General features: G+C 55.0%; 5 protein-coding genes, 1 long non-coding RNA gene and 8 other non-coding genes across 20 annotated transcripts; 11 read left to right on the top strand and 3 right to left on the bottom strand.

Moving 5' to 3' along the window:
• Positions 1 to 11,690: 11,690 nt before the first annotated feature.
• Positions 11,691 to 14,335, bottom strand: LOC119933223 (basic proline-rich protein-like). The gene is made up of 2 exons (XM_038752630.1): positions 12,359 to 14,335; positions 11,691 to 12,295 (listed from the first exon to the last, which is right to left on the bottom strand). Exons 1-2 carry the CDS (start codon positions 13,113 to 13,115, stop codon positions 12,108 to 12,110), a joined length of 945 nt encoding a protein of 314 aa, XP_038608558.1. The 5' UTR covers positions 13,116 to 14,335; the 3' UTR covers positions 11,691 to 12,107.
• A 1,112-nt stretch (positions 14,336 to 15,447) lies between these two features.
• KCNC3 (potassium voltage-gated channel subfamily C member 3) lies at positions 15,448 to 37,414 on the bottom strand. Of its 5 annotated transcripts, XM_038753226.1 has the most exons (5): positions 36,716 to 37,361; positions 22,893 to 23,901; positions 20,628 to 20,822; positions 19,352 to 19,492; positions 15,532 to 15,611 (listed from the first exon to the last, which is right to left on the bottom strand). In XM_038753226.1, exons 1-4 carry the CDS (start codon positions 37,340 to 37,342, stop codon positions 19,392 to 19,394), a joined length of 1,932 nt encoding a protein of 643 aa, XP_038609154.1. In that variant the 5' UTR covers positions 37,343 to 37,361; the 3' UTR covers positions 15,532 to 15,611; positions 19,352 to 19,391. The 5 variants fall into 5 exon arrangements, with proteins under 5 accessions (XP_038609156.1, XP_038609154.1, XP_038609158.1 ...); XM_038753228.1 differs by lacking the exon at positions 19,352 to 19,492 and having other exon boundaries at positions 15,448 to 15,611; positions 36,716 to 37,414; XM_038753230.1 differs by lacking the exons at positions 15,532 to 15,611; positions 19,352 to 19,492 and adding an exon at positions 19,547 to 19,882 and having other exon boundaries at positions 36,716 to 37,414.
• Positions 37,415 to 43,892: 6,478 nt separating this feature from the next.
• NAPSA (napsin A aspartic peptidase) lies at positions 43,893 to 49,654 on the bottom strand. The gene is made up of 9 exons (XM_038752874.1): positions 49,548 to 49,654; positions 48,039 to 48,204; positions 47,400 to 47,523; positions 47,056 to 47,174; positions 46,143 to 46,342; positions 45,634 to 45,756; positions 45,154 to 45,298; positions 44,952 to 45,050; positions 43,893 to 44,199 (listed from the first exon to the last, which is right to left on the bottom strand). The coding sequence occupies exons 1-9, from the start codon at positions 49,610 to 49,612 to the stop codon at positions 44,014 to 44,016; spliced, it is 1,227 nt and encodes a 408-aa protein (XP_038608802.1). The 5' UTR covers positions 49,613 to 49,654; the 3' UTR covers positions 43,893 to 44,013.
• Positions 49,655 to 52,797: 3,143 nt separating this feature from the next.
• On the top strand, positions 52,798 to 52,867 carry LOC119933921. The gene has a single exon (XR_005452787.1). It is a non-coding gene; the product is annotated as a small nucleolar RNA SNORD88 (small nucleolar RNA).
• An 85-nt stretch (positions 52,868 to 52,952) lies between these two features.
• LOC119933573 lies at positions 52,953 to 56,529 on the top strand. 3 transcript variants are annotated; one of them, XR_005452569.1, is made up of 8 exons: positions 52,953 to 52,999; positions 53,292 to 53,332; positions 53,632 to 53,671; positions 53,951 to 53,990; positions 54,229 to 54,268; positions 54,566 to 54,605; positions 54,886 to 54,925; positions 56,358 to 56,529. It is a non-coding gene; the product is annotated as an uncharacterized LOC119933573 (long non-coding RNA). The 3 variants fall into 3 exon arrangements; XR_005452570.1 differs by lacking the exons at positions 52,953 to 52,999; positions 53,632 to 53,671 and having other exon boundaries at positions 53,302 to 53,332; XR_005452571.1 differs by lacking the exons at positions 52,953 to 52,999; positions 53,632 to 53,671 and having other exon boundaries at positions 53,322 to 53,332; positions 53,948 to 53,990.
• Positions 53,115 to 53,205, top strand: LOC119933912. Its single transcript, XR_005452779.1, has one exon. It is a non-coding gene; the product is annotated as a small nucleolar RNA SNORD88 (small nucleolar RNA).
• On the top strand, positions 53,461 to 53,551 carry LOC119933915. The gene has a single exon (XR_005452782.1). It is a non-coding gene; the product is annotated as a small nucleolar RNA SNORD88 (small nucleolar RNA).
• LOC119933916 lies at positions 53,784 to 53,874 on the top strand. Its single transcript, XR_005452783.1, has one exon. It is a non-coding gene; the product is annotated as a small nucleolar RNA SNORD88 (small nucleolar RNA).
• Positions 54,051 to 54,141, top strand: LOC119933914. The gene has a single exon (XR_005452781.1). It is a non-coding gene; the product is annotated as a small nucleolar RNA SNORD88 (small nucleolar RNA).
• Positions 54,395 to 54,485, top strand: LOC119933917. Its single transcript, XR_005452784.1, has one exon. It is a non-coding gene; the product is annotated as a small nucleolar RNA SNORD88 (small nucleolar RNA).
• Positions 54,719 to 54,809, top strand: LOC119933913. The gene has a single exon (XR_005452780.1). It is a non-coding gene; the product is annotated as a small nucleolar RNA SNORD88 (small nucleolar RNA).
• Positions 54,986 to 55,076, top strand: LOC119933919. Its single transcript, XR_005452785.1, has one exon. It is a non-coding gene; the product is annotated as a small nucleolar RNA SNORD88 (small nucleolar RNA).
• Positions 56,530 to 74,019: 17,490 nt separating the features above from the next.
• Positions 74,020 to 76,625, top strand: NAT14 (N-acetyltransferase 14 (putative)). Its single transcript, XM_038752975.1, has 2 exons — positions 74,020 to 74,170; positions 75,782 to 76,625. The coding sequence occupies exons 1-2, from the start codon at positions 74,099 to 74,101 to the stop codon at positions 76,304 to 76,306; spliced, it is 597 nt and encodes a 198-aa protein (XP_038608903.1). The 5' UTR covers positions 74,020 to 74,098; the 3' UTR covers positions 76,307 to 76,625.
• A 1,470-nt stretch (positions 76,626 to 78,095) lies between these two features.
• On the top strand, positions 78,096 to 99,826 carry SSC5D (scavenger receptor cysteine rich family member with 5 domains). Its single transcript, XM_038753015.1, is given in 14 exon segments — positions 78,096 to 78,177; positions 78,568 to 78,594; positions 78,943 to 79,100; positions 79,102 to 79,252; positions 79,746 to 79,859; positions 81,012 to 81,113; positions 81,386 to 81,694; positions 83,189 to 83,506; positions 84,979 to 85,239; positions 85,924 to 86,241; positions 87,112 to 87,597; positions 90,032 to 90,346; positions 91,464 to 91,637; positions 97,690 to 99,826. Coding segments are annotated over 14 exon segments (4,782 nt in total). The 5' UTR covers positions 78,096 to 78,152; the 3' UTR covers positions 99,714 to 99,826.
• Positions 99,827 to 105,750: the final 5,924 nt, after the last annotated feature.

The raw sequence follows: 105,750 nt of genomic DNA, 5'->3' as shown, positions 1-105,750 counted from the left end.
GAGGCATGTTTTGTTTCCAAGCTTGATTTGCTTTTAGTCATAGGAGTCAGGGGGATATTGAAATTTGGGGGAAGTCTGAAGAAAAAAGCAGCATAAGGTAGTGTAAAGAGCTCCGCTACGGGAGTCGGAGGATCTGAGTTCTATTCCTGCTCTGCCACTTGTCTCCTGTGTGACCTTGGGCAGCTCGCTTCACTTCTCTGGGTTTCAGTTTCCTGAATTGTAAACTTGGGATTCAATATCTATTTTTCCCTCCTACTTAGACTGTGAGCCCCATGTGGGACAGGGACTACGTCCAACCTGATTGACTTGTTATCTACCCCAGAGCTTAGAACAGTGCTTGACGCAGAGAAACCACTTAACAAATATCATTTTAAAAATAACAGAAAACTGTGATTTGCTTCTCAAACTTATGTTCCAAACCTTTAGGAGGGTGGAAACGTGATCGCTTAAAGGCTGATTGAGACAGCTGGCAGCCTGATTTGCTGTAAAAAACAATCCCTCGGTTTTTATAATCAAGGAATAAAACTATAAATGTTAATTACTTCCCTTTCACCTTCTTGGTAGGGTAAAATAATCCTCTTGGTTGGCAGCTTTTGGGTCTATAGATGAGAAGCGGTGTAGCCTAACAGAAAGCTTGGAAGTCAGAAGACCTGGGTTCTTGTCTCGGCTCTGCCACTTGTCTGCTGTGTGACCTTGGGGAAGTCATTTCACTTCTCTATGGTGCCATTCCCTCATCTGTAAAATGGGAGTTAAGACTCTGAGTTCCATGTGGAACATGGACTGTGTCCAACCTGATTAGCTTATATCTACCCCAGCACCTAGTACAGAGCCTGACATGTAGTAAGCACGTAACAAATAACATTAAAAAAAACAACAGTAGTGGCCTGGGGGTCAGAGGACCTGGGTTCTAATCACAGCTCTGCTGCTTGGCTGCTGTGTGACCTTAGACAAGTCACTTCACTTCTTTATATAGCAATCTATAAAAAATGGGGAAAAGAAACCTCTCTGTTCTCTCTCCCCCTTAATAACAATAATAATAATTGCCTTGTTTGTTAAGGTTTAGGCTATGATCCCCAAACAGCGTGGCTCAGTGGAAAAAGTCCGGGCTTGGGAGTCAAAGGTCATGGGTTCTAATCCTGGCTCCTCCATGTGTCTGCTGTGTGACCTTGGGCAAGTCACTTAACTTCTCTGAGCCTCAGTTACCTCATCTGTAAAATGGGGATTAAGACTGTGAGTCCCACGTGGGACAATCTGATCACCTTGTATCCCCCCACCACTTAGAACAGTGCTTCGCACATAGTAAGCGCTTAACAAATGTTGTTATTATTATTAATATTATTATTATTATTATTATTGTGGGACTATGTCTGATCTGTTTATGTTGTATCTATCCAGTGCTTGATCCCTAATAAGCACTTGACAAATACCACTAACTCTTATTACTTAGAACAGTACTTTGCACAAAGTAAGCACTTAATAAATGTCATTATTATTATTATTACTTCCTCTTTAGCATTCTGTTATTCCATGGGTGACGCAAACATTATTATCAAACAATCAGTAGTATTTATTGGGCACCTAATGGTTGCAGAAGGCCTTACTAAGAGCTTGGAAAGAGCCCAGTAGAGTTACAATAAATCAATTAATTAATGATATTGATTGAGTGCTTACTATGTGCAGAGCACTGTACTAAGCACTTGGGAGCGTACTATAGAATTAGTCGGCACGCCCTAAGAAGCATATAGTCTATATCTACTGGACCCTTTTATAATAATGCTGGCATTTGTTAAGCGCTTACTATGTGCGAAGCACTGCTCTAAGCACTGGGGGGGATACGAGGTGATCAGGTTGGCCTCCGTGGGGCTCACAATCTTCATCCCCATTTTACAGATGAGGAAACTGAGGCACAGAGAAGTGCAGTGACTTGCCCAAAGTCACATAGCTGACAAGGGGCAGAGTAGGGAATTAGAACCCATGACCTCTGGCCCCCAAGCCCGGGCTCTTTCCACTGAGCCATGCTGCTTTACCGAGTGAATATTGGGAGTGGAAGACAGAAGATCTGGGTTCTAATGCTGGTTCGGCCAGTTACCTCCTGTGTGACCCTTCCTCCCTTCAAGGCCCTGCTGAGAGTCCACCTCCTCCAGGAGGCCTTCCCAGACTGAGCCCCTTCCTTCCTCTCCCCCTCGTCCCCCTCTCCATCCCCCCATCTTACCTCCTTCCCTTCCCCACAGCACCTGTATATATGTATATATGGTTGTACATATTTATTACTCTATTTATTTATTTATTTATTTATTTTACTTGTACATTTCTATCCTATTTATTTTATTTTGTTGGTATGTTTGGTTCTGTTCTCTGTCTCCCCCTTTTAGACTGTGAGCCCACTGTTGGGTAGGGACTGTCTCTATGTGTTGCCAATTTGTACTTCCCAAGCGCTTAGTACAGTGCTCTGCACGTAGTAAGCGCTCAATAAATACGATTGATCGATTGATTGATTGATTGACCCTGGGCAAGTCACTTATCTTCTCCGTGCCTCAGTTCCCTCATCTGCAAAATGATCCAGAGCCTGTTCCCTCCTACTCAGACTGTGAGGCCCATGCGGGAACTGCTTGTCTTGTATCTACCCCAGTGCTTAGTACAATGCTTGACACATAGTAAGTGCTTAATACCCTAATTATTAATATGCTAGTACTGGATGGTTTCTCATCCTATTTCTCTGCTTTCTCCTTCTCAGCTTCCTTTGTTGCGTCTTTCTCTTTTCCTCTCTCACCCTTAGCTGGAAACTCAGTTTTTGGTTGCCTTCTCATTTTACATTCACTCTTTCAGAGAGCTCATCAGCTCACACGGTTTCAGCTTCCTCTTCTAATCAGATGATTCTTTAATCTACATCTCCAGCCCTAATCTTTCTCCTGCTCTTCCATCTTGTATTTCCTCCTGCCTACAGGAAATCTTCGTTTAGAAGCTATTTTAGGGAAGTAGCGTGGCGCGGTGGAAAAAGGATATGTCTGGGAGTCAGAGGTCCTGGGTTCTAATCCCCCAGCTCTGCCATTTGCCTGCTCTGTGACCTTGGGCAAATAATAATAATGGCATTTATGAAGCACTTACTATGTACAAAACACCGTTCTAAGTGCTGGAGAGGTTACAAAGTGATCAGGTTGTCCCACGGGGGGCTCACAGTCTTAATCCCCATTTTACAGATGAGGTGACTGAGGCCCAGAGAAGTGAAGTGACTTGCCCAAAGTCACGCAGCTGACAATTGGCGTAGCCGGGATTTGAACCCATGACCTCTGACTCCAAAGCCCGTGCTCTTTCCACTGAGCCACGCTGCTTCTCTGTGCTTCGCTTTCCTCGTCTGAAAAATAATAATAATAATAATAGCATTTATTAAGTGCTTACTACGTGCAAAGCACTGTTCTAAGCGCTGGGGAGGTTACAAGGTGATCAGGATGTCTCACGGGGGGCTCACAGTCTTCATCCCCATCTTACAGGTGAGGGAACTGAGGCACAGAGGAGCTAAGCAACTTGCCCAAAGTCGCACAGCGGACACTGATCAACCAGACTATCAGTTATGTGCAAAAAATGGGGATTGAATACCTGTTCTCCCTCCCCCTATAACAGATGAGGTAACTGAGGCATGGAGAAGGTAAATCATCATCAATCGTATTTATTGAGCGCTTACTATGTGCAGAGTAGTAAATGACTTGCCCAAGGTCACACAGCAGACAAGTGGCAAAGTGGGGATTAGAACCCAGGTCCCAACGGTTTAGAAAGCCGGAACTGCGCTTTGTAATATGGAATATTCCTTGAGCATCGTCACAATAGTTGTGGCATTTGTTAGGCATTTACTATGTGCCAAACACAATACTAAACACTCGGGTAGATACAGGATAATCTGGTTGAACACAGAAAACCACAAGGAACTCACCTTTTAAGTATTTGCTCAGCAGCTACTGTGTCTGACTGACGAACTGGCTGAAAATGCATTTCTGACCTTGGACACGCCGACTGCGCTGAAGCACATTTTTTGTATTTTCCCCACGGGCAAACCGCATTTTTTTCCTGCTTTCTTGAGTGGCAGAAGCCCAAGAATTTCTGATTTCCTCTTGCTTTAAATCTTCAGTAATTTCTTTTCATTAACACCAAACTCAAGAAGCAGCATGGCTCAGTGGAAAAGGGCACGGGTTTTGGAGTCAGAGGTTAGGGGTTCAAATCCCGGCGCCACCACTTGTCAGCTGGGTGATTTTGGGCAAGTCACTTCTCTGTGCCTCAGTTACCTCGTCTGTAAAATGGGGATTAAGACTGTGAGCCCCCCGTGGGACAACCTGATTACCTTGTAACCTCCCCAGCGCTTAGAACAGTGCTTTGCACATAGTAAGCGCTTAATAAATGCCATTATTATCAGGGGAGGTGTGGGGCTTTGCACATAGTAAGTGCTGAATAAATGCCATTATTATTAACTGATCCTTGCCCTGTTTTGTGTTGATTTTTCTTTATCCATACCAAACTCTGTTGGCTTGTTTATTGACATTAGCATCGGTTATCATTACCTCAGATTATTAGTGTAATAAATTCCTCTTGATTACTTGAGACCCCAAAGGCCACTGGTGAATGGCAAGGTTGGGGGGACTCTGGAAGGCAAGGGGGGGAATGGAGAAATGGGGTTCAATCGCTGCCTCAATGTTTCTTCGCCCCCAGTCTCCCCCCACCAGCTCCACTTTCCAGCTCGGCCTCCTCTAGACTGAAAGCTCGTTGTGGGCAGGAATTATCTCTGTTTATTGTTGGACACCCCTAAATGCTCTGTACAGTGCTCTGCACACTGGAAGTGCTCAGGAAATCCGATTGAATGAATGAATCTTCACCCTCCACCTTCCTACTTAGATTGTGAGCCCCACGTGGGATAGGAACTGTGTTCAACCATTCAGTCGTATTGATTAAGTGCTTATTGTGTGCAGAGCACTGTACTAAGCGCTTGGGAAAGTCCAGCACAACAACAAACAGTGACATTCCCTGCCCACAACGAGCTCACAGTCTTGGGGGTGCGGGGGACAGATATCAATACAGATAAATAAAATTACAAATCTATACATAAGTGAAGCAGCTTGGCTCAGTGAAAAGAGCCCGGGCTTGGGAGTCAGCGGTCATGGGTTCTAATCCCGGCTCCGCCGCCTGTCAGCTGTGTGACTTTGAGCAAGTGACTTCACTTCTCTGGGCCTCAGGGACCTCATCTGTAAAATGGGGATGAAGACTGTGAGCCCCACGTGGGACAACCTGATCACCTTGTATCCTCCCCAGAGCTTAGAACAGTGCTTGACATGTAGTAAGCGCTTACCAAATGCCAACTACCATCATTATTGTGATTGTTATTGCTAGTGCTAGTACGATCGCACGCCAAGCCCGCGACCAAGTGGCCAGCGAGTCGAGCAGGGCCCAGTCCCTGATGACATCCAGCACCTGTATATATGTATATATGTTTGTACATATTTATTACTCTATTTATTTATTTTACTTGTACCTATCTATTCTATTTATTTTATTTTGTTAGTATGTTTGGTTTTGTTCTCTGTCTCCCCCTTCTAGACTGTGAGCCCACTGTTGGGTAGGGACTGTCTCTATATGTTGCCAGCTTGTACTTCCCAAGCGCTTAGTACAGTGCTCTGCACACAGTAAGCACTCAATAAATACGATTGATTGATTGATTGATTGATTCTTCCCATGGAAGGAGCGGCCGCGGGAAAAGCCCACCACATAATAATAATAATAATGGCATTTATTAAGTGTTTACTATGTGCAAAGCACTGTTCTAAGCGCTGGGGAGGTTACAAGGTGATCAGGTTGTCCCACGTGGGGCTCACAGTCTTAATCCCCATTTTACAGATGAAGTAACTGAGGCCCAGAGAAGTTAAGTGACTTGCCCAAAGTCACACAGCTGACAACTGGCGGAGCCGGGATTTGAACCCATGACCTCTGACTCCAGAGCCCGGGCTATTTCCACTGAGCCACGCTGCTTCTCTAATAATGATAATGATGGCATTATTAAGCGCTTACTATATGCAAGGCACTGTTTTAAGCACTGGGGGGGGTTACAAGGTGATCAGGTTGTCCCACAAAGGGCTCACAGTCTTCATTCCCATTTTACAGATGTGGGAACTGAGACCCAGAGAAGTGAAGTGACTTGCTTGTTATAAGTGACTTGAAGTGACTTGAAGTGAAGTGACGTGAAGTCACCCAGCTGACAAGTGGCGGAGCCGGGATTAGAACCCAAGACCTCAGACTCCCAGCCGACCCCCTTCCCAGTGAGCCGGTGATCATGGAAGAGTTGGGGGAGGGAGAGTGGGGGTAGAGACGGGAGAAAGGAACAGGATTCCGAGGGTTGGAAGGGAACAGCTGGAGAGACAGAGTGAGAATGAGACGCAGAGTGGGTTAGTGGAAAAAGCAAAGGGCTGGGAGACCTGTATATATGTATATATGTTTGTACATATTTATTACTCTATTTATTTATTTATTTATTTATTTATTTGTACATATCCATTCTATTTATTTTATTTTGTTAGTATGTTTGGTTTTGTTCTCTGTCTCCCCCTTTTAGACTGTGAGCCCACTGTTGGGTAGGGACTGTCTCTATATGTTGCCAATTTGTACTTCCCAAGCGCTTAGTCCAGTGCTCTGCATGTAGTAAGCACTCAATAAATACGATTGATGATGATGATGATGAGACAGGAGAACTGGGTTCCAATCCCAGCCCCTTCCCGTACCTGCTGGGGAACACTGGGCACATCGCGTGGTTGTATTGTTCATTCCCAAGCGCTTAGTACAGTACAACTCTATTTATTTATTTATTTTACTTGTATATATCCATTCTATTTATTTTATTTTGTTAGTATGTTTGGTTTTGTTCTCTGTCTCCCCCTTTTAGGCTGTGAGCCCACTGTTGGGTAGGGACTGTCTCTAGATGTTGCCAATTTGTACTTCCCAAGCGCTTAGTCCAGTGCTCTGCACATAGTAAGCGCTCAATAAATACGATTGATGATGATGATGATGAGTAAGCGCTTGGTTCAACTCCCGGTTCTGCCAATTGTCAGCTGTGTGACTCTGGGCGAGTCACTTCACTTCTCTGACCCCACCTCACCTTCTAGTTATCGTCCCATATCCCTCCTACCATTCCTTTCCAAACTCCTTGAACGAGTTGTCTACACGCGCTGCCTAGAATTCCTCAACAACAACTCTCTCCTCGACCCCCTCCAGTCTGGCTTCCGTCCCCTTCATTCCACGGAAACTGCCCTCTCAAAGGTCACCAATGACCTCCTGCTTGCCAAATCCAACGGCTCCTACTCTGTCCTAATCCTCCTCGACCTCTCAGCTGCCTTTGACACTGTGGACCACCCCCTTCTCCTCAACACGCTATCCGACCTTGGCTTCACAGACTCCGTCCTCTCCTGGTTCTCCTCTTATCTCTCCGGTCGTTCTTTCTCAGTCTCTTTTGCAGGCTCCTCCTCCCCCTCCCATCCCCTTACTGTGGGGGTTCCCCAAGGTTCAGTGCTTGGTCCCCTTCTGTTCTCAATCTACACTCACTCCCTTGGTGACCTCATTCGCTCCCACGGCTTCAACTATCATCTTTACGCTGATGACACCCAGATCTACATCTCTGCCCCTGCCCTCTCCCCCTCCCTCCAGGCTCGCATCTCCTCCTGCCTTCAGGACATCTCCATCTGGATGTCCGCCCGCCACCTAAAGCTCAACATGTCGAAGACTGAGCTCCTTGTCTTCCCTCCCAAACCTTGTCCTCTCCCTGACTTTCCCATCTCTGTTGACGGCACTACCATCCTTCCCGTCTCACAAGCCCGCAACCTTGGTGTCATCCTCGACTCCGCTCTCTCATTCACCCCTCACATCCAAGCCGTCACCAAAACCTGCTGGTCTCAGCTCCGCAACATTGCCAAGATCCTCCCTTTCCTCTCCATCCAAACTGCTACCCTGCTCATTCAAGCTCTCATCCTATCCCGTCTGGACTACTGCACCAGCCTTCTCTCTGATCTCCCATCCTCGTGTCTCTCTCCACTTCAATCCATACTTCATGCTGCTGCCCGGATTATCTTTGTCCAGAAACGCTCTGGGCATATTACTCCCCTCCTCAAAAATCTCCAGTGGCTACCAATCAATCTGCGCATCAGGCAGAAACTCCTCACCCTGGGCTTCAAGGCTGGCCATCACGTCGCCCCCTCCTACCTCACCTCCCTTCTCTCCTTCTACTGCCCAGCCCGCACCCTCCGCTCCTCTGCCGCTCACCTCCTCACGGTGCCTCGTTCTCGCCTCTCCCGCCGTCGACCCCCGGTCCACGTCCTCCCCCGGGCCTGGAATGCCCTCCCTCTGCCCATCCGCCAAGCTAGCTCTCTTCCACCCTTCAAGGCCCTGCTGAGAGCTCACCTCCTCCAGGAGGCCTTCCCAGACTGAGCCCCTTCCTTCCTCTCCCCCTCGTCCCCCTCTCCATCCCCCCATCTTACCTCCTTCCCTTCCCCGCAGCACCTGTATATATGTATATATGGTTGTACATATTTATTACTCTATTTATTTATTTATTTATTTATTTATCTTACTTGTACGTTTCTATCCTATTTATTTTATTTTGTTGGTATGTTTGGTTCTGTTCTCTGTCTCCCCCTTTTAGACTGTGAGCCCACTGTTGGGTAGGGACTGTCTCTATGTGTTGCCAATTTGTACTTCCCAAGCGCTTAGTACAGTGCTCTGCACATAGTAAGCGCTCAATAAATACGATTGATTGATTGATTGATTCTCTGCGCCTCAGTTCCCTCATCTGGAAAATGGGGATGAAGACTGTGAGGCCCCGTGGGACAACCTGATCACCTTGTAACCTCCCCAGCACGCTTAGAACAGTGCTTTGTACATAGTAAGCGCTTAATAAATGCCATCATCATCATCATCATCATAAATACTGTTGGATGAATGAATTAATTAATTCAATTTTCTTCAATTGTACGAGGGGATTCATTCCCAATCCTCTCTCCTTCTTAGACTGTGAGCCCCAAGCAGCGTGGCTCAGTGGAAAGAGCCCGGGCTTTGGAGTCAGAGGTCACGGGTTCAAATTCCGGCTCCACCACTTGTCAGCTGTGTGACTTTGGGAAAGTCACTTTAATTCGCTGAGCCTCAGTTCCCTCATCTGGAAAATGGGGATGAAGCCTGTAAGCCCCAAGTAGGACAACCTGATCACCTTGTATCCCCCCCACCAGCGCTTAGAACAGTGTTTTATACACAGTAAGCACTTAACAAATACCACCATTATCAGTGGAAAGAGCCCGGGCTTTGGAGTCAGAGGTCACGGGTTCAAATTCCAGCTCCACCACTTGTCAGCTGTGTGACTTTGGGTAAGTCACTTTAATTCTCTGGACCTCAGTTCCCTCATCTGTCAAATGGGGATGAAGACTGTGAGCCCCCCCGTGGGACAACCTGATCACCTTGTAACCTCCTCCAGCGCTTAGAACCGTGCTTTGCACATAGTAAGCGCTTAACAAATACCACCATTATCAGTGGAAAGAGCCCGGGCTTGGGAGTCAGAGGTCATGGGTTCAAATCCCGGCTCCACCACTTGTCAGCTGTGTGACTTTGGGCAAGTCACTTTAATTCTCTGGGCCCCAGTTCCCTCATCTGTCAAATGGGAATGAAGACTGTGATTCATCCGTGGGACAACCTGATCACCTTGTTTCCTCCCCCCCCCCCAGCGCTTAGAACAGTGCTTTGCACATAGTAAGCACTTAATAAATGCTATCATTATCATTAAGGGCTGAGGGAGAGTCTTCCATCTTCTTCTAGAGTCTTCTAGACTGTGAGCCCACTGTTGGGTAGGGACCGTCTCTATAGGTTGCCAACTTGTACTTCCCAAGTGCTTAGTCCAGTGCTCTGCACACAGTAAGCGCTCAATAAAGACGATTGATTGATTGATTGATTGAGTGCTTACTGTGTGCAGAGCACTGGACTAAGCGCTTGGGAAGTCCAAGTTGGCACAGTAAGCGCTCAATAAATACGATTGATTGATTGATTGAGCGCTTACTGTGTGCAGAGCACTGGACTAAGCGCTTGGGAAGTCCAAGTTGGCACAGTAAGCGCTCAATAAATACGATTGATTGATTGAGCACTCACTGTGTGCAGAGCGCTGGACTAAGTGCTTGGGAAGTCCAAGTTGGCACAGTAAGTGCTCAATAAATACGATTGACTGATTGAGCGCTCAAGTTGGCACAGTAAGTGCTCAATAAATACGATTTGTACATATTTTTACTCTATTTATTTATTTATTTAATTTGTACATATCTATTTATTTTATTTTGTTAGTATGTTTGGTTTTGTTCTCTGTCTCCCCCTTTTAGACTGTGAGCCCACTGTTGGGTAGGGACTGTCTCTCTATGTTGCCAATTTGTACTTCCCAAGCGCTTAGTCCAGTGCTTTGCACATAGTAAGCGCTCAATAAATACGATTGATGATGATGATTGATCGATTGAGTGCTCACTGTGTGCAGAGCGCTGGACTAAGCGCTTGGGAAGTCCAAGTTGGCACAGTAAGCGCTCAATAAATACGCTTGATTGATTGAGCGCTCACTGTGTGCAGAGCACTGGACTAAGTGCTTGGGAAGTCCAAGTTGGCACAGTAAGCGCTCAATAAATACGATTGATTGATTGAGCGCTCACTGTGTGCAGAGCACTGGACTACGTGCTTGGGAAGTCCAAGTTGGCACAGTAAGTGCTCAATAAATACGATTGATTGATTGAGCGCTCACTGTGTGCAGAGCACTGGACTAAGCGCTTGGGAAGTCCAAGTTGGCAACATCTAGAGACGGCCCCTACCCAACAGCGGGCTCACGGTCTAGAAGGAATACGATTGATTGATCGATCTTCATCATCAATTGTATTTATTGAGCGCTGACTCTGTGCAGAGCACTGTACTGAGCGCTTGGGAAGTAGAAATTGGCAACATGTAGAGCCGGTCCCTACCCTTCTTACCTCCCCAGGAGTGAGGTTGGGGGGTGCTGAGCTGGGTTAACCCCTTCCTCGCGGGGTCCGATCGCCCCCCCAGCCCGGAAAGAAGGAGGAGAGCGGGGGGGGTCCATGAAAAGGAGAAGTTTATTGGGGGGGAGGGGGCAGACATGCGGCGGCGGCGGCGGCGGCGGCGGCGTTGGCGGCGGCGGCGGCTCTCTCTGCGCGTTCGCGGGTCATGCACCCGACGGGGCGGACGGGGGGGGGTCCCCCTTCCCTCCCCTCCCCTCCCCCCCCCGCGGAGGAGGGCAAGGGGGCGGCCCCGGGACCCTCCCTCCCATTAGCACCAGAATTGTTAGTTTGTGTCTCCTGGGGGTCGGGGGTCCCCCCGCCCCCCGGCCTGTCCCTGAGAGCCCCCTCCCCCGCCCGGGGCGGCCGGGGGGCGGGGGCCTGGAGGGGGGGTGGGATGGGGGCGACGGCTTTATTGCTGTGTGTCAGGGCGGCCCCCCTCCCCCCCCCCCCCGCCTCCGGGCCCGGAAAAGGGGGGCGGCCCCCTGTCCCGCCCCGTCCCGTCCCGTCCGCCCCGTCCAGCCCCCCGAAGCCCGTGCAGGGCGCTCATGCTGCCGGGAGGGGGCGCGCGCGGGCATGCAGGACGGGCGCGTGACGGCCACGGGGCGGGGCCTGCGTGCGGGGGGCCGGCCCCGCCGGGAGCGCGCGCGCGCATGCGCACGAGACGCGGGCCTGCCCCTCCGCGCCGGGAGCGAGCGCGCATGCGCGCGAGCCGCAAGCCCGCCCCGTTGCTGAGGAGACGGGGGGAGGTGGCTCCTGAGGCGGGCGGGCCTTCACACTCTCACACGCACGCTGTGCTCCCCTATGTTTTAGGACGGAAATTCCCACGCCTTGCTTCACTCCTCGCCCCCTCTGTCACGTCCAGTCCCCTCGGGGGTCATTTTGGGTTTTTTTCCCCTGACCCGCCTGGACTGTTCCCCGTTCCCCCAAGAGCCCAGGCTTCGAGTCGCCCTCCCCGCCTCTGACCTCGCCCTCGCCGGGAGACCCGGGTCAATATGAGCCCGAGCCCCGGGCCACCTGGTCACGGCTCTTCTAGCCGAGGGGAGGACCGGGGGAACCATGTCATCCCCCCCGCCCCCCGCCCAACCTCCTATTTCCTGGGCCCTGAAATGGGGGTAGGGTTATGGGAATTTGAGGGGGTGGAGAGGGGGGACCCAGCCGGCCCCTTGCATAGGAAATGTTGCATAAGGAAACTCCTCGCCCGCGCTTGGGGTGGGCCAGGGCGAAGGATTTGGAGGGGTGAGGGCCATCTCCCCAGGGCTGGGGGCTCCCAAAGCAAAAGAAGGCGAAGGATTTGGAGGGGTGAGGGTCACCTCCCCAGGGCTGGGGGCTCCCAAAGCAAAAGAAGGCGAAGGATCTGGAGGGGTGAGGGTCATCTCCCCAGGGCTGGGGGCTCCCAAAGCAAAAGAAGGTGAAGGATTTGGAGGAGTGAGGGTCATCTCCCCAGGGCTGGGGGCTCCCAAATATAAAAAAGGCGAATGATTTGGAGGGGTGAGGGTCATCTCCCCAGGGATGGAGTCTCCCAAAAATAAAAAAGGCGAATGATTTGGAGGGGTGAGGGTCATCTCCCCAGGACTGGGGGCTCCCAAAGATAAAAAAGGCGAAGGATTTGGAGGGGTGAGGGTCATCTCCCCAGGACTGGGGGCTCCCAAAGCAAAAGAAGGTGAAGGATTTGGAGGAGTGAGGGTCATCTCCCCAGGGATGGAGTCTCCCAAAGATAAAAAAAGGCGAATGATTTGGAGGGGTGAGGGTCATCTCCCCGGAATGGGGGCTCCCAAAGCAAAAAAAAGGCAAAGGATTTGGAGGGGTGAGGGTCACCTCCCTAGAGCTGGGGGCTCCCAAAGCAAAAAAAGGCAAAGGATTTGGAGAGGTGAGGGTCATCTCCCCAGGGCTGGGGGTTCCCAAAGCAAACAAAGGTGAAGGATTTGGAGAGGTGAGGGTCATCTCCCCAGGGCTGGGGGCTCCCAAAGCAAAACAAGGCGAAGGATTTGGAGGGGTGAGGGTCATCTCCCCAGGGCTGGGGGCTCCCAAAGCAAAACAAGGCGAAGGATTTGGAGGGGTGAGGGTCATTTCCCCAGGGCTAGGGGCTCCCAAAGCAAAAAAAAGGCAAAGGATTTGGAGGGGTGAGGGTCACCTCCCCAGGGCTGGGGGCTTCCAAAGATAAAAAAAGGTGAATGATTTGGAGGGGTGAGGGTCATTTCCCCAGGGCTGGGGGCTCCCAAAGCAAAAAAAGGCAAAGGATTTGGAGGGGTGAGGGTCACCTCCCCAGAACTGGGGGCTCCCAAAGATAAAAAAGGTGAATGATTTGGAGGGGTGAGGGTCATCTCCCCGGAATGGGGGCTCCCAAAGCAAAAAAAGGCAAAGGATTTGGAGGGGTGAGGGTCACCTCCCTAGAGCTGGGGGCTCCCAAAGCAAAAAAAGGCGAAGGATTTAGAGAGGTGAGGGTCATCTCCCCAGGGCTGGGGGTTCCCAAAGCAAACAAAGGTGAAGGATTTGGAGAGGTGAGGGTAATCTCCCCAGGGCTGGGGGCTTCCAAAGCAAAGGCGAAGGATTTGGAGGGGTGAGGGTCATCTCCCCAGGGCTGGGGGCTTCCAAAGCAAAGGCGAAGGATTTGGAGGGGTGAGGGTCATCTCCCCAGGGCTGGGGGCTCCCAAAGCAAAACAAGGCGAAGGATTTGGAGGGGTGAGGGTCATCTCCCCAGGGCTGGGGGCTCCCAAAGCAAAATAGGGTGTGGGTGGAAAGAGGAGAAAGCAATTCTGAGAGCTCAGATCCGTGCCAACTGGGGAAAAATCCCAGGCCGGGGAGCATGAACCTGTGGGCCCATCAATGCGTGTAGGCCCCGAGGTGACCCTGAATGAGTGTCCCATGTATGTTTCTGCCCCAGGGTGACCCCGAATGCGTGTCCCACGAAGGGGAAGCTTTAGTCGGGTCGATCAATGGGGTAAGAGAGAGTGGAGCTGGGAGAATCTCCTCATCTCTGGGAGATTGGGAGACAGCAGGAATGTGTGGGCCACGGGAACAAGAATGATACACTGAGTGTGTCCGTGGTGCCAGACGTGTGGGGGGAGGGAGGGGAGAACCCCCCCTGCAAGACCGATGAGAGCGAGTGGAAGAAGAGTGGTGTCTATGTGTGTGTATTGGGGGGGGGGGGGGGGTCCTCCTTCCCCCAGGAGGGTGGTTGCCCAGGTAGGGTGGGTGAGTTTTCTTCCTTGCGGCAGCTCCAGGACATCCTTTGGATTCACATGCACATGCGGTGCTTCTGGGATCTGGTCCATGCGATCCCCTGGAGGGAGGCGGGGAAGGAGCCAACCCCTCCCGATCCAGGCCCCTCGTCCCCTCCCTCCTTGTCCCATCCCCGCCCTCCTTCCCCGCGCCCCGCAGACGAGCAAAGAGCCCCGGTTCTTGGTGGGGGGGGGGGGGGGGGGAGGATGGATGTGCTTCCCATCATTTAGTCCCAGAAATGCGCCCACGTCGGAAGCGGGTCATTCCGAGGGTGGGGGGATCGACCTCTGTAGCAGATCCAGTGTGGGGCCATCCCAGCGAGGAAGGGGGAAGTGGGGATGGAGGAATCCAAGCCGGGGAGCCCTTGGTGGTGGTGGGGGGGTGGGACTGGGGGGTCGGGAATCCGCTCCACCGTCCTCTGGGCCGATGCATAATTGGATTTGTTTTGCTGGGGTCGCTGTCTCCACTGACCCGGCTCTGTTTGGCTTGGTTTTGTGAGATTGTTTTTTTTTTCTATTTCCTTTAAAAAATAAAATCTGCGATGCTCCTCCTCCCCTTCCTCCTCCTCCTCCTCCTCCTCCTCCCTTGGGGCTGGGGCGAAGGGAGCAGGTGAAGGACAAAAAGGGGTCTGGGGAAGAGCTCTTCCCTCCCCGGTGCTGAATTTGGGGAGGGGTGGGGAGGGGACCATGCAGCCGGGGGCGGCTTTATTGCTCTTGCAGGGCATTTCGGGGGCCGATGAGGTGAGGGGGAGAGGGGAGGGACATGCACAAACCCATGGGGCCCGGGACCAGGGGGAGAGGGGAGGGGGGCGACTATTTACAAGTACATGGGGAGGGGGCGGACGAGGAGCAGGGAGGGACGGACGGGATTTTCGGGGGCCGGTGATATGGCTAGTGAAGTCCTGAGAAGGCATTGGGAGAGGGAAGGGTGCCAAGGGGACCCCCACGGCCCCCCACCCCCGTTCCCGGGGGTCTGAGGGAATCAAGGCCCCGGGGCGGGGCGGGGCGGGGCGGGGGGAGTCTCCGCTGCTGGCGTCGTCATGGAGGAGTTTCTGTGTATCCTTTGCATATTGTTTGCATATTGTTCGTGCTCCTGACGCTTTTTTTAAAAAAAAACAAACCACCAAAGTCCCATCCCCTGCGGGTCCCCCCCCTTCCCCCAGCCCCCCATCTCCCCCGTCCCGTCTCCCCTTCTGCCCCCGGGCCGGCTAGAGGATGGAGGGCAGGGCGGGGGGCGCACGGCGGGCGGCCCGGGGGGATCCCGGAGGAGTGACCAGGGGGGCCAGGCGCAAAGCGGCCCCGCTCAGGCCCGCTATGCTGCTGAGGCTCCGGGACTTCTCATAGCCTTGGAAGGAGGGACGGGCCGAAGGAGGAAGGGACACGACAGACACAGAGAGACACACACACACACACAGACGGCCGGGGACAGGCCCAGAGGGAGACCGAAAGAGACACAGGAGAACAGAGACAGTCAGAGACAGGGGGAGAGGGGGAGAGACACGGCGTTAGGAGGTGGCCTGGGGAGCCGCCCTCCCCACCACCACCCCCGCATCTGCCCCAGCTGTGGCTGTTCAGCAGGGGGGAGGTCAAGGTGGGGGCCTCTGTCCTTCCCCCAGCCCGGTCCCTCCGGGCAGCATGCCTGGGTGGAGGTGATGTCTCGGGTGGGAAGCAGCTGGGGCCGTCGGAGGGGGATGGGGGCGGAGGGAGGGGGACATTCAGAGGGGTCGGGGGCCGGGGGACGGACGGAGCAGGCCTCATCCCTCTGTTCTCTTCCTCTTAGTGGAAAGAGCCCGTGCTTGGGAGTCAGAGGTCGTGGGTTCTGATTCCGACCCCGCCGCTTATCAGCTGGGTGCCTTTGGGCTCGTGCCTCGGTTCCCTCATCTCTAAAATGGGGATGAAGGCCGTGAGCCCCACGTGGGACAACCCCACGACCTAGTATCTACCCCAGCGCTTAGAACAGTGCTTGGCACGTAGTAAGCGTGCTTAACAAGTTCCATCATTGTTAGTATTATTTTTCCTAGACGGGGTAGGACTGGAGGAGGGAGGGAGTGGAAGGATGGGGGCAGGAAGGGGTTGGGGTGGAGGGGCGAGGAGGGGAGTCGGGGCATGGAGGGGAGGAGGGCCTGACATGGGTTGTGAGGGGATGAGCCACGTCTGTGGGGAATGAGGGATGGGGGCGAGAGGGGTGCGTGAAGGGGCGAGGCCCACTGGGGGAGCGAGTTGGGTGGGCCAGGGGGAAATCCCCCGGGACTGGGAAAACAGACCAGTCAGACCCCTGAGCACTGGGGAGGGCGAGGAAGAGGGGGCGGTGAAATGGGTGCCGGCCCAGAGGGCAAATACGAAGGGGTCATCCGGAGGGGACTGAAGGAGACCAGGGGTCCTAAGGGAGGTTGTCAAGTCAGACCTGACAAGGGAGCAGGGAGAGTCACTGGATCGAGGAAGGGGGGTGGGAGGGCAAGTTTGAAGGAAGGAGGGAATCCAAGAGAGGTTAAAGGGAAGGAAGGATGGGGCCAGGTCAGGGGTTCAGGTAAGGATGGGGCGGGGGTCTCATGTCGTGGGGTTAGGAAGCAAGGAGCAAAATGGAGGTTATGGAGTTGGGAGGTCAACCAACCTTTGGCTTTGGCCAGATTTGGACTGGTGGATAGAGTTGAGTGGGAGGTCGGGGAATTTCCCTCTAGCCCAGCGCCTTATGAGCTCATATGGCATCTTCCCTCTGGCTCCTCTACGACTCGCACGATCCCTACCCACAATCACTCTCCCAGAACGTGCGTGTGAGGGGGGACTTCTGATCCCGGAGGCCTCCAGATTGGCGTTCAGGGAGTGTGGGGCAAAAAGGCCTCTCCACAGACTCAGGATTCAGGCCTTGTAGCAGGGGCATATGTTGGAGGGGGAGGGTGAAAATGAAGGCAGCGGCCAGAGGGGCGGGGGCAGAGAATTGGGGAGGGAACTGGGAACACCAGGAAGTTTGGGAGATGGGGCAGCATTGCCCAGTGGGAAGAGCCCAGGCCTGGGAATCAGGAGACTGGGTTCTAATGCCGGCTCCGCCACACGCCTGCTGGGTGACTTGGGGTAAGTCTCTGATTTTCTCTGGGCCTCAGTTTCCTCATCCGTAAAGTGAGGATCCAAAACCCTTGTCCCTTCTACTTAATAATAATGGTATTTGTTAAGCGCTTACTATGTGCGAAGCACTGTTCTAAGCGCTGGGGAGGTTACAAGGTGATCAGGTTGTCCCACGGTGGGGTCACAGTTTTAATCCTCATTTTACAGATGAGGGAACTGAGGCACAGAGAAGTCAAGTGACTTGCCCAAAGTCACACAGGTGACAGTTGGAGGAGCCGGGATTTGAACCCATGACCTCTGACTCCCTCTCTTTTCCACTGAGCCACGCTGCTTCTCCCCGTGAGCCCCATTTGGGACAGGAACTGTATCCGGGGCCTGATTATCTTGTATCTACCCCAGCGCCTAGTACAGTGCTTGGCATATAGGAAGTGCTTAACAAATAATAATATTGTTATTGTTATTATTTAGGAAGGGAGAAAGGGCAGAGGCCCAGGACGAGACTGAGTCCCGTCTGGGACTGAGCCTCTGACCTGCAGTTACCAAAACTAAGAATGTCCCAGATGGAGCTTGGGGAAGGGCTCCCGTGCTCACTGACCTACCCCAGGGCTCAGTACAGTGCTCTGCACACAGGAGGCAATCAGTACATGCCCTTGATTGCTCTGTAGTCCGCTCTGAGGCCTAGCCAATGGCCCATTTTCTAGGGAGCCTGAGGCCTTAACTCTGTTCAGTTTCTTCGCTCAGCTGCAGGGCTGGATCGAAGAAAGCAACTGTATCTGCAGACTGCGGTCAGGGAATAGAAAGTGAGGCCTAGATCCACCCCTCTCCCCACCTTCAAAGCGTTATTAAGGTCACACCTCCTCCAAGAGGCCTTCCCAGACTGATCCTTCTTTTCCCCGGCTCCCTCTCCCTTCCACATTGTCTACACACTTGGCTCCCGTGACCCCTGGGCATGTGCTATTCACCCCACGCTCCACCCCACAGAACGTATGCCTCGTCTTGTCTTAGGTACATATCTTTAAATTATATGTTATAAGTTACGTACGTATGTTATTATCTGTCTCCCCCTCTAGACTGTAAACTCATTCTGGGCAGGGAACGTGTCTGCTAGTTCTGTTGTAGTGTACTCTTCCGGGTGCTTAGTACGGTGCTCTGTACACAGTAAGCGCTCAATAAGTACCATCGATTGACTGAATGATCGATCTTCGGAGAGTCGGATTTTCCCCCAGGAGGTTTGGAGATGAGGGAAGGGGGCGTGAAGAGCTCAGGGGAAAGGTGGATTTGGGGGTCTGAAGGAGGGCATGTGGGGACAGGGAGTATGTTTGCTCCCTCTAGACTGTGAGCCCACTGTTGGGTAGGGACCGTCTCTATATGTTGCCAACTTGTACTTCCCAAGCGCTTAGTACAGTGCTCTGTACACAGTAAGCGCTCAATAAATACGATTGATTGATTGATTGATTGATTGATTGATTGATTGGAGCGGGGAGAGAAGGAAGCGAGAGGGAGCATGGGAAGCCGAAGGGGTCGGAGGAAGTGTGGAGGAGGAGGGCGTGTGTGGGACAGGGTATTGGTTAAGCGCTTACTATGTGCCAAGCACCATACTAAGCGTTAGGGTAGACAGGAGATTGTCAGAGGGGACACGGTCCCCGTGGGAGCCAAGGGCATGTGAAGAGCTGAAGGGATAAGAGGACGATGGAGATCCGGGGAAGGGAGAAGTTGGTGTCGGCTGGTGGGACAGGAGCAGAGGGTGCTCAGGGAGGGAGGAGGGTGTGATAAGATTTTACCTTATCTGTAAAATGGGGATTAAGATTGTGAACCCCACGCGGGACAACCTGATCACCTTGTATCCTCCCCAGCGCTTAGAACAGTGCTTTGCACATAGTTAAGCGCTCAACAGATGTCATCGTTATTATTATTATTATTGGGGAGGGGGATCAGGTGGAGACGAGGGTGTGGGGGGTTGGAGCCCCAGGGCCGGGGGCCCCCAAGGGTCTCGGGGTGGGAAGGTGGGGCCCAGCCAGTACTCACCCAAGTCCCCTGGCAGAGGGGCGCGGGGAGGGGGGCTCCGCTACGGGCCGATCCAGGAGGCGGCGTTGGCGTTGAGGTCGGGCAGGAAGGCCACGCCGGGTTTGCGCCAGTTCTCAGGGGGTGGCGGGCAGGCACCGGCGGCTGGGGGTCGGGCGGTGGGGGGGGCGAGGGGGCCCACGATGGGGAAGGGGTGTGGAAGCGGGGGGCAGAGGCAGGGGGCGGGGGCAGAAGTGGAATAAACAGAACAGAGGGGACTTGAGTGCCGACGACCCGGTGGCATGGATGGGGAAGGCCGAGGCGGGAAAGGAGGAGGAAGAGGAGGCTGGCGAGACGAAGAGCGAGGGCGGGAGGCTTCATGGTGGGTGGGCGAAGGATTCTGGGGAGCAGGAAGCGAGGAAGAGAGCCAATGGGAGGAGAAAGAAGGGGCTGCGGAAGGTGGAAAGGAAGTGGGAGAGCTGGGGAGGGGATGAAGGGTGTCTGGAATACGCTAGGGGAATCGGGGACGGGAAGGGTGGGAGGAGGTGGGTGGGCCTGGGGCCCGGGGGGAAGGGGGGAAGGGGGAGAATTGGGACTAGATCAGTTTGGAGAAGGAAGGGGAGTTGGAAGAGGCTGGGAGAAGGAAAGGAGAAGTCAAAGGGTCACAGAAGGATGGAGTCTGGGAGAAAGTCGAGGGGGAGGAAAGAAGGGTGGGAGCGGAGGGAAGTTGAGGGTCGTGGGAGGCTTCGTGGGAACCGGGGTGGAGGGGGTCACGGGAGATCTGGGGAGGGGGAGAGGTCAGGGGAGAGGTGCGGGGATCGGGGGACGGAGGGAAGTGGGGGAGACGAGCTGGAGGGATTTGGAAGAGAGACGTCGGGGAAGGTGGGGCCAGAACAGAATCGGAAGGAGGGGTGGGGGAGCTAGGGGAGGTGCAAGAATCGAGGTTGAGCGAGTTCCTGGGGGAGCTGTGGGGGGGCACGAAGAGGTCGAGTGGGGGGAAAGGAAGGGGAGCAGTAGGGGAGCAAAACGAGCACCCCTCAAACCCCCCCAGCCCCGCCCCAGAGGAGAGGGGAGGGGGTGAAGGGCTGGACTGTAAATCACTGCAAGGGGCGGGCTGTGCCCTCTGCCCCCAGCCCCCCTCAGTCTCCGCTTTCTACCCCCTTCCCTGGCCACCTCCCTCTAGCAACTGGCGCTCTCCCTCCCTCCTTCCGTCTGCCTCTGGGTCCCCGTGTCCCCCCGCCCTGGGGGTCCCCAGCATCCTGCGGGGTCCCCGGCCGGGGTGGGGAGGGGGCCCCGCTACCTTTGCGGATGGTGCCGTCCGGGGAGGGCGCGTAGTCGCTGGCTGCCAGCAGGAAGCAGGCCCGGTCCCGGCTGTAACGCTCCCGGGAGCCCGGGGTGATGGGGGATTTCTCCTCCGGTGACAGGGCCTGGTCGATGGTGGGACAGTCCTCATGGGCCAGGGCCGCGCTGGCGGCGTCCCCGTTCTGCTTCGAGTCTACGGGAGTCGAGGGAGGAAGTGGGGACGGGGACGGGAGAGACACAGCAAGAGAAAAAGAGGCAGAGATGGAGAGACACCGAGAGTTAGACAACAAAGACAAGAGGTGTAAGGGTGGAGAGAGGCGGAGGCAGGGAGAGAGCGAGACGGAGAGACAGGCAGGGAGACGGACGGGCAGAGACGGGGGGAGAGATCACACAGAGGTGGGACAGCAGCACAGGGAGGAGGAGAGAGGACAAAGAACCAGAAATCTCTGGGCCTCAGGCGCCCCGCCAAGAGTTGCGAGGCAGGTGGGCCAAGAGGCGGAGGAGTCTTCCTCGCCCCGCACCCCGCGCCTGAAAACCAAGGCCTCAAAACCATCAGTGGCTTCTCTCTCCCCTCTCCCCTCCACACCCCTCCGGCCAGGCTGGCTCCGAATGGGGGAGATGCCCCGGGGAGGACGTCTGGGCACGGTTCGGGGGGCAAGGGCGGGCAGGGGACGGGGGAGGAGAAGGGGCAGGGGAGAGAAGAAAGAGAGGGAGAGGAAGGGAAGAGGAGGCGGAAAAGGGGGGGGGGGGGCATGGGACCAGAGCGAGGAAGAGAGGAAGAGGAGAGAAGGGAAGAGGGGGATGAGGAGGGGGAAGGGAGAAAGAGAGGAGGGGGAAGGGAAGAAGGGGACCCCACGGGCTCAGACTCCAGTTCACCGGTTATTTTTAATTTGCGAGAAACTGGGTCAGGAGCTGAGGGACGAGGCCGGGAGGGGGTGGGGGCGCACCGGCTCGGGGCCCCCCCACCCTCTGCCGACCTACTTTTAAGACTGGGGGGTGGGAGGCAGAACCCAGCCCCCCCTCCCCAGAATGAGGTCTCTGGGCTCCTCTCCGCCCCTGGCCCGGTAGGCACCGGAGGAGGAAGACTGTGGAAGGGCAGACCTCCGCCACTCAAGGCGACAGGCGCGGACACTCACCCAGGGATGCACACCCGAGCCCACCCCCACGGAGACGCGCCGTATTTTCCGCACACCTCTGCCAGGCAACACACACACACCCGCCCACAGAGATGTGCCATATTTTCCATACACCTAGCAGCAGCAGCAACAGCAGCAGCAGGAGCAGCCTGGCCTACTGGCTACAGCCCGGGCCTGGGGGACAGAAGGGCCTGGGTTCTAGCCCCCGGCTCGGCCACCTGTCTGCCTGGGGACTTGGGGCAAGTCGCTTCCCTTCTCTTGGCCTCGGTTCCCTCATCTGGAAGATGGGGATCGAGACCGCGAGCCCCGTGTGGGACAGGGACTGTGTCCAATCCGATTAGCTCGTGTCTAATAATAATGATAATGATGGCACTTATTAAGCGCTTACTAAGGGCAAAGCACTGTTCTGAGCGCTGGGGAGGTTACAAGGCGATCGGGTTGTCCCACGGGGGGCTCCCAGTCTTCATCCCCGTTTTACAGATGAGGTCACTGAGGCCCAGAGAAGTGACGTGACTTGCCCACAGTCACCCAGCTGACAATTGGCAGAGCCAAGATTTGAACCCATGACCTCTGACTCCAAAGCCCGGGCTCTTTCCCTTGAGCCACGCTGCTCCGTCTACCCCAACGCTTAGTTACAATGCCTGGCGCATCCTAGTAAGTTCTTACCAAACGCCATCAAAAGGTACCCGCAAAAACACACACTAATAATAATAACATCGCACTGCGCCCACACATGCCCAGATTCACCGGAAATGGGCCTCGTTTCACACACACACACGCCCACACCCACCCGAGATGCACCGTGGCTCGTTGTGGGCAGGGAATGCGTCTGTTTATCGTTGTAGCGTACTCTCCCGAGCGCTCAGTGCAGTGCTTTGCACACGGTAAGTGCTCAATGATTCCGATTGAATGAATGAATGAATGAATTTGACCTAGGCCCCCGCAACTGTCGGCGCACACCCAAACCCACACACATCCCCCTATATTTTCTACCCTTTCCTCTCCCGTCCCGGCCCGACCGGCTCTCAAGAGAAGGGCCAAACCCGGGTCCAGCCCGGGGTGACCCCAGTCCAACCAGTCCCGCCCGCCCGCCCGCCCCGGGCCGTCCACGCCCAGTGGCACCTCACCTGCCCTGTTGATCTCGATGACTTCCTCCTGCGCCAGGGGACAGGGCTCCCCCGGGGCGGGCACGGGCGGCATCCCGACCAGCCCGATGCCCCCCACGCCGCCCCCTCCTCCACGGAGCAGGGTGGCAGCGGCCGGGGGCGGGGGCGGGGGCAGGTCGGGCTTGCAGTAGTTGGGCGAGCCGGGCTGCGGGGGCCGGGGGATGTGTTTGTTCTTCTTCTTGGGCAGCTTCTGCTTGGCCATGGCTAGGGAGTAGTACATGCCAAAGTTGTTGACGATGACGGGCACGGGCATGGCGATGGTGAGGACGCCCGCCAGCGCGCACAACGCCCCCACCAGCATGCCCGACCAGGTCTTGGGGTACATGTCCCCGTAGCCCAGGGTGGTCATGGTGACCACGGCCCACCAGAAGCCGATGGGGATGTTCTTGAAGTACGTGTGGTTGGAGCCCAGGATGTCGTTCGGGTCGGCCCCGATGCGCTCGGCGTAGTAGATCATGGTGGCGAAGATGAGGACGCCCAGGGCCAGGAAGATGATGAGCAGCAGGAACTCGTTGGTGCTGGCCCGGAGCGTGTGGCCCAGCACGCGCAGCCCCACGAAGTGGCGCGTCAGCTTGAAGATGCGCAGGATGCGGACGAAGCGGACCACCCGCAGGAAGCCCAGCACGTCCTTGGCGGCCTTGGAGCTGAGCCCCGACAGGCCGACCTCCAGGTAGAAGGGCAGGATGGCCACGCAGTCGATGATGTTCAGGCTGCTCTTGAGGAACTCGGCCTTGTCCGGGCAGAAGGTGACGCGCATGAGGAACTCGAAGGTGAACCAGACCACGCAGACCCCCTCCACGTAGGTGAGGAACGGCTCCGTCTCCACCTCCAGGTTGGTCACGTTCTCCGGCCCGCTCGGCGTCGACGACACCGACGTCTTGTTGCTGATGTGGATGAAGCTCTCGTGCGTCTCCAGGCAGAAGGTCGTGATGGAGATGAGGATGAAGAAGAGGGAGGCGAAGGCCACGTACTGCGGTGAGGCGGGGGGAGGGGGCGGAGAGGAAAGATTTAGTGAGGAAGAGCGGGAAGCCTCGCCAACCACAGCCCACCTGGCCCTCAATCGTATTCATTGAGCGCTTACTGTGTGCAGAGCACTGTACTAAGCGCTTGGGAAGTACAAGCTGGCAACATCTAGAGACGGTCCCTACCCAACAGCGGGCTCACAGTCTAGAAGGGGGAGACCCAAGAAGGGGAAGCCCTAAGTCTGGTCCCATAGGGGGTTCAGTTCTTCACTCGTAACCCCGGAGGGTGGGTGACGGTAGTAATGACGATGATGATAATGATTAAGCGCTTACTGTGTGTCATGCACTGTACTAGGTGCAGGGGTAGATTCAAGTTAATCGGGTTGCACACGGTCCCTGCCCGACATAGGGCTCGCAGTCTAAGTAAGAGAGAGAACATGTATACAGTTACCTGTATATATGTATATATGTTTGTACATATTTATTACTCTATTTATTTATTTATTTTACTTGTACATATCAATCAATCGTATTTATTGAGCGCTTACTATGTGCAGAGCACTGTACTAAGCGCTTGGGAAGTACAAATTGGCAACACATAGAGACAGTCCCTACCCAACAGTGGGCTCACGGTCTAAAAGGGGGAGACAGAGAACAGAACCAAACATACCAACAAAATAAAATAAATAGGATAGAAATGTACAAGTAAGATAAATAAATAAATAAATAAATAGAGTAATAAATATGTACAACCATATATACATATATACAGGTGCTGTGGGGAAGGGAAGGAGGTAAGATGGGGGGATGGAGAGGGGGACGAGGGGGAGAGGAAGGAAGGGGCTCAGTCTGGGAAGGCCTCCTGGAGGAGGTGAGCTCTCTATTCTATTTATTTTATTTTGTTAGTATGTTTGGTTTTGTTCTCTGTCTCCCCCTTTTAGACTGTGAGCCCACTATTGGGTAGGGACTGTCTCTATATGTTGCCAACTTGTACTTCCCAAGTGCTTAGTACAGTGCTCTGCACACAGTAAGCGCTCAGTAAGCACTCAATAAATACGATTGACGATGAGGAGGAGGAGGTATTGAATCCCCATTTTACCCGAGTTCAAGTTTCAGCTCCACCACTGGCCTACCGTGTGACTTCGGACCAGTCGTTTACCCCCTCTGGACCTCAGTTTCCTCATCTATCAATTGGGGATAAGATAGGTTGGAAGCCCTACGTGGGGCAGGAGCTGTGTGTCTGATCTTAATCAATCGATGGTCTTTATTGAGCACCCACTGTGTTGCCAAACTGTGTTATACTGTACTCTTTAAAGCACTTAGTCCCGTCTCAGGGTCGTACCTGGGGAGTTTCCAGTAGTCTACCAGTCTCGACTAAGGGAGAGAGAGTCAAGCAGAGGCGTACTCATTCCCGTCCTAGCTTGGGCAGCGGCTAGCGGGTGGAAGGCAATCTGCTACAAGTCCCACTGAGACTCAGGGCCCCAGTCTCCAGCCTTTCACTCATTCATTCATTCATTCAATCGTATTTATTGAGCGCTTACTATGTGCAGAGCACCGTACTAGGCGCTTGGAAAGTCTAAGTTGGCAACATACAGAGACGGTCCCTACCCAACAGCGGGCTCACAGCCTAGAAGGGGGAGACAGACAACAAAACAAAACATACTACCAAATAAAAAAAATAGAATTCATTCATTCATTCAATCATATTTAGTGAGCGCTTACCGTGCAGAGCACTATTCTAAGCGCTTGGGAAAGTACAACAACAAAAACTGACATTCCCTGCCCACAAGGAGCTTGTAGTCTAGCAGGGGGGAGCCCGACATCGATACAGATCAGTAAAATTACGGATTTGTACTTGTCTTGCGGAGTGACCTTGGGCAAGTCGGTTAACTGCTCCGTGCCTCGGTCTTTTCATCTGTAAAATAGGGATTTAAAACCTGTTCTTCCTATTTAGTCTTTGAGCCCCGTGTGGGGCAGGGCTCCAACCGCCCTCCAGGCCCTGCGGTTGATGCGACTCCCTTCTCGGGAGCTTCGACTCCCCTCCTTGAGCCTCTGCCCGGTTCTGGCAGTGCATTATCCAGGCCACCATCTGCTCCTCCGAACCAAGGGGCTAACCCTGTTGGCATTGCGAGATCTGCGCTGAGGAGTGGACGGAGTGGGAAGAGGGGCACGTCTGCCCGGCTCGGGCTCTTCTCCGGTCCTCCAACGCTCCCCCCGACCCTCACTCGGAGATTAGAACAGAAGGCGCTCGGAGGGGGCGAGGGGAAGAGCAGAGGAAACTTTGTGCTTGACAAACTAATGGCGCTGGGAAGCACAGTGGGATTTTCCCGCCATTCATTCATTCATTCATTCGTATTTATTGAGCGCTTACTGTGCGCAAGAGCACTGTACTAAGCGCCTGGGAAGTCCAAGTCGGCAACATATAGAGACGGTCCCTACCCAACAGTGGGCTCACAGTCTAGAAGGGGGAGACAGAGAACGAAACATAACAGAATAAAATAAATGGAATAAATATGTGCAAGTAAAATAAATAGAGTAATAAATACGTACAAACATATAGACGTATATACAGGTGCTGCGGGGAGGGGAAGGAGGTAAGGCGGGAGGGGTGGAGAGGGGGAGGAAGGAGGGGGCTCAGTGTGGGAAGGCCTCCCGGAGGAGGTGAGCTCTCAGTAGGGCCTTGAAGGGAGGAAGAGAGCTACACACACACACACACATGAACACACAAATGCACACACCATCCCCCCATCTGTTTCCTGCCCGCTGGTGACTTCTTTCAATCAATCATATTTATTGAGCGCTTACTATGTGCAGAGCACTGTACTAAGCGCTTGGGAAGTACAAATTGGCAACATATAGAGACAGTCCCTACCCAACACTGGGCTCACAGTCTAAAAGACTCCCCTCTCTTGTCACTTTCAGAGGACCCAAGCGGACTAGGCCGCAGCCTGGACTTCAGCCCCGGGATTTTCAAGGTTTTCCAGCTCTGTTCGGAGACCCCGGGGCCTCGGGGCCAACCCCAGCTCTGGGGCCTCTGAAGGCCCACGGTGGAGTTCATTCATTCATTCATTGTCAGTCAGTCGTATTTATTGAGAGCTTACTGTGTGCAGAGCACTGGACTAAGCGCTTGGGAAGTACAGGTTGGCAACACCTAGAGCCGGGCCCTACCCAACAGTGGGCTCACAGTCTAGAAGGGGGAGACGGAGAACAAAACCAAACATACTAACAAAATAAAATAAATAGAATAGATATGTACAAGTAAAATAGAGTAATAAATCCGTACAAACATATATACAGGTGCTGTGGGGAAGGGAAGGAGGTAAGGCGGGGGGGTGGAGAGGGGGAGGAGAGGGAGAGGAAGGAGGGGGCTCAGTCTGGGAAGGCCTCCTGGAGGAGGTGAGCTCTCACAGATATCGATGCCCTATTGTGGGCCGGCCCCACGCAGGCCTTTACCTCGTCATAGTAGTTACCCTAAAGCGTCGGGCGGGAGGACACCAAGGCCTATCTTTGGGTCTCGCTACCTGTTTCGTGCTCTCGACGTCTCTGCCTGTCGGACTCGCCCCCCGCCCCTGTCTTGTCATCTCTTTGGCTCAATAGAGAAGCAGCGTGGCTCAGGGGAAAGAGCCCGGGCTTTGGAGTCAGAGGTCATGGGTTCGAATCCCGGCTCCGCCACACGTCTGCTGTGTGACCTTGGGTAAGTCACTTCACTTCTCTGAGCCTCGGTTACCTCATCTGTAAAATGAGGATTAAGACAGTGAGCCCCACGTGGGACAACTTGATCACCTTGTATCCACCCCCAGCGCTTAGAACAGTGCTCTGCACATAGTAAGCGCTTAACAAATGCCATTATTATTATTATTATTATTAACTCCATGTCCCCTCCCGACTTTCCATCCGTTTCTCCGTCTCTTCAGCGCTCAGAACAGTGCGTGGCGCGTAGTAAGCGCTTAACAAATACCATCATTATTAGTATTATTATTTCTCCAGCTCTCTGTCCCCATGTGTCTGTGGTCTCTCCCCTTCCCTGCCTCTTTCCCCCGTTTCTATGTGACTTTGGGCAAGTCACTTAACTTCTTTGTGCCTCAGTTCCCTCATCTGTAAAATGGGGGTTAAGATGTGAGCCCCATGTGGGACAACCCGATCACCTTGTAACCCCCAGTGCTTAGAACAGTGCTTTGCACACAGTAAGCGCTTAAAAATACCATCATTATCATTATTATTATTTTCTTCTAGACTGTGATCATTATCATAATGGCATTTATTAAACGCTTACTAGGTGCAAAGTACCGTTGTAAGCGCTGGAGAGGTTCCAAGGTGATCAGGTTGTCCCATGGGGGGTTCACAGTCTTCATCCCCATTTTACAGCTGAGGTAACTGAGGCCCAGAGAAGTGAAGCGACTTGCCCAAAGTCACACAGCTGACAATTGGCAGGGCCGGGATTTGAACCCATGACCTCTAAATCCAGTAATAATAATAATGGCATTTATTGAGCACTTACTACGTGCCATGCACCGTTATAAGTGCTGGGGAGGTTCCAAGGTGATCAGCTTGTCCCACGGGGGGCTCATAGTCTTCATCCCCATTTTACAGCTGAGGGAACTGAGGCCCAGAGAAATGAAGCGACTTGCCCAAAGTCACACAGCTGACAATTGGCAGGGCCGGGATTCGAACCCGTGACCTCTGACTCCAAAGCCCGGGCTCTTTCCACTGAGCCACGCTGTTGGGTTGGGACCGTCTCTATATGTTGCTGACTTATACTTCTCAAGCGCTTAGTCCAGTGCTCTGCACATAGGGAAGCAGCGTGGCTCAGTGGAAAGAGCCCGGACTTTGGAGTCAGAGGTCAAGGATTCAAATCCTGACTCTGCCAGTTGTCAGCTGGGTGACTTTGGGCAAGTCACTTCGCTTCTCCGGGCCTCAGTTCCCTCATCTGTAAAACGGGGATGAAGACTGTGAGTCCCCCGTGGGACAACTTGATCACCTTGGAACCTCCCCAGCGCTTAGAACAGTGCTTTGCACATAGTAAGCGCTTAATAAATGCCATTATTATTATTATTATTATTGGAGTTAGAGGTCATGGGTTCGAATCCTGACCCTGCCAATTGTGAGCTGTGGGACTTTGGGCAAGTCACTTCACTTCTCCGGGCCTCAGTTCCCTCAGCTGTAAAATGGGGATGAAGACTGTGAGCCCCACCGTGGGACAACCTGATCACCTTGTAACCTCCCCAGCGCTTAGCACAGTACTTGGCACATAGTAAGCACTTAATAAATGCCATCATTATTATTATTATTATTGGAGTTAGAGGTCATGGGTTCGAATCCCGACCCTGCCAATTGTGAGCTGTGGGACTTTGGGCAAGTCACTTCACTTCTCCGGGCCTCAGTTCCTTCATCTGTAAAATGGGGATGAAGACTGTGAGCCCCCCGTGGGACAAGCTGATCACCTTGTAACCTCCCCAGCGCTTAGCACAGTGCTTGACACATAGTAAGCGCTTAATAAATGCCATTATCATTATTATTATTATTATTGGAGTTGGAGGTCATGGGTTCGAACCCCTACCCTGCCAACTGTGAGCTGTGGGACTCTGGGCAAGTCACTTCACTTCTCTGGGCCTCAGTTCCCTCAGCTGTAAAATGGGGATGAAGACTGTGAGCCCCCCGTGGGACAACCTGATCACCTGGAACCTCCCCAGGCTTAGAACGGTGCTTTGCACATAGTAAGCGCTTAATAAATGCCATTATTATTATTATTATTATTATTGAAGTTAGAGGTCATGGGTTCGAATCCCGACCCTGCCAATTGTGAGCAGTGGGACTTCGGGCAAGTCACCTCACTTCTCTGGGCCTCAGTTCCCTCAGCTGTAAAATGGGGATGAAGACTGTGAGCCCCCCGTGGGACAACCTGATCACCTTGGAACCTCCCCAGCGCTTAGAACGGTGCTTGGCACATAGTAAGTACTCAATAAATGCCATCGTTATTATTATTATTACTGGAGTTAGAGGTCATGGGTTCGAATCCCGGCCCTGCCAATTGTGAGCTGTGGGACTTTGGGCAAGTCACTTCACTTCTCCTGGCCTCAGTTCCCTCATCTGTCAAATGGGGATGAAGACTGCGAGCCCCCCGTGGGACAACCTGATCACCTTGGAACCTCCCCAGCGCTTAGAACGGCGCTTGGCACATAGTAAGCGCTTAACAAATACCATTATTATTATTAGTAGTAGTAGTAAGCGCTCAATTCATTCATTCATTCATTCAATCGTATTTATTGAGCGTTGGACAGTCACTCACTCACTCACTCATTCATTCATTCATCATCATCATCAGTCGTATTTATTGAGCGCTTACTGTGTGCAGAGCACTGGACTAAGCGCTTGGGAAGGGCAAGTTGGCAACATAGAGGGACGGTCCCTACCCGACAGTGGGCTCACTGAGCGCTTACTGGGTGCAGAGCACTGTACTAAGCGCTTGGGAAGGGCAAGTTGGCAACATAGAGGGACGGTCCCTACCCGACAGTGGGCTCACTGAGCGCTTACTGGGTGCAGAGCACTGTACTAAGCGCTTGGGAAGGGCAAGTTGGCAACATAGAGGGACGGTCCCTACCCGACAGTGGGCTCACTGAGCGCTTACTGGGTGCAGAGCACTGTACTAAGCGCTTGGGAGGGACAAGTTGGCAACATAGAGGGACGGTCCCTACCCGACAGTGGGCTCACTGAGCGCTTACTGTGTGCAGAGCACTGTACTAAGCGCTTGGGAAGGACAAGTTGGCAACATAGAGAGACGGGCACGACCCAACAGGGGGCTCACGGTCCAACTTGTCCTTCCCAAGCGCTTAGTCCAGTGCTCTGCACACAGGAAGCGCTCCATAAATACGACTGAATGGATGAATAGAAGATACGGTTGGATGAATGAATGAATGAATGTTTCTCCGCAGTGATTTGAGGAGGGGGGCGGGGGGTGGGGGGGGGGAGGAACACACCGCAGTGCGCATGCTCTTCGAGACTGAGCCCTGTGGTGGGTAGGGACCGTCTCTAAATGTTGCCAACTTGGACCCCCCAAGCGCTCAGTCCAGTGCTCTGCACACAGTAAGCGCTCAATAAATACGATTGAATGAATGAATGAATGAATGAATGAATGAATGCCCAGGGCTGTTCTGTTCTGCCCTCCCCCTCCCCCGTCGACGGGTGTAACGGCCTCGCCTTCGCCCTGTTAGACTGTGAGCCCCCTGTTGGGGAGGGACTGTCTCTAGATGTCGCCAACTTGGACTTCCCAAGCGCTTAGTACAGTGCTCTGCACACAGTAGGCGCTCAATAAATACGACTGATTGATTTCTCCTCAGCGTGGCCCGCCCCTCCCCCCGCCAGCGCGCGCGCGCTCGCGCGTCCCCGGCGGAGGCTGCGGCACCGCAGTGGGGGCGTGGCCCGACGAAAGGGGGGCGTGGTTTAGGTGGGAAAGGGGGCGTGGTCAGGACGAGGGGGCGTGGCCAGGACCGCGGACAGCGGCCTCCGCCGCAGTGCGCAGCCGCAGGGCCGGCGAGCGCGAGGAAGGGGGCGGGGCCGGCTCCCCCTTTCCCGCCCGAGCCGGGGCGCCGCCGCAGTGCGCAGCCGCAGACTGGGGCGCGCGCGCGCACGGTTAACCCCTTGCCTCCCCGGGCCCGGCTCCCGCCGCAGTGCGCAGCCGTAGGATTGGACAGCTCCACCGAAGCGGGGGGTTAACCCCTCCGCCGCCGCGGGGCGCTGCTTCGGGCTTCGTTGGTGGCGGGGGGGGGGGGGGGGGGGTCATTCATTCATTCATTCATTCATTCAATCGTATTTATTGAGCACCTACTGGGTGCAGAGCACTGGACTACTAAGCGCTTGGGAAGTCCAAGTTGGCAACATAGTCATTCAAGCGCTTGGGAATTACAAGTTGGCAACATATAGAGACAGTCCCTACCCAACATGGGGTTCACAGTCTAAAAGTTAAGCGACTTGCCCAAAGTCACCCAGCTGACAATTGGCAGAGTGAGATTTGAACCCATGACCTCTGACTCCAAAGCCCAGGCTCTTTCCACTGAGCCACGCTGCTTAGTCCAGTGCTCTGCACACAGTAAGCGCTCAATAAATACGATTGAATTTATTTTATTTTGTTAGTATGTTTGGTTTTGTTCTCTGTCTCCCCCTTTTAGACTGTGAGCCCACTGTTGGATAGGGACTGTCTCTATATGTTGCCAATTTGTACTTCCCATGCGCTTAGTACAGTGCTCTGCACATAGTAAGCGCTCAATAAATATGATTGATGATGATGATGATGATGATGATGAATAAATGAATGAATGAATGAATGAATATGTCTTTCTTTCCCTCTCTCCTCTTGTCTCTGACCATTTCTCTGGGCCCCTGACTTGTTTTGATGTCTGTCTCCCCCCTTCTAGACTGTGAGCCCGTTGAGGGCAGGGATTGTCTCTGTTTCTGAATTGTACTTTCCAAGCGCTTAGTACAGTGCTCTGCACACAGTAAGTGCTCAATAAATGCGACTGACTGACTGACTGAATGAATGAATGAATGAATTCAGTCATATTTATTGAGCGCTTACTGGATGCAGAGCACTGGACTACTAAGCGCTTGGGAAGTCCAAGTTGGCAACATATTCATTCATTCATTCAATCATATTTATTGAGCGCTTACTGGGTGCAGAGCACTGGACTACTAAGCGCTTCGGAAGTCCAAGTTGGCAACATATTCATTCATTCATTCAATCATATTTATTGAGCGCTTACTGGGTGCAGAGCACTGGACTACTAAGCGCTTGGGAAGTCCAAGTTGGCAACATATTCATTCATTCAGTCAGTCAGTCGTAGTTATTGAGCGCTTACTGGGTGCAGAGCACTGGACTAACCGCTTGGGAAGTCCAAGTTCATTCATTCATTCATTCAATCGTATTTATTGAGCGCTTATTGGGTGCAGAGCACTGTACTAAGCGCTTGGGAAGTCCAAGTTGGGAACATATGCATTCATTCATTCAGTCGTATTTATTGAGCGCTTACTAGGTGCAGAGCCCTGGACTACTAAGCTCTTGGGAAGTCCAAGTTGGCAACATATTCATTCATTCAGTCAGTCAGTCAGTCAATCGTAGTTACTGAGCACTTACTGGGTGCAGAGCACTGGACTGAGCACTTGGGAAGTCCAAGTTGGCAACATATTCATTCAGTCAGTCAGTCAGTCAATCGTAGTTACTGAGAACTTACTGGGTGCAGAGCACTGGACTAAGCACTTGGGAAGTCCAAGTTGGCAACATATTCATTCATTCATTCAATCGTAGTTATTGAGCGCTTACTGGGTGCAGAGCACTGGACTAAGCGCTTGGGAAGTCCAAGTTGGCAACATATGCATTCATTCATTCAGTCAATCGTAGTTATTGAGTGCTTACTGGGTGCAGAGCACTGGACTAAGGGCTTGGGAAGTCCAAGTTCATTCATTCATTCATTCATTCATTCAATCGTATTTATTGAGTGCTTACTGTGTGCAGAGCACTGGACTAAGCACTTGGGAAGTCCAAGTTGGCAACATATTCATTCATTCAATCAGTCAGTCAATCGTAGTTATTGAGCGCTTACTGTGTGCAGAGCACTGGACTAAGCGCTTGGGAAGTCCAACTTCATTCATTCATTCATTCAGTCAGTCGTATTTATTGAGCTCTTACTGTGTGCAGAGCATTGGACTAAGCGCTTGGGAGGTCCAAGTTGGCAACATACAGAGACGGTCCCTACCCAACAGTGGGTCTGGCGAATAATTAATAATAATAATAATAATAATAATAATGACAATAATAATAAGGTTAAGAACCTACTATGAGCCTAGACTGTGAGCCCGTTGTTGGGTAGGGACCGTCTCTATATGTTGCCGACTTGGACTTCCCAAGCGCTTAGTCCAGTGTTCTGCACACAGGAAGCGCTCAATAAATACGATGGAATGAATGAATGAATGAACGCTTACCAGTCTTCTAGACTGGTATGCTGGGTAGGGAGCAGCGTGGCTCAGTGAAAAGAGCCCGGGCTTTGGAGTCAGAAGTCATGGGTTCAAATCCCGGCTCCGCCGACTGTCAGCTGGGTGACTTTGGGCAGGTCACTTCACTTCTCTGGGCCTCGGTTACCTCATCTGTAAAATGGGGATTGAGATTGTGAGCCCCGCATGGGACAACCTGATCACCTTGTATCTTCCCCAGCGCTTAGAACAGTGCTTTTCACATAGTAAGTGCTGAACAAATACCAAAATCATTATTATGATTATTATTCTCTGGGCCTCAGTTACCTCATTTGTAAAATGGGGATTAAGACTGTGAGCCCCCCGTGGGACAACCTGATCACCTTGTAACCTCCCCAGCGCTTAGAACAGTGCTTTGCACATAGTAAGCGCTTAATAAAATGCTATCATTATTATTATTATTATTAGGGACCGTTTCTATCTGTTGCCGACTTGTACTTCCCAAGCGCTTGGTACAGTGGTCTGCACACAGTAAGCGCTCAATAAATAAGATTGAATGAATGAATGAATGAGCACTTCCCAGTCTTCTAGACTGGTATGCTGGGTAGGGACCGTCTCTGTTGCCGACTTGTACTTCCCAAGCGCTTAGTCCAGTGCTCTGCACACAGTAAGCGCTCAATAAATACGACTGAATGAATGAATGAATGAGCGCTTACCAGTCTTCTAGACTGGTATGCTGGGTAGGGACTGTCTCTATATGTTGCCGATCTGTACTCTCCCAAGCGCTTAGTCCAGTGCTCTGCACACAGTAAGCGCTCAATAAATATGATGGAATGAATATGTGCCAGGCACTGTTCTAAGCGCTGGAAAGAGGCCCAGATCCCCTGTCTCCGAGCAATCTAGTGGGGGGCAATCTAGGGGCACAGTCCAAGACGGGGGTTGAGTGGGGAGTCCTAGATCCTGCCCTTCTCACTTTACATTGGCACCTCTGGGATGGGGAGGGGGGGGCGGGGAGAGTTAAAAATCTTCCTTCCAATCCTGTTTCCCCCAAGTTACTCAGACGACTTCATCTTAACCCCAAACTTCAGGCTCCCGCGTTCCCAAATCTTCACCCCGATCAGCAAGATTGCCGGCTGGATTTTCGGGCCTCAGCTCTTTCTCTTCCGGACCTAATTCCCCTCTCGGAAATCTTCCCCGACCCCCCCACCCCCACCCCCCAATCCCTTCCCCTGCGGGGTTAATCAAGGTCACCGGGCCGGTGAACCAGGGCGATGGGCTGGGGGTCCGGAGGGAAAGGGGCCTACACAGAGCTGGGACGGGAGGTGCACATTTTTGGGGGGTCGGGTCCGTCTCCTTTGCCCCCCATCAGGGGCCATCTTGCTCCCTCCCACTGTCCTGGGTCCGGGACGGGGAGGGGGGCTTCTCCGCCCCCCTCCTCCTAATCCCTCCCCCTCATCGCTTCTCGCCCCCGGGACTCTGGGACCAAACTTTAGGCCGAGTTTGGCTCCCCTTCCCGGATCCCAGATACGGTCCCGCCCCCCTCCCCCTGTCTCCTCCCCTCTCTCGGGGTCCCTCTCCTTTCCCCCAATTGACCCCCTTCCCCATCCCGTCCTCCGGGGGCGAGGGAGGGTGGGGGAGGAGGGATGCGGCATTGCGGTCTCCTGTCCTGCCCCCAAACCTCTCAGCCCCGAAACGCAGAAAAAGGGAGGAGGGACAGTGTCGGGGGGACGCGTTCCTTCTACCGCACCTTGATGGGCGGGAGGAGGGGGCACATAATAGACGCCGGGCCACCCTCGTCCTTTCCCACTCTCTCCGGCCAAGGGTCTTTGCCGTCCCGGAGCCTTCCTCCGGCCCTCTCCCCGTTACCTCTCCCTCGGCCTTCCGGGCACCCCATTTTCTCTTCCTCTACTCCCCTCTCTCCCCGGCGCCCAAGTTTGCAGTCACCTCCCACTCTGGGAGTGTCCATCAGCGTCTGGAGAGGTGGTGATGGGGGGTCTCCCTCTCCCGCTTCTTCCCTGGGCCTTCCAGTCCTGCCTTCCCCCCACCTCCAAACTACACCCCCCCTTCCCGTTCTCCCTCAGGTCTCGGGGGGCCGAGGAGGACGATGATGAGCCCGTTGTCGGGTAGGGACCGTCTCTATACGTTGCCAACTTGTGCCTCCCAAGCGCTTAGTGCAGTGCTCCGCACACAGTAAGCGCTCAGTAAATACGGTGGAATGAATGAATGAATGATGGTATTTGGGTTACTGTGTGCCAAGCACCGTTCTCAGCGCCCTAGGCCCGTTGTTGAGTAGGGCCCGTCTCTGATCTGTTGCCGACTTGTCCTTCCCAAGCGCTCAGTCCGGTGCTCCGCACACAGGAAGCGCTCAGTAAATACGATGGAGTGGATGAATGGGAGAAGAGTTTGGCGTCGGGGGGCGGGACGTGGAGTATTTGGGATTTAAGAGGGCGGGGGGAGAGAAAAGAGACTCGAGGCGATGCGTGTGTGTACTGGGGGGGGGGCGAGGAAGGGACGCCTAGTCCAGTGCTCCGCACACAGAGAAGCCGCGTGGCTCGGTGGAAAGAGCCCGGGCTTCGGAGTCAGAGGTCGTGGGTTCAAATCCCGACTTGGAGTCGGAGGTCGCGGGTTCAAATCCCGCTCCGCCCCTTGCCAGCAGCTGTGTGACTTGGGGCCCGTCACTTCACTTCTCCGGGCCTCGGTGACCTCATCCGGGAGACGGGGATGAAGGCCGGGGGCCCGATCGCCTCGGAACCTCCCCGGCGCTCAGAAGGGTGCCGTGCACATGGCAAGGGCTTGCTGGCCGCCACCGAAAACCCCGAACCAAGCGGCCGAATAGCGAAGGGCCGGACGGGCCGGGGGTCTTACCCGTGCGGCCCGCGACGAGTAGGGGTCTTCGAAGAGGGCCCAGACCCGGGGTTGCCAGCGGCGCCACCAAGTCCCGCTGGCCCCGGCGGCCACTCCGCCGGCCTCCTGGAGGCACAGGCGTTTGAGCTCCCCTCCTCCTGCTCCTGCTCCTCCTGCTCCTGCTCCGCCGTCGGGCCCCCCGAGCCCCCCGCCCCCGGTCCCCAGCCCCGGGGGCTCGTCCTCGGGGGGCGGCGGCGGCGGCGGCGGCGGCTCGGGGGCCTCGAAGCTGTCGAGGGCCTCCTCGGCGTCGCGGTGCTGGCGGTAGGTCATCCAGCAGCAGGCCTCCACGTCGGTCTCGTCGATGCCCCAGAAGGCCAGCTCCTCCTCGAACAGCGGGCCGCACACGTCGGCCGGGCAGTGCAGCTTGCCCGTGCGGTAGTAGTTGAGCACGTAGGCGAAGACCCCCGGGTGCCGGTCGAAGAAGAACTCATCGACCCGCGGGTCGTAGTCGAAGTTGCCGGGGGCGTCGGGCTCGGTGAGGCCGGCCAGCCGGGTGCCCGGCAGGGTCCGCAGCGTGGAGCGGTAAGTCTCGTGCCGGACCCCGCCGACGTTGATGACGATCTTCTCGCTGTCCCCGTGGCGCCCCATGGCCGGCCCCCCCCGGGCATGGCGGGGGACCCGGCGGCTGGGGAGACCGGGGGGCTCCGGGGGGCAGCGGGGAGGCCGGCGGAGGGCTCGCCCCCGGGCCCTGGCACTGCTGCCCCGGCTGCTGCCCCTGCTGCTGCCCCTGCTGCTGCTGCTGCTGCTGCTGCTTGGCCGCCTTGCGCCCGCGGAAGGAGGACACGCAGACTGAGCTCAGCATTGGAGGAGGACGGGGGGCGGGGGGGAGGAGGGGCCTAAGGGGGAAGGGGCGGGGAAACTGAGGCCGGGGGCGGAGGGGGCGGGAAGAGAGAGAAGGTGGAGGAGGGGCGGGGCCCACCTCTCCCCCCCGCCCCGCCCCCTCAACCCCCTCCCTTCTCGCCCCCCACCCTCAGGGGGAGGGGGAGCGCGGGCCGGACGACGTCATGCGCGCCCCCGGCCCCGGAGGGGGGGCTTTTAGGAGGGGCTACTAGTGGGGGGCCACCTGCCCACCGAGGGGATCCGAGGAGATGCGCAGTGAGTCCGCCTTGGGCGTCCTGGGGGGGGGAGGGGGGCGGGGTCGGTGGGGAAAGGGGGCGGGACTCGGGGGGAGGGAGGGAGGGGGCGGGGGTCTGCGGCGGCTCAGTCCCGGCAGCGGCGGAGCCTGGAAGAGATGGAAGGGGAGACAGGTCAGGGACCTGTCCCCCTTCCCCTCTTCCCTCCCTTGTCCTCTCCCACCGCCGCCTCGCTCTACTCCCATCTCTCGGGCTCGCGTTCCTCTTCCCATCCCTTCCTCATCCTCCCCTCTCTACTCCTATCTCTCAGGATCCTCATCCTCCCCTCTCCACTCCTATCTCTCGGGCTCGCGTTTCTCTTCCCATCCTTTCCTCATCCTCCCCTCTCCACTCCTACCTCTCGGGCTCGCGTTTCTCTTCCCATCCCTTCCTCATCCTCCCCTCTCTACTCCTATCTCTCAGGCTCGCGTTTCTCTTCCCATCCCTTCCTCATCCTCCCCTCTCTACTCCTATCTCTCAGGCTCACGTTTCTGTTCCCATCCTTTCCTCATCCTCCCTTCTCCACTCCTATCTCTCGGGCTCGCGTTCCTCTTCCCATCCTTTCCTCACCCTCCCCTCTCTACTCCTATCTCTCGGGCTCGCGTTTCTCTTCTCATCCCTTCCTCATCCTCCCCTCTCCACTCCTCTCAGGCTCGTGTTTCTGTTCCCATCCTTTCCTCATCCTCCCCTTTCCACTCCTATCTCTCGGGCTCGCGTTTCTGTTCCCATCCTTTCCTCATCCTCCCCTCTCTACGCCTATCTCCCGGGCTCGCGTTCCTCTTCCCATCCTTTCCTCATCCTCCCCTCTTTACGCCTACCTCTCGGGCTCGCGTTCCTCCTCCCATCCCTTCCTCATCCTCCCCTCTCTACTCCTATCTCTCGAGCTCGCGTTCCTCTTCCCATCCCTTCCTCATCCTCCTCTTTCTATCTACGCCGGTCTCTCGGCCTCTCCGTGTCTCTCCCTTGCCAGGGTCTTTCATTCATCCCCCTGCGTCTTTTGAAACTCTGCAGGCTTCCTCGATTTCCTCTCTCTGCCCATCTCCTCCTCTGCCCCTTCCCCAACTTTCCCTCCTCCTTCTCCCCTCCTTTCCACTCTCCTCCCCTTCCCATCCGCTCCTCCGGGCTCCCTCCCCTCCCTCACTGGTCTCCGCACTGTGCGGGACGTGGGGGTGGCGGGGGTGGGGGGGGGGTCTCAGCTCAAACACCGCAGTCAGCACGGTTCCAGGGGAGGAGAGGAAAGGGGAATCCCCCTCCCTCACCCCGGGGTCCTGCCCACCCCTTCCCCCCTCAGCCAACCCCCCCCCCAAGACCCATCTCCTACCAATCCCCGTCTCGTCACCCCAAATTTGACTTTGACTTTACAGGAGACTAGACTCCCTCCGGGATTCTCCCACCACCGGTGGGAACAGGGGAGAGGGGCAGAGGTGCTCGACGCCCCCCCCCCCCCATCCTTAGGACCCCGACGTCCTCGTTTCCCCGCAACCAGTGACAAGAAAGTGGCGAGTCAGCGGTTCTAGAGGTGAGGCGGGGCATTGGAGCTTCAGAAGCGCAGGGAATGGGGGGATTGGAAGTGGTGGGGGAAAGATTGGGAGGGTTTAGATTCCAGCGCTTAGAACAGTGCTTGGCACATAGTAAGCGCTTAACAGATGCCATTGTAATTATCATTATTATTCGGGGAGAGATCGGAGGGCCGGGAAGAGACGGAGGAACTGGGGCTAGACGTGAGACGAGGAGCGGAGGTGGGGGAAAGCCGGAATCCTGGGGAATAGGCTGGGAGTTGGGAGAGAGAGGGCCGGAAAAAAGAGACGGGGTGGGGAGGGGGAGAGAGGAGATGGAGCAGAAAGGGTTCGGGGTTCTGAGGGGAGAGAACGGACCAGGTGGAAGCAGAGTGAGGGTGAGGGGAGGGAGAGCGATTGGCTTGGGAGATGGAAAATGGGGAGGAAGGGGCTTCAGCGCAAGTAGAAGAGGAGTCGGGACAGGGATGGATCCAAGGGAATCAATCGGAGGATCGATCAATCAACCAACGGTATTTACTGAGCGCTTACTCCGTGCAAAGCACTGTACTGAGCGCTTGAGAGAGTACAATACAACGGAGTTGATTGTGAAACGCCGTTACTTTGCGAGGAAGAGGCCATTCCGGTCAATTCAAGGAGAGGGAGGACAGGCCATGGCGTGAGAAGCTCCGCTAGCCCGCTAGGGCGACTTCAACCTTTTTGTCATTAGCCTTTCTTTTCGCTCTGAACTTGGGCGCGAGGGACAGTGGAGAGGGTCCGGGGGTGGGGCGACCAGGGGGAGGCTGAGCCATCATCATTTGGGGGATTTACCGCGGATCTAATTTGGGGGAGATAGGAATTCTGGGTCCAGTTTTTGGGAAGTGTCTCCGTCGGGGAGTGTGTCTGTTAGAATGTTGCATTGTACTCTCCCAAGCGCTTAGTACAGTGCCCCGGACACAGTAAGCGCTCAGTAAATAGGACTGACATTTCTTCCTCCGGAGGAAATCTCAGAGGCCAGAGAGGAAGCTGGTTCTGGTCTCCCATTCCTGCCGGCTCTGTGAGCTCCTTGGAGGGGATCGGGGTGTGTGTGTGTGATTGGGAAGGGGTTTCTGCAGGAATGGTATTAGGTCCCCCTCGTCCAGGTGAGGGGGGCCGAAGTGGGAGGGAGAAGTTGGAAGGGATGGAGGAGAGGAATGCAGAACGCAGGAGCCAAGAGGGAAGGGGAAGCAGATGGGCAGGGGGGAAGGGGACGGAAGAGAAGCCGGGGAGGGAAATGGGAGACTCAGGGAGCAGATGGGGAACCGAGCCGACTGCTGTGAGAGAAGATGGGGAGGCTGAGGGGGCTCGTGAAGGGAGACGAGAGGCTCGGGGTGACGTGGGACGGCAGAATTTTCTGGGCAGAGAAGGACTGGGGCCTAATTCGAGAAAACGAGCTGGGGACACAGGCCGCGGAGCGGGGCGGGGGAGAAAGCTGGGGGGCTCAGAAGGGCGCTTAGAGAGACGGAGGGGCCGGAAGGGGTCGGGGGAGGAGGAAGGACGGAGGTTTTAGGAATGGATTTAGGGCTGAAAAGGAGGCGAGGGGACCACTCGGCCTTCCCCCTTCCTCGCTCACGATCACGAGTGGAGCAAGCTGGTTGTGGGGGAGGGGAAGGGCCGGGAGGGCGTGTGTCCAGTTTTCTGCAGCCCGGAAAGGGAGGGAGGGGAACAGGCCCAGCACGGCCCGCCCCCTCGACCACCCCCACCCCCAGGAGCCCCTGACTCCGGTCCTTCCCTCCCCAGGCCCTCCTAGACCTGCCGCCCCTCCAGACCCGCTGTGCCCTTTCTCCCAGCTCCATCCTCACACAGCACTCCGCCCTTCCCACACCCCCGGCCCACACCCAGCTTTTTCCCGAATCCCCCCTTCGCCTCCCCCCAGCAGCATCTCCCCCGACCCTCCCTCTCACCTCGGACCCCCCCCCCGCCACCGTTTTCCGGCCTGCTCCCCCAGAAACTCCATCCTCCCGCCTCCCCTTTCCCCCAGCCCCCTGGGTTTTCGGGGCTCCCCCTTGCTCCCCGCCGATCGCCCCCGTCCTCAGTGAACGTCTACCCGCCCCCCACGGTGTCCCCCAACCCCCTCCCCAGGCCTCCCTCGTGTCGCCCCCCCCCCCCCCCCCCCCGCTCCACGCATACTCACTCTCTTCCCGGCGGGAGGGGGGTGAGGGGAAGGGAAGGGGCCGCGGGGTTGACCCCTCGGGAAGGGGGTGCAAGCGGACCCCGGGGGTGGTCCCGGGCTGGGGGCGGGAGTGGGGGGCCGGTCCTGGGCCCGGCTGCTGCTCCGGGCGTCGATGGCTGCGGCGGGAGCTGCGGCTGCGAGGTGTGGTTTGGGGTGGGGGGAGGTGGGTGACATCACCGCCGGGGGGGAGGGACCGGGCAGGGGAGACCCCCCTCCGGCTGCAGAAGGCGGGGAGAGGAGGAGCAAGACCACCCCCCTTTCTCCCTCCCACCCCCTCAAACACGTGCCTCCCCTTCCCCAATTTCCCCCCACCGCCCCCCTCGGGGCCTACAGGCCCCGCCCCTGCGGAAAGGGGCCCTGTCGGAGCCCTTTGTGGGGTGGGGGGCGTCCCACCCCTCTCCGTCCAAACCCAGAGGGGTGGGAGAGGGCGTTTAGGGGGAGGGGATGGGGACATCTCGGTGAGTGACTGCGTGTGTGTGTGTGTGTGTGTGTGTGTGTGTGTGTGTGTGTGTCCCCTCCTTCCTCTCCCCCGCCTTACCTCCTTCCCCTCCCCACACCACCTGGATATATGTACATAGGTTTGTACGGATTTATTACTCTATTTATTTATTTATTTTAGCTGTACATATTTATTCTATTTCTTTTATGTGGTTAATGTGTTTTGTCTTGTTGTCTGTCTCCCCCTTCTAGACCGTGAGCCCGCTGTTGGGTAGGGACCCGTCCCTAGATGTTGCCAACTTGGACTTCCCAAGCGCTTAGGACGGTGCTCTGCACACAGTAAGCGCCCAGTAAATACGATTGAATGAATGAATGAATGAATTTATTTTATTTGTACGTATTTTTTCCGTTTATTTTATTTGGTTAATATGTTGTTTTGTTGTCTATCTCCCCCTTCTAGACCGTGAGCGCGCTGTTGGGTAGGGACCGTCTCTAGATGTTGCCAACTTGGACTTCCCAAGCGCTTAGGACGGTGCTCTGCACACAGTAAGCGCTCAATAAATACGATTGAATGAATGAATTGAATGAATTAAAGCTAGATGCACATCTCCCCCTTCTTGACTGTGAGCGCGCTGTTGGGTAGGGACCGTCTCTAGATGTTGCCAACTTGGACTTCCCAAGCGCTTAGTACGGTGCTCTGCACACAGTAAGCGCTCAATAAATACGATTGAATGAACATTTATTCTATTTATTTCATTTGGCTAATATGTTTTGTTTTGTTCTCCGTCTCCCCCTTCTAGACCGTGAGCCCGCTGTTGGGTAGGGACCGTCTCTAGATGTTGCCAACTTGGACTTCCCAAGCGCTTAGTCCGGTGCTCTGCACACACAGTAAGCGCTCGGTAAATACGATTGAATGAATGAATGAGGGTCTTGAGAGTGTGTGCGTGTTTCTTGAGAGAGTGTGTGTGTGTGTGTGTGTGTGGAGGGGAGGCCCCCGCATCAGCACCGTCGCGACATATCGCCGCCCGCGGAGTGTTGTGTCTACGGCGCCGCCGGGGTTGGGGAGATAAAGAGAGGGGAAGAAAAAAAAAAAAGAAGCGGGGCGGACTACAGTTCCCATGATGCTCAGCGCCCCGGCTCCTCCACAGGGGAGCGTTGCTGCCCCTGAGCATCATGGGAATTGTAGTCCGCTAGGCCTCGCCTCAGGGAGGAACCCCGGCCTGCAGTCGACGACTGCCCCGTCTCCTCAAAACCCCGTAGAAGACAAAGGCGCTCAGGCCGGGGAGAGGAATCGGGAAAACAATAGCTCTTTATTTCACATAGCGGCCCCGCCCACCCCCCTGCCATTCCCGGCTTTCCCCCCCTTCCCAGCTAGGCCCCTCCATCCCTTGTCTCCCTCCCAGACTCCAATTCCTTCTAATCAATCAATCAATCGATCGTATTTATTGAGCGCTTACTGTGTGCAGAGCACTGTACTAAGCGCTTGGGAAGTCCAAGTTGGCAACATATAGAGACAGTCATCATCAGTCGTATTTATTGAGCGCTTACTATGTGCAGAGCACTGTACTAAGCGCTTGGGAAGTACAAATTGGCAACATATAGAGACAGTCCCTACCCAACAGTGGCAGTCCCTACCCAACAGTGGGCTCACAATCTAAAAGGGGACTAGTCTAGACTGTGATCCCATTGTTGGGTAGGGGCCGTCTCTATTTGTTGCCGACTTGTACTTCCCAAGCGCTTAGTACAGTGCTCTGCACACAGTAAGCGCTCAATAAATACAATTGAATGAATGAATGAATGAATGGGGGGAAGAGCCTAGGGCTCGACTGTGAGCCCACTGTTGGGTAGGGACCGTCTCTATGTTGCCGACTTGTACTTCCCAAGTTCTTAGTACAGTGCTTTGCACACAGTAAGCGCTCAATAAATACGATTGATTGATTGATTGATTGGCTACCGGCAGACCAGCCCAAGGCCGGGTCTTCCCTGCCCACTCCTAAGCAAGCCTCAGCGTCCTCCTTGTGGGCCCCGGGCCTGGGCTCGGGCCAGCCCAACATGGTCCAGCTGGCGGTCGAAGACGGTGTAATGGGGCCCCAGGAAGACGTCCCCGAGGATCCAGAGGGGCCCGGCTGGGGGTGGGATGTCTAGGCCCAGGAACCCCGAGAGACAGACACTGGTGCCCAGGCTAGTGATCTGTGGGGATGGAGAGCGACAGTGTCATCATCATCATCATCATCATCAATCGTATTTATTGAGCGCTTACTATGTGCAGAGCACTGTACTAAGCGCTTGGGAAGTACAAATTGGCAACATAGAGAGACAGTCCCTACCCAACAGTGGGCTCACAGTCTAAAAGGGGGAGACAGAGAACAAAACCAAACATACTAACAAAATAAAATAAATAGAATAGATATGTACAAATAAAATAGATAAATAAATAGAGTAAAAAATATGTACAAACATATATACGTATATACAGGTGCTGTGGGGAAGGGAAGGAGGTAAGATGGGGGGATGGAGAGGGGGACGAGGGGGAGAGGAAGGAAGGGGCTCAGTCTGGGAAGGCCTCCTGGAGGAGGTGAGCTCTCAGCAGGGCCTTGAAGGGAGGAAGAGAGCTAGCTTGGCGGATGGGCAGAGAGAGGGAGGGCAGGTCAGAGAATGCAAACAGGGCACCGGGGAGGAAGGACAGGGACGTGAGGAGATTGAGGCCCGAAATACGGAAAGAATCGGTTCAGAGATTAAGCCAGGGTTACAAATTACATGATTACGACGTCCTGCCCCTCGTCCACCCTTTTTCCCCCTCTGTCTCTCATCTTCCTTCCCTGCTACCCCACCTCAAACTGCCTGCCCCCAGCCCCTCTGACCTTCTTAAACGCCTGGCATCCTCCATCTTTCATTCCCCTCCCCAGTTCAACCCCACCCCCGACACAAACCTTCCCCCTTACCTTCAGCACATACTGCTCAGCAGTCAGGTTGAACCAAACACCACCAAGATGGAAAGACACCACAGGGAGAGATGGGAGGCTCTCACAGGGAACCACGTACTGGGGAGATGGGAGGTGGTCAGGGTGGTCGTGTCCTACCCCTCATCCCCCGAGCCTCCGCTCCCTTCGGTGATCCAGGGGCACCCCTCCCCAGCCCCCTCACCTCGCCCCCGAACACGGGTAGGGCTCCAATCGCTCTCTGCAGGGCCCGGATCTCAGGCTTGGGGCCAGTTATGAGGGATGTCCCGGTGTCCACGATGGCCTGGCAGCCACCCTTACAGAGGGTCAGTTGTGGCCCCACGGCCACCCTGTAGATACCAATGGTCACCCCTCCTGTAGCTCGGTGACCCCCACACTCCCCCACGTCCTGCCTCTCCAGACACGGCTCCTGTCGAGGACTCTGCTCCGTGAGGGCGAGGATCGCGACTATCAACTCTAGCGTCCTCTCCCAAGCGCTTAGCACAGTTCTCGGCCCCCTGCAGCTGCTCAATAAATACCACCGGTTGATTGATTGATCGACCTGAGCTACTCCCGCCCCCGTAAGACCCCAACTGCCCATTGGGACCCAGGCATTCGGTCCCACGGCTTCCCCCTCTCCCCATCCCGTTCCCCTCCGGCCCGGCCCTGTGCCCCCGCTGCTCACTCATCCATCTGGATCTGCCAATAAGCCTTTCGCGTCACATTGAGGAAGTGCAGCTCTCCCATGTAGTGGTCAGGGTCCTTGCCTCCCAGCACCAGTTCCCCGCCCTCCTCTCCTGATGGGTCCCTGGTGAGGGAACGAGGAGCGGCTGAGAGGGTGAGGCAGGGGGATGGTCAGGCCCAGGAGAGGTGATAAGAGGAAGGGGAATCGTGAAGGGGTCCGGGGAAGGAGGGAGAGTCACTTCCTCTTCTTTTAGTCCTCTCAGTCTGAGCCACAGACTCTAGTGGAGGAAAGGGAAGGGGTGGGAAAGGAGAGGAGTGTGGTTCAATGAAGGGGGGTGTCACTCAGAGAGAAAGGCTCTCCAGGTGGAGTGATCCCTTCTGGGAGGGAGGATGGAGGCTGTCCTGAGGAGAGGCCAAGAGAAGGGGAAAAAAAAAGGGAGGAGACGAGACGGGGCTCCGTGGAGTGGGTGCGATTTCTCAGAGTGGGAGTTCGGGGAGGTCGGTTCTCACCTGTTAAAGTAGAAAGAGAAGATGGGGGCATCAAGCAGCCCCTGCTCCAGGAGGGCATCGAAGACGGGCTGGGCCCCGCCGGCGGCCAGCGCGGGGTAGCCCAGGCCCAGGATCCCGTCAAAGTGCGCCAAGATGAACACCAGGCCGGGCTGGTGAACCGCTTCTCCGAACGGCACAGCCTTGCCCTTCAGCTTCCCTATCTGGGTGGGGGACGGGGAGGGAAGAATCGTTGGTCAGGACCCCAAACCTCAGACCACGAGAGGAGGGCGGGTGTGTCAGGGCCTGGGGGAGGGACCTTTATCGGTTCCCCTGAGGCAGGGCGGCCTAGTGGCAGGAGCACCGGTCTGGGAGCCCTTCTTGAGCACTTACTGTGTGCAGAGCAGAAGTGATCCGGCTTCTAGTCCTGGGTTCTAATCCTGACCCCGCCAAGTAATAATAATAATGATGGCATTTGTGAAGCGCTTACTATGTGCAAAGCACTGTTCTAAGCGCTGGGGGTGGATACAAGGTGATCAGGTTGTCCCACATGGGGCTCACAGTCTTCATCCCCATTTAATCAGGTTGGATACAGCCCCTGCCCCACATGGGGCTCACACTCTTAACCCCCATTGTACAGATGAGGGAACTGATGCCCGGAGAAGTAAAATGACTTGCTCAAGGTCCCACAGCAGACGTGTGGCAGAGCCGGTAGTAGAACCCCACTCCTTCTGACGCCTAGGCCCGTGCTCTATCCACTAAGCCATGCTGCTTCTCATCTCTTCCCACCCCCCGCTCTCCTCTTGAATTCCCCCTCATACCTTCCCTCCTGCTCTCTCCTGGTTCCCCGTCCTATCTTCCCCCCTCCTCTCCCCTGGATTCCCCCTCAGACCTTCCCCGCAGCTCTCTCCTGGGGTTCCCCCTCCTATCTTGTCACCGTGAGCGTGTCCTGGCTGAGGAATCCATCCAGCCGGCCTGTCCCATAGCGGATAGCAAAGTGGCTGCCGTTGGGACGGAAGGAGCTAGAGGCTGAGGAGTCGTAGCGATGGTGCAGCCCTGGAGGGAGGGGAGAAGGTTGGGGCCAGTCAGTATGGGGAAAGCCAAGCCTCCCAGCTCTTCCTCACCAGAATGTGCTTCTCCCTCAGAGAAAGCCACTTTCCCTGGCTCCCCGATTGCATCCCCGGGCAGTCCACCCTCTCCTCCCCTCTATTCCCAGTTCCCTCCCACAGCCCCTTCGGATGGCCCCGGCGGGCTCCTCATCTCCCTTCGCTGGAGACTCACAGCAGGCCAGGTTGAAAAAGGAGCAGTGACGAGACGGGACCCACAGATTGGAGGATCCTGTGTCAAACACGACGGAGAAACGTTGCGGGGGAGTCCCCAGGCCAATCTCCCCGAAATATTGAGCCTGCAGGGGAGGAAGGAAAGGCTGGCCTAGATCTCTCCCTCCCAAAGGACATCCCCCTCCCCCAATCAATCAATCAGTCAATCAATCGTATTTATTGAGCGCTTACTGTGTGCAGAACACTGTACTAAGTGCTTGGCAACATATAGAGACAGTCCCTACCCAACAGTGGGCTCCATACACACACACATTTCTCCCTGAACCCCCTCAGCACCCCCCACCCCAGGACCGTGTGTTGGGGAGAGGCCACCGGAGAGAGGTCTCCCTGGTCTAATAATAATAATAATAATAATAATGGCATTTATTAAGTGCTTACTATGTGCAAAGCACTGTTCTAAGCGCTGGGGAGGTTACAAGGTGATCAGGTTGTCCCACTGGGGGCTCACATTTTACGGATGTCTAGGAAAGCAAAGGAGCGTCTGTAGATTGTTGCCAATCTGTACTTCCCAAGCGCTTAGTACAGTGCTCTGCACATAGTAAGCGCTCAATAAATACGATTGATTGATTGTAGAACTCACATCCAGGTAGTTGGTGAGAGGCTCCAAGACGGGCTCGTTGTGGGGCTGGGGGCTACCAGAAGTGGGCCCAGCGTGGGCCGGAGTCTCCAGGGCTGTCCACTCCCGGCTCGCAACACCGAGGCCATCCAGGGTGCGGTATACTGAGCGTCCTCGGCGGAGCGGGATCCTGGGGGAAAGGGAGGGGAAGAGGAAGGAACCGGAGAGCCGTTCATTCATTCATTCAATCGCATTTATTGAGCGCTTACTGTGTGCAGAGCACTGTACTAACCGCTTGGGAAGTACAAGTTGGCAACATCTAGAGACGGTCCCTACCCAACAACGGGCTCACAGTCTAGAAGGGGGAGACAGACAACAGAACCAAACCCCCGCCTTAACTCCTTCCCCTCCCCAGTGCACCTGTATATATGTATATATGTTTGCACATATTTATTACATATTTATTCTATTTATTTTATTTTGTTAATATGTTCCGTTTTGTTGTCTGTCTCCCCCTTCTAGACTGTGAGCCCGCTGTTGGGTAGGGACCGTCTCTAGATGTTGCCAACTTGGACTTCCCAAGAGTTTAGTACAGTGCTCTGCACACAGTAAGCGCTCAATACATACGATTGAATGAATGAATGAATGAATGTCGACAGGTGTCAAGTCGACCGAGCAAATAGAATTAAAGCTGGAAGCACATCACTAACAAAATAGAATAGTAAAAATGTACACGTTAAGTAAATAGAGTAATAAATCTGTCCAAACATATATACAGGTGCTGTGGGGAGGGGAAGGAGGTAGGGCGGGGGGGTTGGGGAGGAGGAGAGGAAAAGGGATTCAGTCTGGGAAGGCCTCTTGGAGGAGGTGAGCCAGAAAGGGGACCGCCCCCATAACTCCAGAAGACATTCTACAATGGTGCTATTCAAGGCCACTTAGCTCAGTGCTCTGCACAGAGTAGGCCCTCAATAAGTAGTGCAGATTGGCTGACGGATGGACTAGAGGCCCTAGGGTAACCTCCGGCCTACCCCCGACCACGGGACACCCCAACTTCCCCCTTCCGCAGTCTCCGATTAGGGGTGGGGAAGTTGGAGGATGGAGTCCAGGCGGGGGCGAGGGGTCATTCTCCACCCCGAATAGATCACTTGACGTGCTCTTAGCTCGGCCTGAAGTGGGTGAGAAACCGCGAGGAATGTGACCGGACCCGGAGTGGGGGACGGGGAGGGGGACCGGAGGCGGGATGTGGTGGGGGCAGGGACACGGTTCCTGGAAACTTCTCTGTGAGGGCAGGGGAGGCGGGTGGGTTGATGGAGGAGGGGGGCACGCTTTCCAGGGGGTTTCGGGGTGGGCCGGGGTTGCTGGTAAAAGGGAGACGGAAGGAAACGGAAGGCAGCGAAGGTGAGGGCAGGCGATAAGGAAAGGAAGGGCCTAGTTGGAGGGGAAGGGGTGGAGGGTCAGGGGTCCCACTTGGGAGGGGATGGGAGGGCTAAGGGGGCAGCAGAGCCTGGGGAGAGGTAGCGGGGTTCCTCATACCGGAGAAGCGCGGGCCCCGCAAACGGGACGGAAAGCAGAAGCAGCAGGAGCTGGAGTCGCAGCATCTCAAACCAGAGGACCGGGCTGGGCTGGACTTAGGGCACCTGCTATGGTCCGGAACACTAACCCAGAGAGCCCGCCCCCCAGGAGACACGCCCCTCCACCCTTCACCCCCAAACCCTACAGACCCCGCCTCCCACCCCCAGCTGCCTGGTCCTCCCCTCGGTTTTAATAATAATAATATGATGGCATTTATTAAGCTCTTACTATATGCAAAGCACTGTTCTAAGCGCTGGGGAGATTACAAGGTAGTCAGGTTGTCCCATGGGGGGCTCACAGTCTTCATCTCCATTTTCCAGATGAGGGAACTGAAGCCCGGAGAAGTGAAGTGACTTGCCCAAAGTCACCCAGCTGACAATTGGAGGAGCTGGGATTTGAACCCGTGACCTCTGACTCCAAAGCCCGGGCTCTTTCCACTGAGCCACGCTGCTTCTCGCGGCTTTGCAGAGGTAAAAGTTTTTGTAGGGTCTCCGGGGTCACTGGAGTGTGGGGGGTTTCCTGTTGGGAGGAAGGTTTTTGTAGGGTTGTTATTGCAGAGCCACTGGCTGGAGGGTGTCAATCAATCAATCGGTCGCATTTATTGAGCACTTAGTGTGTGCAGAGTGCCGTGCAAAGCCCTTGGGAGACTACAATCAGTCAATCGTATTTATTGAGAGCAGAGCACTGTACTAAGCGCTGGGGAGAGTTGACTATACCGGAGTTGGTGGACACGTTCCCCGCCCACGGAGAGCTTGCACAGCCTAGAGGGGGAGAAGGAGACTGAGCCCCCTTTTTCATTCATTCATTCATTCATTCAATCAATCGTATTTATTGAGCGCTTACTGTGCGCAGAGCACTGTACTAAGCGCTTGGGAAGTACAAGTTGGCAACATATAGAGACAGTCCCTACCCAACAGTGGGCTCACAGTCTAAAAGGGGGAGACAGAGAACAAAACCAAACATGCTAACAAAATAAAATAAATAGAATAGATATGTACAAGTAAGATAAATAAATAAATAAATAGAGTAATAAATATGCACAAACATATATACATATATACAGGTGCTGTGGGGAAGGGAAGGAGGTAAGATGGGGGATGGAGAGGGGGACGAGGGGGAGAGGAAGGAAGGGGCTCAGTCTGGGAAGGCCTCCTGGAGGAGGTGAGCTCTCAGTAGGGCCTTGAACGAATGAACGAACGAATGAATGAATGAACGAACGAATGAATGAACGAGTGAATGAATGAACGAATGAATGAATGAAAAAATGAATGAATGAACGAACGAATGAATGAATAAACGAATGAATGAACGAACGAACGAATGAATGAACGAACGAATGAACGAATGAATGAATGAACGAACGAATGAATGAATGAATGAATGAAGGCCGGTGGCTCGGGGCTGGGAGCGCGTGCGCACTGGAGCGGGCGAGCGCCGGGCTGGGAGCGCATGCGCACAGGGGCAGGCGCTGGGCTGGGAGCGCGTGTGCCCTGCAGAGGGCGAGCGCCGGGCTGGGAGCCGCGTACACACACGGGTGGGCACGAGGACTAGAGGCGCGTGCGCACTGGAGTGGGCGGGAGCCGGGCTGCGGGCGCATGCGCACAGGGGTGGACGCGGGGCTGAGAGCGCATGCGTAATTGAGAAGGCGTGCGCCGAGCTGGGGGCGCATGCGCACTGGGGCTTGTGGTGGGGGGTTAAAACTGCGAGGGCAGCGTGGTGCGCTTAGTGGTTAGTGTCCTGGGCTGCCGTGGGAAGGTCTGTATTCATTCAGTCGCATTTATTGAGCGCTTACCACGTGCAGAGCACTGTACTAAGCGCTCCGGGTTCCACCTCCGCCTGCTGGGTTGCATTTATTGAGCGCTTACCACGTGCAGAGCACTGTACTAAGCGCTCCGGGTTCCACCTCCGCCTGCTGGGTTGCATTTATTGAGCGCTTACCACGTGCAGAGCACTGTACTAACCGCTCTGGGTTCCACCTCCCGGCTGCTGGATTGCATTTATTGAGCGCTTACCACGTGCAGAGCACTGTACTAACCGCTGTGGGTTCCACCTCCCGCCTCCCGGGTTGCATTTATTGAGCGCTTACCACGTGCAGAGCACTGTACTAACCGCTCCGGGTTCCACCTCCCGCCTGTTGGGTTGCATTTATTGAGCGCTTACCACGTGCAGAGCACTGTACTAAGCGCTCTGGGTTCCACCTCCTCCTCCCGCCTGCTGGGTTGCATTTATTGAGCGCTTACCACGTGCAGAGCACTGTACTAAGCGCTCCGGGTTCCACCTCCCGCCTGTTGGGTTGCATTTATTGAGCGCTTACCACGTGCAGAGCACTGTACTAACCGCTCTGGGTTCCACTGCCGCCTGCTGGGTGACCTTGGCCGAGTCACGTCGCTTCGCCCCGCGTGTGTGAGCCGGTGGGTTGTTGTTTAGCACAGGGTTTAGGGCTTAAAGATGCAGCGTGGCCCGGTGCAAAGAGCCCGGGCTTTGGAGTCCGAGGTCACGGGTTCAAATCCCGGCTCCGCCACTTGTCAGCTGGGTGGCTTTGGGCAAGTCACTTCTCTTCTCCGGGCCTCAGTTACCTCATCTGGAAAATGGGGATGAAGACTGTGAGCCTCCCGTGGGACAACCTGATGACTCTATCCCCCCCAGCAGTTAGAACAGTGCTTTGCACATAGTAAGCGCTTAATAAATGCCATCATTATTATTATTAGTAGTAGTAGTAGTACTACTAGACTGTGAGCCCACTGTTGGGTAGGGACTGTCTCTATATGTTGCCAACTTGGACTTTCCAAGCGCTTAGTACACAGCAAGCACTCAATAAATACGATTGAATGAATGATGATATTAAGCTGAGACTATGGGGGAGGAGGTCGAGGTGGAGGAACAGGTTTAGTTGCGTGTTCAGCTTGGGAGGGGAGCCCGAATTGGAGGGCGGGGAAGGTTTCCATGATGCACATGGATGCAGCGTGGCTCGGTGGAAAGAGCCCGGGCTTTGGAGTCAGAGGTCATGGGTTCAAATCCCGGCCCTGCTGTGTGACTTTGGGCAAGTCACTTCACTTCTCCGGGCCTCAGTTATCTCATCCATAAAATGGGGATGAAGACTGAGCCCCACGTGGGACAACCTGATCATCTTATAACCTCCCCAGTGCTTAGAGCTGTGCTTGGCACATAGTAAGCACTTAATAAATGCCATTATTATTATTATTATTATTATTATTGCACTGGGCTCTGATCTCCTTTGAAGACACAGTGCACCCCGGGACTTTGACTCTCAGGGAGTCTGAGGGTCCCGGACTGGCAAGCGGGGAGGGGGAGAAAAGTAACTGCTCATCGTATGGAATCATGTCTCAATGTCCACTTTCTTCTCCACAGGCCTTCCTTGCCCAGGTGGTGATGTTTGCCCTTTGACTTAACAGGTTAGTGGCGGAGAATTGGGGTCACAGATTTGTGGGGGTGAAAATCTGGAGCTGAGAAGGGGGGCTTGGGGTGGGAGATTGGGTAAAAGGGGGAGGGTCTCAGGTCTCATAGCCGGGGCCCCAGTGATGTCCAGCACTGGGCTCTGATTCCTTCTGAGGACAATGTGCCCCCTGGGACTTTGACACCCAGGGCGTCTGAGGGGCCCAAACCAGGGGAGGGAGAAATAGGGGTTGCCTAGGGTTGGATTATCCTGCCTCAAAGTGGCCCTTTTCTCTTCTCTCTGCTCGGCAGGTTCTCCCACTACTACCTAGGGCTTGCTTCCTGGGAAACAGGTTTGTATATGGGGGTAGAGGAGATTTGGAGCTATGGGTGGGATTGGGCTACAAGAGGGAGGTGAAGGCAAGGTTGGGGCTGGGGGGGATTGGGAAGTGAGGGAAAGAGTGGGTGGGTCTCTAAGTTGGGGCCCTTGTGATGTCCAGCACTGGGCTCTGATTCCTTCTGAGGACGTTGTGCCCCCTGGGACTTTGACACCCAGGGAGCCTGAGGGGCCTAAACCAAGGGAAGGAGAAATGGGGGTTGCCCAGGGTTAGGGTATCCGGCCTCAAAGTGGACTCTTCTCTCTCCTTGGCAGGTTCTCCCCTACTCCCTAGGGCTTGCCTCCTGGGAAGCAGGTTTGTAGATGGGGGTAGAAGGAGATTTGGGGCCGTGGGTGGGATTGGGCTGCAAGAGGAAGGTGAAGGGAAGATTAGGGTGGAGGGGGATGGTGTGGGGGAGTCTGAGTCAGGACCTCTGTGATGGCCAGCACTGGGCTCTGACCTCCTATGAGGACACCGTGCGCCCTGGGCCTTTGACACCCAGGGAATCTGAGGGGCCCAAATTTGGGGTAAGCGGGGAGGTTCCTGCCCAGGGTTGGTTACCATGCCTCAGGGAGGGCTCTCTTCTCTCAGCAGGTTTGCCCAGGCCCTGGAGTCTGGACCCTGAAAAATACAGGTTTGTGGGATAACTGATGGGATGGGAAGTGAGGGAAAGAGTGGGTGGATCTCTATGCCGGGACCCCTGTGATGTCCAGCACTGGGCTCTGATTCCTTCTGAGGATGCTGTGCCCCCTGGGACTTTGACACCCAGGGAGACTGAGGGGCCCAAACCAGGGGGGTGAGAAATGGGGGTTGCCCAGGGTTAGGGTATCCTGCCTCAAAGTGGACTTTTCTGTCTTCTGTCTCCTTGGCAGGTTCTCCCCTGCTCCCTAGGGCTTGCCTCCTGGGAAACAGGTTTGTATGTGGGGGTAGAAGGAGATTTGGGGTTGAAAGAGGGAGGCAAGGTTAAGGATGGAGGGGGACGGGGAGGTGGGGGGGTTATTGGGAAGTGAGTGAAAGGGTGGGTGGATCTCTAAGATGGGGCCTCTGTGATGTCCAGCACTGGGCTCTGATTCCTTCTGAGGATGCTGTGCCCCCTGGGACTTTGACACCCAGGGAGGCTGAGGGGCCTAAACCAAGGGAGGGAGCAATGGGGGTTGCCCAGGGTTAGGGTATCCGGCCTCAAAGTGGACTCTTCTCTCTCCTTGACAGGTTCTCCCCTACTCCCTAGGGCTTGCTTCCTGGGAAACAGGTTTGTAGGTGGGGGTAGAAGGAGATTTGGGGCCGTGGGTGGGATTGGGCTGCAAGAGGGAGGTGAAGGCAAGATTAGGGTGGAGGGGGGACGGTATGGGGGAGTCTGAGTCAGGACCTCTGTGATGGCCAGCACTGGGCTCTGACCTCCTTTGAGGACACCGTGCACCCTGGGCCTTTGACACCCAGGGAATCTGAGGGGCCCAAATTGGGGGTAAGCGGGGAGGTTCCTGCCCAGGGTTGGTTACCATGCCTCAGGGAGGGCTCTCTTCTCTCTGCAGGTTTGCCCGGGTCCTGGAGTCTGGCCTCTGAGAAATACAGGTTTGTGGGATGACTGAAGGGATGAGAAGTGAGGGAAAGAGTGGGTGGATCTCTACGCTGGGACCCCTGTGATGTCCAGCACTGGGCTCCGATTCCTCCTGAGGACGCTGTGCCCCCTGGGACTTTGACACCCAGGGAGTCTGAGGTGGTCCCAGTAGTGGACTCTGGGAAGCAAATAAGGGAAATCTCTTAGGGTCTGGTTCTTAAAGTTCTTTTTATTCTGTTTTTTCACTGCCCAGCTTTCAGATCCATGCCTTGTCACTGGAAACACCATAGAATTGACCATTTGTATTTTTGTGGCAGTTACCTCCGCACTCTTCATGATTTTTTTTCCAGGCTCTTCATAGTAAATCTTCCTAACATTAATCTTTGGTTTATTTCGTGACTGCTAGTTCCTTTATTATTGATTATCGATCTCAGGGGAGGGAAATTGCCAACAATTTCACATCTTCTCTCCATCCGCTATAAAGGTGTTTAAAACTTCCAGTTGGCATGATCTTTGTTTTCTTGACATTCTAATGCAGGCCCATCTTTTTGCTCTGCTCCTTAACTTTTAATAGTAAGCCCTTCGAATCTTCACTTTCTGCTAGTAGGGTAGTATCATCAGCAACATATAGAGACAATTCCTACCCAACAATGGGCTCACGGTCTAGAAGGGGGAGGCAGACAACAAAAAAAGTAGACAGGCATCAATAGCACCAAAATAGAATTATAGATATATAGACATTATTGTCACTCCATCCTTTGTTTTTAACAAAGCCAGTCGGAGGGTGAAACGTTCCCTTGATTTCCTTAATCTTCTGAAATAGTGATCTTGTCCGTCCACATTTGTTATCGACTTCCATTTCCTTACATATGCTGTTGCAGTATTCCCCTTTGTGCTTCCCGGCAGAATGCTGGAATTTTCGGTTCAGGTCTTTAACCAGGTTCTTTCGTCCTCTGATTATTTCTTCTTTCCTTTTCCTGGCTACTTCCAGAGTTATGTTCGAGGTCCATTTTGGCTGCTTCTTCCTGACCTTGTACATTACTATGTCGCTTTCTTCCTAGATGATGTTTTAATCTCCACATTTTCTCTGGTTCCTCCTCCCCATCACCCCTACCCCTTCCATCTGCTGTACCCCCCCACACCCCTCAGCACTTGTGTATATTTGTACATATTTATTTTACTAACGTGTATATGTCTATAATTCTGTTTTGGTGCTATTGATGCCTGTCTACTTTTTTTGTTGTCTGCCTCCCCCTTCTAGACTGTGAGCCCATTGTTGGGTAGGAATTGTCTCTATATGTTGCAGAATTGTACTTTGCAAGCGCTTAGTACAGTGCTATGCGCACAGTTAGCGCCCAATAAATACGACTGAGTGAATGAATGGGAGATTGAGCGCCTCAACTCAAATTCTTTTTTTTTCTTTTTTTACATGTTCCTTAAACGCAGGGGAAGTCTCTGTGGATACACATATCAGAACCACTGCAGATCTAGTGCTGGAAGATGAGCCGTTCAGGTCGGAAGGCACTCAAGGAGCTACTGGAGGCGCTAAGATGATGTCTCAGAGTATCGTGGGGGTTTATTACAGCCTTCGGGCCCTCCGGTTGCTTATGTTGCCACGCCAGAGATGAGCATTCATTCATTCGTAGTTATTGAGCACTTACTGTGTGCAGAGCACTGTACTAAGCGCTTGGGAAGTACAAGTTGGCAACATATAGAGACGGGCCCTACCCAACAATGGGCTCATGGTCTAGCAGTATCTGAAGCTATAAAGATGCCCTCATTATTGGAATGTGGAATGTGCGGGGAAGGAACCAGGGAAAAAAGCTGGAAATAGTCAAAAATGAAATAGACCGATTGAAGATAGACATCCTAGGAATAAGCGAATTGAAATGGACTGGTATTGGACATTGCCAGTCGAGCGAGCACATCGTCTACTATGCTGCACATGCTGAAGAGAGAAGAAATGGCGTGGCGGTAAGAAAATTGCCAAGGCAGTTACCGGATATAATGCTGCCGGTGACCAGTTGATATCCATTAGATTCAGAGGAAAACCATTCAATATGACAGTACTTCAGGTGTATGCCCCAACACCAGATGCAGAAGAAGAAGAAATAGGTTTTATGATGAAGTACAGAGAGAAATTCATAAAAGCTGCAAGCAGGATGTGTTGATTATCAGTGGGGACTGGAATGCAACCTCCCCATCCACCCCGTCCTACCTCCTTCCCCTCCCCACAGCACTTGTATATATATTTGTACAGATTTATTACTCTATTTATTTTACATGTACATATTTACTATTCTATTTATTTTGTTAATGATGTACATATAGCTTTAATTCTATTCTAACGAGTATGACACCTGTCTCCCTGCTTTGTTTGTCTCCCCCTTCTAGACTGTGAACCCGCAGTTGGGTAGGAACCGTCTCTATCTGTTGACGACTTGTACTTCCCAAACGCTTAGTACAGTGCTCTGCACACAGTAAGCGCTCAGTAAATACGATTGAATGAATGAATGGAAACGAAGGTGGTGGGAAAATATGACCTCAGAAACCGGAGATCAACTTCTCGATTTCTGTGAGTCGAATGGCTTTTTTATTGCCAATACCTTTTTTAAACAGCCCAAATGATGACCGTACACCTGTACTTCCTCAGATGGACTGTATAGAAATGAGACTATTTTATTAGTAGAAAGGGATGAGGAGTTCTATTTTGGCCTCTAAAAGGTGGCCTGGAGTAGATTGTGGAACAGATTGTAAGCTGTTACTGTGTAAAGTCAGGCTCAAATTTAGCTCATTCCTTCCTTACAGCCGGCCCTGTTGGATTTTATTTTTGCAATAAAGCCAGTAACATTACTCTTTTGTCTGTCGCTTTGGGGGAGCAGCCTGTGGAGGCTGGGGAGGACACCTGTCTACATGTTTTGTTGTCTATCTCCCCTCATAATAATAATAATGATGGCATTTATTAAGTGCTTACTATGTGCAAAGCACTGTTCTAAGCGTTGGGGTAGATATAAGGTCATCAGGTTGTCCCTTGTGGGGCTCCTGGTCTTAATCCCCATTTTACAGATGAAGGAACTGAGGCTCAGAGATGTGAAGTGACTTGCCCAAGGTCACAGAGCAGACATGTACTTCCCAAGCGCTTAGTACAGAGCTCTGCACACAGTAGGTGCTCAATAAATGATGGAATGAATGAAAGTGAAAAAACTGAGGAGGGAGAAGGGGCGGCCCCAGAGTGGCCCAGTGGAAAGAGCCCGGGCTTGGGAGTCAGAGGTCATGGGTTCTAATTCTGACTCTGCCACTTATTGGCTGTATGACTTTGGGCAAGGCACTTAACTTCTCTATGCCTCAGTTCCCTCATCTGTAAAATGGGAGTAAAGACTGTGAGCCCCGCGTGGGACAACCTGATGACCTTGTATCCTCCCCAGCGCTTAGAACAGTGCTTGGCACATAGTAAGCGCTTAACAAAGGCCATCATTATTATTACCCACCCCTTTGCCCACACTCAACATGGTTCCTTCAGGGCCCCGCCCCCCCGAGCTGCGCCCTCCCATTGGCCCGTCCTCCAGGCCTCGCCCTCCCGTTGGCCAGACCCTGCTCCGTGCCCTCCCATTGGTCCGGCAGCCAGGCCCCGCCCTCCCACTGACCACGCCCCGCTCCGCGCCCTCCCATTGGTCCGGCCGCCAGGCCCCAACCCCATCCTCCCATTGGTCCGGCCGCCAGGCCCCGCCCCCGTCCTCCCTGCCCCGCCCCCCGAGCAGAGCCCTTCCATTGGCCTACTGAGAGCGCACCTCCTCCAGGAGGCCTGCGGTGGACTCTATTTATTTCTTTCTATTTATTTTCTTTTGTTAATATGTTTTGTTTTGTTCTCTGTCTCCCCCTTCTAGACTGTGAGCCCACTGTTGAGTAGGGACCGTCCCTCAATGTTGCCAACATGTACTTCCCAAGCGCTTAGTACAGTGCTCTGCACACAGTAAGCGCTCAATAAATACGATTGAATGAATGAATGACTGTCTCTATATGTTGCCAACTTGTTCTTCCCAAGCGCTTAGCATGGTGCTCTACACACAGTAAGCGCTCAATAAATGTGATTGAATGAATGAATGAATGAATGAAAGGAGGGGGCTCAGTCTGGGAAGGCCTCCTGGAGGAGGTGGGCTCAGTAGGCAAATGGAAGGGCGCGGCTCGGGGGGCGGGGCCTGGCGGCCAGACAAATAGGGGGAGGGGCCTGGCGGCCGCACCAATGGGAGGGCGCTGCTCGGGGGGGCGGGGCCTAGGCGACCGGACCAATGGGAGGACGGGGGCGGGGCCTGGAGGCCGGGCCAAAGGGAGGGCGCGGAGCAGGGCGAGGCCAATGGGAAGGCGCGGCTCGAGGGGGGCGGGGCCTGGCGGCCGGACCAATGGGAGGACGGGGGCGGGGTCTGGAGGCCGGACCAATGGGAGGGCGCGGAGCGCGGCGGAGGCCAATGGGAGGGCGCGGCTCGGGGGGGGCGGGGCCTGGCGGCCGGACCAATGGGAGGACGGGGGCGGGGCCTGGAGGCCGGACCAATGGGAGGGCGCGGCTCAGAGGGGCGGGGCCTGGCGGTCGGTCCAATGGGAGGGCGCGGAGCTGGGCCTGGAGGCCGGGCCAATAGGAGGGCGCGGCTAGGGGGCGGGGCCTATCGGCCGGACCACTGGGGGGACGGGGGCGGGGCCTATCTGCCGGACCAATGGGAGGGCGCGGCACGGGGGGCGGGGCCTATCGGCCGAACCAATAGGAGGGCGCGGGGCGGGGCGGGGCCTGGAGGCCGGGCCAATGGGAGGTCGCGGCTGGGTAGCGCGGCGTAGGGCGCGGCGGCGGCGGGGTTTGTGTGCGCGGACAGTCGGCCGTCAAGGTTGGGTGTCGCGCGACGGGGCCGTTGGGGGGCGGGGGGGCGGCGCCCCTCCCCCACGGCGACCGGCTGCAGGTGACAAGGGGGGGGGGGGGGTCCGGGAGGGGGAGGGGCGCGTGAGGGGACGGGGGGGAGGGGCCGGGACCCCTGGGCTTCCCCCCCTCCCCCCCTCGACGCCCCGGGGAAGTCGAGGCTGACGCCTTCCGGTCCTGCGCAGTGGTCATTAATAAGAATAATGATGATGATGTCATTTATTAAGCGCTTACTCTGTGCCAAGCACTGTCCTAAGCGCTGGGGAGGTTACAAGGTGATGAGGTCCCACGTGGGGCTCACAGTCTTCATCCTCATTTGACAGATGAGGGAACTGAGGCCCAGAGAAGAAGAAGAATAATCGTATTTGTTAAGCGTTTACTACTACTGATAATAATGATGGTATTTATTAAGCGCTTACTATGTGCCAAGCACTGTCCTAAGCGCTGGGGAGGTTACAAGGTGATGAGGTCCCACGTGGGGCTCACAGTCTTCATCCCCATTTGACAGATGAGGGAACTGAGGCCCAGAGAAGAAGAAGAATAATCGTATTTGTTAAGCGTTTACTACTACTACTACTAATGATGGTATTTATTAAGCGCTTACTATGTGCGAAGCACTGTTCTAAGCGCTGGGGAGGTTACAGCGTGATCGGTTTGTCTCCCGGGGGGCTCACAGTCTTCATCCCCATTTGACAGATGAGGGAACTGAGGCCCAGAGAATAATAATAATAATCGTATTTGTTAAGCTTTACTACTAATGATAATGATGGTATTTATTAATTAAGCGCTTACTATGTGCGAAGCACTGTTCTAAGCGCTGGGGAGGTTACAGCGTGATCGGGTGGCCCCACGGGGGGCTCACAGTCTTCATCCCCATTTGACAGATGAGGGAACTGAGGCCCAGAGAATAATAATAATAATAATCGTATTTGTTAAGCGTTTACTACTACTAATAGTAATGATGGTATTTATTAAGTGCTTACTATGTGCGAGGCACTGTTCTAAGCGCTGGGAAGGTTACAGCGTGATTGGGTGGTCCCACGGGGGGCTCACAGTCTTCATCCCCATTTGACAGATGAGGGAACTGAGACCCAGAGAATAATAATAATAATGGTATTTGTTAACCGTTTACTACTACTAATAATAATGATGACATTTATTAAGCACTTACTATGTGCAAAGCACTGTTCTAAGTTCTGGGAAGGTTACAAGGTGATCAGGTTGTCCCATGGGGGGCTCCCAGTCTGCACCCCCATTTTACAGATGAGGGAACTGAGGCCCAGAGAATAATAATAATAATGATGATGATGGTGTTTGCTAAGTGCTTACTATGTGCAAAGCACTGTTCTAAGCACTGGGGAGGTTACAAAGTGATCAGCTTGTCCCACGGGGGGGCTCACAGTCTTCATCCCCATTTTACAGATGAGGGAACTGAGGCCCAGAGAATAATAATAATAATGATGGTATTTGTTAAGCGCTTACTATGTGCAAAGCACTGGTCTAAGCGCTGGGGCGGTTACAAGTTGATCACGTCCCTCGGGGGGCTCACAGTCTTCATCCCCATTTTCCAGATGAGGGAACCAAAGCCCAGAGAAGTGAAGTGACTTGCTTAAAGTCACACAGCTGACAAATGGTGAGCCCACTGTCGGGTAGGGACTGTCTCTAGATGTTGCCGACTTGTACTTCCGAAGCGCTTAGTCCAGTGCTCTGCACACAGGAAGCGCTCAATAAATACCATTGAATGAATGAACAGAGTTGGAGACGCAATTCCCTTCCACAAGGAGCTTACAATCTCCGGTGGGAGACAGACATTAAAGCGATAACCGGTAGGGAGACTAGGAGAGTGTGAGGGCAAATATTGAGGTGCCGTGAAGCATTTAAGGGATAATAATAATAATAATAATAGCATTAATTAAGCGCTCACTATGTGCAAAGCACTGTTCTAAGCGCTGGGGAGGTTACAAGGTGATGAGGTTGACCCACAAGGGGCTCACAGTCTTCATCCCCATTTTACAGATGAGGGAACTGAGGCCCAGAGAAGTGAAGTGACTTGTCATTCATTCATTCAATCGTATTTATTGAGCGCTTACTGTGCGCAGAGCACTGGACTGTGCGCTTGGGAAGTCCAAGTTGGCAACATCTAGAGACCCTACCCAACCACGGGCTCACAGTCGAGAAGGGGGAGACAGACAACAAAACAATACATATCAACCAAACAAAATAAATAGAATAAATATGTACAAATAAAATAGAGTAATAAATACGTACAAACATATATACATCCAACTTGTACTTCCCAAGCGCTTAGTCCAGTGCTCTGCACACAGTAAGCGCTCAATAAATACGATTGAAGGAATGAGTGAATATATACGCCCGGGACTCCGTTCCCGAGAGGCCCGCCCGCCCGCCATCACACGACGTGGCCCCCGCTGCTCCTGGAATAGTAATAATCATCATCATCATCATCAATCGTATTTATTGAGCGCTTACTGTGTGCAGAGCACTGTACTAAGCGCTTGGGAAGTACAAGTTGGCAACAATAATGTTGGCATTTGTTAAGCGCTTACTATGTGCAAAGCACTGTTCTAAGCGCTGGGGGGGATACAAAGTGATCAGTTGTCCCATGTGGGGTTCACAGTCTTCATCCCCATTTTCCAGATGAGGTCACTGAGGCTCAGAGAAGTGAAGTGACTTGCCCAAGGTCACACAGCAGACACGTGGCGGAGTGGGGATTCGAACCCATGACCTCTGACTCCAAAGCCCGGGCTCTTTCCACTGAGCCACGCGGCTTCTCCGGAAGGCTCCTCTCCTCCCCGGGAAAAAGGCCCTCGTTAGCACCAAGTTACATTAACGACAACCTCATTCGCACCTCCTCAGCCCTCCCATGCTAGTTGGCTGTTCATCATCATCATCATCAATCATATTTATTGAGCGCTTACTGTGTGCAGAGCACTGTACTAAGCGCTCGGGAAGTCCAAGTTGGCAACATAGAGAGACAGTCCCTCCCCAACAGTGGGCTCACAGTCTAAAAGAGGCTGTTCACTCCTCTCCCCAGGTATCTCTGCTCCCTGTGACCCCCTTAACAGGTCCACCCTACTGCAGCACATAATAGTTTGTATCTGCTCTTTGTGAAATCATTATAATAATAATGATAATGTTGGTATTTGTTAAGCGCTTACTATGTGCAAAACACTGTTCTAAGCGCTGGGGTAGATACAAGGTAATCTGGTTGTCCCATGAGGGGCTCCCAGTCTTCATCCCCATTTGACAGATGAGGGAACTGAGGCCCAGAGAAGTGAAGTGAGTTGCCCAAAGTCACACAGCTGACAATTGGTGGAGCCGGGATTCGAACCCACGACCTCTGACTCCAAAGCCCGGGCTCTTTCCACTGAGCCACGGATTATTGTCATAGCATGTTAATTGTTGAACTACCCCCTGTGATGCCATCGCCTACTTCTCGCCTGTCCCTCCATTGACCCCCGGCCCACGTCCTCCCCCGGGCCTGGAATGCCCTCCCTCTGCCCCTCCGCCAAGCTAGCTCTCTTCCTCCCTTCAAGGCCCTACTGAGAGCTCACCTCCTCCAGGAGGCCTTCCCGCACTCAGCCCCTTCCTTCCTCTCCCCCTCGCCCCCCTCTCCATCCCCCCCGTCTTACCTCCTTCCCTTCCCCACAGCACCTGTATATATGTATATATGTTTGTACAGATTTATTACTCCATTTATTTTACTTGTACATATCTATTCTACTTATTTTATTTTGTTAGTATGTTTGGTTTTGTTCTCTGTCTCCCCCTTTTAGACTGTGAGCCCGCTGTTGGGTAGGGACTGTCTCTAGATGTTGCCAACTTGGACTTCCCAAGCACTTAGTACAGTTCTCTGCACACAGTAAGCGCTCAATAAATATGATTGATTGATTGATATATACAGGTGCTGTGGGGACTTGCCCAAAGTCACCCAGCTGACAATTGGCGGAGCCGGGATTTGAACCCATGACCTCTGACTCCAAAGCCCGGGCTCTTTCCCCTGAGCCACGCTGCTTCCCCACTTGACACATAGTAAGGGGCTTAAATACAATACGATAAAATAAATGGGGATCTGAGTAGTATCCCGCCTCTGCCAATTGTCAGCTGCGTGACTCTGGGCCTTTGATTTTTCCCTCTTTCCCAGCACTATTTAATAATAATAATAATAATGATATTTGTTAAGCGCTTACCATGTGCAAAGCACTGTTCTAAGCACTGGGGAGGTTACAAGGTGATCAGGTTGTCCCACGGTGGGGCTTACAGTTTTAATCCCCATTTTACAGATGCGGTAACAGGCCCAGAGAAGTGAAGTGACTTGCCCAAAGCCACAGAGCTGACAATTGGCAGAGCAGGGATTTGAACCCACGACCTCTGACTCCCAAGCCTGTGCTCTTTCCACTGAGCCACGCTGCTTCCCCACTTGACACATAGTAAGGGCCCACTGTTGGGTAGGGACTGTCTCTATATGTTGCCAACTTGTACTTCCCAAGTGCTTAGTACAGTGCTCTGCACACAGTAAGTGCTCAATAAATACGATTGATTGATTAGTTGATTAAATGCAGTACGATAAAATAAATGGGGATCTGAGTAGTATCCCGCCTCTGCCAGTTGTCAGCTGCGTGACTGTGGGCCTTTGATTTTTCCTTCTTGCCCAGCACTATTTAATAGTAATAATAATAATAATGATGGTATTTGTTAAGCGCTTACTATGTGCAAAGCACTGTTCTAAGCGCTGGGGAGGTGACAAGGTGATCAGGCTGTCCCACGGCGGGGGGCTTACAGTTTTAATCCCCATTTTACAGATGAGGTCACTGAGAAGTGAAGTGACTTGCCCAGAGTCACCCAGCTGACAACTGGCGGAGCCGCGATCGGAACCCATGACCTCTGACTCCAAGCCTGTGCTCTTTCCACTGAGCCACGCTGCTTCCCCAATTGACACATAGTAAGGGCTTAAATGCAATATGATAAAATAAATGGGGATCTTAGTAGTATCCCGCCTCTGCCAATTGTCAGCTGCATGACTTTGGGCCTATGATTTTTCCCTCTTTCCCAGCACTATTTAATAATAATAATAATAATAATAATAATAATGATGGTATTTGTTAAGCGCTTACTATGTGCAAAGCAATGTTCTAAGCGCTGGAGAGGTTACAAGGTGATCAGGTTGTCCCACAGAGGGGACTTACAGTTTTAATCCCCATTTTACAGATGAGGGAACTGAGAAGTGAAGTGACTTGCCCAGAGTCACACAGCTGACAATTGGTGGAGCTGGGATTTGAACCCACGACCTCTGACTCCAAAGCCTGGGCTCTTTCCACTGAGCCACGCTGCTTCCCCACTTGACACATAAGTGAGGGCTTAAGTACAATACGATAAAATAAATGGGGATCTGAGTAGTATCCCGCCTCTGCCAATTGTCAGCTGCGTGACTTGGGGCCTTTGATTTTTCCCTCTTTCCCAGCACTATTTAATAATAATAATAATAATAATGATGATGGTATTTGTTAAGCGCTTACTATGTGCAAAGCACTGTTCTAAGCGCTGGAGAGGTTACAAGGTGATCAGGTTGTCCCACAGAGGGGACTTACAGTTTTAATCCCCATTCTACAGATGAGGTCACTGAGAAGTGAAGTGACTTGCCCAGAGTCACCCAGCTGACAACTGGCGGAGCCGCGATCGGAACCCGCGACCTCCGACTCCAAAGCCCGGGCTCCTTCCGCTGAGCCCCGCTGCTTGCAGCCACGGGGGAAGGCTTCCTGGAGGAGGTGCGATCTGGGGTGGTGGCAGAGAGCCTAGCAGGCGAGACGGCCGGCAAAGTAAATTACAACCGACTCTGCCATACTGTATCATCATCATCAGTCGTATTTATTGAGCGCTTACTGTGTGCAGAGCACTGGACTAAGCGCTTGGGAAGGACAAGTTGGCAACATAGAGAGACGGTCCCGACCCAGCAGCGGGCTCACGCGCGGCGCCCCGCACCCGGGAGACGCTCCGTAAACACCGACGGCGGATCGGCCGGTTGCCGTTAGAGATGAGAGGGAGGAGGGAGAGGGACGTAGCGCTTGGGCCGCTCCCGCCGAGTCCGTGGTGTGGGTCATCCCCCACCCGGAGAGGGACCGGGCCCGAATCCTTCGGGGCCGGGGGGACGCGTCGGAGACGGGCGGGGGGAGAGTAGCCGAGCCCGACGTCCGCCTCTCCTCCCGCCAGGAGAGATGGTCGGGGCCCACGTGACCATGGCGACCGGCGGCGGCGGCGGCGGCGGCGGGGACGGAGCGGGCCCGGCGGCCACGGCGGGCGGCCCGCCCCAGTTCGAGTGCGGCGAGTGCGGCAAGGCCTTCAAGTGGTCGTCGCGGCTGATCCACCACCAGCGCACCCACACGGGCGAGCGGCCCTACAAGTGCCCCGACTGCCCCAAGGCCTTCAAGGGGTCGTCGGCCCTGCTGTACCACCAGCGGGGCCACACGGGCGAGCGGCCCTACCAGTGCCCGGACTGCCCCAAGGCCTTCAAGCGGTCCTCCCTGCTCCAGATCCACCGCAGCGTGCACACGGGGCTGCGGGCCTTCACCTGCGCCCAGTGCGGCCTGGCCTTCAAGTGGTCCTCCCACTACCAGTACCACCTGCGGCAGCACACGGGGGAGCGGCCCTACGCCTGCGGCGACTGCGGCAAGGCCTTCAAGAACTCGTCCAGCCTGCGGCGCCACCGCCACGTGCACACGGGCGAGCGGCCCTACGCCTGCGCCGTCTGCGGCAAGGCCTTCACGCAGTCCACCAACCTGCGCCAGCACCAGCGGGTCCACACGGGCGAGCGGCCCTACCGCTGCCCGCTCTGCCCCAAGACCTTCACCCACTCCTCCAACCTGCTCCTCCACCAGCGCACCCACGGCGGCGGCGGGGGCGGCGGGGCGGCCCCGGCCCCTCCGCCCGCCCCCGCGGCCCAGCACCGCTGCGAGCCCTGCGGGAAGGTGTTCGTGTCGGACGCCTACCTGCGGAAGCACCTGGCGAGCCACGGCCCGGCGGCCCCTCCCGCGCCCGCGCCGCCCGAGCTCTTCTTGACGGCGGCGGAGACGACGGTGGAGCCGGCCTACCGCTGCCCGCGCTGCGAGCTGGCCTTCGGCAGCGAGGACCAGCTGGCGGGGCACCGCGGGCGCTGCCAGGCCGCGGGGCGGGAGAGGCCCGAGCCCCCGGCCCGCGGCCCCCGCGGCAAGCCCTCCGAGGCGGCGGGGGCCGGGGGGCCGGCCTTCCGCTGCGGCGGCTGCGAGCGGTCCTTCCCGCAGCTGTCCAGCCTCCTGGCCCACCAGCAGTCCCACGTGGAGGAGGCGGCGGCCGGGCAGCCCCCGCCGCAGGCGGAGGCCGAGGTGACCTGCCCCCAGGAGCCCCCGGCCCCCGGCCCCGCGGCGGAGGTGGCGGCGGCGGCGGCCGCCCCGCCCGAGCCCCCCCGACCGGCCCTACAAGTGCGGCGAGTGCGGCAAGGCCTTCAAGGGGTCGTCGGGGCTGCGCTACCACATGCGGGACCACACGGGCGAGCGGCCCTACCAGTGCGGCGAGTGCGGCAAGGCCTTCAAGCGGTCCTCCCTGCTGTCCATCCACCAGCGCGTGCACACGGGGCTGCGGGCCTTCGCCTGCGGCCAGTGCGGCCTGACCTTCAAGTGGTCCTCCCACTACCAGTACCACCTGCGGCTGCACACGGGGGAGCGGCCCTACGCCTGCGGCGACTGCGGCAAGGCCTTCCGCAACACGTCGTGCCTGCGGCGCCACCGCCAGCTGCACACGGGCGAGCGGCCCTACGCCTGCGCCGTCTGCGGCAAGGCCTTCGCCCAGACCTCCAACCTGCGCCAGCACCAGCGGGTCCACACGGGCGAGCGGCCCTACCGCTGCCCGCTCTGCCCCAAGACCTTCACCCACTCCTCCAACCTGCTCCTCCACCAGCGCACGCACTCGGCCGAGCGCCCCTTCACCTGCGCCGCCTGCGGCAAGGGCTTCGTCATGGCCGCCTACCTGCAGCGCCACCTCCGCACCCACGCCGCCGCCCCGGCCCCTCCGCCCCCGGCCCCGCCGGCCACCCAGGAGGTCCACATCGTGCCCAACCTCCAGGCCACGCTCCGCCTGGAGCTGGCCGCGGGCGGGCCGGCCCCGGCCCCGGCCCCCAACTCGCAGACCTTCCTGCTGGTGCAGACGGCGCAGGGCCTGCAGCTGATCCCCAGCAGCGTCCAGCCCGGCGCCCCGCCCGCGCCCCCGCCCCGGGTGGCCCCCCGGGGACGCCGAGGCCTGGGGAAGGGGCGCAGGCCCCCGCCGCCCCCGCCGCCCGCCCCCGGCGTCCTGCTGCTGCCCGGCCCCCGCCGGCCCCGGGCTCCAGCAGCTGCAGGGCCTGGGCGGGGCGGGGGCCGGGGCCGGCCAGAGCGTCCTCGTCCTGCACAGCGTGGGGCCCGAGCCCGCGGCCCAGGACGCGACCAACGTCCAGTTCCAGGCCCTCCCGCCCGCCCCGGACGGGACCGGCGTCCAGCTCCAGGCCCTGCGGCCCGTCCCGGAGGCGGCCGGCGTCCAGCTGGGGCCCGTCCCGGAGGCGGCCGGCGTCCAGCTGCGGCCCGTCCCGGCCTCCCAGGACACGGCGACGCTGGACCTGCAGCCGGGGCAGGATGCGCAGCTGCAGCCGCTGCAGCCCGTGACGGACCTGGCCGCCCCCGCCGGGAGCGAGGGCACCGCCGAGCCCCAGAGCCTGCTGCTGGTGCGGAGCGGGCCGGGCCCCGGGCCCCCGGAGGAGCTGCTGGCAAACCGGGGGCCCGGGGCGGAGGAGGAGGAGGAGGAGGAGGTGGTCCAGGACGTGCACTTCGAGACGCTGCAGACGGAGGAGGGTCTGCAGAGCGTGCTCGTGCTGCGGGGGGCCGACGGGGAGCAGACGAGGCTGTGCGTGCAGGAGGTGGAGAGCCTGCCGGGGCTGGCCGAGGCCCCGGCCCCCGGCCCCGGCCAGAAGCTGCTCATCATCCGCAGCGCCCCGGCGGAACCCGCCTTCCAGCTGCTGGACGCCCCCGCCGCCGCCGCCCCCGCCTCGGGCCTGCAGCTCTTGCCTTCGCCCCCCAGCACGCTCGGGCCCCTGCAGCTGTTGCCCGCCGCCCCCCTGCAGATCCGGCCCCCGGGGCCGGCCGGGCCCCCTCCTCCCGTCGCCGCCACCCCCTGCCCCTTCCAGCCCCCGGCTCCCGGCGGCCTGCAGATGGTCCAGCTGGTGCCGGGGGGCTCGGGCGGCGGCGGCGGCGCGGGGCCGCAGGCCCTTCCCTCCATTCAGATCGTCCAGACGGTCCCCACCGTCCAGCTCGTACACACTTTCTAAAGGGCGGAGGGAACGCGCACGTCCTCGCCCCCCGCCACCGGTCCGTCTCCCCCCCCACCCCGCCTCCGGGCCCGGCCCTCCTTAACTGGGTTTCCAGGGAGAGTCCGGCGGGTGGTTTTCCCATCCGTTCCCGGTGGGACAGAAATGGGATGGGGAGCCAGAGCGGGGGGTCGGTGGAGGGGTTTGGTGGGGGGAGGCCTTCCCCGCTCCCTGCCAGGCTCTTTGCCAATAAAGACAGGAGGGCTTCCCTCCCGCCCCGCTTCTGGCCTCTCGGTCTCCCTGTTGTGGGTGCGGAGGGGAAGGGGTGATGGGGAAAGGGGGTGGACCCCCGGTCGACGTTCACATAGGGTAAGCGTCACCTGCGCCCCGGCTCCCGCCCCAACCTAACCGGCACATAGTAGGCACCTCACGACCACGCTCATCATGATTATTTCACCGCCCCCCCGTCCGGCTTCTCCCCCGGGCCCTGTCCACTCCAAGCGCCTCCGGACGCTGCCCCTCTTAATCAATCAATCAATCAATTGTATTTATTGAGCGCTTACTGTGTGCAGAGTACTGTACTGAGCTCTTGGGAAGTACAAGTTGGCAACATATAGAGACAGTCCCTACCCAACAGCGGGCTCACAGTCTAAAAGGGGGAGACAGGGAACAAAACCAAACATACTAACAAAATAAATAGAATAGATATGTACAAGTAAAATAAATAGAGTCTTACACCCCTGCCCTGTTCGGGGCCCCTCTGGCTTAATGGGAGCGACTGGCGAGCGGGGCGGGAAGCGCTTAGTCCAGCGTCCCACTTGATACAGCAAGCGCTCGGTAAGTACAATTGAATGAATGAGGGGGAAGGAGCGGCGGCGGCCACTTCAGAGGCCGCTTGAGGCCTGACTGTGGCTCAGTGGAAAGAGCCTGGGCTTGAGAGTCAGAGGTTGTGGGTTCCAGTCCCGGCTCCACCAATTGTCAGCTGGGTGGCTTTGGGCGAGTCACTGCACTTCTCTGGCCTTGTCTGGAAAATGGGGATGAAGACTGTGAGCCCCCCGTGGGACAACCTGATCACCTTGTAACCTCCCCAGGGTTTAGAACGGTGCTTTGCACGTAATAATAATAATGATGGCGTTTATTAAGCTCTTACTGTGTGCAAAGCACCTTTCTAAGCTCTGGGGAAGTTACGAGGTGATAAGGTTGTCCCACGGGGGGCTCACAATCTTAATCTCCATTTTACTGATGAGGTAACTGAGGCACAGAGAGGTGAAGTGACTTCCCCAAAGTCACACAGCTGACAATTGGCGGAGCAGGCGCTTAATAAACGCCAGCATTATTATTATTATTACACAGTCTTAGCAGCAGTTGACCAGAGAAGCAGCGTGGCTCAGTGGAAAGAGTCCGGGCTTTGGAGTCAGAGGTCGTGGGTTCAAGTCCCAGCTCCACCACTTGTCAGCTGTGTGACTTTGGGCAAGTCACTTCACTTCTCTGGGCCTCAATTCCCTCATCTGTAAAATGGGGATGAAGACTGTGAGCCCCCCATGGGACAACCTGATCACCTTGTAACCTCCCCAGCGCTTAGAACAGTGCTTTGCACGTAATAATAATAATGATGGCGTTTATTAAGCGCTTACTGTGTGCAAAGCACCTTTCTAAGCGCTGGGGAAGTTACGAGGTGATAAGGTTGTCCCACGGGGGGCTCACAGTCTTAATCCCCATTTTACTGATGAGGTAACTGAGGCACAGAGAGGTGAAGTGACTTCCCCAAAGTCACACAGCTGACAATTGGCGGAGCAGGCGCTTAATAAATGCCAGCATTATTATTATTATTACACAGTCTTAGCAGCAGTTGACCAGAGAAGCAGCGTGGCTCAGTGGAAAGAGCCCGGGCTTTGGAGCCAGAGGTCGTGGGTTCAAATCCCAGCTCCACCACTTGTCAGCTGTGTGACTTTGGGCAAGTCACTTCACTGGGCCTCAGTCACCTCGTCTGGAAAATGGGGATGAAGAGTGTGAGACCCCTGTGGGACAACCTGATCACGTTGTAACCTCCAGCGCTTAGAGCAGTGCTTTGAATGTAGTAAGTGATTAATTAAGCCAGCATTATTATTATTATTAGAACAGTGCTTTGCATGTAGTAAGTGCTTAATACGTGCCAGCATTATTATTATTATTAGAACAGTGCTTTGCACGTAGTAAGCGCTTAATACATGCCAGCATTATTATTATTAGAACAGTGCTTTGCACATAGTAAGTGCTTAATAAATGCCAGCATTATTAGAGCAGTGCTTTGCACGGAATAAGCGCTTAATGTCAGCATTATTAGAACAGTGCTTTGCACGTAGTAAGCGCTTAATAAATGCCAGCATTATTATTAGAACAGTGCTTTGCACGCAGTAATAGCTTAATAAATGCCAGCATTATTAGAACAGTGCTTTGCATGTAGTAAGTGCTTAATAAATGCCAGCATTATTATTATTAGAACAGTGCTTTGCACGTAGTAAGCGCTTAATGCCAGCATTATTATAACAGTGCTTTTCACGTAGTAAGAGGTTAATAAATGCCAGCATCATTATTATTAGACAGTGCTTTGCACGTAGCAATAGCTTAATAAATGCCAGCATATTACTATTAGAACAGTGCTTTGCACGTAGTAAACGCTTAATAAATGCCAGCATTATTATTAGAACAGTGCTTTGCACGCAGTAATAGCTTAATAAATGCCAGCATTATTATTAGAACAGTGCTTTGCACGTAGTAAGTGCCTAATAAATGCCATTATTATTATTAGAACAGTGCTTTGCACGTAGTAATGGCTTAAAAAATGCCGGCATTATTATTATTATTATTATTATTATTATTATTACTACTACACAGTCTAAGCAGCAGTTGACCAGGCGCGCAGGCGCAGTGGAGACGCGCAGCCTCGATCCGTTCCCGCCCACGCCACCACGTGACTTCCGGCGTGTGGGGGGGCCCGCTGCGATGCAGCAATGCGCCTGCGCGGCGAGAGAGGTGCCGGACGCTACCATTGGCGTCGCCCCCGGGGTTAAGCGGGTCGGTTCCATTGTCCCTCCCCGCGGGGGGGGGGGCGGGGCGAGCGGCCACGGACGGTCCCATCGGGCCGGGGGTGCGGGGGGGGCCCGCTAGGACCGGACCATTGCGCCCGTCGAGGTTCCGCCGGCCGGGGCAGGACGTCGTTACTTGGCCCCACCGCACGGGGGAGTCGTGTCCCGGAAGGGCCCATTATTTCGGCATGGTGGGGGGGAGCGGGGTTGGAAGGTACCACGCCGCGCCGGGGGGAATCCATAACCTGCCTCCATTCTTTCCCTCTCCCCAGGGGTGCGGGGATTGATGATGGCATTTTTATTAAGCGCTTACTATGTGCCAAGCACTGTTCTAAGCGCTGGGGCGGTTCCAAGGTGATCAGCTTGCCCCACGGGGGGCTCCCAGCCTTCATCCCCATTTGACAGATGAGGGAACTGAGGCACAGAGAATGTTTGTACGTATTGATTACTCCATTTATTTTATTTGTGCATAGTTGCTCCCAGTCTTCATCCCCATTTTACAGATGAGGGAACTGCCTTCCCAGACTGAGCCCCTTCCTTCCTCTCCCCCTCGTCCCCCTCTCCATCCCCCCCATCTTACCTCCTTCCCTACAGCACCTGGATATATGTATATATGTTTGTGCAGATTTATTACTCTATTTATTTTACTTGTACATATCTATTCTACTTTATTTTGTTAGTATGTTTGGTTTGGTTGTCTGTCTCCCCTTTTTAGACTGTGAGCCCACTGTTGGGTAGGGACCGTCTCTATATGTTGCCAATTTGTACTTCCCAAGCGCTTAGTACAGTGCTCTGCACATAGTAAGCGCTCAATAAATACGATTGATGATGATGTGAGCCCACTGTTGGGTAGGGACTGTCTCTATCTGTTGCCGACTTGTACTTCCCAAGCGCTTAGTCCAGTGCTCTGCACACAGTAAGCGCTCAATAAATACGATTGATTGATTGATTGAGGCACAGAGAATGTTTGTACGTATTTATTACTCCATTTATTTTATTTGTACATATTTATTCCGTTTATTTTATTTTGTTAATATGTTTTGTTTTGTTCTCTGTCTCCCCCCTTCTAGACTGTGAGCCCGCTGTTGGGTAGGGACCGTCTCTAGATGTTGCCAGCTTGGACTTCCCAAGCGCTTAGTCCAGTGCTCTGCACACAGTAAGAGCTCAATAAATACGATTGAATGAATGAATGAATAATAATGCTGGCATTTCTTAAGCGCTTACTATTTCTAAACGCTGGGGAGGTTACAAGGTGATCAGTTGGTCCCACGGGAGGGCTCCCAGTCTTCATCCCCATTTTACAGATGAGGGAACTGAGGCCCAGAGAATAATAATAATGCTGCTGGCATTTCCTACGTGCTTACTATGTGCAAAGCACTGTTCTAAGTGCTGGGGGGGATACAAGGTGATCAGGTTGTCCCATGGGGGGCTCCCAGTCTTCATCCCCATTTTACAGATGAGGGAACTGAGGCACAGAGAATAATAATAATAATAATGCTGGCATTTCTTAAGTGCTTACTATGTGCAAAGCACTGTTCTAAGCGCTGGGGAGGTTCCAAGGTGATTAGGTTGTCCCACGGGGGGGCTCCCAGTCTTCATCCCCATTTTACAGATGAGGGAACTGAGGCCCAGAGAATAATAATAATAATGCTGCTGGCATTTCTTAAGCGCTTACTATGTGCAAAGCACTGTTCTAACCACTGGGGAGGATGCAAGGTGATCAGGTTGTCCCACGGGGTGCTTACAGTCTTCATCCCCATTTTCCAGATGAGGTCACTGAGGCCCAGAGAAGTCAAGTGACTTGCCCAAAGTCACCCAGCTGACAGTTGGCGGAGCCGGGATTTGAACCCATGACCCCTGACTCCAAAGCCCGGGCTCTTTCCACTGAGCCGCACCGCCGATGGAGCCCAACCACCTGTCCGTGCGGGAGATGCGGGAGGAGGAGAAGCCCATCGTGCTGGAACTCCTGAAGGTCTGAGACTTTGGGGCGGGGAGAAGAACCACAGGGAACGCTGATGTTGGGAATCTGGAACCGGACAGGGATTGGTCCCCGGAATCCATCAGTCGCTGGTTTTTGTTACTTACTGAACGCAGGGTGCTGTACTAAGTACCCACAAGCCAGACCTCCCTTCCCTACCGGGTCCCTGCTGATAATAAGAATAATGTTGGTATTTGTTAAGCGCTTACTATGTGCCAAGCACTGTTCTAAGCACTGGGGTAGGTAGAAGGCAATTAGGTTGCCCCTCATTCATTCATTCAATTCAATCGTATTTATTGAGCGCTTACTGTGTGCAGAGCACTGTAAGAGCCCTCGTGGGGCTCCCAGTCTTCATCCCCATTTTACAGATGAGGGAACTGAGGCACAGAGAAGTGAAGTGACTTGCCCAAAATCACACAGCTGACCAGTGGCGGAGGCGGGATTAGAATCCACAACCTCTGACTCCCAAGCCCGGGCTCTGTAGTCCACGTTCACGGAAATGTTCTTTCCGCTTCTAGACTGTGAGCCCACCGTTGGGTAGGGACCGTCTCTATATGTTGCCAACTTGTACTTCCCAAGTGCTTAGTACAGTGCTCTGCACACAGTAAGCGCTCAATAAATACGATTGATTGATTGATTGATTCTGCAGAATGAAAGAATGAATGAACCCGAAATGCAGGCCCGTGCTCTTTAGTCAACGTTCACGGAAATGTTCTTTCTGCAGAATGAATGAACCTAAGAGCAGGCCTCGTAATTCATTCACTCATTCAGTCATTCAGTCGTATCTATTGAGCGCTTACTGTGTGCAGAGCACTGTAACTAAGCGCTTGGGAAGTCCAAGTCGGCAACATCTAGAGACGGTCCCTACCCGACAATGGGCTCACAGTCTAGAAGGGGGAGACGGACAACAAAACCAAACAAAAAACAAAGCAAAAAAATGATTAATTCATTACTAAAAAAAAAGAGCCGCTTAGGCAATTTCACTCACAATGCCGGCCTTCATCCCTTTCTACGATAAAGAAGAAGAGGCAGAGGTCATCGTCATCATCATCATCATCAATCGTATTTATTGAGCACTTACTATGTGCAGAGCACTGTACTAAGCGCTTGGGAAGAAAGGTCAAGACGAGAAATGTTGAAGGACCAAAATGGCCCTAATTGTGATAGTAATAATGGTATTTGATAATCCCCTCAAGGTCCCAATCAATCAATCAATCGTATTTATTGAGCGCTTACTGTGTGCAGAGCACTGTACTAAGCGCTTGGGAAGTCCAAGTTGGCAACATAGAGGGACAGTCCCTACCCAACAGTGGGCTCACGGTCTAGAAGGGGGAGACAGAGAACCAAACCAAACGTATTAACAAAATAAAATAAATAGAATAGGTATGTGCAAGTAAAATAAATAAATAAATAGAGTAATATGTTTGTACATATTAATAAATAAATGGAGTAATAATAATAATGGCATTTATTAAGCGCTTACTATGTGCAAAGCACTGTTATGTACAAACATATATGCAGGTGCTGTTTGCCTCGCCCTACCCCCAACCCGCTCGTGCCGGTGGCCCCAGTGAAAGCGTGCCTCAGTTTCTCCCTCTCCCTTAGGACGGCGTGAAGGACGCAGAGAACCGTCTGGCCCTGCATGCGCTGACCAGGCCCCCGGCCCTGCTGGTCCTCGCCGCCCTGAGTAGCGGCCTTCGCTTCCTCCTGGCCTCCTTCCCCCTGGCCCTCCTCCTGCCCGTGCTGCTGGCCGTGGGGGGCCTCAAGATGCTGCTGCGGAGATGCTGGGGGACCCTGCCCGCCCCCGGGGGCTTGGGGGGTCCCTGGGTGGCGGTGCGGGGTGGGGAGGACGTGTGCGGAGTGGTGGCCCTGGCACCCCGGGGCCCCGCGGCGGTGGAGCTGACCCGCCTGGCGGTCTCCCGCTGGCACCGGCGCCGCGGCATCGGCCTGCGCCTGCTGGGCTTCGCGGAGGGCCGGGCCCGGGCCCGGGGCGGGCAGCGGCTCGTCGTGCCCGTGGCCGCGGGGGCCAAGGGAGCGGCCGCACTGCTGGAGGCGAGCGGCTACCGGGCCCAGGAGGGCTGGGGCTGGCTGGGCTACACGTTTGTGCGGGAGTTCAGCAAGGACTTGTAGGATCGGGGGCAGAGGACCGGCTCCGGCAAGGGCGAGGTGATGGCGAGGGGCAGTGGCAATTGCGGCGTTTCGTTTTTAAGCGCTCAAGCCCCGGGATGGATTCAGCGCAATCAGATAATAACGATAACAAATGTGGTCTTTGTTAGGGGCTTCCGAGGTGCCAGGCACTGTACTAAGCGCTGGGGTGGATACCAGCAAATCGGTGCCTGTCCCTCCAGGGGCTCACAGTCTGAATCCCCATTTCGCGGATGAGGTGACTGAAGCACAGGGAAGTGAAGTGACTCGCCCAAGGCCATACAGCGGATAAGCGGTGGAGCTGGGGTTAGAACCCGTGACCTACTCAGTCCCAGGCCCGTGCTCTAGATCGGACCCAATCCCTGTCCCCCGCGGGGCTCCCGGTCTAGGGAGAACAGATATTCCAGCCCCACTTTAAGGATGAGGAAACAGAGGCCCAGAGGGGTGAAGTGACTTGCCCAAGATCACGCAGCAGGCACGTGACGGAATCAAGATTAGAACCCAGGTCTCCCGACTCCCGGGCCTCTCTCTACTAGGCCGTGCTGCTCTTTGTCTTCCCTCCCCGGGCCCCGGCTCAGCTTCTGCCCCCCTCCCGATTCCTTACCCGTGTGTGCTTGCTTTCTGTATTAATAAAGGGTGAAACACCTGTGGTGACTTGGCTGGTGGAAGAGGAGCCACCCCTTGGGCTGGGGCTGGGGCCGTGACGGGCCGGAGGAACGGCAGGGCCCGACCCTTTGCGCTCCAGAGCCGACTTCGAGGACTTGGCTCAACCGAGCGGGACCCGGTGTCGGGGGCCCCTCACCCCTCCAGCCGGCCCCGTAGCAAAGGGTTGGCCCACGAACTGGCGGCGGGGTCGGAGGGAGCGGCCTGAGGTTTCGTCGTCGTCCTCCTCCTCCTCCTCCTCTCCTTCCCGGGGCTGAGCCCGTCTGTGGGGAGGGGTTAATAGGGTAAGCAGGCCGGATGAGCTCATGGGGACCAGAAGTCTTGCTCTCTGCCAGCCCTGCTGACTCACGTTCCCGTTACCCGGTTTTTCCACCAGCCACATGTGCTGCCGGCGCGGAGCCTGGGGCTGCCGGGTCCCCTCCCTCTTCTCTACCCCCCTACGACCCCCAACTCTGAGGGAGGGAGAGAGATCCCGAAAGATCCCCTTCGGCCTTTCCCCCCACCACACGTCGGCCCGAGGACGGCGGAAGCCCAGTCTGTGTCCGGAGCTCCTCGCGGGGAGGCATCCTTTGGCATCCGCCGCCCCCCCCAAGCTCCAGCATCACTGAGCCGGCCTGGTTGTCTCGGCGTCTAAGTCGCATCCATCCATCCGTCCGTCCGTCCGTCCTTCTTCCTCCCCTCCAGACAGTCAGAACCCAAAATAGAGGGCCCGTCACTCCAGGGTCATTGCCCTTCACGGGGGAGGATGTTTATCCCGTTCCCTCGTCCCGTCCCCACTCTTCGGCCTTCTCTCCTCGAGTCCGCTCGGCGACTCTGCCGCTCGGCGGGGGGTGGGGGCCGAGAGGCTGGAATGCGGGGACGGCGTCTGGGCGTACGTGTGGGTGTTTGCTGGAGCTGAGTTTTGGACCCCCTCTCCTGCCAGGGCCTTCGCAGCCCGCCCTCCAGTCCTCCCCCCACCCCCGCCGCCTCCTTCCTTCTCCGTTCCCTGCTGCCGTCGCCGCCACTGCTGCCGCCCCCGCTTGTCTTCTTCTGCTTGGCGGAGTGTCTCCCCGCCCCCGCCCTCCCCGGGAAGGGTGACCGCGGCGGCGCTGCTCCTCGGCCTCGGTGGCCTCCCTCTCCTGCTCCCCACTTGTCCCAGGAATCAGCTGTCCCCCATCCCCCTGGTATCATGCGCATCCTTGCCTGCCTCCTTGGTGAGTGGTCAGAACCCAGGCATTAGCACTTTCACCCCCTGTTCTCTTTTCCAGGGCTCATTCGCCTCCCCCCGCTCCCCCCTGGCCTTATCTCCCCCGCAGAACCCAAGTTTCCCCACCCTGGTCTCACTCCCCTCTTGTCCCCCACCCCTCACCATCTCCCTGTCTCTCACCCCCCACCCCATAGCCACTTCCCTCCCTTGGGATCTAACCGCCCACCCCTTCTGACCTGCCGTGCTCCCTCTGCCCAGGGGCGGAAGGGCATCGGGGTGGAGGGCCGGGGACGGGCTGCAGGGATGAGAGGTCAACCGCTGTTGTGGCTCCGGTCGACTAACTGACTCCCCCTGCACCCTGCCACCCTCGCCCTCCGCCCCCCGGCATCTTTCGCAGCTGCCCTCCTGGGGATTCACTGTGCGGGTAAGTCCTGCCCCGCTGCCCTCCCAACGTCCTGCCCCGCCGAGAGGAGGGTCGCCGAGGTCCCCGGCCGGGCCCTGTGGGCGCCTGGGTGGTAGGGCCCCACGCTGTTCCCCCCTCTCTCCCTCCCCCAGGGTTACCCCCATCCCGAAACCTCCAGTTCCTCTCTCATAGGCCCTACTCACTTCCCAGCCCTCGGCTCCGTCCCGCCCTCCTGCCCCCATTCCCACTTCCCTCGGGGACCCAGGAGCCCTGCCCTCGTGGCTTCCCCTCCGGGCTCCCCCGGCCGTGGTCTCCCAGCCGAGGGTGGTGGTCTCTCACCGCTTCCCCCACCCCGGGGCCCCCCCCCAGAGCGCCTGCGCCTGTCGTCGGGCCCCCACGGGTGCGCGGGGCGGCTGGAGGTGTGGCACGGGGGCCGCTGGGGCACGGTGTGCGACGACGGCTGGGACCTGCGCGACGCGGCGGTGGCCTGCCGGGAGCTGGGCTGCGGCGGGGCCCTGGCCGCCCCGGGGGGGCGCCTTCTTCGGAGAGGGGGCCGGCCCCGTCTGGCTGAGCGAGCTGGCCTGCCGCGGGGCCGAGGACCGGCTGGCCCTGTGCCCCCACCGCGGCTGGAAAACCCACGTCTGCTCCCACGAGGAAGATGCGGGCGTCGTCTGCGTGGGTGAGACCCCTCGCCTCCCGCTCTCCCGCTGCCCCTTAACCCCGGTCCCCACCTCTGGCCCCGTCCGCTCCCCAATCCCTACGGCCTGTGCCATTCGGGGACTGGGCATCCTACCCCCCTCATCCCCGGCCTGCCCGGTCGATCGACCCGTCCGTCGTAACTGGGTGCAGAGCACTGTACGAAGGGCTCGGGAGAGGTTGGTAGATGCGTTCCCTGCCCACGGGGCATTGACAGTCAAGGGGGGAGACAGAATCAAACACGGATATGGACAGAAGGGTTGGGGGCCTGAGGGTGGGGTCGATATCAAGGGCTTAAAGGGGACGGGGCCAAATGCAGAGATGACGCAGGAGGGCTTAGTCGGGGAAGGCCTCTCGGAGGAGCCGTGATTTCAGTAAGATCCCTGGCTCGTTCCCAGAGGCTGGGCGTCTCCACGGTCCCTGGGCTGCCCACCCGAGCCAGCCCAGCCGGCCTCCGCTCTCCCCGTCCCCCCCAGGCCATCCAACTGCAAGTTCCCGAGTTGACCCCGACCCCCCTCGAGCTGGGGGCCTGTGGCCGGGGCTCCTGGGAAGACTCAACCCGGGACCCGAGGTGACGCCCACACCTCACGGTGAGCCCCCACGCCTCTCCCAGCACCCCCCCCCCCCCGCTCCTTTGGCCGTCTCCAGATGTTGCCGACTTGTACTTTCCAAGCGCTTAGTACAGTGCTGTGCACACAGTAAGCGCTCAATAAATACGATTGAATGAATGAATGAATGAAAGTGGTGGAGCCGGGATTTGAACCCATGACCTCTGACTCCAAAGCCCGGGCTCTTTCCACTGAGCCACACTGCTTCTTACTGAGCCGGAGGGAGGCTCAGAGAAGCCCCGGGGCTCAGTGGCAGGAGCCCGGTCTAAGGAGTCATCCCGGCGGCCTCCCACTTCATCTCCCAGAGAAGAGCACGGGACCCGGAGTCGGGCGACTGGGCTTCTGATCCTGGCCCTGCCACTTGCCTGCTGAGTGACCTTGGGCCAGTCACTTAATATAAAATAATAATAACGGTAACTTGTTAAGCACTTAGTATGTGCCAAGCACTGTTCTCATCTCTGGGGTAGAGAAACAGCGGGGCTCAGTGGAAAGAGCCCGGGCTTTGGACTCAGAGGTCCTGGGTTCAAATCCCGGCTCCGCCAATTGTCAGCTGGGTGACTTTGGGCAAGTCACTTCCCTTCTCTGGACCTCAGTGACCTCATCTGTAAAATGGGGATGAAGACTGGGAGCCCCCCCGTGGGACCACCTGATCACCTTGGAACCTCCCCAGCGCTTAGAACAGTGCTTTGCACATAGTAAGCGCTTAATAAATGCCATCGTTACTATTATTACAAGTTAATCGGGTTGGACACAGTCCCTGTCCCACATGGGGCTCGTGCCCTAAATCCCCATTTGACGGATGAGGTAACTGAGGCGCAGAGAAGCAAAGTGACTTGTCCAAGGTCACAGAGCAGACATGGGGCGGAGCAGCGATTAAAACGCTGGTCCTTCCGATTCCCAGGCCCGTGCTCTCTCCGCTGAGCCCCGCTGCTTCTTGACATCTCTGGGCCTCGGTTTCCTCATCCGTCAAAGGGGGATATAATCCCCATTCTCCCTCTCCCTTAGTCTGTGAGCTCTGTGTGGGGCCGGGACTGTGCCCGATCTGCAGATGGTACGGCGTTCGGCACGGTCCAGTAAGTACCGAGCGAGTGTCACGATGAACGAATCGATTAACGACCCCAGCTCCCCTTCCAGCGGGCGCCCCCAACAACGGCCTCCGCAGGAAGGGCCTCCGGCCGGGGAAGCCCCCGAAGCCCAACCGAAAGGCGTTGGCCGCCACCAACGCCCCCCAAGAGGGTAAGTGGCCCGGCCTATTTGGTTTAAAAAGCCCGTTCCTGCCTCCTCATCCCGCAGGCCCCTCAGCCTTCCCTTGGATCCCACTCCTCTCCCTGGGCCCAGATCCTCCTCCCCGTCTGGCCTTCCTCCCGAAGGCAATCGAGGCAGCCGCCCCCAGCCCCCCGGCTCCCACCCTCTTCAGGGCTGCCCCCCGACGTGCGCCCCCTTAAAGGCCTCAGTTGCCGTCGGCGGTCATCCCCATGCCCGTCCCGGCCCCTGTCCGTCCCCCTCAGGGCGCCTGCGCCTGTCGTCGGGCCCCCACGGGTGCGCGGGGCGGCTGGAGGTCTGGCACGGGGGCCGCTGGGGCACGGTGTGCGACGACGGCTGGGACCTGCGCGACGCGGCCGTGGCCTGCCGGGAGCTGGGCTGCGGGCGGGCGCTGACGGCCCCCGGGGCGGCCCGGTTCGGGGAGGGGGCCGGCCCCGTCTGGATGGACGACGTGGGCTGTGGCGGAGAGGAAGCGGCGCTTCGCGACTGCCCTCGCAGCCCCTGGGGACGCAGCAACTGCGACCACAGCGAGGACGCTGGCGTGGTCTGTGCCGGTGAGTCCTGCAGGGAGGAAGCCCGCTCCCTGGGCCCACCCACCCGCCTTCCCTCCTTCTGGCAACCCCTCCAGCTCATCCTCCTCCCGGATGCTCTCCCCTTTCCAGACATCCCAAATATCTCCCCCAAACTTCCCCATGTCAGAGCGTATCGCCCCCATCCATCATTTCCTTTCCTGAGGCCCTCATGAGGCTTCTCCCCTCCGGTGTTTCCAAGCGGCTCTGCTCCCTGCCCCGAAAAGCCCCCCAGCTTTCCCTGGTATCTACAACCCCCCCGTAACCCCTGCCTCAACCCCCAAATCCGCTCCCTAAATCCCTCTCTAGACCCCCCGCTCTCCTGCATCCCGCTTGTCCGCCGGGAAAGAAAGCTGAGCCGAAGGGGGTGAAAGGAAGGGAAGGGGAGACGGAGGCCCTGGCTGGAGGACGGAGGGGGTGAAAGGCGGCAGAGGAGGGGGCGGTGGGCTAAGAGGTGGGTGTCACTCAGCCAATTGTATTTATTGAGCTCTTACTGTGTGCAGAGCACTGTACTAAGCCTCGGGAGAGTCCAGTAGAACAGGCCTATTTCCAGCCCACAACGAGCTTTACAGTCTAGAGGGGGAGACGGACGTTGATATAAATACAGAAATGGCAGATTTGACCTTAAGTGCTGTGGGGCTGGGAGGGGGGATGAATAAAGGAAAGAAGCAGCGTGGCTCAGTGGAGAGAGCCCGGGCTTGGGAGTCAGAGGTCATGGGTTCTAATCCCGGCTCTGCCACTTGTCAGCTGGGTGACTTTGGGCAAGTCACTTCACTTCTCTGGGCCTCAGTGACCTCATCTGTAAAATGGGGATTAAGACTGTGAGCCCCATGTGGGACAACTTGATCACCTTGTATCCCCCCCCCCCAGTGCTTAGAACAGTGCCCTGCACATAGTAAGCGCTTAACAAATGCCATCATTATTATCATTATGGGTTCTAATCCCGGCCCTGCTGCTTGTCAGCTGGGTGACTTCGGGCAAGTCACTTCACTTCTCTGGGCCTCAGTGACCTCATCTGTAAAATGGGGATTAAGACCGTGAGTCCCCCGTGGGACAACCTGATCACTTTGTATCCCCCGCCCCAGATTTGACTCAAGGTCAAATCTGCCATTTCTGTATTTATATCGACGTCCGTCTCCCCCTCTAGACTGTAAAGCTTGTTGTGGGCTGGAAATAGGCCTGTTCTACTGGACTCTCCCGAGGCTTAGTACAGTGCTCTGCACACAGCTTAGAACGGTGCTTTGCACATAGCAAGCGCTTAATAAATGCCATCATTATTTATTTAAAGGGAGCAAGTCAGGGCCACGTCGAAGGGAGTGAGAGAAGAGGGAAGGAGGGCCTTGAGTCAGGGAAGGCCTCTTGGAGGAGGTGGGCCTTCAGTAAGAGTTCGGAGGGCGTTAGCTCGCTCCACGGCTGGCCAGACGGGGTGGCCGAGCTGGGCCAGGCTCCCCACAACCTGTCGACTCCGTCCCCCCCGAGGTCCCGCTCCCCGCCTGCGCCTGTCGTCGGGCCCCCACGGGTGCGCGGGGCGGCTGGAGGTGTGGCACGGGGGCCGCTGGGGCACGGTGTGCGACGACGGCTGGGACCTGCGCGACGCGGCCGTGGCCTGCCGGGAGCTGGGCTGCGGCGGGGCCCTGGCCGCCCCGGAGGGCGCCTTCTTCGGGGAGGGGGCCGGGCCCATCCTCTTGGATGACCTGCGCTGCCGCGGCAACGAGACGGGCCTGCGGCTCTGCCCGTCCCGGCCCTGGGGCCAGCACGACTGCCACCACCGGGAGGACGCCGGCCTGGTCTGCGACGGTGAGACGGCTGGGCCCGGGGACGGGACCGGTTACCGGGACGGACGGGATGGACCGGGGATTCCCAGAAGGATGGCCAGCTGGGCCGCGGGAGGTGGCGAAGGCTGCCGGGGGCGGCTGGGTAACGGAAGCAGAAGTTGAAGAGGAGGGCGTAGAAGCAGCGTGGCGTAGTGGACAGAGCCCGGGCCCTGGCTTCTAATCCCGGCTCCGCCACTATTTTGGCCCCGTGACCTTAGGCGAGTCACTTCATCATCATCATCATCATCAATCGTATTTATTGAGCGCTTACTATGTGCAGAGCACTGGACTAAGCGCTTGGGAAGTACAAATTGGCAACATCTAGAGACAGTCCCTACCCAACAGTGGGCTCACAGTCTAAAAGGGGGAGACAGAGAACAGAACCAAACATACTAACAAAATAAAATAAATAGAATAGATATGTACAAATAAAATAAATAAATAGAGTAAAAAAATATGTACACTTCCCTTCTCTGTGCCTCCGTTACCTCCTCTTTAAAATGGGGATTGAGACTAGGAGCCCCATGTGGGACAGGGACTGTGCCCAACCTGACTAACTCGTATCTACCGCGGCGCTTGACACAGTGCCTGGCAAATAGTAAGGGCTTAACACATTCCATAAAAATAAAAAAAAAAGAGGGGAGGGCCAGGGAGAAGAGGGAAGTCCGGTGGCTCAGTGGAAAGAGCTCGGGCTTTGGAGTCAGAGGTCATGGGTTCGAATCCCGGCTCCGCCACATGTCTGCTGTGTGACCTTGGGCAAGTCATTTAACTTCTCTGAGCCTCAGTTACCTCATCTGTAAAATGGGGATGAAGACTGTGAGCCCACCGTGGGACAACCTGATCACCTTGTAATCTTCCCCAGCGCTTAGAACAGTGCTTTGCGCATAGTAAGCGCTTAATAAATGCCACTATTATTATTATTATTAAGTCGAGGGGAGGAGTGGAGGGAGGAGTCAAGGGGAGAAGCAGCGTGGCTCAGTGGACAGAGCCCGGGCTTTGGAGTCAGAGTTCATGGGTTCAAGTCCCGGCCCCGCCAACTGTCAGCTGTGTGACTTTGGGCAAGTCACTTCACTTCTCTGTGCCTCAGTTACCTCATCTGTCAAATGGGGATGAAGACTGTGAGCCCCTTGTGGGACAACCTGATCACCTTGTAACCTCCCCAGCGCTTAGAACAGTGCTGTGCACATAGTAAGCGCTTAATAAATGCCATTATTATCAGGGGAGGTGTGGGGCGGACGGCTAAAGATGATTTGGCTCCGTGGGTGGGGAGTTACAGAAGAATGGAAACGTTGCCAGGGAGAGAAAAGTCTAGGGACCCTTGACCGGATGAAGGACTTGGGAGGGAATTTGGAGTTGGGAGAGGGACGGAAGGAGTCAGATAGACGGGGAGGAAGGGAGGGAAGAAGAGGGAGAGGGACCAGCTGAATGCCTATGGGATCCTCCTCCCCACGACAGGGCTCCCGCTCAGCTTCACTGCCCCGGCACCTCCCCAGAGCAGCAGTCCCCATCTGCCTGGGACGGCGACGACCACGACCCCGCCTCTAACGGGGACCCCTCGCACACCTGTGGATGCCGGCGAGAAACGGGGAGATTCCCTCCCATCTGCTTCCCCGACCCTGCCCCGCGCGGAGGCCCCCATGGTCTCCGAGGGGAGACGGGGAGATGTCCTCCCCACGGCTTCACCCGTGGACCCCCAAGAACCGGGACGTGGTGAGGGTAAGCCCCGTCTCTTCAGAAAACGGTATCCGCCCCCGCCTCCTGAGAACCTCCGAGACCCCAGATCAGATCCAGAGGTCCTGTCCTCTTCGCTCTTCGGAATGGATCTCAGAGGCCCCTTCGCTCCTGTCCTCGTGGTTCCCGGTCCCCTCGAGATCCCCCTAGCAGCTCTCCCCATGCCCCCCAACCCTCTCTGAGCTCTCCCCCAACACTCCTTTTTCATTCATTCAATCGTATTTATCAGGCGCTTACCGTGTGCAGAGCACTGCGCTTGAGGGAGTACAGTACAACAATAAACAAATTCCCAACAAGCTCACAGTCTAGAGGGGGAGACCGACACCAGCATAAATAAAGGACAGATGTGTACATAAGTGCTGCGGGGCTGGGATGGGGGAGGAATAAAGGGACCAAGACAGGGTGATGAAGAAGGGAGTGGGAGAAGAGGGACGGAGGGCCCGGTCAAGGCCGACCATTTGGAGGAGATGGGCCTTCAATAAGGCTTTGAAGAAGGGGAGTCATGGTCGGATTTGAGGAGGGAAGGCCTTCCCAGCAAGACCTCCCTGCTTTCCTCCTCCAAGCCCACTCCGTGGTCCCCCCGAATCCTTCCCGAGCAAAACGAACAGTTTGGTTCTCTTTCCGTCCGGGAACCCCCGGGTTTCTCCCCCACCCCAACCCCCAACTCAGAACCGTTCCGGCTGCGTCTGGTATCCGGGCCTGGCCCGTGCGCGGGACGGCTGGAGATCTGGCACGGGGGCCGCTGGGGGACGGTGTGTGACGACGGCTGGGACCCCCGAGACGCAGCGGTGGCCTGCCGGGAGCTGGGCTGTGGGGGGCCCCTCATCCCCGGCCCCGACGCCGGCCGCTACGGCTGGGGCTCGGGCCCGATCTGGCTGGACGAGGTTGGCTGCCAGGGGACTGAAGCCTCTCTGGCCTCCTGCCCGGCGGCCCCCTGGGGAAGGCACAACTGCGCCCACAATGAAGACGTGGGGGTCATCTGCGCAGGTAATCCCCCTCGGACCCCGAGTCCAGGGCTGGGGGGCAGTTGATGCAGACTGCAGAGGAAGGAGGGGAAAGACATCCCCCCCTTCCTCCGGCTCCACACCCTTCCCAGATCCAGGGTTCCCTGGTGGGTACCAGGGGTCACCTCACAGGCAGGGGAAGGAAGGGGGTTCATTGGTCGGTGGGGCTCTGGGTTGCAGGGACAGTGGCCTGGGGAGGACTCAGAAAGTAGAAGAAGGTGATCAAATGGAGGGTCGCGGGGCTGGATCCCGCAGAACCGACAAGGATCCGGTGTGGCTGGAGAAAGAGCAGTGTGGCTCAGTGGAAAGAGCCCGGCCTTTGGAGTCGGAGGTCACGGGTTCAAATCCCGGCTCCGCCAAGTGTCAGCTGTGTGACTTGGGGGCAAGTCACTTCACTTCCCTGGGCCTCAGTGACCTCATCTGTCAAATGGGGATTAAGACTGCCAGCCCCTCGTCCCCCTCTCCATCCCCCCCATCTTACCTCCTTCCCTTCCCCACAGCACCTGTATATATGTTTGTACATATTTATTACTCTATTTATTTTACTTGTACGTATCTATTCTATTTATTTTATTTTGTTAATCTGTTTGGTTTTGTTCTCTGCCTCCTCCTTCTAGACTGTGAGCCCGCTGTTGGGTAGGGACCGTCTCTATATGTTGCCAACTTGGACTTCCCAAGCGCTTAGTACAGTGCTCTGCACACAGTAAGCGCTCAATAAATATGATTGATTGATTGACAACCTGATCACCTTGTAACCTCCCCAGCGCTTAGAACGGTGCTTTGCACATAGTAAGCGCTTAATAAATGCCATCATTATTATTAAGGATCCCCCTTTTCTCATCCCCGGTTACAGGGGCGCCGGAATCCAACTCCCTCCCGGACGTTTTGAGCTGGAGCTGGACGGCCACGCTGAGAGAAGGGGATGTTTGGTCCACCAGGAAATGGGTGACGGAGGCCCCCGGGGGGTTGCCCGCTAAGACCACTGGCCTACTAACCACCAAGCCGCCCAGAACACTGGGCTCTGGGACTCCTAAGGAGACCACCACAAGGATGCCAGGAAAACTCACCTCAAAGATCCCCCGAAAGTGGGGCCCCAAAACCACTCGGAAACTGACCACGAAGAGCCCCGGGAAACTGACCACTGTGACCCTTCGGGAACGGGCCACTCAGGCGCCTAAGGAACGACCCCCTGGGACCTCCGAAACCTCTCGGGAGCCGGCCCGTTCCCCAACCATAGCCGTGAACGCTTTAGGGGAGACGGGAACCCCGACATCCCTCACAACTAGTGACCACCCAGTTTGGTCCCACCCCGGGAGCAGCACGGAAGCAGAAGGAGCAGGTGAGAATGGGAGATCAATCAATCAATCGTATTGATTGAGCACTTACTGTGTGCAGAGCACTGTACTAAGAGCTTGGAAAGTACAAGTTGGAAGTGGAGATGGAGTTGGGCAGAGAGCGAGGGGCAGAGTCACGGGGTCGATGCCCATCGATCAATCAATCAGTCGGCGGTATTTATTGTGGTTTTTGTTAAGCGCTATGTGCCGGGCACTGCCCTAAGCACCGGGGTGGATGCAAGCAAATCGGGTAGGTGGTGTGCAGAACGCTGTAATAAGCACTTCAGAGAGTACACTACAGTTCATTCATTCATTCAATCGTATTTATTGAGCGCTTACTGTGTGCAGAGCACTGTACTAAAAGCTTGGAAAGTACAAGTTGGAAGTGGAGATGGAGTCGGGCAGAGAGCGAGGGGCAGAGTCACGGGGTCCATGCCCATTGATCAGTCAATCGGCGGTATTTATTTTGCTTCTTGTTAAGTGCTATGTGCCGGTCACTGTCCTAAGCACCGGGGTGGATGCAAGCAAATCGGGTGGGTGGTGTGCAGAGCGCTGTAATAAGCGCTTCAGAGAGTCCACTGCAGTTCATTCATTCATTCAATCGTATTTATTGAGCGCTTACTGTGTGCAGAGCACTGTACTGAGCGCTTGGGAAGTACAAGTTGGAAGTGGAGATGGAGTCGGGCAGAGTCACGGGGTCGATGCCCATCGATCAGTCAATCAGTCGGTGGTACTTATTGTGGTTCTTGTTAAGCGCTATGTGCCGGGCACTGTCCTAAGCACCGGGGTGGATGCAAGCAAATCGGGTGGGTGGTGTGCGGAGCGCTGTAATAAGCGCTTCAGAGAGTCCACTGCAGTTCATTCATTCATTCAATCGTATTTATTGAGCGCTTACTGTGTGCAGAGCACTGTACTGAGCGCTTGGGAAGTACAAGTTGGAAGTGGAGATGGAGTCGGGCAGAGAGTGAGGGGCAGAGTCACGGGGTCGATGCCCATCGATCAATCAATCGGCGGTATTTATTGTGGTTCTTGTTAAGCGCTATGTGCCGGGCACTGTCCTAAACACCAGGGTGGATGCAAGTAAATCGGGTGGGTGGTGTGCAGAGCGCTGTAATAAGCGCTTCAAAGAGTCCACTACAGTTCATTCACTCATTCGATCGTATTTATTGAGCGCTTACTGTGTGCAGAGCACTGTACTGAGCGCTTGGGAAGTACAAGTTGGCAACATCTAGAGACGGTCCCTACCCAACAGTGGGCTCACAGTTGAGTTGGCAGACAGGATCTCTACCCTCCAGGAGCTTGCAATCTAGTGGGGGAGACGGGCGGCAAAATCGACTCCAGCTAGGAGAAGCGGCCGAGTATAGAGAAGCAGCGTGGCTCAGTGGAAAAGAGCCCGGGCTTTGGAGTCAGAGGTCATGGGTTCTAATCCCGGCTCCGCCACTTATCGGCTGTGTGACTTTGGGCAAGTCACTTCACGTCTCTGTGCCTCAGTTCCCTCATCTGTAAAATGGGGATGAAGACCGTGAGCCCCCCAGGGGACAACCTGATCACCTTGTAACCTCCCCAGCGCTTAGAACAGTGCTTTGCACATAGTAAGCGCTTAATAAATAATAATAATGGCATTTGTTAAGCGCTTACTATGTGCAAAGCACTGTACTAAGCACTTGATAATGATATTTGTTAAGCGCTTACTATGTGCCAAGCACTGTTCTAAGCGCTGGGGTAGATACAAGGTAATCAGGTTGCCCCACGTGGGGCTCACAGTCTTAATCCCCATTTTACATTTAATGCCATCATCATTATTATTATTATTACTACTACTAATAATAATGGCATTTATTAAGCGCTTACTATGTGCAAAGCACTGTTCTAAGCGCTGGGGAGGTTACAAGGTGATCAGGTTGTCCCATGTGGGGCTCACAGTCTTCATCCCCATTTTACAGATGAGGTAACTGAGGCCCAGAGAAGTTAAGTGACTTGCCCAAAGTCACACAGCTGACAAGTGGCGGAGGCGGGATTTGAACCCATGACCTCTGACTCCAAAGCCCGTTCTCTTTCCACTGAGCCACTCTGCTTCTCACTTCTTCACTTCTCTGTGCTTCAGTTCCCTCGTCTGTCAAATGGGGGTGAAGACTGTGAGCCCCACGTGGGACAACCTGATCACCTTGTATCCTCCCCAGTGCTTAGAACAGTGTTTGGCACATAGTAAGCGCTTAATAAATACTATTATTATTATTATTATTATTAAATGGACCCATGTGCCCTGGGGATTGGAAAGGGGTGAATGTCAAAGTACTTAGTTGGGTACGGACCCAAGCGCACAGTGCAATGCAGAAGGGATGGCGAATAGGGTGGGGAAACGGGAGATTAGTCAGGGAAGGCTTCCTGGGGGAGGTGGGTCTTTAGTTGGACACCCCCCGGCTTCCCATCCGCCTCCAGGTCAGTTCCGCTTGCGTCTGGCTGATGGACCGGAGCCCTGCGCGGGGAGACTAGAGGTCTGGTACGGGGGGAGCTGGGGCACGGTGTGCGACGACGGCTGGGACCCCCGGGACGCGGCGGTGGCCTGCCGGGAGCTGGGCTGCGGGGGGCTCCGGCCCCGGGTGGGGAAGACCTACTACGGCTCCGGGGCCGGGCCCATCTGGCTGGACGACGTCAGTTGCTCCGGCCACGAAGCCTCCCTGGCCGAATGTCCGGCGCCTCCCTGGGGAGAGCACAACTGTGACCACGAGGAAGACGTTGGGCTCACGTGCACAGGTACCGGGCTGCAGGAGGTGGTGGGGGGCGGGAAGTGTAAGCCCGCTGCGGGCAGGGATCGGCTCTCTTTATTGCTGAATAATGATGGCATTTATCAAGCACTTACTATGTGCAAAGCACTGTTCTAAGTGCTGGGGAGCTTACAGGGTGATCAGGTTGTCCCACAGGGGCTCACATTTTACAGATGAGGTAACTGAGGCACAGAGAAGTGAAGTGACTTGCCCCAAATCACACAGCTGACAAGTGGCGGAGCCAGGATTTGAACCTATGACCTCTGACTCCAAAGCCCTGGCTCTTTCCACTGAGCCACGCTGCTTCTCTATGGTACTTTCCAATGAATGGTACTTTCCAAGCGCTTAGTACAGTGCCGTGCACCCAGTCAGCCCGCGGTAAATACGATCGAACGAACGAGTGAATGAAACAGGGGGATCCGGCCTCTGGTCTCGACTCGGAGGGGGAGCAAGAGGAGTTGGGAAGATGGGGCTCCCTGGGGCCTGCGGGAAAAAAGGATTTTGGACGCCGGGTGGGGAAAGAGAAGCAGCGTGGGACAGTAAATCGATCCCGGGCCTGGGAGTTGGAAGATTGTGGTTTCTAATTCCGATCCCGCCGCTTGTTTGCTGAGTAACCATGGGCAAGCCACTTCGCTTCTCTGGGCCCCAGTTGCCTCATCTGTAAAATGGGATAGGGACTATGTCCAACCCGATTTGCCTGTGACCACCCCGGCGCTTACTATGGGTCCTGGCGCGTAGTAAGCACTTAACAAATTCCATAATTATTATTATTAAAGGGCAAGGGCTTAGGGGTCCCACCTGAAGGGGGTTAGAGCTTCCGGGGAGGAGCGGGGGCTGGGGGATCCGGGCTTCACTCCAGGGGGTCGGAGGGTGGGGAGGCCGTCCTGGGGAGGAAAGGGGGGCCGAGGAATCCTCAAGCTTGGCGGTGGCTGGCGGTCGGGGGCCTCTGGATTCTGCTCTGGGGGAATTTGGTGGTGGGAAGTGGGATGGGGGGCGAACCTCTTGGATCTTCTTAAAGCACAGGGCGACAGGCCTGCGGAATCCACTCCGACAGGGACCAGAAGGCTTGCGAACCCCCGCCCCCTTCACTCTCTCTCCCCCCCCAGGGAATACAGATTACGATTCCATTTCTTGGGAGTGGAACCCCGCTCCTGAAAAGGAACTGCCCAGGAAGACCCCCGAAGCGGGGACCCCAGACTCCCTGCCTGAAGGGACGAGCAAAACCACTCCAGCCCCACGGACCCAGCTGTGGACGGGCCGGGAGCCAGGCCGAGATCCAGGTAGGAGCTCGGGGGGAGGAGGCGGCTGAGAGTTGAGAGGTGGAATCAGGGAGCTATCTTTGGTTGAAAATCGGAATGGAGAACAACAAATAATTAATTAAAACCTTAGCAACAGCAACCCTCTTGCAATATATTTAGCCAGGGCTCACAGGACTTCCAGGAACAGGTCACAGTGGGCCCGGACTCATTTTGATAATCAACCAAAGAGCTTCATCATCAATCGTATTTATTGAGCGCTTACTATGTGCAGAGCACTGTACTAAGCGCTTGGGAAGTACAAATTGGCAACATATAGAGACAGTCCCTACCCAACAGTGGGCTCACAGTCTCAGAGACCTTAATTTCACAGCCGGGCGACCGAGAGATCGTAGCATAACAACGAGGGAGAGTTCTGGAGTCCCACCGACAACGGCTCAGTGGAAAGAGCTTGGGAGTAGGAGGTCGTGGGTTCTGATCCCGGCTCTGCCACTTGTCAGCTGTGTGACTTTGGGCAAGTCACGTCACTTCTCTGGGCCTCAGTTACCTCATCTGTAAAATGGGGATTAAGCCTGTGAGCCCCACATGGGACAATCTGATTACCTTGTATCTCCCCCATCGCTTAGAACAGTGCTTGGCACATAGTAAGCGCTTAACAAATACCATTATTATTATGCAACAGGCCGAAAGCAAACCGTAAAATGGCAGATTTGTGTGGGTACAGTCAGGGGACGTTAATGGCTTCAAAACCCAATTTATGCCCACTTGTATTCAAAAATCGGGGGTCTGAAAGTCACCTCATCCTGACTCTGCCTCTTACCTGCTGCAAGACCTAGGGCAAGCCACTTATCCTCTCTGTGCCTCAGTTTCTTCACCTGTAAAATGGGGAGTCAATGCCCGTCTCTCCATCCAGCCACTTAAACTGTGAGCCTCACGTGGGAAGGGGACTGTGTCTGACCTGATTAACTTATATCCCGGCTCTGACAATTGTCAGCTGCGTGACTTTGGGCAAGTCACTTAACTTCTCTGTGCCTCAGTTACCTCATCTGTAAAATGGGGATTAAGATTGTGAGCCCCACGTGGGACAACCTGATCACCTTGTATCCCCCCAGCGCTTAGAACAGTGCTATGCACGTAGTAAGCGCTTAACAAATACCATCATTATTATTATTATTATATCTACCTTAGCACTTAGAGACCAGGTGGAGCTCGTTGTGAGCAGGGAATGTATCTGTCATATTGTTAAATTGTACTCTCCCATGTGCTTAGTACAGTGCTCTGCACGTAGTAAGCACTCAGTAAATACGATCGATTGTTTGATTGAAACTATTATGGGTCCCAGAGCCGCTCCAACACACCAGAATAATCTCAGAAAACCCTATCTATGCATACTGTTGATAATCGTGGTATTTGTTAGTAATGATGATGGCATTTATTAAGCGCTTACTATGTGCAAAGCACTGTTCTAAGCGCTGGGGAGGTTACAAGGTGATCAGGTTGTCCCACGGGGGGCTCACAGTCTTAATCCCCATTTTACAGATGAGGGAACTGAGGCCCAGAGAAGTGAAGTGACTTGCCCAAAGTCACGTTGCTGACAATTGGTGGAGCCGGGATTTGAACCCATGACCTCGGACTCCAAAGCCCGTGCTCTTTCCACTGAGCTACGCTTCTTGTACTCTCCCATGTGCTTAGTACAGTGCTCTGCACGTTGTAAGCATTCAGTAAATATGATTGATTGTTTGATTGAAACTAGTATGGGTCCCAGAGGTGCTCTAACACACCAGAATAATCTCAGAAAACCCTATCTATGCATACTGTTGATAATCGTGGTATTTGTTAGTACTGTGCTAAGCGTTGGGGTAGATGCAGTTGGATTGGATACAGTCCTTGTGCATATGGGTTCCACAGTCTAAGAAGGAGGGAAAACAGGTGTTTAATCCCTAGATTTCATTCATTCTTTCAATCGTATTTATTGAGCGCTTACTGTGTACAGAGCACTGGACTAAGTGCTTGGGCAGTAATAATAATAATAATAATGATGGCATTTATTAAGCGCTTACTATGTGCAAAGCACTGTTCAAGTACAAGTTGGCAACATATAGAGCCGGTCCCTACCCAACAACGGGCTCACAGTCTAGAAGATTTCAGAGGAAGAATCTGAGCCACGGAAAAGTTAAGTGACTTGCTCAAGGTCACACTGCAGGCCAGTGGCAGAGCCGGGATTAGAACCCAGGTCTCCTGACACACTAAGCTTGTGCTACTACTGCTAGGCCACATTACTTCTTCTTCAGGGAGCTCATTGCTTAGATGACTGTCTCGCTTGTTTCCTTTCCGGGGGGGCGATGGTCCATCCATCCTCCCTTCTCTGTCAGTCAGTCAGTGGTATTTATTGAACGCTTACTGTGTACAGAGCACCCACTAAGCACTTGGGAGAGGACATTACAGTAGAATTGGTAGGCATGATCCCTGCCCTCAAGAAGCTTACAGTCTAGCTGGAGAGACAGATATCAAAATAAATTACAGATAAGGGAAAAGGCAGGGTAGAAGGATACCTGGACGGGAGCCCTCCCTCCTCCCTCCTGCCAAGCAGTCAATAAACACTTCCTGAGCTCCTTCAGGGCATGTAGTCTGGTATATTCCAATCCCTGGGGGTGGCAGGGGGGTGGCAGGGGCTCAATGGTTTGTTTTCTGCCTATCACCCAACTTGTACCTTTGTGCCTCATGTCTTCCCTCTCTGCCTTTTTATCTCTGGGTCTCTGGGTCTCTCTCCTTGTCTCTTTCTGTCTCCGGGTCCCTCTCCTTGTCTCTTTCTGTCTCTGGGTCCCTCTCCTTGTCTCTTTCTGTCTCTGGGTCCCTCTCCTTGTCTCTTTCTGTCTCTGGGTCCCTCTCCTTGTCTCTTTCTGTCTCCGGGTCCCTGTCCTTGTCCCTTTCTGTCTCTGGGTCCCTCTCCTTGTCTCTTTCTGTCTCTGGGTCCCTCTCATCTCTCTCTGTCTCTGGGTCCCTCTCCTCATCTCTTTCTGTCTCTGTGTCTCTTGCCTCATCTCTTTCTGTCTCTGGGTCCCTCTCTTTATCCCTTTCTGTCTCTGGGTCTCTCTCATCATCTCTTTCTGTCTCTGGGTCCCTCTCCTTGTCTCTTTCTGTCTCTGGGTCTCTCTTTGTCCCTTTCTGTCTCCGGGTCCCTCTCCTTGTCTCTTTCTGTCTCCGGGTCCCTCTCCTTGTCTCTTTCTGTCTCCGGGTCCCTCTCCTTGTCCCTTTCTGTCTCTGGGTCCCTCTCCTTGTCTCTTTCTGTCTCCGGGTCCCTGTCCTTGTCTCCCTTTGTCTCTGGGTCCCTCTCCTTGTCTCTTTCTGTCTCTGGGTCCCTCTCCTTGTCTCTTTCTGTCTCCGGGTCCCTGTCCTTGTCCCTTTCTGTCTCTGGGTCCCTCTCCTTGTCTCTTTCTGTCTCTGGGTCCCTCTCCTTGTCTCTTTCTGTCTCTGGGTCCCTCTCCTTGTCTCTTTCTGTCTCCGGGTCCCCGTCCTTGTCCCTTTTTGTCTCTGGGTCCCTCTCCTTGTCTCTTTCTGTCTCTGGGTCCCTCTCATCTCTCTCTCTGTCTCTGGGTCCCTCTCCTCATCTCTTTCTGTCTCTGGGTCTCTTGCCTCATCTCTTTCTGTCTCTGGGTCCCTCTCTTTATCCCTTTCTGTCTCTGGGTCTCTCTCATCATCTCTTTCTGTCTCTGGGTCCCTCTCCTTGTCTCTTTCTGTCTCTGGGTCTCTCTCTTTGTCCCTTTCTGTCTCCGGGTCCCTCTCCTTGTCTCTTTCTGTCTCCGGGTCCCTCTCCTTGTCTCTTTCTGTCTCCGGGTCCCTCTCCTTGTCCCTTTCTGTCTCTGGGTCCCTCTCCTTGTCTCTTTCTGTCTCCGGGTCCCTGTCCTTGTCTCCCTTTGTCTCTGGGTCCCTCTCCTTGTCTCTTTCTGTCTCTGGGTCCCTCTCCTTGTCTCTTTCTGTCTCTGGGTCCCTCTCCTTGTCTCTTTCTGTCTCCGGGTCCCTGTCCTTGTCCCTTTCTGTCTCTGGGTCCCTCTCCTTGTCTCTTTCTGTCTCTGGGTCCCTCTCCTTGTCTCTTTCTGTCTCTGGGTCCCTCTCCTTGTCTCTTTCTGTCTCCGGGTCCCCGTCCTTGTCCCTTTCTGTCTCTGGGTCCCTCTCCTTGTCTCTTTCTGTCTCTGGGTCCCTCTCATCTCTCTCTGTCTCTGGGTCCCTCTCCTCATCTCTTTCTGTCTCTGGGTCTCTTGCCTCATCTCTTTCTGTCTCTGGGTCCCTCTCTTTATCCCTTTCTGTCTCTGGGTCTCTCTCATCATCTCTTTCTGTCTCTGGGTCCCTCTCCTTGTCTCTTTCTGTCTCTGGGTCTCTCTCTTTGTCCCTTTCTGTCTCCGGGTCCCTCTCCTTGTCTCTTTCTGTCTCCGGGTCCCTCTCCTTGTCCCTTTCTGTCTCTGGGTCCCTCTCCTTGTCTCTTTCTGTCTCCGGGTCCCTGTCCTTGTCTCCCTTTGTCTCTGGGTCCCTCTCCTTGTCTCTTTCTGTCTCTGGGTCCCTCTCCTTGTCTCTCTCTGTCTCTGGGACCCTCTCTTTGTCCCGTTCTGTCTCTGGGCCCCTCTCCTCATCTCTTTCTGTCTCTGGGTCCCTCTCCTTGTCTCTCTCTGTCTCTGGGTCCCTCTCCTTGTCTCACTCTGTCTCTGGGTCCCTCTCCTTGTCTCTCTCTGTCTCTAGGTCCCTCTCTTTGTCCTGTTCTGTCTCTGGGTCCCTCTCCTCATCACTTTCTGTCTCCGGATCCCTCTCCTTGTCCCTTTCTGTCTCCAGGTCCCTGTCCTTGTCTCTTTCTGTCTCTGGGTCCCTCTCCTTGTCTCTCTCTGTCTCTGGGTCCCTCTCCTTGTCTCTTTCTGTCTCTGAGTCCCTCTCCTTGTCTCTTTCTGTCTCTGGGTCCCTCTCTTTGTCCTGTTCTGTCTCTGGGTCCCTCTCCTCATCTCTTTCTGTCTCTGGGTCCCTCTCTTTGTCCCTTTCTGTCTCTGGGTCCCTCTCCTCATCTCTTTCTGTCTCTGGGTCCCTCTCTTTATCCCTTTCTGTCTCGGGGTCTCTCTCCTCATCTCTTTCTGTCTCTGGGTCCCTCTCCTTGTCTCTTTCTGTCTCTGGGTCTCTCTCTTTGTCCCTTTCTGTCTCCGGGTCCCTCTCCTCGTCTCTTTCTGTCTCCGGGTCCCTCTCCTTGTCCCTTTCTGTCTCTGGGTCCCTCTCCTTGTCTCTGTCTCTGGGTCCCTCTCTTTGCCCCGTTCTGTCTCTGGGTCCCTCTCCTCATCTCTTTCTGTCTCTGGGTCCCTCTCTTTGTCCCTTTCTGTCTCTGGGTCCCTCTCCTTGCCTCTTTCTGTCTCTGGGTCCCTCTCCTTGTCTCTGTTTGTCTCTGGGTCCCTCTCTTTGTCCCGTTCTGTCTTTGGGTCCCTCTCCTCATCTCTTTCTGTCTCTGGGTCCCTCTCCTTGTCTCTCTCTGTCTCTGGGTCCCTCTCTTTGTCCCGTTCTGTCTCTGGGTCCCTCTCCTCATCTCTTTCTGTCTCTGGGTCTCTTGCCTCATCTCTTTCTGTCTCTGGGTCTCTCTCTTTGTTCCTTTCTGTCTCCGTGTCCCTCTCCTCGTCTCTTTCTGTCTCTGGGTCCCTCTCCTTGGCTCTACCCTTCACCCTCTTCTCCCCACCCCGCACCACATTCTTCCTTCCCTCCCTCCTTCCTCTTCTTCTCTGCACAGTTGGGCAGCGGTGATGCTGAACAGGAGAGGGCAGTCCGGGCTCAGCTCAGGCCTCTGCCCGGCCTCTGGGGGAGGGTGACCGGCCACTGGGACAGTGACCGGCTGCAGGGAACCACTAGCTCCGGGCTCTGCCTTGCCGCTTCAATCTGGATTTTCAACGCAGATTGGTGGGTGGGTGGGGAGATTGGGTCCCCGGCGGCCTCCTTGTTCCCCCCGTCACCCCGCTCCTGTTCCTCCAGTGGTTTCCTCAAGCAAGTGGGAATTGATGGGGAAGGGGTCTGGAGGAGGCTCTTCGAAACTGACCGGGTCCCCTTTTCCTTCCCCCAGGCATCCACTCCCACCTGGAGGGTCAGCGGCCGTCCAGCCCGCAGGGAGCCGGTTCTCCCACTTCACCTACAAGGAGTCCCAAACCCACTGGGACCCCAGGCCGTGCCCCCGACCCCAAACATTCCTCTGGGCCGTTACCTGCCCTGGTGACCACTGACTCTCCCCCAGCCCTTTGGCTGGCCCCTCATTCCTCCCCAAACCCACTACTCACCCCTGACCTCACCTCGGCCCCAGCGCCAACCCCTGAGCTCACCACATCGCCAACACCTACCCTTGACCACTCTACATCGCCAGCACCGACCCCTGACCTCGCCACATCACCAATCCCTGACCTCACCACATCGCCCTCACCAACCCCTGAGCTCACCACATCCCCCTCAGGGGCCTCTGACCTCACTACAACCCCCTTACTGACCCCTGAGCTTACCACATCCCCCTTACCGACCCCTGAGCTCATCACATCCCCATCACCGACCCCTGACCCCACTACATCCCCATCACCGACCCCGGACTCCACTACATCCCCCTTACTGACCCCTGAGCTTACCACATCCCCCATACTGACCCCTGAGCTCATCACGTCCCCATCACCGACTCCTGACCCCACTACATCCCCATCACCGACCCCTGACCCCACTACATCCCCCTTACCGACCTCTGAGCTCACCACATCCCCATCACTGACTTCTGACCCCACTACATCCCCATCACCAACTCCTGACCCCACTACATCCACCTTACCAACCCCTGACCCCACTACATCCCCCTTACCGACCCCTGAGCTCACCACATCCCCTTTACCGATCCCTGAGCTCACCACATCCCCCTTACCAATCCCTGAGCTCACCACATCCCCTTCACCAACCCCTGAGCTCACCACATCCCCTGCTCCAACCTCTGACCTCTCCACATCCCCAGCTCCGACTCTTAACTTCGTCACCTCCCCAGCTCCGCCCCCTGACATCTCCTCGGCCTCAGCACTGACCCCCGACCCCGCCACATCCCCAGTGCCGGCTCCTAACATCACTTTGGCCTCAAAACCGAGCCCTGGCCTCCCCTCATCCCCAGCACTGACCCCTGACCTCACCTCGGCCCCAGCGCCGACCCCTGAATTTATCACAGCCTCAGAGCCAAGCCCTAAGCTTATTCGAAGCCCCGAATTGACTCTTGGCCTGACCGCAACCCCGAAGCTGACTCCTAACCCGCGCGTGACTCAGGAACTGACACCTGTCTTCACCATGTCTTCTGATCTGAACTCTGACCCCACAAAGGCATCCAGCCCAACTCCACGGGAACTGACTCCCGATATGGCCCCAATCCCAGAGTTGACCCCGGACCTCCCCACGATTCCAGACGTTCCCTCTGATTTCACTGTGACCCGCCTGTCTGAGTTGACCCAGGACTCTCTCTCATCTCCCGAGCTAACCCTTGACCCTGAGCCAGCTCCCAGGCCGACGACCGACCCCTTCTCCATCCCCATTCCGTCCACCCAGCCATCCGCTGGGATCCCGACACCTGACCCCCCTGTGGCCTCCTCTCCAACCCTCAGTTCCCCCATGATCTCCGACCCCTCCGGGATGCCATCGGCAACCCCCGGTCACACCGCCACCTCTCAGGTGACCCCTGACCCCAGGGCCTGCATAGCGACCCCCGTGAAGGTCATGGCCTGTGAGCCCCCAGCACTGATAGAACTAGTGAGGGTCGTGAAGGGGGTGGGCGTGCAACTGGGCATCTTGGCCCAGGCCGTCCAGAAGAACCAGGGTGACCTGAAGGCCATGTACCTGGGCTTGGGGAAGCTGAATGGGGCACTCCAGGGGCTGGGGCACCTGGGAGAGGTCGCAAAGGGCCTCGGAGACCTGGGAGAAGCCGCAAAAGGCCTGGAGCAGCTAGGGAAAGTTGTGAGGAAACTGAGCCAACTGGGAGAAGCCATGAAGGAGCGGGCCGACATCCCCCGGACCACCCTCTTCCCCTCATCCAACTCCCTGGAGGAGGAGGAAGAACGTCCCCTGAGGGGTGATGTGTGAAGCCCCGCCTCGCCGCTCGGCTCTTCCGACCCAGAACGTGCCAGAACGTGTGCCCTGGGTGAAGAAGGGAGCTATAAATTGTCCCCATGTACTCCTGTGACAAAGAAATAAAAACAAAGCTTCGCTGAGAAGCGAGTTTCTGTTGGTTCCTGGGTAAAATACCGGATGTCCAACATCGGGCAAGAGCCGTCGTACTTTTGGGGGGCTCCGTCCCTCCCCTCGTAACGCCCGAAGCAGAGCCTGCTTTCGACACGGGTGGTGGGAGAAAACCTCTCCGTCCCCCATGCCGCGGGAGGGAAGTGGAAATTTCCCACTGCCTCTTCCTCTTCAGCGATGGCAGTAGCCTCCATCACCACTGAGTTATTGACGGGAGTTCCGCCTCTGGACTGTGAACTCGTTATGGGTGGAGAACGTGTGTGCTAATTCTATTGGGTTGTGCTCTCCCAAGCGCTCAGTACATTGCTCTGCGCTTAGTAAGCGCTCAGTAAATGCGATTGACCGTTCCGGCACCCACGTGAAACGGTCCAGAAGAGCCAGTTGTGGTGTCTGGGTGGTCTCAATCAATCAATCAATCCATCAATCGTATTTATTGAGCGCTTACTGTGTGCAGAGAACTGTACTGAGCGCTTGGGAAGTACAAGTTGGCGACATATAGAGACAGTCCCTACTCAACAGTGGGCTTACAGTCTAAAAGACTCAGTTGCCATCGGCCTCTGGCCACGGCCTCACAGAGCAGGGGCCGACAGCGTCCTGGACTGGTGGGCCCATCCGGCTACTCTGTTCCTGTCTGGGAAGAGCCTGCCCGCCGGTGGAGCAGGTGACGGAGAACGGCAACACCGGAGCAGGACGAATGCTGGGAATGGTTTGGTAAGTCCCTCCCCACACCACAGTATCCCTGTCCCTTTCTCCTCTCCCACTATCTTTCTCAATCAATCAATCAATCAATCGTATTTATTGAGCACTTCTGAGCGCTCCTCAGTCAAGCGCTTTTAGACTGTGAGCCCACTGTTGGGTAGGGACTGTCTCTATATGTTGCCAACTTGTACTTCCCAAGCGCTTAGTACAGTGCTCTGCACACAGTAAGCGCTCAATAAATACGATTGATTGATTGATTGATTGAGGGCATTTTTTGACTTCTCAGTGGAAAGAGCCCGGGCTTGGGAGTCAGAGGTCAGGGGTTCTAATCCCGCTCCGCCATTTGTCAGCTGTGTGACTTTAGGCAAGCCACTTCACCTCTCTGGGCCTCGGTTCCCTCATCTGTAAAATGGGGATGAAGACTGTGAGCCCCACGTGGGACAACCTAATCACCCTAATCCCCCCCAAGCGCTTAGAATAGTGCTTCGCACATAGTAAGTGCTTAACAAATGCTATTATTATTATTCTTATTATTATTATTATTATTACCGAGAACAGAACACTGAACTTAGTATTCGGGAGTGTATGATACAACAGAGTTGGTAGACGTAGTCCCTCCTCTCGAGCAGTGTACAATGGGCTCCCAGTCTGGCTCAACGGAAAGAGCCCGGGCTTTGGAGGCAGAGGTCATGGGTTCAAATCCCGGCTCCGCCAACTGTAGGCTGTGTGACTTTGGGCAAGTCACTTAACTTCTCTGGGCCTCAGTTACCTCATTTGGAAAATGGGGATTGAGACTGTGAGCCCCCCGTGGGACAACCTGATCACCTTGTAACCTCCCCAGCGCTCTTTACACATAGTAAGTGCTTAACAAATGCCAACATTATCAGCGCTTAGAACAGTGCTTAGCACATAGTAAGCGCTTAATAAATGTCATTATTATTATTATTATTATTATTACGGGGGAGACAGACATTAAAATAAATTACAGATAAGGGAAATAGTAAAGAATATGGATATTTATATAAATAATAATAATAATAATTATAGCATTTATTAAGCCCTTACTATGTGCAAAGCACTGTTCTAAGCGCTGGGGAGGTTACAAGGTGATCAGGTTGTCCCTCATGGGGCTCACAGTCTTAATTCCCATTTTACAGATGAGGTAACTGAGGCGCAGAGAAGTGAAGTGACTTGCCCAAAGTCACCCAGCTTACAAGTGGTGGAGCCGGGATTTGAACTCACGACCTCCGACTCCAAAGCCCGGGCTCCTTCCACTGAGCCACGAATGTGTTTAAGTGGACAGAGTCAGGGAAGGCCCCTTGGGGGAGAAGGGATTTTATGAGGGTTTTCCCTTATTTCTCTCCATTTCTCCTTCCCTTTTTCCGTCTAACCTTCTCTCCCTCCCTCTTTCAAGTCCCCAGTGATGTGTGTCCTTTTTCCCCTTCTTTGCTTGGAATCTCAGGGGGTCTGATCACTTTGTACCTCGATTGTGGGGCGGCGGGGAGGGTAGCGTGACCTGTAATTTCCTCGAAGGCTACAGCTGGAGAGACCCAGCATGGCCAGAGAAGCGGCTTGGCCTAGCGGCGAGAGCATGGGGTTGGGAGTCAGAGGTCGTGGGTTCTAATCCCGGCTTGGCCACTTCTCCGCTGTGTGACCTTGGTCAGGTCACTTAGCTTCTCTGTGCCTCAGCGCCCTCATCTGTAAATTGAGACTGTGAGCCCCACGTGGGACAACCTGATCACCCCAGCACTTCGAACAGTGTGTAACACACAGAAAGCATCTAACAAATACCGTAATTATTATCATTATTATTCTATTTTCATCGGTGGTTCCAAAATTAGTCCCTGCAGGACTCTGCGTATAACAGACATTCAATAAATTCTGATGTCCATTCATTCAATCGTATTTATTGAGCACTTACGGTGTGCAGAGCACTGTACTAAGCACTCACTGATGGTAATAATTGAGTATTAAGTACTTACTATGTGCCAAGCACTGTTCTAAGCACTGGGGCAGATATTTAGACTGTGAGCCCACTGTTGGGTAGGGACTGCCTCTCTATGTTGCCAACTTGGACTTCCCAAGCGCTTAGTACAGTGCTCTGCAAACAGTAAGCGCTCAATAAATATGATTGATCGATTGATTGATTGATATAAGATAATCAGGTCCTAAACGGGGCTCATGGTAAGTAGGAGGGAGAGCAGGTATTGCATCCCCCTTTTGCAGATGAGGGCACTGAGGCCCAGAGAAGTCAAGCGACTTGCCCAGGGTCACACAATAGACAAGTGGTGGAGCCAGGATTCGAACCCAGGTCCTGTCACTCCCAGGCCAAGGATCTTTCTTCCAGGCCAGAGAGAACTGGGAGGAAGAAAAGGAGAGGGAGGAGGAGAGGGAAAAGAGAGCGGTCAGGGTCAGGGTCATGCAATGGGCGGCCAAGTTCTTCACCGTGCGGCCGTCTCCAATTCCTGCCCTTCCAGTCTCCCACGACCGCTGAAATCAATCCTCTGATGCTATTTACTAAGCACAGACTGTGTGCTGAGCACTAAGCGCTTAATGCAGAAAGCATTTAGATGCTTGTTTTGCTGAAATTGGTTTGATAAACCTAATCGGTAATTCCATCGTTTTGATAATGCGATCGATTAAGTCTACAGCGGGAGACAGACGTGAAGGTAGGATACGAACAGAGGACGTAGTATCAATCAGTAGTACTTGTTGAGCCCTTGCTGTTGGCAGAGCACTGTACTAAGCGCTTGGAAAAGTACAATACATCAGAGCTGACGGACGCAAACCCCGTTCAAAAGGAGCTGATGATAGTCTACAGGGAGAGATAGACCTTAAAATAAATTGCAAATTGGGGAAACAGTATCAATAGCATTTAATGAGTGCTTAGTGTTTGCAGTGCACTGTACTAAATCATCATCATCATCATCATCATCATCAATCGTATTTATTGAGCGCTTACTATGTGCAGAGCACTGGACTAAGCGCTTGGGAAGTACAAGTTGGCAACATATAGAGAGAGTCCCTACCCAACAGTGGGCTCACAGTCTAAAAGGGGGAGACAGAGAACAAAACCAAACATACTAACAAAGTAAAATAAATAGAATAGATATGTACAAGTAAAATAAATAAATGAATAGAGTAATAAATATGTACAAACATATATACTAAATGCTTGGGAAAGAGTAATACAACAAAGTGGTAATACAGCCAGCGCTTAGTATGGTGCTCTGCACACAGTAAGCGCTCAATAAATATGATTGAATGAATGAATGAATGATTGGATGCAATCCCTGCTCAAAAGGAGTTTATAATCTACAGGGGAAGACGGACGTGAAAATAAATTTGAATCGGGGAAATAGTATCGATCGGTGGTATTTATTGAACACTTCCTGGGTGCAGAGCACTGTACCAAGTGCTTGGGAGAGTACAATTCAACAGAGTTGTTGGATGTCTGCTGTGTGATCTTGGGCAAGTCATTTCACTTCTTTGAGCCTCAGTTACCTCATCTGTAAAATGGGGATTAAGACTGTGAGCCCCATGTGGGACAACTTGATCACCTTATATTCCCCCCCAGCGCTTAGAACAGTGCTCTGCACATAGTAAGCGCTTAACAAATGCCATCATTATTATTATTATCCCTGCCCAAAAGAGGCTTAGTCTACAGAGGGAGGCAAACATTACAGATTATGGATAGGGGAAATAGTATCAATAAATAGTATTTATTGAGTGTTTACTGTTTGCAGAGCATTGCACTAAGTGATGGGGAAAGGTCAATACAGTATAGAGTTGATGAATGTAATCCCTGCCCTCAAGGAGTTTCCAGTCTACAGGGGCAGACAAACACGCGTAGGGAACAGAGAGGGGAAATCGAGTCAGCTGCAGGCAGAACCAGGTCTAGGTCCCAGGTCTCTTGACTCCCAGAGACTCCGACCACCACCAATGGGCTAATAACATCATCATCATCATCATCAATTGTATTTATTGAGCGCTTACCATGTGCAGAGCACTGTACTAAGCGCTTGGGAAGTACAAATTGGCAACATATAGAGACAGTCTATATGTAATATATATAATTGCACAATAACAATTATTGTGGCATTTGTTAAGCACTCACTATGTGCCAGACACTGTACTAAGCGCTGGGGTAGATGCAAGCAAATTGGGTTGGACGCAGTCCCTGTCCCACATGGGGCTCATGGTCTTAATCCCCGTCTTACAGATGAGGTAACTGAGGCCCAGAGAATCAATCAATCGTATTTATTGAGCGCTTACTGTGTGCAGAGCACTGTACTAAGCGCTTGAGGTAAAGGACTTGCCCAAGGTCACACAGCAGGCAAGGAGGAGAGCTGGGATTAGAACCCAGGTTCTTCTGCCTCCTAGGCCGATGCTGTAACCACGAGACTACCCTGCTTCTCGAGGATTTAGAGAAGCAGCGTGGTTCAGTGGGAAAAGCATGGGCTTTGGAGTCAGAGGTCATGGGTTCAAATCCTGGCTCCGCCGCTTGTCAGCTGGGTGACTTTGGGCAAGTCACTTCACTTCTCTGGGCCAAAGTTCCCTCATCTGGAAAATGGGGATGAAGACTGGGAGCCTCACGAGGGACAGCCTGATCACCTTGTAACCTCCCCAGCGCTTAGAACAGTGCTTTGCACATAGTAAGCGCTTAATAAATGCCATTATTATTAATCGATCAATCAATCAATCGTATTTATTGAGCGCTTACTGTGTGCAGAGCGCTGTACTAAGCGCTTGGGAAGTCCAAGTTGGCAACATATAGAGACGGTCCCTACCCAACAGCGGGCTCACAGTCTAAAAGGGGGAGACAGAGAACAAAACCAAGCATACTAACAAAATAAAATAAATAGAATAGATATGTACAAGTAAAATAAATAGAGTAATAAATATGCACAAACATATATACAGGTGCTGTGGGGAAGGGAAGGAGGTAAGGTGGGGGATGGAGAGGGGAAATATTATAATTATTTACCGTCTTTTTCCTCTAGGCAAACGTCCAGTGACACACGTGTTCAGCCCCTACACGAGTGAGTGGAAAGTTGGGGCGGGAGAAATAAAATCATCCGTCACTCACTTGCCCCAAGCCTCATCCCGCTTACGTGGAAACCGGGGCCTGAGAACGTTTTCCGTCACCCGACCCACCCGAGAACAGGAGTCGGGCAGAATG

Source organism: Tachyglossus aculeatus, chromosome 10 (genome assembly GCF_015852505.1).
Source record: "Tachyglossus aculeatus isolate mTacAcu1 chromosome 10, mTacAcu1.pri, whole genome shotgun sequence".
In the NCBI taxonomy this organism is placed as follows: domain Eukaryota; kingdom Metazoa; phylum Chordata; class Mammalia; order Monotremata; family Tachyglossidae; genus Tachyglossus; species Tachyglossus aculeatus.
This window is presented reverse-complemented; position numbering and strand designations above follow the sequence as displayed.

What these genes read in the sequence shown, in the direction of transcription:
- LOC119933223 (XM_038752630.1), bottom strand. Translation starts at nt 13,115, where the DNA reads ATGACCCTCACCCCTCCAAATCCTTCGCCTTGTTTTGCTTTGGGAGCC. An exon ending in GAGCCCCCAGCCCTGGGGAG is followed by an intron (nt 12,296 to 12,358) that starts GTGACCCTCACC and finishes AGCCCTGGGGAG; the next exon opens with ATGGCCCTCACCCCTCCAAA.
- KCNC3 (XM_038753227.1), bottom strand. Translation starts at nt 37,342, where the DNA reads ATGGGGCGCCACGGGGACAGCGAGAAGATCGTCATCAACGTCGGCGGG. An exon ending in CATCGAGATCAACAGGGCAG is followed by an intron (nt 20,823 to 22,892) that starts GTGAGGTGCCAC and finishes CGACTCCCGTAG; the next exon opens with ACTCGAAGCAGAACGGGGAC. An exon ending in GGACGGCACCATCCGCAAAG is followed by an intron (nt 20,293 to 20,627) that starts GTAGCGGGGCCC and finishes GCCCCCCCACAG; the next exon opens with CTCCCCCAGGAACTCGCTCA.
- NAPSA (XM_038752874.1), bottom strand. Translation starts at nt 49,612, where the DNA reads ATGCTGCGACTCCAGCTCCTGCTGCTTCTGCTTTCCGTCCCGTTTGCG. An exon ending in CTTTTTCAACCTGGCCTGCT is followed by an intron (nt 47,175 to 47,399) that starts GTGAGTCTCCAG and finishes CCCTCCCTCCAG; the next exon opens with GGCTGCACCATCGCTACGAC. An exon ending in TCAGCCAGGACACGCTCACG is followed by an intron (nt 46,343 to 47,055) that starts GTGACAAGATAG and finishes TCCCCCACCCAG; the next exon opens with ATAGGGAAGCTGAAGGGCAA.
- NAT14 (XM_038752975.1), top strand. Translation starts at nt 74,099, where the DNA reads ATGGAGCCCAACCACCTGTCCGTGCGGGAGATGCGGGAGGAGGAGAAG. An exon ending in TCGTGCTGGAACTCCTGAAG is followed by an intron (nt 74,171 to 75,781) that starts GTCTGAGACTTT and finishes CCTCTCCCTTAG; the next exon opens with GACGGCGTGAAGGACGCAGA.